The following is a 144,179-nucleotide window of genomic DNA, read 5'->3' as shown; positions in this document are numbered from 1 at the left end:
CACAAAGCTAATGTCATAAAAATTTCTCTATTAATTTAATTGAATGCATACCTCAGACTGTGTGGGTCAAATGGCACAAAGCTAATGTCATAAAAATTTCAGATGTCCAAAGACAGACATCAAGAATGGCAGAGAAGTGAAAACTATAGGGGAGATTTTCTGGAAAATGACCCACAGGGAAAATGAACCCCCAAATCTAATGTAAGTTCTGCCCAAATCCTTGGCTGCATGTTAAATCATGCAAACCCAGGAGAGACCACCAGGAAACTAGAAAAGAAAACAACACAGAAGTTGGAGCAGATAAGTCAACTACTGTACACAGCAGAAGAGATGCAGTTCACACTTTGAGTCTAGGCATGTTAACAGCCTACTCAAGCAAATGAAAACAAAAAGTGAATAATACTCAAAAGAATGTAGGAGAATCCAAATTTGCTACAAAGAATTATATATAAAGTCCGATTTTAAACTAAACATCATTGGATATACAAAGAAAGAGGAGACTGTGACACAAACTCAGGAAAATTAAAAACCAGTAACTATAAATGGACTCAGAATAGGAGTAGATATTTTACTTAGCAGAAGAAAATTTCAAAAGAGCTACTAAAAATATATTCAAAGACTTAAAGAAAATATGTTGAGAGAATTTTAAAGAAATGATCTTACTGAGTTGAAGTGTTAGGAAATTCCAATGGAAAAAAAATGAAAACTATAAGACATGCAAATCTTAGAGCTAAAAAGTATAATATCTGAAATGAGAATTTAGTAGATGGAGTCAAAATCAAATTGAATATGCCAGTTGAATGAAACAGTGCTCATAAAGTTTTATTGATAGAAATGACCAAATTCAAAGTACAGAGAGATAAATGATTGGTGGGAAATGAATACAGACCTGGAGACTTGTGTGACAATATCAAACAGTCTAACATACATGCAATACATGGAGTTCCAGTAGGAGAGAGGAGAGAAAAAGGGGCAAAAAGTATTTGAGTAATAGCTGAAACTTCTAACTTATGGTTGAAAATAATAACTTACAGATTCAAGAATCTTAACAAACCCCAATAAGTATAATATGAAGAAAACCCTCATTTTTACACCAGAGTATTATGAGAAAATCTTAAACACAGGCAGAGGGAAAAAAGGCAACATTACAATTAATATCTGACTTCTCATTGGAAACAATTGAAGGTATTGAAAAATTATAATCTTAGTACTGGAAAGAAAAATATATATATAAAAAGTACAAATTTTAGGGCGCCTGGGTGGCTCAGTGGGTTAAGCCGCTGCCTTCAGCTCAGGTCATGATCTCGGGGTCCTGGGATCGAGTCCCGCATTGGGCTCTCTGCTCAGCAGGGAGCCTGCTTCCCTTCCTCTCTCTCTCTGCCTGCCTCTCTGCCTACTTGTGATCTCTCTCTCTGTCAAATAAATAAATAAATAAATAAATCTTTAAAAAAAAAAAATAAATAAAGTACAAATTTTATATCTGGCAAACTAAAGACTCAAAAATAATGTGAAATAAAAACTTTTTAACTAAACAAAATCTGAGAAAATTTATAACCAGTAACAAGAACTGCAAAAATACTAAAAAAATTTAAGCAGAAGAAAAATAACATAAACCGGAATTTGAATTCATAAAAAGGAATAAGGAACATGGAAATGGTAAATATTTAGGATTATACAAAACCATCTTTATATATTTCTCTAAAAGACATATGACTTTTTAAAGCAAAGTTTATAACACTATGTAATTGAGCTTATAATTTGTGTGTGTGTGTGTGTGAGAGAGAGAGAGAGAGAGAGAGAGAAAGAGACAGAGATAGAGAGAGGGAGAAGAAAGAGGAAGACAGAGAGAGGAAGAAATAGTAATAGAAAATGATGTATAAAGTCAACAGAAAAATACTTTTGCACAATTCCTATACATTACCAGAAATCATTAAATATTAGCTTTAAGATTGTGATATTGAACACACAGTTGAAAAGGTAGAAGAAGATGGTGGCAGAGCAGGAGGACCCTAGGCTTCCTTTATCCCCTAAACACAACTAGATAACTATCAAATCATCCTAAATACCCCAGGAATAGACCTGAAGACTGACAGAACAAACTCCACAACTAAAGGGAGAGAAGATGATAGAACATGAATAAATGGAGTTTAAGGGATAAACTAATCATGGATGTTGCAGAGGGGAGGGAGCTGTGGTCATGGAGAAAGGCAAGAGAGAGAGGAACACACAGGGGAATGCACAAAGACATTTACCCAAAGCCATTGGCTTGGAAAATGAAGGAGCCTGAATGTCTTGAGTTCTTACAACCAGTGGGGTTTAACACCTACAGTTTTAAAGATCAGTAGGCTGCACTGGGCTATAGCCCAGAGGACAGTCTTTTGCTTCTGGAAAGAAAGCAGTACACAACCCTAGGGATGGGAGCAGACAACATGGAAACAGTGCTTAGGGCACACAGTGGAAAGATTATTCACTCTTGGAGCATATCCCTAAAAGGGAATGTTCATGGAGACACCTCTCTAGGAACAAAGGAGTTGACCAGGACCATTTTCTTCCTCTCCCTCTTAGTATAAACACAGAGCTAAGAAACTGTGTAGTGCCAACACTTGCTGCCTAATTTGCATACACCAAGGCACCCCCCACCCCACCCCGTGCTCTTGTGGGACTGTCCTTCTCAGTCATGCTTGCTTTAGTCCCAATTCAGGGAGCCCCTCCCCCGGAAGATTAACACAAACTCCTGCCCACATCACATCTTCTAACCAGAGAGTTCTGTAGGGCTTCAGTTCCAGTGGAGGTGGTGATAGGTTTCATTTCACAAACTGTCCAGAGCACATCTAGTTAAAACCTGCCACATTCATCCCAGAGACAAAACACTGCTCACAGCAAGCAAGGAGAGTCTTTAGGATGACAGGCCTGAAAAAGCAGCCAAAACACAACAGAGCACATGCAACACATACACCAGAGATATTCTCTGATGCTCCAGGCCCTGGATACAACATGATCTCTTCTTCATAAAACCATTACTTTCAGAAACAAGATATGTAATGGCTTTTCTAACACAGAGAAGAAGACAGAAAATTAGACAAAATATGGACAGAGGAATTTATTCTAAATGAAAGAACAAGATGAGGCCATAGCCAGAGATCTAAGTAAAACATATATATGTAACATGCCTGATGGAGAATTTAAAGCAATGATCATAAAGATACTCACTGGACTTGAAAAAAGAGTAGAAGATATCAGTCAGACTCTTACCACAGAGATAAAAGTTAAAAAATAATCAGAGATGAAGAGTGAAATAAAGGTGATTAGAAACATGCTTGATGCAATGAACAGCTGGCTGGAGGAAGCAGAGGAACAAATTAATGATCAAGAAGACAAAGTAATGGAAAGAAATGAAGCTGAACAAAAGAGTGAAAGAAGAATTTTGCAATATGAGAGTATAGGTAGGGAACTCAGTTACTCCATAATCATAATAGCATTCATATTATAGGAGTCCCAGAAGAAGAAGAGCAAAAAGAGGGCAGAAAATTTGTTTCAAGAAATGATAACTGAAACTTCCTTAAACTGGGAAAGGAAACATACATTGAGATCCAGGAGGCACAGAGTCCCACCAAAAACAACAAAAGCAGGCCAATACCAAGATATATTGTAATTAAATTTGAAAAATATAGTGATAGAGAAAAAAAAATTTAAAAGCTACAATACAAAGGAAGTTCTTAACTTACAAGGGAAAATCCTCAAGGCTAGCTGGAGATTTTCAACAGAAACTTGGCCAGTCAAAAAAAAGTGACATGATATATTCAAAGTGATGAATAGGAAAACTCTACAGGCAGGAATACTCTATCCAGCAAGGCTATCATTCAAAATGGAAGGAGAAATAGTTTCCTAGACAAACAAAAACTAAAGAAGTTCATGGCCACCAAAGCAGAAATATTAAAGGGAACTCTGAGTGGAAAGGAGAGACCAAAAATTACAAAGATAAAAAAGGATCGGAGAAAATCTCCAGAAATGACAAAAAGTGATTAAATGACACTAAATACATATGTATCAATAATTACTCTGAATGTAAATGGGCTAAACACTCCTTTTAAAGGACACGGGGTGGCAGAATGGATTAAACAAACAAACAAACAAAACAAAACAAAAAAATCCAAGACCCATTTATATGCTGCCTATGGAATGTCCTAAAGACATCTGCAGATTGAAAGTGAAGGGATGTAAAAATATTTATCATGCAAATGGATGTCAAAAGAAAGCCAGAGTAGCAATACTTCATCAGACAAACTAGACTTTAAAACAAAGACTGTAGGTGGCTGAGTTGGTTAAGCATCTGACTCTAGATTTTTAGCTCAGGTTATGATCTCATGATTGTGGGACTGAACCCTGAGATGGGCTCTGCTCTCAGGGTGAAGTCTGCTTATTCTCTCTCTTTCTCTCAAATAAATAAATTATATCTTTAAAAAATAAAACAAGGACTATAACAAGAGACAAAGAAGAGTACTATGTAATAATAAAGGGTGCAATCCAACAAGATCTAAAATTGTAAATATTTAGGAACCCAACATGGGAGCACTCAAATATATAAAACAATTAATAACAAGCATAGAAGAACTCACTGATAATAAGACAATATTAGCAGGGGACTTTAACAACTCATTTATATCAATGGATAGATCATCTAAACAGAAAATCAACAAGGAAACAATGGCTTTGAATGACAGACTGGGCCAGATGGATGTAGCAGATATATTCAGCACATTCTTCCTTAAAACAACAGAATATACATTCTTTTCTTTTTTTTTTTAATTTTTAATTCTCATTCTTTTTATTTTATTTTATTTTATTTCTTTACATTGTTCCAGAATTCATTGTTTATGGACCACACCCGGTGCTCCATGCAATACGTGCCCTCCATAATACCCACCAGCAGGCTCACATTCATTTCAACTACACATGGAACATTCTCCAGAATAGATCACATGTTACATCACAGAAAAAGTCTCAACAAATATAAAATGATTGAAGTTCGACATTGCAATTTTTCTGACCACAATGCTATGAAACTAGAAGTCAATCATAAATAAATAAATAAATAATATAAAAATATTAAAAATAAATCTGGAAAGGCCACAAGTACATAGAGGTTAAATAGCATACTACTAAACAAAGAATCAGTGAAATGAACCCAGAAATCAAAGAATACATTGAAAAAGACATGAAAAGAAATGAAAATAAAAACAATAGTCCAAAGCCTGTGGGATGCACTAAAAGTGGTTCTATAGGGGATGTACTTAGCAAAACAGACTTACCTCAGGAAACAAGAAAAATCTCAAATTTTTGTATCTAATGGGAACAACAAATGAAGGAACAACAAATAAAGAAAAGGAACAACAACTGAAGCCTGAAGCCACCTGAAGGATGGAAAAATAAAGATTAGAATAGAAAGAAATGATACAGAAACAAAATAATAAATAATAATAGATAATAATAATAATAATTTTAAAAGTAGACCGATGAAACTAGAAACTGGTTCTTTGAAAATATTAATAAAATTGATAAACCTCAAGCCAGGCTTATCAAAAAGAAAGGAGAAAGGAACCAAATAAATAAAATCACAAGAGAGGGGAAATGATAACAAACATAGCAGTAGTAAAAACATTTATAAGAAAAAAAACATTTATAAGAGAATATAATAAAAACCTCTATGCCAAAAAACTGTACAACCTGGAAGAGATGGATAAATTCCAAGAAATGGATAAATTACCAAAACTGAAACAGGAAGAACTAGAAAACTTGAACAGTCCAATAAATAGCAAAGGAACTGAAATCAATAATAAATTCCCAATCAACAAAAGTATAGGATCAGATGGCTTCATAGGTGAATTCTACCGAACTTTTAAGAAAAGTATTCTTCTGAAATGATTCAAAAAAATTGTAAAGTAAGGAAAACATCCAAATTCATTCTATGAGACCAACATTACCCTGATACCAAAACCAGATAAAGACACCACTAAAAGGGCACCTGGGGTGGCTCAGTCCTTAAGCATCTGCCTTCAGCTGAAGTCATGATCCCAGGGTCCTGGGATCAAGCCCTACGTCGGACTCCCTGTTTGGCGGGAAGCCTACTTCTCCCTCTCTTACTCCCCCTGCTTGTGTTCCCTCTCTTGCTGTGTCTCTCTCTGTCAAATAAATAAAATCTTTTAAAAAAAGACACCACTGGGGTTGCCTGGGTGGCTCAGTGGGTTAAAGCCTCTGCCTTTGGCTCAGGTCATGATCCCAGGGTCCTGGGATCGAGCCCCACATCAGGCTCTCCGCTTGGCGGGGAGACTGCTTCCTCCCACTCTCTCTGCCTGCTTGTGATCTCTCTCTCTGTCAAATAAATAAATAAAATGTTTAAAAAAAGAAAAGACACCACTAAAAATGAACTATAGGTCAGGGGAGGAGTTAAGATGGCAGAGAAGTAGCAGGCTGAGATGACATCAGGTAGCAGGACATCAGCTAGATAGCTTATCAAACCATTGTGAACACCTACAAATCCAACAGGAGATTGAAGAGAAGAAGACCAACGATTCTAGAAACAGAAAATTGACCATTTTCTGAAAGGTAGGACTGGTCGAGAAGTGAATCCAAAGCGAGAGGAAGATAGACCGCGGAGGGAGGGGCCGGCTCCCGGCAAGTAGCAGAACAACGGAGCACAAAATCAGGACTTTTAAAAGTCTGCTCCACTGAGGGACATCACTCCAGAGGCTCACCTGGGGTGAAGACCATGCGGGGTCAGCATGGCCCTAGGTCCCGTGGGGTCACAGAAGGATCAGGAGGTATCTGAGTGTCACAGAGCTCGAAGGTATTGGAGCGGGGAAGCCTGGTACAGAGACAAAGTCAAGGAGTGAGCTCTCAGCTCGGGGTTACCTTGAATCATAATCCGTTGCACAGGTCACTGCTCTGTGATTAGGGTCCTCACAAGATCTGGGGAGACACCCCCTGGAAGAGCTCAGGGATCTGCAGGGTTCATAGACTCCAGGCAGAGCTGCATGCCAGAGAAAGAGACACTTGGTCAGGGGCTGGATGAGCTCGGAGTGTAACCTGGAGGCCAGGGAGATGGGAGTGATTGAGCGCTTTTGTCTGAGGGCACACTGAGGAGTGGGGGCCCAAGCTCTCATCTCCTCTGGGCTGGAGATTGGGAGGCCGCCATTTTCATTCCCATCCTCCAGAACTCTACAGAAAGCATTCAGGGAACAAAAGCTCCCGAAAGCAAACCTGAGCGGATTACTGAGCCTGATCCCTGTAAAGGGTGGTGCAATTTTGCCACAGGCAAAGACACTTGAGAATCACTACAACAGGCCCCTCCCCCAGAAGATCAACATGAAATACAGCCAAGACCAAGTTCACTTACCAAGGAAAACAGCGGAATTCCAGAGCAGGAGAAAGCAAAGCATGGAATTCATGGCTTTCTCCCCATGATTCTTTAGTCTTACAGTTAATTAATTTTTTAAAATTTTATTTATTTTTCTTCTGCTGCTAATTTATTTAACTTTTACCATTTCCTCTTTTAACGTTTTTTATCTAGTTTATCTTAACATACCTTTCATTAAAAAAATCTTTTTTGAACCTTCATTATTATAGTCATATTTTATCTGTCATTGTATCTAACTTTAATTTTTGTATACACATAGGGTTTTTTCTTTTAAAAAAATTGGGGTACAACTTCTTCCAATAGATCCAAATATACCCTAAATCTAGCAACGGGCTTGTTCTAGTCTCCAGCCCGAGCAAATTTTCTACACTTTCTTTTTCTTTATTCTCCCAACCAACTTACATTATCAACTCCTTTTTTAGAAATTAAAAAACAATTTTTTTTCATCTTTATAGGCATATTCCATCCCTTCATTGTGTTTAGCCTTATATATGTTTTTCATTCTTTAAAACTTTGGGAGGTAGTTTCTTCTAAGAGACCAAAATACTCACCAAATTAAGTGGGTGACCCTGTTCTAGTCACCAGTCTAATATATAATATATATATATATGTATATATATATATATATATTCTTCTTTTTTATATTTTTTCTTTACTTGTATTCTTTTTTTAATTTTTTTTTCTGAACTTCTTTTTATCCCCTTTCTCCCCCCCACAATTTAGGGTCTCTTCTGATTTGGTTAAAGCACATTTTCCTGGGATCTTTGTCACCCTTTTAGTATTTTACTTGCTCCTTTATATATTCTTATCTGGACAAAATGACAATGCAGAAAAACTCTCCACAAAATAAAGAACAAGAGGCAGTACCAAAGGCTAGGGACCTAATCAATATGGACAATGGTATTATGTCAGATCTAGAGTTCAGAATGATGATTCTCAAGGTTCTAGTCAGGCTCGAAAAAGGCATGGAAGATATTAGAGAAGCCCTCTCCGGAGAAATAAAAGCCCTTTCTGGAGAAATGAAAGAACTAAAATCTAACCAAGTTAAAATAAAAAAAAAAAGCTATTCATAAGGTGCAATAAAAAATGGAAGCTCTTACTGTTAGGATAAATGAGACAGAAGAAAGAATTAGTGATACAGAAGATCAAATGACAGAGAATAAAGAAGCTGAGCAAAAGAGAGACAAACAAATACTGGACCATGAGAGGAGAATTTGAGAGATAAGTGAACCATAAGACGAAACACCATTAGAATAATTGGGATTCCAGAAGAAGAAGAAAGAGAGAGGGGAGCAGAAGGTATATTGGAGAGAATTATTGGAGAGAATTTCCCTAATATGGCAAAGGGAACAAGCATCAAAATCCAGGAGGTGCAGAGAACGCCCCTCAAAATCCGTAAGAATAGGTCCACACCCCATCACCTAATAGTAAAATTTACAAGTCTTAGTGACAAAGAGAAAATCCTGAAAGCAGCCTGGGAAAAGAAGTCTGTAACATACAATGGTAAAAATATTAGATTGGCAGCAGACTTATCCACAGAGGCCTGGCAGGCCAGAAAGAACTGGCATGATATATTCAGAGCACTAAACAAGAAAAACATGCAGCCAAGAAAACTATATCCAGCTAGGCTATCACTGAAAATAGAAGGAGAGATCAAAAGCTTCCAGGACAAACAAAAATTGAAACAATTTGCAAACACCAAACCAGCTCTATAGGAAATATTGAAAGGGGTCCTCTAAGCAAAGAGAGACCCTAAAAGTAGTAGATCAGAAAGGAACAGAGACAATATATAGTAACAGTTACCTTATAGGCAATACAATGGCACTAAATTCATATCTCTAAATAGTTACCCTGAATGTAAATGGGCTAAATGCCCATCAGAATGGATAAGAAAAACAAGACCCATCAATATGCTGCCTACAAGAAACTCATTTATACCCGAAGACACCTCCAGATTTAAAGTGAAGGGGTGGAAAACAGTGTACTATGCTAATGGACATCAGAAGAAAGCCAGGGTGGCAATCCTTATAACAGAATAAATTAGATTTTAAGCCAAAGACTATAATAAGAGATGAGGAAGGACACTATATCATACTCAAAGGGTCTGTCCAACAAGAAGATCTAACAATTTTAAATATCTATGCCCCTAACATGGTAGTAGACAACTATAGAAACCAATTAATAATAAAATCAAAGAAACACATTGACAATAATACAATCATAGTAGGGGACTTTAACACTCTCCTCACTGAAATGGACAGATCATCCAAGCAAAAGATCAACAAGGAAAGAAAGGCCTTAAATGACACACTGGACCAGATGGACATCACAGATATATTCAGAACATTCCATCCCAAAACAACAGAATACACATTCTTCTCTAGTGCACATGGAACATTCTCCAGAATAGATCACATCCTGGGTCATAAATCAGGTCTTAACCGGTATCAAAAGATTGGGATCATTCCCTGCATATTTTCAGACCACAGTGCTCTGAAGCTAGAACTCAATCACAAGAGGAAATTTGGAAAGAACCCAAATACATGGAGACTAAAGAGCATCCTTCTAAAGAATGAATGGGTCAACCAAGAAATTAAAGAAGAATTGAAAAAAATTCATGGAAACAAATGATAATGAAAGCACAACAGTCAAAATCTGTGCTACACAGCAAAGGCAGTCCTGAGAGGAAAATATATAGCAATACAAGCCTTTCTCAAGAAACAAAAAAGTTCTCAAATACACAACCTAACACTTCACATAAAGGATCTGGAGAAAGGACAACAAAGAAAGCCTAAACCCAGCAGGAGAAGGGAAATAATAAAGATCACAGCAGAAATCAATGAAATAGAAACAAACAAACAAAATAGAACAAATCAACGAAACTAGGAGCTGGTTCTTTGAAAGAATTAATAAGATTGGGGTCCCTGGGTGGCTTGGTGGGTTAAAGCCTCTGCCTTCGACTCAGGTCATGATCCCAGGGTCTTGATATCTAGCCCCGCATCGGACTCTCTGCTCAGCAGGGAGCCTGCCTCTTCCTCTCTCTCTGCCTGCCTCTCTGCCTACTTGTGATCTCTGTTTGTCAAATAAATAAATAAAATCTTAAAAAAAAGAATTAATAAGATTGATAAACCCCTGGCCAAATTATCAAAAAGAAAAGAGAAAGGACCCAAATAAATAAAATCATTGTTATCTAAGTTAGAAATACCTGCTAAGAATTAAATAAAATTAATAATATGCCACATATGGTTTTTAATACATAATTAGTGCTCAATAATGGTAGCTATTAAAATTATTGCTATTATTTTTGGAGAATGAGATTTAAAATGGATTCATGGGGAAGTACAGAAGGGTTAACAGCAATGCCTGTTGTAACAAGTCATGTATACTTGCTATATGTGAATTTTTATCATGTTCTCCAGATAATATGTTCTCTGTATTCACAATCTATATTTTTATAATTGTATTCTCTTTCAGAGGTAAATCATTCCTTCTTATTACTCACTTTTTAAAGGTACATGTTAAAACTTATTTAAAGAAAGCTTAGTGAGGACAATATTAATCCCACTTTTTTTTTTTTAACTTCTAGCCATTTGTGGAATGGTTATTTGTTTTGTAGGAGAGTCTTTGCAGCCCACTGTTGATATAGTAAATCCAAAACTATCTTGAGAAAGTCATACTTTAGCATTTCAGTAACATTTAGTTTTATTTTGAAAATGAGCAAAGTTCCTAATAAATGGGAATTTATTTTCAGGCTCATTGGTGATAGATAAGTTCAATATGTTAGGGGTGGCTTTTTCCTTTTGCTTACTTAAAAGACATAGATCTTGAAGCACTAAGCCCTTGGTTTGTCTATATAAATTTACAAATTTACTTTGGATATAAATTTCACTCTTTCTATTTTTAGGAGAATACATTACATACATTTTTGGGCTTCTGCAAATCTCCCAGTGAATTCCAGTTATATGAATAGTTTTTCTCATTGCCTGTGGAACTTGCTTTCTTTTCTCTCTGTAGGACAAAGTTCAAGCATCTTAATAGGACACTTAAAGCTCATCAAAATCTGATACTAGCTCACTTTATGTAATTTATCTTCAGCTACTCTACAACATCCTCACCCACTAATCCATGTATTAGCACCCTAGAATATTGACTATGTTTTTATTTTTAGGATTAATATCACATCTGTAACCAATATGAACTTTTGTTTTTCTTTCTTCCCTCATCCATTCTTCACCACTACAATAGTATTTTATCACTTTTTCAGTTCCTCTAATGTTATCCTTCACATTTTAATATTCTTTTTTTTTTTAGATTTTATTTATTTATTTGACAGAGAGAGATCACAAGCAGGCAGAGAGGCAGGCAGAGAGAGAGGAGGAAGCAGGCTCCCCGCTGAGCAGAAAGCCCGATGCGGGGCTCGATCCCAGGACTCTGAGATCATGACCCGAGCCGAAGGCAGCGGCTTAACCCACTGAGCCACCCAGACGCCCCACATTTTAATATTCTTAACCCGACTTCTTTGTTTCAGTCTTAAGTAATTGTGTGTGTATGTGCATGTGTGCACCTGAGTGTGTAAAATAAGTCAACCAAAGCTCTAAGCAAACTGGCACTACAATGGATAAAAATTTTTAAATAATGTGAAGCACTTAATAGAAAATAAAAGCAGGAAGAAAAAGAGTTAAGTTGATATTTGGAAAAAGGAAATAGTACGTGAAGATTTTGCCACTTTAATGACTTCAAGCCTGAAAGCAGGCTGAAGTTGATTATATATGAAGTGGTTAAATCTCTATTAAGGGTTACAGGCCTGAAGAAACAGAATACTGAGTTTAAAGGAGCCACAATCACTAAAAAGTGAGGGAGTATTCTAGAAAGAAGAGCGTGAAGGTGGAGGATTCCCAAATGGCATGTAAATATATGCCTATGTCTTTGAACTAGGCACAGAACAAAATCTGGTGAGGATAAAAAGCTGGGATGTGATTGAAGTAGATGAAAGGAAAAATTTGCTTCTGGAGTCCAATCAAATTAATTATTTGCTGAAACTAATAAATGAATGGATTCTTCAGGAGAATATAACAGAACCCAGTGTCTTTACAATGTAACATCAACAAAGCCCCACATAAAATTCAGAAGTACCTGACATACAAAGCACTAGAAAATTTGACCCATTCTCCAGAAAACTAAACAAAACAGAATAAAATGATAGAGACCAACTCTGAGGTAACAAAGACATTGGAATCCACAAGAATTTTAAAGTAGCCATTCCTTTGGTGTTTAAAGATATAAAAGATAATATGTTAATGTAAGGATAGAAACTATTAGCAGATAAATAGAAAATATTAATAACAATGAACTAGAAATTCTGAGATCTCAGACAGCTAAAAAGGAGCAGGGACAATTATTTTTTAATCTTTTATCATGAAAAATTTAAAACCATACAAAAGGTAAAAACCATAAAATGAGCAACCATGTGCTACTTTTCACCCAATTTCAGAAAAAGATCAACATTAACTGATTTTTTTCATTTCATTTTATTCTATGCTTCCTACATTTTTAACTAGATAGTTTAAAGAAAATTCATGTCATTTGATCCATAAATACTTCAGTATGTATCTCTGATAAGGAATTTTAAAAATGTATTTATGTTCATACCTAAGAGAATCCTCATTAATTCTTTAGTATCATCTAATATCAGTGATATATTCAAATGTTCTTAATTGTCTCAAGAAAAGCTTCTTTTCTAGTTGGTTTGTTTCAATTTAGCTTCAACAAGGTCCACATATTATAGTTGAATGTTAGGTATCTTATGTCTTTATTTTTTTCTACCAACCCACCCCTCTCCTTTTCCTTGTCTGGAGAAACCCGGCCTTTTGTCTTATAGAAAGCCCACATCCTGATTTGGGTGATTGGTTTTATATGTACCTTAACTTGTTTGTCTATCTCTTGTGTATTTCCTATAATCTGACAGTTAAATCTGGAGGTTTAATTAGAATACAATGGTTTCTGCCTTTGTAGGTATTAAAACTTAGATGACTTTATTAACTTTATATTGCATGCCATCAGCAGGTTCATAATGTCTGATTTTTCTAATTTTATACATTTCTTTTGAACTGCAAACTCATCTGCCTTCCTTTACATATGTTCTCTTTTCTTGACATCTTTAAGTTTTCATTTAGCCCAAAATAATTTGTGAAAGTCTTTCCCTAATACTATGCACCTATTTTCAGAATAAGCAAACTTTTTATCTCTTTTCCCATACCACTTCAAATATAAGTTATAACCAAATGTTGTGGGCCATCATGAGCTACTCAGGTAAACCTAACTCCAATTTCAAATATAGATGCATGTGGAGAAACACACAAATCCTTCAAAGAGAAAGCATTTAAGAGCACCCTTCATTAATACAGATTTTGATATCATAGAGGAGGAATTATACCACATAGAACCCAAGAATACTTTCTAGCAGTCTTATATAGATTTTCTCTTTCTTTACCAATTAATGTTCTAGTCTTCATAGCAACTTCTTCATCTTTCAGTCTTTCTCCACATTTCTCTGTTGCATTGCAATTTGTTTCTCATGTCTCTCTGCTGTCATTGTCACCAACCCTCCAAAATTCCAACCAATATTTATTTTTTATGTATGATGTATGTATGTTAGTCACCATACAGTACATTATTAGTTTTTTATATACTGTTCCATGATTCACTGTATGTAACACCTAGTGCTCCATGCAATACGTGCCCTCCTTAATACCCATCACCGGGCTGACTCATCCCTCCCGCCCCCTTCCCTCTAATACTCTCAGTTTATTTTCTGGAGTTCCTCTCTCCCTCTGATTTCCCTCTTTCTTTTCTTTCCTTCCTTCCTTCTCCTAATGTCCTCCATGCTATCCCTCATATTCCACAAATAAGTGAAACCATATGATAATTGACTTCCTCTGCTTGATTTATTTCACTTAGTATAATCTCCTCCAGTTCCATATAAGTTTATGCAATTGTTGGGTATTCATCCTTTCTGATGGCTGAGTAATATTCCGTTGTATATATGGACCACATCTTCTTTATACATTCATCTGTTGAACCAATTTTTAAATATTTTCCCCAGGTTTTTGTATCTTAACCTCATAGCTAGTGAATGCCTCTTCACTCACCAGTTTTCAGTCCAGCCATGATTCTTTTTAGAAAAATGGTAGCTATGTAATCGGGCTTTGCTTACAAATAATACTCTTTATTATACTTATCATCCCTTGTCATTGTTCTTCTTTATGTGGCTGTGAACTATTTAAAATAAAATTAAACCTTTTTCTTTTTAACTTTGCCTCCAAGACAACACCCATTTAAGTTAGAGCACATCATGAATGTCTTTATTGGGTGAATGACCACTTGAAAGATTAGATTTATCTTCATAAAAACTGTTTTTCATCTTCTCATGTTATCTCACTATTCTTCCAAACATGTGAGTGTAAATCCAGAATAAATCAGTAGTGTATTCTATGTTTCATTAGGAATCTTAAAATAGTGTTAACATTTTAATTGATAAAAGCACACATAGAGCAGCTTCTGAAGGTATTTTTTATATGTAAATAAACATATTTTCCTCCTCACAAATTCAAGGAATTCCACTAAGCTCTTGGGATTAAAATGAGGTTTTCAATTCTTTTGTGAGAATTTGAATCAGACTAAATCCTAGCATAAACTACAGCTAAAATAGCAGTTAACCTGGTAAGTTAAGAGAAGAAAGAAAGCCTCCATAACCAGTGTGTTATAGACATTCTCACTTAAGTGCAATTTCAATGAGATCCATTTTTCTCAGAGTTTAATTAGGAAACCAAGCAGAGCCACACATGAATAATGTACAAATCAAGAAGGTAACTGTGCCAATCTAAGAAGTAAAACACATTATTATAAAATTGAATTATACAAAATTAAATTATAAATTTGTTTTGAAACTAACCAAACAACATTAAAAGGCTTTCTGGAAAATGACTACTTAGTGGGATATTTTTCAGGTATTTATCATATAATACATAATTATTGAGTATCCACAATGTATTTGGCATTACATCAAACAGATTCAATAATTCTTAGTTCTGATACATAATAGTCCTTAGGTTTCAATTATAGCTGGTTATCTTATCTAGTTTTTATGAAATTATGGCATTTTCAAGGTAATCTTGCTTTATAGAATATTTCATATAAAGGACTTTCAAGTGAATCATGAACATCACATCACCAAATAATAAATAATTGATAAGAATTATAAGATTCCTTGTAAATTCCTTTTTATGGAATACTGTTAGAACCAGGTCATCAATAAAGCAGGAGGTGTGTTCCCTAACATTTGTAGAGGATTTATAGTTAATGCTGTCTGATTTACTTTTCACACAGCTTTTAAAGGTGAATTTTCAATATAATGCCTGAGAAAACAGTTTTACAAATTATCAGGTAGTTTCTAAGTGGAATCTCCACACTGAAACCAGTACAGTTGAATACAAGAACTTTTCACTAGAGCACAGGAACCTCACACTTAAAACAACATGAATTTGACATTGCCAGTAACAAACAACCTAAAGCTTAAATTCGTGAATTCTAACCTGTAAAAATAAAATTAAATAATGTATGTGAAATGATTTATAAACTATAAAATAGAGACATTAATTCCTATATGTGAATCAATAATGAAGATATCAACATACAAAGAATATAAAAGTCTTCACACTTAAAGTATCCTTTTGAAATAGAGATTGCAAGTTATTTTTACCATTAACAGAAAATCATCTACTTAGCTATAAGAACAATATCAATAAAAATGGACAAAAAAATAAACAGTCTAGTAAATAGAAGAAAAATGAATGGCCAGTTAGGATGAACAGATGACCAACCATACTAAATGTTAAAAAAAAAACCAAAAAACCAAAAAAAGAACAAAAAATAACAACTGAAAATAGTTTTTAAACTAAACCAGTAAAAATTTAAAAGTATGCAGTATCTAAAGATGGTGAAAGTCTGAAAAATGGGTTTTTAAATGAATACTAATTAATTGGCACACCTTGCCTTAATGTTGTCTTTAATTTAAAAAAATGTAACTGTAATATTATAGTGTTTCATAGTACAAATGGAAAAAAAATACCACCATAATGAATACAAATTTCACAAATGCACATATTTTAGAAAGTTGTGGTCATTTTTCATAAAAAGTTTGAGTGTCACTTTATATTTCATAAATTTTTTTTGTTTTACTCTGTAAACGTCATAATTGTCATTATATATATTTGTATTAATGATCATATCTATGTCAGTTCCAGTGCCAAGTAGTATTAACATTTTCTCTATTGTCATATATTTAGTTTATTTTTACCTCATTAGTTTAACTAATATCATACTACACATTTTTGTATTTATAGCTTTTTCCTCCTTCAGGATTACTTCTTGTATTTTTTACTTCAAAACTTTCAAATTTAAATACTTTCAAATTGTAAAGAATAATACAGCCTTACTTGTGTATCAGCAATTTATGTGTACCAATATATTTTTAAACATTTGTGGAATTTAATAAACAAAATAAAATCTTATTTTGGGTCAGTATTTAAATACTACCAAGATTACTTTTCTATTTTATTAACTGAATTCCTCTTTTTTGAAATTTTTATGTCATTTATTTATTAAAATGTTGATGATTTTCTAATTATATTCTTTTTAGCATTCCATTCACTACAATTATTTTTGTCAATCTACTTATCTTTTTTACCGAATTTTAGAGTTTTAATTTTAACATGTAAAATTTTTCATTATTTCAGTATCTGATTTTCATCCCAATATGTTTAAAATTTAAGACGTTTTCTTCTCTAGTTCTCATGGTTATTTCAAAAACCAACACTCTAATACACATGGGATTTATTTTGGTTTATAGTATGAGTTGTAGGTCTAAAACAGATTTTTGTCTTCAAATTCCTAATGTGTTACTTGGTGTCATTGATTAAATAAACTGTTTCCCTATTGTTTTCAGATGCTTCTTTTATAAATATTAAATCTTTATGTGTAATTTTATCTATTCTATTCCAGGAATTCTTTTATGCATAAGCAACACACTGTTTTAATTATTATAGCTCTAAAAAGGTTATTATGTAGTAGAGATTTTTTTTTCCTTCTTTTCTTCCTTACTGAATATATTCTTCCGTATTTGCCTCAGTCTTCCCCCTAGATGATGTTTAGATCTAATTCTTTTCTTTTCTTCTATAGCAATTTATATTACCTTTTCATTTAGTTCAATAAACTAAATTAATTGAAAAATTTATATATTAACATATCTTTTTTTTTAATCAGATCTTTCTGAAGTTTTTTATCAGATCTTTCTGAAAGGTTCATAGGTTGTTGTTTTTTTTTCCCCACATAGGTCAAATCATTTCTCATTAAAATTATTCTTAAATATTTTATATATTTTTTCTTATCATGAATGGTACCTCCTGTCACATCTTTCAAATGACTTTAACATATAACAAAACAATATTATTTGAAAACAATAATTATTCATTTTCCTAACTCCTATTAATTTAAAAATTTTAACTTGGCAGTTTTGGCTTCTCAAATCTCAATATTACTATCATAATATGTTGGTAGTATGAATAGTATTGATAATGGTATTATGTGGATGGTATGAATACTTTTTTCTATTGATTTTAATGGCTGTGAAATTACTTTTATTTATTTGGCAGGGCCTAAAAAGAAATTCAACTAGTTTGCTTCTAGAACTACCTGTTGAACACTTACTGAAAGAGAATATTATAAAATATATAACATTATAGGCAATGAGGAGCTGAGCATTTATGTTTCCCCCTTCAAATTTCTTATACATACATACACTTATGTATACATATACTCACATCATATTATAGCAAATTCTTAAGTACCAGAACATGTAATATGGTCAAAGAATGTTACAGGTTTATGGAAAAGCTGACTGCTACCTGGAGAAGATAGAGTTTCAAAGATGAATGGATTTGGGGTTTCCTGGCTGGCTTAGTTGGTAGAGTATACAACTCTTGATCTTGGGGTTGTGAGTTCAAACCCCAGGTTGGGTGTAGATATTACTTAAAATATAAAAAAAAAATAAATAAACAAGTAAACAAAGATGAATGGTTTTAGATGGGTAAAGAACAGAGGGAAAGACATTCTTTTTAAAAAAAATTTTATTTAAATTCCATTTATTTAATGTATAGTGTATTATTAGTTTTATGGGTGGAATTTAGTTATTCATCAGTTACATGTAACATCCAGTGCTAACTACATCAAGTGCCCTTCTTAATGCCCTTTACCCAATTATCCCATCCCCCACCTAACTCCCCTTTAGTAACCCTCAGTTTGTTTCTTACTGTTAAGAGTCTCTTAATGGGGATGCCTGGGTGGCTCAGTTGGTTAAGCCGCTGCCTTCAGCTCAGGTCATGAGCCCAGCGTCCTGGGATCGAGTCCCACATCGGGCTCCTTGCTCATCAGGGAGCCTGCTTCTCCCTCTGCCTCTGCCTGCCATTCTGTCTGCCTGTGCTTGCTCTCTCTCCCTCTCTCTCTCTGACAAATACATAAATTAAAAAAAAATCTTAAAAAAAAAAGAGTCTCTTAATGGTTTGTCTCTTTCTCTGTTTTTATCCTATTTTTCCTTCCCTTCCCTTATGGTCATCCATTTCATTTCTTAAATTCCACATATGAGTGAAAGCATATGGTATTTATCTTTCTCTGACTGACTGACTTCGCTTAGCATTATATCTTCTAGTTCATCAACATCATTGTAAATGACTAGATTTCATTCTTTTTGATGGCTGAGTAATATTCTGTTTTATATATATCTATGTACAGATATATATATCTGCACACATATATTCTGTATGTGTGTGAGATATATATATATCTTTATAATATGTATCTTTATAATATATATCTCTATATATATCTCTTACCTAATCATCTGTTGATGGACATCTGGGCTCTTTCCATACTTGGGCTATTGTGGATATTGGTGTTATAAACACTGGGGTGTATGTGCCTCTTCCAATCACTATTTTTGTACCCTTTGGATAAATACCTAGTAGTATAATGCTGAGTTGTAGGGTATTCTATTTTTAACTTTTAGAGGAACCTCTATACTTTTTCCAGAGTTACCACATCAGTTTGCATTCCCACCAAGAGTGTAAGAGGGTTCCCTTTTCTCCATATCCTTGCCAACATCTGTTGTTCCCTGAGTTGTTAATTTTAGCCATTCTGATTGGTGTGAGGCGGTATCTCATTGTGGTTTTGATATGGATTGCCTCGATGATGGGTGATATAAAGCATTTTTTCATGTGTCTGCTAGTCATTTGTATGTATTCTTTGAAGAAATGTCTGTTCATGTCTTCTGCCAATTTCTTGACCAGATTTTTTGTTTTTTGGGGTATTGAGCTTGATAAGTTCCTTATAGATTTCAGATACTAGCCCTTTATCTGATATGCCATTTGCAAATACCTTCTCTCATTCCATAGGTTGGAATTTTTATGTCATTTTTTTTAAATTTTTATGTCATTTATAAAATGTTTTGTTTATTTGTTTCCTTTGCTGTGCAAAAGATTTTTATCCTAATGAAGTTCCAATAATTAATTTTTGCTTTTGTTTCCCTTACCTCCAGAGATGTGTCTAGTTAGAAGTTGCTGTGGCTGAGGTAAGAGGTTGCTGCTTGTGTTCTCCTCTGGAATTTTGAGATTCCTGTCTTACACTTAGGTCTTTCATCCATTTTGTGTATGGTTTAAGAAAGTGGTTCAGTTTAATTCTTCTGCATGTGGCTGTCCTGTTTTCCCAACACCATTTGTTGAAGAGACTGTCTTTTGGGAAAGGCATTCTTGAACAGGGAGAAGGAAAAGGAGAGACATGAATATAGTATTCTCAAAGCATCTGGAAATAGGCGGATTCATGTTCAAGAAGAAAACAGGGGGTTTGTTTGCTTTTCCCTGGCTCATTTATCTAGCTGACTAATCCATGAGCCATGCCTTTGCTGGTCTTTAGAACTGCCTAATGTCTTGGACGGTGGATGAGAGTTTACCCATCTGAACCCAAACCTCTCTCTGGTTTTCTTTGTCAAAATGTTGCACACTAAAACAAAACAAATAAAAAATGTTGCATACTGTTAGCTTGGTATCTTGATTAACTCTCTAATGTGTCTCTTTCTTTTTATCTTCCTGGCCTCTAGACCTTGGCTGTTGAGAATAATTTGTAGCAGTTTTTTTTTATCATTGGCTTGATTATTGAATTTTATTGTTAAAAAGATCTTTAGTGAAGATTTTATCATCTGGCTCATCTTTAGATCTTCATGACATTTTTAGTCTTTTTGTTCCTCCCATTGGGAAGAAAGAATGCTCTTACATTGTGAAGCTAATATCTGGCAGATAAAACTGTTGGTTTGAATGCTAAAATAAGGAAGTAATTCTGCAAAAGAGGGCTCTTGAAGGGAGTATGTTAGAATACAGAATTACAGAGCAACTATGATGAAAAGAAGTTTTAAATAAAAAATGTTTTATGGTTATTTGTTCAAAATGAAGCTCTGTGAAATATGAAATATGGGTAGATTTCATAATTAGGAACACAAGCCTCTGCAAGAATGTGGAATTATTTGTATCACTGAGAGAAAGAATAGATCACAGTATTTATTTAAAAGTGAATTGTTTAATTTAAAACAAACTCTGTAATTCCCAGTTACCAAATCACAATGACAACAGCAATTAATAATTTGGATTTCACTGTAGCACACTTAAGATATAATCCTATAGAGAAAAGTACATATTGTTTGTTTTCAATTTTGTTTTCAACAAAATTCCTGAGTAGAACCTTGAAATTGAATTCTCAAGTCTTTCAAAATCTGTGGAGTTCTGTATGTTACTCATCAAACATAGTACCTCAAATAGAAAAATAAAGACTTTTTTTTATGGTGATACTTTCATTTTTCCAAAATAGCATTTAACAGGCCCAACTTGTCTAACTCTGTAAGTTCTTTGAGAGACTCAGGTTTTATATTTCCTAATTTGTCAGCCTTCTTAGAATGCACTACATGAGATTTCAGGCATTTTTATAGACCTGCCAGTTGTTTGGAATTTGGGGGTATTTGCACTGTGACTATCATTAACTCAAGAGGAAGCCCTGAGTCATCAATTTGATGAGGTCTTTCACTCTAACTTCAGGCAAATATATTCATCAAACAACAATTTGCTCTGCTAGCAAATATTTAAGCTTAGAAACATGCCAGTGAAAATCCACAAGAATTTTAATGTTCCAAAGTTCCATAAGTAGCAAAAATTTGGAAGAAGGTAGAGTCATGATAGATTTTTTGATAGATTTTTGACAAATCATTTGGTAAACTTCTATTGAATTAGAATGATGTCTGTGTTAAATGGTATCTGTGACAATAAATGGTATTGCCAGCCATCATTTGTCACCAGTTATGTTCTCACTGATTTCACAAACCTCGTAGGAAAAGTAGATCAGATATAGCTACATTTTTCTCAACTCTTTTTTCTATTGGTTTTGTTTTTCAGTCTGTAATAAATCTATCAAAGTAAGTCATTGTTTATTTGGTACTGTATCTGTAAGGGACCTAAAGGAAGAAAGAACCATATTATATACATATTTTCCCCATTATTTTAAATGTAGTTCCAAGTGAAATTTGAGACAGCAAATTAACAATGTTTTAGAAAGTCTTAATGTCTGAAGAATTCTGTATGCACCTATACTGGTTTCCAGGAATTAAATTTAAGAAGATAGGATCTGAACTTAGCATCATTGTACTATTCTGAAGATTTGACTATTATTCTAAAGTATGTACTATAAAGGAAAAAGTTGTTTTGCTTTAAAAAAAAAAAAATCCCCAGATTTATTAGCTATATTTTGGTGACCCCGAGGACAGAAGAAAAACAACTGTGTTTAGTTTGTTTAATTCACTTCTGGCACTGTGTCCTAACAGTCCTAAAATGCGAGTTGTACTCTTAATGCCTTTTCTTGAAAGAATTTTACAACTGCCATAGGAAATAAGGATGTGAGAAGCTCAAAATATTCTGAGTTCAGGAATGGTTTATGTAAACAGTTCAGAGTCAGCAAAAGGTTTTCCAGAAACCATTGTCAGATTTCTATTTACAGTTTATTGGCCCAATTTTTGTTTCCTAGTCATGGCTAACTACTAACTTCTGCAACTTCTTTAGAGGAGGTAGACAATAGAGAAGATGGCTACAAATAATTATTAGATTCTTCATTCAACAGTACATATACCTAAATTATATGCACTATTCTTCATTTCTTCCTTCTTAGATATAAAACAGAATCCCTTACTTAATTATTTATTGTAATAGTTGTTACATTATTTATTAAGCATTTTGTTGTACTAGGTAGTATTTCAAGCGCTTTCCAAATATTTGTTAATTCTTCAGCAATTCTACAAGGCAGGTTTCAATTACACCCATATTACAAATGAGAAAACTGAGACAGCAAGAAGTTAAGTTACTGATTTCAAGTTTATGCATCTACTAATTCGCAGAACTGAGACACTCTGAGACTGATGACTTTACACTTTATATCACCCCTCAATTATAGGTTAATCACTTTACATTCCACTTCTCAACGTCTTTATCTTTTTTATATTACATTATTTGTATTTTAGATGGAATTTATTATTTTTTTTTGTTTTGCATCAAAAAACTTGAGTTATTCACTCAAGATGCAAGTGTGTATCAGATCATTTTCTGAAACATAGCTTAGAAAGATAACTTGACTGCATTGTCTATCATATAGTACAAGTTGTCCAAGAATTTATCATTTTTGTTATTTGCAGAATGATGGATTATTTTACATGTCCTTTAGCAGATCTTGAAAACCCAATACCATATAATCTCTGAATTAAAAAAATTTAGATCTTTTAGGGTCCAGCACAGCCCATGTTTTTATGATGGACAAAATATTCTGATTGCTTAAGAGAGTCATTGCTTGTAAGTTTGCAAAGACTCTTCAGTAAAAAATGCAAAGATAATGCTTTGAGGGGAAGGCAAAGTGATAAGAAGCTGGAAAGCATCAACACTAAAGGAATAAGAGATATTATGACATTTCACATATATTCCTTTGCACGAAAGGGAAAAAATGCAGAGCTGATAACTAGAACTATATTTGATTTATAGGTGGACTTGGCTGATGTAAAAATAATTGCAGTAAATTACTCTGAGAATAATCTAAAATCATCAAGAATGCAGCATTTATAGGTAGATGATCCTTCATTAGTAAAGAATGAAATAATGCAGGCTCTGACAATTCTTCCTCCCACATTGGACAAACAGGCTCTGTGCGTGATGTTAATGACTTGAAAGTATGCCAACTTTGGGCAATGCTTGGAATTTAACTAGCGTTCATAAATACAGGTAGATGTGATGTGAGCCCAGCACTAGTTTGGCTTGATTCAACTAGACCCTGGGTTAAGTAGGCTATGCAACAATAATCCAGAATGATAGGTGAAAAGATTTGGAAGAGTATTGTCTGTTTTTAAAGGGAATGTTCTCCTAAACATTTAGACAATGATAATAGTGATTACATAGAAATAGTGTAAGATAGATGTTCTGGTCTATAATATCCAAATAGAAACTATATCTTGCTGTGCAGGGAGTTCAAACCTCATGCAAAGACAATTCTGTCTATTGCTTTCTCTCTCCTTCTACCATACCTTGATTGTATCTCCACACTTACCCAGAGAAATCTTTCTTCTGCTTTGCAAAACTGGACTTAGATAGCATGACATTGGACCACTGCAAAAGTATATTGGTTATAAATATGACTACATGCTGACAAGTTTTCTCTTGGTTCATCTTAGGCCACTTTGAGTTTAGTATAATATTTTTGTGCTATAATATGCATGCTGTAAGAAGTTTTGGATACTGCAAAACTTAAGTTAGAATCTGAAATCTGGCCATTACCATTTGAATAAACTTGAGTAATTTACTTTGAAATTTATTAGGATAGAAATAGCACGGGTTTGCTACTATACCTGAGGTCATCAGACTTCTCTAGCAGAATAATATTCTCAATTCCATGTAATGCAGTTTCTGCTATTCAGAACCTGGTATTAATCAAGGAAATATGTGTTTTTATTCACTTTTGTCCTTGTATTGGTTGTGATTAATAAATCCATCCTTTGGGATGGGTAACAAATAAATGCTATCTTAACAAGGAATCTATTAACAAACTCTAAGTCATCTATTTATTAGCATTTTCTTAAATAGTTCTCTCAGAAAATTGTCTCCAAAGGCAAAGGAAACAAAAGTGAAAATGAACTTTTGGGACTTCATCAAGATCAAAATCTTTTGCACAGCAAAGAAAACAAAGAAGCAACCCACAGAACAGGAGAATATATTTGCAAATGACACTACAGACAAAGGGCTGATATCCAAGATCTATAAAGAACTCCTCAAATTCAACACACACATAACAGATAATTACGTCAAAAATTGGGCAGAAGACATGAACAGACACTTCTCCAAAGAAGACATACAAATGGCTAACAGACACATGAAAAAAATGTTCATCATAATTAGCCATCAGGGAGATTCAAATCAAAACCACATTGAGATACCACCTTATACCAGTTAGAATGGCCAAAATCAACAAGACAGGAAACAACATGTTGGAGAGGATGTGGAGAAAGGGAACCTTCTTACACTCTTGGTGGGAATGCAAGTTGGTGCAGCCATTTTGGGAAACACTATGGAGATTCCTTAAGAAATTAAAAAAGGACCTACCCTATGACCCCACAATTGTACTACTGGTCATTTACCCCAAAGACACAGATATAGTGAACCAATGTTCATGGGAGCAGTGGCCACAGTCACCAAGCTGTGGAAAGAGCCAAGATGCCCTTCAACAGATGAATGGATAAAGAAGATATGGTCCATATATACAATGGAATATTATGCCTCCATCAGAAAGAATAAATACCCAACTTTTATATCAACATGGTTGGGACTGGAAGAGATTGTGCTGAGTGAACTAAGTCAAGCAGAAAGAGTCAATTATCATATGGTTTCACTTACTTGTGGAGCATAAGGAATAACATGGAGGACATTGGGAGATAGAAAGGAGAAGTGAGTTGGAGGAAATTGGAGGGGGAGACAAACCAGGACAGACTGTGGACTCTGAGAAACAAATTGAAGGTTTTAGAGTGGTGGGGGGTGGAGGATTAGGTAAGCCTGGTGGTGGGTCTTAAGGAGGGTATGTATTGCATCAAGCACTGGGTGTGGTGCATGAAGAATGAATCTTGGAACACTGAAAAAATTAAATTAAATTAAAAAGAAAGAAAGAAAGATAATTGTCCCTGATTAGAACACAAATTAATGGTGATAGGATTTATGCAGAGACAATTTTATTAAAGTCTATATCTTAATAATGAAATAATTAATAAAATAATTCTCCTTAAGCTATGGTTTTAGTATTTTCCAAGGATATAGTTTACTGATTATTAGAAGGTGAGGAGGACAATAAAGTATCCCTCAAACTGAGAAGGCAAATTGAAACAAGAAAACAAAGCAGGAGACTCCATAAAATTTACAGAGTTTTACTCAGAGTAACTTGCTGATGGGGGAGGCAGAATGGGTCAGGTGGAAGATGACCCATTGCATCTGCATGGTTATTCTCCTCAAAGTCCAGAGCCTAGCCCACAGATTTTATAGAGCAAGGGGACACACAAAAGGGTATTGTAGTGACATCAATGGGCTTACATGCACCTCAGAGGGTTTGCATGTATGTAACTGACAGCTAACCTTTAATTAGATCTTGTGGCATCATTGCCTCTAGGTCAGGAAGGAAAAATAAAATATTATCTCTGATAGATCCATGGGAAGCCAAAACAAGCTTCCCTTCATTCTAGCAGACATCCTGTGGTGGACATTTCTGAAGTATGAATATTAATCTCCAAGCAGCCCAGAAACACGCAACCCTAAGAGAGGTCTTGATGGGGCACAAACAAGATGGGGGAGCCAGAGATGGAATCAGTATTGTCAGCACTTATACAGTGATTGTACCATAATTGAGTAATACCTCTTCCACATTAGACCATGCTTCTTATTTAGGAACTATCATACTGTATTATAGTGATCTTCACCTTAGATTATAAACTCCATAGGGGCAAGAAATATGTCTCTTCAAAATAAATGACTAAAGGAGAAGCCAGCTAGGAGCTCGGAAATCGTCTTTGCTGTTGCCCGTGCACAGACGAAAAGTGGAACAAACTGAACCTCAGCACCTCTTCCTAGGCCAGTCAGAGGAGTCACATGGCAAACCTTGCCCCCACCCCGACCCCCCGACCCCCGCCAAAGGAGAGACACACCCTTCCACAGATACACAGAAACCTCCACAGGAACCAGTACCGGGTCACTCCAGGTAGCTGTCTCATCGCATCAATTCTCTGTCGATTCTCACTGCATGGAGTGAAGGAGAAATCACTGGATCAGGTAGGATCTGTGGAGAAGTGAATCCAAAGTGATGGGAAGATAGACCATGGGGGGAGGGGCCGTCTCCTGGCAAGCAATGGAGCAATGGAGCACGAAATCAGGACTTTTAAAAGTCTGCTCCACGGAGGGACATCACTCCAGAGGCTAAACTGGGGGGGTGGGGAGCCCATGTGAGGTCAGCGTAACCCCAGGTCCCGTGGAGTCACAGAAGGATCGGGGGTGTCTGAGTGTCACAGAGCTTGCAGGTATTAGAACGGTGAAGCCGGCTACAGAGACAGAGCTGAGGAGTGAGCTCTCAGCTCGGGGTTACCTTGAACCAGTCGCAGGATCAGTGAGCTCGGAGTGCAGCCAGGGAGCTCAGTGAGCTCAGTGAGCTCGGAGGCCAGGGAGACGGGAGTAATTGGACACCATTCTCTGAGGGTGAATTGAGGAGTGGGGCCCCGAGCTCTCAGCTCTCCAGGCCGGAGACTGGGAGGCTACCATTTTCATTCCCGTCCTCCGGAACTCTACGGAAATCATTCAGGGAACAAAAGCTCCTGAAAAGCAAACCCAAGCAGATTATTCAGCCCGGCCCCTGGTAAGGGCGGTGCAATTCTGCCTGGGGCAAAGACACTTGAGAATCACTACAACAGGCCCCTCCCCCAGAAGATCAACAAGAAACCCAGCCAAGACCAACTTCACTCACCAAGGAGAAGAGTAGAATTCCAGAGGAGGAGACAGCAAATCTTATCTGGACGAAATGACAAGGCAGAAAAACTCACCACACACACACACAAAAAGAACAAGAGGCAGTACCGAAGGCTAGGGACCTAATCAATACAGACATTGCTAATATGACAGATCTAGAGTTCAGAATGATGATTCTCAAGGTTCTAGCAGGGCTCAAAAAAGGCATAGAAGATATTAGAGAAACCTCTCCAGAGAGATAAAAGCCCTTTCTGGAGAAATAAAAGAACTAAAATCTAACCAAGTTGAAATCAAAAAAGCTATTAATGAGGTGCAATCAAAAATGGAGGCTCTCACTGCTAGGATAAATGAGGCAGAAGAAAGAATCAGCGATATAGAAGACCAAATGACAGAGAATAAAGAAGCTGAGCAAAAGAGAGACAAACAACTACTGGACCAGGAAGAGAGAATTCGAGACATAAGTGACAACATAAGACGAAACAACATTAGAATAATTGGGATTACAGAAGAAAAAGAAAGAGAGAGGGGAGCAGAAGGTATATTGGAAAGAATTATTGGAGAGAATTTCCCTAATATGGCAAAGGGAACAAGCATCAAAATCCAGGAGATGCTAAGAACCCCCCTCAAAATCAGTAAGAATAGGTCCATACCTTGTCACCTGATAGTAAAATTTACAAGTCTTAGTGACAAAGAGAAAATCCTGAAAGCAGCCTAGGAAAAGAAGTCTGTAACATACAAGGGTAAAAATATTAGATTGGCAGCAGACCTATCCACAGAGACCTGGCAGGCCAGAAAGAACTGGCATGATATATTCAGAGCACTAAATGAGAAAAACATGCAGCCAGAATACTATATCCAGCTAGGCTATCATTGAAAATAGAAGGAGAGATAAAAAGCTTCCAGGACAAACAAAAACTGAAAGAATTTGCAAACACCAAGCCAGCTCTATAGGAAATATTGAAAGGGGTCCTCTAAGCAAAGAGAGACCCTAAAAGTAGTAGATCAGAAAGAAACAGAGACAATATACAGTAACAGTCACCTTACAGGCAATGCAATGGAAATAAATTCATATCTCTCAATATTTACCCTGAATGTAAATGGGCTAAATGCCCCAATCAAAAGACACAGGGTATCAGAATGGATAAAAAAACAAAACCTATCAATATGCTGCCTACAAGAAACTCATTTTAGACCCAAAGACACCTCCAGATTTAAAGTGAGGGGGTGGAAAACAATGTACCATGCTAATGGACATCAGAAGAAAGCTGGGGTGGCAATCCTTATATCAGATCAATTAGATTTTAAGCCAAAGACTACAATAAGAGATGAGGAAGGACACTATATCATACTCAAAGGGTCTGTCCAACAAGAAGACCTAACAATTTTAAATATCTATGCCCCTAACATGGGAGCAGCCAACTATAGAAACCAATTAATAACAAAATCAAAGAAATACATTGACAATAATACAATCATAGTAGGGTACTTTAACACTCTCCTCACTGAAATGGACAGATCATCCAAGCAAAAGATCAACAAGGAAATAAAGGCCTTAAATGACACACTGGACCAGATGGACATCACAGATATATTCAGAACATTCCATCCCAAAGCAATAGGATACACATTCTTCTCTAGTGCACATGGAACATTCTCCAGAATAGATCACATCCTCGGTCCTAAATCAGGTCTCAACTGGTATCAAAAGATTGGGATCATTCCCTGCATATTTTCAGACCAGAGGGCTCTGAAGCTAGAACTCAATCACAAGAGGAAATTTGGAAAGAACCCAAATACATGGAGACTAAAGAGCATCCTTCTAAAGAATGAATGGGTCAACCACGAAATTAAAGAAGAATTGAAAAAATTCATGGAAACAAATGATGATGAAAACACAATGGTTCAAAATCTGTGGGACACAACAAAAGCAGTTCTGAGAGGAAAATATACAGTGGTACAAGCCTTCTCAAGAAACAAGAAAGGTCTCAAATACACAACCTAACCAGACACTTAAAGGAGCTGGAGAAAGAACAACAAAGAAAACCTAAACCCAGCAGGAGAAGAGAAATCATAAAGATCACAGCAGAAATCAATGAAATAGAAACTAAAAAAACAGTAGAACAAATCAATGAAACTAGGAGCTGGTTTTTCGAAAGAATTAATAAGATTGACAAACCCCTGGCCATACTTATCAAAAAGATAAGAGGAAGGACCCAAATAAATAAAATCATGAATGAAAGAGGAGAGATCACAACTAACACCAAAGAAATACAAACAATTATAAGAACATACCATGAGCAACTCTACGCCAACAAATTCGACAATCTGGAAGAAATGGATACACTTCTAGAGACATATAAACTTCCACAACTGAACCAGGAAGAAATAGAAAACCTGAACAGACCCAAAACCAGGAAGGAGATTGACACAGTCATCAAAAATTTCCAAACAAACAAAAGCCCAGGGCCAGACGGCTTCCCAGGGGAATTCTACCAAACATTTAAAGAAGAATTAATTCCTATTCTCCTGAAACTGTTCCAAAAAATAGAAATGGAAGGAAAACTTCCAAACTCATTTTATGAGGCCAGCATCACCTTGATCCCAAAACCAGACAAGAATCCCATCAAAAAAGAGAATTACAGTCCAATATCCTTGATGAACACAGATGCAAAAATTCTTGCCAAAATACTGGCCAATAGGATCAAACAGTACATTAAAGGGATTATTCACCACGACCAAGTGGGATTTATTCCAGGGCTGCAAGTTTGGTTTAACATCCACAAATCAATCAATGTGATACAATACATTAATAAAAGAAAGAAAAAGAACCATATGATACTCTCAATAGATGCTGAAAAAGCATTTGACAAAGTACAGCATCCCTTCCTGATCAAAATTCTTCAAAATGTAGGGATAGTGGGCACATACCTCAATATTATCAAAGCCATCTATGAAAAACCCACTGCAAATATCATTCTCAATGGAGAAAAACTGAAAGCTTTTCCGCTAAGGTCAGGAACACAGCAAGGATGTCTGTTATCACCACTGCTGTTCAACATAGTACTAGAAGTCCTAGCCTCAGCAATCAGACAACAAAAAGAAATTAAAGGCATCCAAATCAGCAAAGAAGAAGTCAAACTATCACTCTTTCCAGATAATACAATACTATATGTGGAAAACCCAAAAGCCTCCACTCCAAAACTGTTAGAACTTGTACAGGAATTCAGTAAAGTGTCAGGATATAAAGTCAATACACAGAAATCAGTTGCATTTCTCTACACTAACAACAAGACAGAAGAAAGAGAAATTAAGGAGTCCATCCCATTTACAATTGCACCCAAAACTATAAGATACCTAGGAATAAACCTAACCAAAGAGGCAAAGAATCTATACTCAGAAAACTATAAAGTACTCATGAAAAAAATTGAGGAAGACAAAGAAATGGAAAAATGTTCCATGCTCATGGATTGGAAGAACAAATATTGTGAAAATGTCTATTCTACCTAAAGCAATCTACACATTTAATGCAATCCCTATCAAAATCCCATCCGGGACGCCTGGGTGGCTCAGTTGGTTGGACGACTGCCTTCGGCTCAGGTCATGATCCCGGAGTTCAGGGATCGAGTCCCGCATCGGGCTCCCAGCTCCATGGGGAGTCTGCTTCTCCCTCTGACCTTCTCACTCATGCTCTCTCTGTCTCTCAAATAAATAAATAAAAATCTTAAAAAAAAAAATCCCATCCATTTTTTTCAAAGAAATAGAACAAACAATCCTAAAATGTATATGGAACCAGAAAAGACCTCAAATAGCCAAAAGAATATTGTAAAAGAAAGCCAAAGTTGGTGGCATTCAGAATTCCGGACTTCAAGCTCTATTACAAAGCTGTCATCATCAAGACAGCATGGTACTGGCACAAAAACAGACACATAGATCAATGGAACAGAATAGAGAGCCCAGAAATAGACCCTCAACTCCATGGTCAACTATTCTTCGACAAAGCAGGAAAGAATGTCCAATGGAAAAAAGACAGCCTCTTCAATAAATGGTGTTGGGAAAATTGGACAGCCACATGCAGAAAAATGAAATTGGATCATTTCCTTACACCACACACGAAAATAGACTCAAAATGGATGAAGGATCTCAATGTGAGAAAGGAATCCATCAAAATCCTTGAGGAGAACACAGGCAGCAACCTCTTTGGCCTCAACCGCAGCAACGTCTTCCTAGGAACATCGCCAAAGGCAAGGGAAGCAAGGGCAAAAATGAACTATTGGGATTTCATCAAGATCAAAAGCTTTTGCACAGCAAAGGAAACAGTTAACAAAACCAAAGACAACTGACAGAATGGGAGAAGATATTTGCAAAGGACATATCAGATAAAGGGCTAGTATCCAAAATATATAAAGAGCTTAGCAAACTCAACACCCAAAGAACAAATAATCCAAGCAAGAAATGGGCAGAGCACATGAACAGACATCTCTGCAAAGAAGACATCCAGATGGCCAACAGATACATGAAAAAATGCTCCACATCACTCAGCTTCAGGGAAATACAAATCAAAACCACAATGAGATATAACCTCACACCAGTCAGAATGTCTAAACTTAACAAGTCAAGAAATGACAGATTCTGGTGAGGATGCGGAGAGAGGGGAACCCTCCTACACTGTTGGTGGGAATGCAAGCTGGTGTAACCACTCTGGAAAACAGTGTGGAGGTTCCTCAAAAAACTGAAAATAGAGCTACCCTATGACCCAGCGATTGCACTACTGGGTATATATCCTAAAGATACAAACGTGGGACTCCAAAGGGGCATGTGCACCGGAATGTTTATAGCAACAATGTCCACAATAGCCAAACTATGGAAAGAACCTAGATGTCCATCAATAGATGAATGGATAAAGAAGATGTGGTATATATTCACAATGGAATACTATATAGCCATCAAAAGAAATGAAATCTTGCCATTTGAGATGACGTGGATGGAACTAGAGGGTATTATGCTTAGTGAAATAAGTCAATTGGAGAAAGACAACTATCATATGATCTCCCTGATATGAAGAAGTGGAGATGCAATGTGGGGGGTTTGGGGGGTAGGAAAAGAAAAAGTGAAAGAAGGTGGGATTGGGAGGGAGACAAACCATAAAAGACTCAATCTCAAAAAACAGACTGAGGGTTGCTGGGGGGAGGCGTGGGGGAGAGGGCAGTGGGGATATGGACATTGGGGAGGGTATGTGCTATGATGGGTGCTGTGAAATGTGTAAACCTGGCGATTCACAGACCTGTACCCCTGGAGATAAAAATACATTATATGTTTATTAAAAAATAAATTTAATAAACAAAATAAATAAATGACTAAAAATATTTAGAAAATTTTTGATATTTTGCCTGTGGTTCAGGTGGTATTTAAAATAGGGAGCATAGGCGCCTGGGTGGCTCAGTGGGTTAAAGCCTCTGCTTTCGGCTCAGGTCATCATCTCAGGGTCCTGGGATCGGGCCCCGCATTGGGCTCTCTGCTCAGTGGGGAGCCTGCTTCCCCCTCTCTCTCTGCCTGCCTCTCTGTCTACTTGTGAGCTCTCTCTGTCAAATAAATAAATAAAATCTTTAAAAAAATAAAAAATAAATTAAAAAAAATTTAAAATAGGGAGCAAAGAAAGCAGTGTTACTGGTTACAAATGCCTTTTGTTGAAACTAACAACTAGAAGTCCTTTTTTTTTATTTTCATTTTTTTTTCTTCTTATTTTAGAGAGAGAGAGAGAGAGAGAGTGCACCAGCTGGGGTGGGGGGAGATCATGACCTGAGCTGAAATCAAGAGTCATACATTTTTTTTTTAGAATAAACGTTTTATTGGGTTCTTTTTATTTTTTATTTTTTAATATTTTATTTATTTGATAGAGAGAAACTAGGCAGAGAGGCAGGCAGAGAGAGAGGAGGAAGCAGGCTCTCTGCGGAGCAGAGAGCCCGATGCGGGGCTCGATCCCAGGACCCTGGGATCATGACCTGAGCCGAAGGCAGAGGCTTTAACCCACTGAGCCACCCAGGCGCCCCAAGAGTCATACATTTAACTGACTGAAACACCCAGGTGCCCCTGTAAGTCCTCTGTAATATCCATTTTGACAATACAGAAAAATGTGTATAAAGGTCAAAGACTCCTCAAACAAATGACTGCCAAATGGTAAACACTTCAAGATGATAGATAACTCTGAATGAGCATAAGTATCATTGAAGAAATAAGCAAATGAAAATTATGATCTTACGGAAATTGAAATACCTAGTTTTAAAAGATGGCTGATCTTCCACTTAACCAGTGTACTGGTGAGGAGGTTATTGAGCATACAAGTGATCAATCCATATAATATGTTTCAACTCATCCTTCTAAGTGTGTACTTCCCAGGAAGACAGGATTTTCAGGGCTTCCTCCCAGAGTGGAGGCTGCTAGTGGTGTCACTTTAGTTGTTAGGAGCTCGGATAGAGCTATAAAATTCATCATATTTATTAATGATGTCAGAAGGCATAGGAGTTTGGTCCCACATGAATTATCTTAAGACATGATTTGTGAAAATTGTGAGCAAATCTTAACGTACTAGCTTTCTTATAATTTAGCTCAGAACTCCTTCTTGCACAGGTATCTACTTTCTTCTTTCGTAAATAACAAAAACACATAATTAGAGCAAAGAAAGAGTTAGGTAGAAGTGGTGCATTAGTGAGGTAACATAAGATAATATAGTCAGTCACAGGTTTTAAAGATCAGGAGGTATCTTTGATGTGGTTGACTATAGTTGGGGGGGCATTGCACTGCATATCACAGTTGACTCCTCCCCCCCATAATGTATATCCATCTTATATGCAAACTATATTCACCCCATCCAATATTCCCAAATGTCTCAACTCAATAGACATCAACTTTAAGTTCAAAATCTCATTTAAATATCATCACCTCCAAAATCCCACATTTCGTCATCTAAATAAATCAGGTGAGGGTGAGGCTCTGGGTATAATCCATTCTGAGACACAGTTCCTCTCCATGTTGAAATCTGTGAAACACAAGAAACAGGTAATCTGCTCCCAATATACAATGGTGGGATAGGCATAGCAAACAGGAATAGACATATCAGTTCAAAGAGAGAAAAGGGAAGGAAAAAGGGTCAGAGTCCCAAGAAATTTCAAAATGCAGTTGAGACACCAACATTAGTTTTCAAGGTGGGAATAGTCTATAATTTTCAGTTTAGCCTTCTGGGTTTATGACTCATTTCTTTGAAGTTGAATCTCTAACCTTGGAATAATCCTCCTCCCCTCCTTTTTCTTCTTGGGGATAGCATGTATTTGCAGCTGAATAATTTTACCAGTCTGTCTTTTCCCTATGGAATTTTGGGGGCCCCACAGCCTTTTTTTCATTATGACCTCTTTATCCCTTTTAGTCTAAATTGGCAATGTTTTTGCTGGCATAAAATCACTACAAACTTTATGAGTCTCCTATGTATGTCACAAGGATTCACTCTGTTAGAAAAGAGGCTCCTTCACAGGCCTTCCTTAGATAAATTCATCTCTATTTTTGGCTTCCACTGAAATTGTTGAGGGGATCAATGAGTCACAGGCTTAATCTTTTCTTTTCTTTTTTTTTTTTTAAGATTTCATTTATTTGTTTGACAGAGAGAGAGGTCACAAGCGGCAGAGATAGGAAGCAGGGTCCCTGCCGAGCAGAGAGCCCAATGCGGGCCTCAATCCCATGACCCTGAGATCATGACCTGAGCTGAAGGCAGAGGTTTAACCCACTGAGCCACCCAGGCGCCCAGACTTAATCTTTTCAAAGAGAACTCTCTTTGTGACTGAATATGCTAAACTTTTTTCCCTTCTGAGGCATTAGAAGATGGTTGTCCAATCACACTCTTGGCTGTCTTTCCAGAACGCTCTTGACAGTGAATCCTGTGGTTTTAGATCATCTGCAATCTGGTTAGCTGAACATTTCCCATTTCATCAAGACCCAGTTCCTTTTTTATTAAGTTGTTCCCCCTTCTTATCTCTTTCCCCTTGCATTTTATTTTAAGAAGCAAGAAGAAACCAAGTCACATTTTCAACACTTGGAGAATTTCCTCAGAAAAATCCAAGTTCATCACTTACAAATTCTGTGTCCCATATAACTGCAGGACACAGTTTCACTTAACTTTCTGCCACTATATAACAAGAATTCTTTTTCTTCCAGTTTCCAATAATATGTTCCCCATTTCCTTTTGAGCCCTTACCAGCTGTGCATTTACTATCCTTTCTACCATTAGTCAGCTTAATGATGATTTAAGTATTCTCTGAAACAATATATGTTTTCTCTACTGTGTTCCTTACTTCCTTCTGAGTCCTTATGAGCAGAGTCATTAAAATCCATCTTTTTCACTAACAGTCTGTTTAGAGAGGTCTAGACTTTTTCTATCATGCTCCTCAGAATGTTCCAGTATCTATGCTTTACTCAATTCCGAATCCACTTCCACATTTTTTGGCATTTGTTATAGGAGCATTCCACCACCAGTTACCAAGATTTGTTATTAATTTCCTATTGCTACCTTAACAAATTACTGCAAATGTGGTTGCTTAAAACACGATTTATTATCTTACAATTCTGAAGAGCAGTCATTCAAAGTAGGTCTTACTTGGCTGAGATGTCAATAGGCCTCTAGGGGATATTTATTCTTTGCCTTTCTCAGCTTCTAGAAGTGCAAGGTTTCTTTTCTCATGGCTCTTCTACTCTCACAGCCAGAAGTATAACATATTCATACCTTTCCTTCTGAAATTTTTGCCTCACTCTTATAAGGACCCTTATAATTACAATGGGTCCACCCAGATAATCTGGTTCGTCTTTCCATCTTAAGATGCTTAACTTAATCACATCTGTAAAGACCCTTTTATCATGTGAGGCATTCATAGGTTCCAGGGATTAGGATAGGACATCTTTAGGAGGGTGAGGCATTAATTTTCCTACCAGAGAAATACTATTAAAATGAATTCCTTGAGAGAAGGATTGAGAGAAGAATTCCTTCTTTCTCCATCATCAGAACCTAGCAGTCATTGCCTGGCACCTAGAAGGCCCTGAGCAAATGTTTAATAATTGAGGTTGATTGAGAAAAGACGTGTATTTGGTATCTGCTATGTGACAGACACTCTTCTAGGTGCTTAGAGAAAAGTTAGTGAAAAAAGCACAGTTCTAGTTTTTATAGACCTTACATTCTAGTGTGGCAAAGCAGAAAGTATACACCAAAAATACATATTAGGTGATGCTATGAAGAAAAAAAAAACAACAGGATAGAGATAGAATGTGCTAAGTGTGCTATATAAGAAGTCCTCTCAGACAGGGTGCCATTTGACTAAAGACTAAAAAGAACTGGGGAACCAGGATTTATGAATATTTTGTAGAAGAATATTTTAGAATGATGAAATGATATGTGCAAAAATTCTGAATGGATTTTGAGATTGGATTTTGAGATTTTTAAGGAATAGTAAGGGGGCAAATGAGGCTTGCAATGAAAGAAGGAGAGAACAGTACAAGATGAAGTGAGACAGGTAGATGACAGAATGCATAAGATTTTGCAGTATATGGTGAGGATTTGGATTATACTCAGAGGGAGATGGGGGTACATTATAGGGTTGGAACAGAGGCTGGCAAATATCTGACTTATATCTTAAAAGACTAGTCTGGTTGTTATGTTGAATACATAACTGTGGGAAGGTTAATGGAGGAAGCAAGAAGATAAGACAATTCTACTGGAATAGTCCCAGGGAGAAGTGATGGTGACCGGATTAGTTTGGTAGAAGTGGTAGGGATACAAATGTGAGTTCGTTCTGGACACGTTTTTAAGATGGGGTCAAAGATACAGATGCAGTGAAAATAAGGGGCACATCGCACCTCAATGTTCATAGAAGCAATGTCCATAATAGCTAATCTGTGAAAGGAGCTGAGATGTCCTTCAACAGATGAATGGATAAAGAAGATGTGGTTCATATATACAATGGAATATTACTTATCCATCAAAAGGATGAATACCAACATTTGCATAGAAGTGGATGGAACTGGAGTGTATTATGCTAAGTGAAATAAGTCAAGCAGAGAAAGACAATTATCATACAGTTTCACTCATATGTGGAATGTAAGGAATAGCATGGAAGACCACAGGGGAAGGGAGAGAAAACTAAAGGGTGGGAAATCAGAGAGGGAGACAAACCATGAGAGACTCTGGACTCCTGGAAACAAACAGAAGGTTACAGAAGGGAGAGGGGTGGAGGATGGGGTAACTGGGTGATGGGTATTAAAGAAGGCAATTGTGGTGATGAACACTGGGTGTTATACCCAACTAATGAGTTGTTGAACACTACATCAAAAACTAATGATGTTATGTTGGCTAACTAAACATAATAAAAAAAAAAGATGGGGCTTGTATGATTTGCATGATAGTTTGGCTATGGTGTGAGAGAAAGAAAGCAATTATCTTTCTTGAATGAGGCTGAGCATCTGATGAGTGAAGGCACCATTTCTGAACCAGAAATTACAAAAAAGGGACAAAATTTCAGTTTTGTATATGTTTAGATTGATGTTCATCAGACATTAAGGCAAAATGCTATGGAGGCAGATAGATACGGGGAGACTGGAGTTCAGGGAAGAAACTGGGGCAAGAGCTATGCTTTTGGGAATCAGTATGTGGATGCCATTTAAAGTTGTAGAACTGGATGAAATACCCAGGGGAACGATTTCAGTTTAAGAGTTTGTACCAGAATTGAGCAAAGGGGTATTCTTGTGTTTGGAGGTCAGGAATGTGAAGATACCAGCAACACAGCATGCTAAATAGCAGGCAAGTAGAGAATGATACGATCCAAGACAGAGTAATGTCCTGGAAGCCAAATGAAGAAAAATTTTTAAGAAAGGAGTAATCCAATGTGTCAGGTGCTGCTGAGGTGTCAGTAAAATAAGGGTCCCAAAAGAGCCATTTTTTAACATGATGAAAGTGATTGTGTTTTGATAGAGTTGGGGATACAAATGTCTGATTGAAGTTATTCATGGAGCTTCAGTGCCTTTATATTCACGCAATGGCAGAGAGTCCCTAATGTATTTCTAGATGTTGACAAATACTTAAAACTTTATGTCGTGTGATTTGGGGCTGACTTGTAGTACAATTACTGGAGTTTTTTGAAGTTTAAGATTTCTAAGTTGGTCAGGATGCCTGGCTGGCTCAGCTTGTAGAGCATGTGACTTTTGATCTTGGCAGTCATGAGTTTGATCCCCATGTTGGTTGTAGAGATTACTTAAAACATTTTTAAAAGGTTTCTAAGTTGATCATCTAGTGTATCTTTATTTGCAATACTCTTAAATTGTATTATCTTTAAACTTTCTAAATTCCTTAACTCCAAATTACCTCCTTTCCACTACAAGACCAATGAGTCCATAAAATGGAGAGATTTATATAACTAGGACAATTTCCTTTTTTTCTGGGAGAGGAACAACTGAGTGTAAGCAGAATAGTTTGAAAGGCACTTTTGCTTTAAATTTTTACCCCATTTCCTCATGGTGCTGACAGAGATCAAATATCAAATGCTCCAGATCAGAGATTAGTAATGGAGATTACTTAGTTGAAAGTGCATTCATTCTTTGGAGACCAATAAATATGTTAGTAATTAATGTTGTTCAACTGCACATTCTCCTCCTCTTAACATTATTGACTTATATATGACACTAATATCTTAATCATAGACTTCATGTTTGGTATATTTTGCAAAAAAAGACAACTAGGGATATCTGTAAAGCACATAAAACACTGAAACTCATAAGGCCAAAAAAAACCTCAAGTATTCTGCCAATGTTCATTATAGGTTCCTTAAAATACAATGCATAAATGAAAACTTCCAGAGGAGGCTTCTCCCATATTATACTCTCGCTTTTTTTATTTCCTTTTTACAGGTGGGACAGTCATAGTTGGCAAGGGATTGGCAAGTAGCAGGGAAAGCTGATTAGGAAAGGGAGAATATGAAAGAAATTTGCCACATTGAATTTACAACCTACAACTATGATCTGAGGACAGAAATCATCATTCATGTACCTGGCTTGTTCTAGGAAAAAGTAGGGTTTTGATGGGGTGAGAATTTGTCATTGATACCTCTTATACACTTGCTGTCTACCCACTTTCCTCTTACTTAGGATGTTTTCCCTTGCAGTGCTGTAGACATATGGTTACATATTTCATTATCCTCTTCTTGAAATTCATCAGTCATGGTTCTAGCAGTGTTTTCTCTGGTTGGTCACAATGCACACTCTTAGATTTTAATGTGGTAAATGATCTGTGCTAAAAATTGCTTGGCTTAATTCTAGGTTAAAATGGAACAAAATAGCCAACCAACCAGCCTTTACTAACTTGAAAGTAAAAATAAGCAGAAAGGGGGAAATATATTAGTAACAGTTCACAAGTGGCCAATTACCCAATTCATCTATAGGCACAAAACTAACTCTGGACATGTGAATTCAGGAAAGGACTTGGACAGCTCAATATTGGGAAATGTGGATCCTCACTGATTGGGAGGAAAGTATTATTGTTTGTTTATTTGTTTGTTTTGTAATGGACTTTCATTTGCTTTTTTAATCTTTATTATTTGATTTCAATATGTGCCAAAGGGAATATTCAGTGTTATTGTTATGAATAAGACAGACCCAAGTTCAAATCCCAGTTTTGAACCTTACTGGGAGATTTGATACAGCTACCTACATTCCATGTGCCTCAGTCTCTTCAAACACAGAAGGGAGACAATCCTCACATTATGAAATTGCTGTAATGAGGATTATAACATCAATTGATGAAAAAAGACTAGTGTAAAATATAGACCCTGTAGATTTTAATTGGAAATTGAATAACATATGTTATGGAAACAAACAATACATTTGACAAGAGTAACAGGTATATCTTAACAAAGGAAATATTAGGGTAACCACTTTTTGAATGTGGACATTTTTCAGTTATAAACAGGAAGACTTTTTGATTCATATTTAAAGTGTTTAGTGCAGAAACATATATCATTTACAAAGAACAGATTGAAACCTCAATAGATTCACTCACTAAGAATCATCAAGGTAAAAGAAATTGTGGAGGATTAATAATACCACATCAAAATGAAATGTTTATTTGCCACATGAGTTATATAGTCAGACATCATTTCAGAATACTAGGAGATTATTTATCTACGCCAGAATGAATATCATATGAGACTTCATAAATCAATAGTGATTGTACTTTCCATTCCATCCATCTATCCATTCATCCATCCATCCATCAGTATATATGCATTTGTGTGTTTATATGTCATATCAGAATTGTAAACATCTATAAATAAATATTTGTAACAAATATTGTATGTACAAAATCTCAAAATACAATTTAGGAGACCTTAACCTCTAATCACCTATATATACCTAATCTCAATTATTCTTTGAAATTTGGGGAAACTGTATCTATTATTACACAACTAAGCCTCTATCATTTGAGTTAGAATCACTAATGATAACAGTACAATCTAAAGTATGACGTCAAAGTTGAAGTGAGCAGATCGCATACAGTTGTGGCTTCCGAAAAACTGTTGTGTAGAGGTGTGTGACTAACAGTACTGTTGACTTTATACCAGGAAGTTTTTGCCTAGAAATAATGCCTAAGTGTGTTGCAACTATTTTGTTCAACCTACTATTCAATAATGAACCTCAGTATCTTCTGGAAAATGAAACTTTTCATCATTTAAGAATACAAACAACAAAATTAGCTGTTATCAGACTTTGGTTTATTGTAAAATTTAGCAGACTTTTTTTTTTGTAATTCCTGACCCCTTGCCCTGAAAACAAAAGCAAAACTTAATTATTGCTTATTCTTTTTCCCCCTACTTTATTTGTGCCACTGTAAAAGGGAGAAAAATCATTGTAATAAATAAAAATAGAGATGCAAGAGAGAAAGATAAATCAGTCCAGATAAGAAATATTAGGAGCAACAGAATTATCATCAAGCAGTTTCAAAATAAGCTTCTTTTAAAAAGGTTATCATATAAAAAAATCACACCAAAAATATAGCAGCGGAGAAGGATAAATACGAGTTAATTGCACACCAATCCCATGCAAAAAACTGGGTTATTAGCCAAAGCAGTAGTATTCAGAATCCAGTTTAGGGTGTTTGTGCAGGGCTTGTGAGTCCTCTATTATGGAGCTGTCACTGAATTGGTCCAAGTCTGATGGGGTCTGATGGCCAGGGACATCATCTGCCAAAGTGTCCAGAAAGCTCCCCACGGAGATGCCATCCAGCCCATCGCTGCCATCATGGAGGCTATTGTAGCTGCCACGTAAGGAGGTGCTCTGACTCTCCAATAAACTGCACAGGCTCCCACTCAGACTGCTGCCTCGGCTGGTAATGGTGGCTTTCTCTTCAATCATCCACTTGATGGACTCAATGCTCTCATTGATAACAAGCAACTGGCGCATGAGCCTGACGTCTGTTGCTCTGAGGTTAACCTGCGGGGAAGGCAGAGAGAGCAAAGACATGCCAGTTATTCTACATTTTTGAGAGACTCAAAATTCATTTGGGTTCTCTCTTCTGCAGGCCGTAACTTTATGTGCACAGAATCAAATATAAATTCACTCGATCTCAGGATCTTTTGAAAACTGCTGGCCAATGCCAAAAGTCATAATCAAAGAACTCACTCCCTGCCCGATTCATCAGGCTCCAAAGGGGACAGTGAAACTAAAACTCCCACTGCATACCTGACCCTAACTCCGCTGCCTGGAAGAATCATGTTGAAGGTCAGGTTCTCTGTTAACAAGTGTATTCTCTCTCTGGCCAGATTAATAGTTTATCCATGTTAACTTGAGTATATGTATGTAGATGCTATGAGGTGGGGCAAAGAGAAATGTGTAGTAATTAAGGAATTATCGTTATCACCATCATTGTAGCAGCTCCTAGTTTCTGAGTGATGATGTATTGGAAATCATTATGCAAATTCCAACCTTCATTATACTGTAGCATCCTTAGACCAAGGGTATTATTTCTATCCCCATTATACAGGTGAAGAAATGGAAATCCACAGAAGAGTATGGAAGAGGTCTGTACTCTCTAAGACTATATAGAAATATATCTAGTTCTAAATAATGCTTTTATTTTTAAGAACTACATTGCTTTAAAAAATTCCTTGAATCCAAAGGATGCTATCACACTACTCTGTTCTACTTTACAAGATGAAACGTTCAGATGTCTTCTTTAGATCTGATTATTTGCCTCAGATATGTCAGGGGAAGGCCCAATCAAATTTGGTATATTAACTCTGAGAAAGTTCTAGAACTCCCTCAGATTCCTTCTAGGTGTAAAGTCCTTCTGACAGTTCTAAACTACTTCAAAGAAATCTGTCCTCACAGCACAAAGCAGAATTTCTTTGTAGATCCTACCGTTAAACGGGAACGTTTGCTAACATCAAGAGTGTGGTGGTTCTGTGGAAGGTGGAGAGAGGTAGGCTGCAAGAACTCTCATGATTGCCCATGCCCTTGTTGTGAGTGAAGAGATGTGGTTCCTATAAAGATTCTAGCACCTAGACTGGCCGTCAGGGATATATTTGGCCACCAGAGGTCACATTCATTATGGTTTAAAATAGATTTCCTTTTTTTTTTTTTTTTTTTTTTTTTTCAGTTGGGGTCTTTAACCTAAGAGGCTGGGCCTTGCTAATTATTTCTTTAAGATCCAAGGCTAATTCAGATGTATGGGTTTCTAGAATTATTAAAGACATTCAGTCATAAGTGACTCAAGCCTTAAGGAAGAAAGGAGCCTATTGTCTTCAAATGTATGCATTCATATTATAAAAATATTTCCTGGTTAGGAGTTAATCCATAACCAAAGGTGAACTTTGGGTTGAGTGAATGTGATGAACAAACATTAGGAGAAGATGGAACTTCCACCAATGACTTCAGAGATGTAACATTACAGGTCATGTATGAATATGCATTAAAAAAGCATAAGGTATGATTTTAAAACTCTCAATTTTGCTAGACTATTAGATAAAGGGACTTGAGTGACTTCCTTGTCTTCTATGAAAAAAGCACCATAAACAAACTGTATACAAGGTAACTGTGAAAATCATTTGTCTCTGACGTGTCTGTGGATGGAAAAACGTTAACTTATTACATTTTGAGATGTTTTTCTTTCTGTTACACAGTGCCTCAGTGGCACTGTTCTATCAGTGACCTCGCAGTGATGCTGTATTGAGAAAGGAGGCTTTCTGGCAGTCTTTATGTTCAAACTTACCTGCACACCCCATGAGCCATCAACATACTGTTCAGGTTACATGTAATACAACAAATATTTATACATCAACAACTCGTCTAGGCCCACTGAGGAGCCTAGAAAATCAATAGGAGCCAAAGTCTTACAAAATTCTTCTGTTAGGCATCTGCAGCTCATAAAATGTTCTGTGCCCATTGTCGGCATGGTGCAATATGAATGGGACCGTTTCTCGTCAGCTCCCCCAAATGAGCCACAGCTGCATTTGTCCACATCCCCGCCCTGTCGCATGGAAATATTCTGGTCCATGCCCAGATATGGGTGTGTTCCCTGTTAGTCTCCTCACTTGAAATACTTCCTCTCTTCCTCTTCCAATCCTCCCCATTCGTAAGGTCCTCTTCTTTCGTTAAGTACTACTTGTTGATTCCAGCCTCCTCTGCTGGTCCATGCAAAAAATGTCTTACAATTGTTACATATCTTAAGGCCTGACCCAAGCATCAGTTTTTTTTTTTTTTTTTAAACTGGCATAAATTTAGATCTGTGAGAGTTCAGCTCTTAAGGCAGTTATAATGCACATTCCCAATGACTGTGTCACTCTGGGGTTAAAAGATACTCGGGACAAATTTTTTTCCAGCAATTTTCGCCTGAGTTACACAGTGGCTGCATCAAACACAATTTTTTCAATCTTACTGAGCAATGCAAATCAGAGGAAGAGACTATGAAGTAACAAAAGCTGCCTTTAACCATGAAATGATTTATTTAGAAAAAATCTTTTTCTTCTGAAGGCAAACATTCACAGGCCATTGAACCACTGCTGGGGGGTAAAATGACGAAAGCGAGTCAGTTAGAACACGTTGATCTGGCTGATAATGATTACAGACTTAACTTCTAACTCTGTCCTCCTGGGGAGAGAGTAAACATCGGCCCACTGTGGGAGCGCCGGGCCAGCCAGTTCACACGGTTGCCTGTCCATTACCTGGCGCGGCCTCACACCACTCTCTCCTGGAACTAAGGTGTGGATATGCTATTGCCAATGAACCTTGAAAGTCTGAGAAATCCACCACAGAAGGAAATCACAATGTTGCTTCTGTCTCTGGTAGCTGCCCCATCTTTCTTCACTGTTATTCATGTCATTGTTTATGAAGTGGGGCCGTCTGTTAAGGAAACAGTCACCTACCCCTTCAGCGGGAAACTGGTTCTTTCACTTAAGGCCTTGTAAGGTCCATTTCATGGTCCAAGTTTAAGGTCCCCTTCTTGGAGAACCCCTTCCTGATCGATATGGTATCCAGTCTCCATGCCTAGTTTAATACTACATTTCTGGGGTTTTGTTTGTTTGTTTTCTTCACAGTATTTATGGCTAGTCAAAATCCTGCTTATTGTTTGTGTATATTTTTGTGTTCCTCATGAGCATGTAAGCAACACAGAATGCAGGGGATTTGGTCTATTCTGTTCACTGCTCTGTGTACAAGACCTGCAAGAGTCCTTGGCACATAGTAGGTGCTCAATTCGTAGTTCTTCAAGGGCTGAATGATTGTTTCAGATTGTACCATCTGTCAAGAATACCCCTCCCTTGGGTTTTGCTATGGGTCAGTGATATCTGGCTTGAGTGGAAGGAGAGAGGCGGTTCTGGAAAGAGCATTTCAGCACTGAAACGTTCCCAGCATGCAACTCCATTCTTACTCATTTACAGGATTCAAACACCCTATTGCTAGCTTAAATGTACAGATTATTGAGATAGTATCTCTGAAAGGAAATGGACTTCAAGGTGCGAATCATACTCCAAACATTATTTTGTTTGTTCCGAGGTGATACCTGGTGTTGGTCTTGGCAGAGACAGGGATCTGTAAACACTTGATGAAATGAGTTAAACAAAGGGAACAAACAGGACATTGACAAAAAAAGAAAGAGAAAGGAAAGAGCAGGGAAGGGAAGAAAAAAGAGAGGAAAATTAAAGAGAACAAAGGAGGAAAGAAGGAAAGAAGGAAGGAAAGGAAAGAAAGAAGAAAGAAAGAAAGAAAGAAAGAACGAACGAACGAACAAACAAGCAATAGAGGAAGGAAGGAAGGAAGGAAGAAAATGTTTGCACCATTGATCCAAGGAGATGTGAATGTTCTTTCTTTTCCTTCACTACCCCTGCCCCCACTCTGGCCCCTGCAGTATTGTGATGTGTTTCATCTTAATACTTAACTGAGGTCTCTCATGCTTTAGGATTAGTAACAGGTTTCCAGACTAGGTGAATGCTGAAATTTCCTATCATTTTTAGACAAGTAGTGGACTAGGTCTATGGTAGAAATTAAAACAAGGGATCCTGAAAGAACAAATATTCTTAATAATAAATTTTCCTAGATCTGTGTTTTCTTCCTGGCTATCATTTTAATGTTGAAAGAAGACAAAAATTACAAATTAGCATAATGGAATCCAAGAAGGAGAAAAGGTGGTCAAATTTTCAATTAATCAAGGAGTTGCTGAACAAGTCAACTTCTTTTGTGGTGCTGTCCCAGGAACACAGTATAGGGTTCTAGTCTGACACTATCACTCTCTGCCTGTGACGTCTGGGCAAAATGTCTTGGCACATGGGATCTCAGCCTCTGTATCCAAGAAGACAAATGACGAGGTTTTATTCTCAGCTCCAGTGAGCCAAAGGTCTCCACAGGCCTCCGTGGAGGCTCATTTCTGCCAGTATTGAAGAGTTAATATGACTGAGGAACCACCTATCTCTTCTGTCTGATTTTCATATTGAGGATTTATTTAAGATATTACTTGATACAAAGAATCTGCAGATCAGATTGGCTCAGAATTTCCCTCCATTTTGACATAGTCTCTGGTTCTTTTGTCATTCAGTCCAAGCATTTGATTACTAAATTGTCTCTGCTTTGAAGAAACCATGAGGGCTATGGAGGAGACAGAACAATCAGTTTTGCTACTCAACAGGTCCAGCAAAATCTTTAGCTAGTAAAAACTCATGGCCAAAGCCAGCACTTCGAGCTCTTTGTGGATTTTAATCTCCTTATCAGAAATTGTGTGGTAATGGTAATATTTAATTTTGGCTCTTGCTATTTGAGTTAAAAAAAATCTTATTTGTGTTCTGCTCCAGGATAAACATACGTACCATCTTTCATATGCCTACTTATTAACAGAAACATGTACGTGAGCTGTGGAACGTATCTTCCAAATAGGAGCAGTATTCACTCTATGTTGGTATATAGGAAGCTTGGATAGTACCATGTACTCCTGTCTCTCATAAACCTCTCCTCCACCATTTTTATCCTTTTAAGAGAATCAACTAGTCAGATACAAGCAGGCCATCTCCTAGTTATTACGTACTTCTAATATAAAATCCACAATATCCATGACCTAAATTCCAAATGTCCAGCAAGCTGTAATATGAATTAGAAGGGAGAAAGACTACTTTATAAATCCATAATCATGTACATGAAGAAAAGACAACAGATTAGATTTGCCTTTTATTTATTTATTTTTTAAATATTTTACTTATTTGTCAGAAAGAGAGGGAGAGAGAACATGAGCAGAGGGAGAAGCAGGCTCCTTGCTGAGCAAGGAGCCCAATGCTGTACTCAATCCCACCATCCTGGGATCATGACCTAAGCCATGCTTAACTGACTGAGCCACCCAGGAGCCCCTAGATTTGCCTTTTAATGTGAGACTCTAATCCTAGTTCCTAATTCAGAGCAACAAATTATTCAGATTTGTAATTGATGGAAGGCCTTTTTTCTAACCATATTTATCTCTAAATTTACAGATAAATTAACATCTTGTTATATCTTATTAAAAGGCTGTTATAATTGTGCTTGGAATATTATTTTTCTAGCTGTTTATCCCAGTTTCTTTGTGTGTTCCCTCTGCATAACCGAATCGAGTCCAAATCTTCCTCTCCAAATTCACCACATTCTCAGTCTGATGATCACAGAAGGTTTTCTGCCTACCTATCCTTAAAATTTCCAGCAGTCTTATTAAGAGCTGTATTTATAAGGCATTTGTCTAACTTTATTCTTAGAGGATCTCTAAGGATATTATTGTCTCTTTGCAGCCCAAGAAGATATTGTACAACATGTCCACCCACTGCTCTTGGTTGCAAATGCTTCCGGAGAGCAGCTTGTGGCCCTTGACAAGGGCTGTTCTGCCAGAGCTTGTCTCTGTTTCCTCAGGCAGCTAAAAATTTACAACAAAATTTCTTTCTAACTGGGCAACAGAGGATCCCATTTTTCTATCAGTCAGCTCTGTCTCCCTCCATTTGTGTTGTTTATATGTGGAACTGAACAATAACTAAAACAGTTCTCTTTTCCCAAAACCTTATAGATAGAAGAATGATTTCCCCCAAGACTAAGCTCCATACGTAAAAACACTGTCATCAGCACAGCTAGCTGATATTTTGATAAATTCGAAAGCTGCATCTGGTTTATTTGAAAGGGGCACAGGTGACTCCCCTGAATCTTAGACATAAACTCCTGCCATCAGGCCTCCTCCTGAGTTCTGTGCGGTTTCTGCTGATCAGTCCTCTGATCGCCAAAATATGACCCGGGAGATTTTCAGTCCCATTCTATCAGGTGCTAGTCCAATCAGTACTCAGATGCCTGTGATGTCAATTTCTCGTCCACACTCTAATATGGTGAAAGCTGTTTCCCTGAGTGCTCCCAACATGTATATGCAAAGTGTCACTGGATCATGAAAGACACTATAAATGACCTGAGCAGAAATTCATTTGGGAAGACTGAAAACAAACAAACAAACAAACAAACATGGACTTCAGACGTTTGTAGCAGAGCCGCTTACAGGAACGAACAAAGACTCAACAAGAAGTATTTCCACTGGATTATAGTGAATGTTCTCTCTGCATGTGTGTTTTTCTAATTTAGAACTTAAGGTGGGATTTTTATATGGGAGATGAAGATATGATGTGCTCCTCTGTGATTGCAGTGGCTGGGCTTACACTGGGAAGGAAGGAAGATGCATGGTGGCGTGCTGCTAAATGTTTAACAACCGGTTCCCTGGGAAAACTACACACACATCCACACACATACATGCAGTAGGAATCGTGCTGATAGAATAGATGGATAGCACACACTTTACAAATCACACTAAAACATATGTTACCTTTTATTATACATTTTATATAGCTCATTGATTCTCAAGGAATGCCCTTTGTTCATTTTTGCTTAATTTTTTTTAACATTTATTTATTTATTTGAGAGAGAGAGAGAGAAAGCACACCTGCACCGGGGGAAGGGACAGAGGAAGAGAGAGAGAAAGCTCAGGGGCTTGATCCCACCACCCTGAGATCACGACCTAAACTGAAATCCAGAGTCAGACTCTTAACCAACTGAGCCAGCCAGGTGCCCCATGACACACTTTTAAATTTAATCTGCAATACTGACATTTTCTCCATCATTGTCTTAAGACAGTCAAACAGATAAAAATCAAGTTCTGATTTATGGTATTTCCTAATTTCTGTGCTGTCAATACTCCTACCATGGCTAATCCCAAGCTGCCAATGTGATGCCACCAAATCTGAGTTTGAGGAGAAATGCTCAATTGCACATCATTATGTAATATCGTCAGCCTAGGGGTACAGTACATATTTTAAATAACCTCAAGAAAATTATTAATAGTAAAATATAGTAAAATAGTTAAAAAGTGATGAGTTTTGAACAATAAAACCTTTGTTTTTTTAACTTTAACTTAACTTTTAACTTCTTAATTTGTAGATTACTATGCATAATTTAAGGTTTTTTGAGATATGATTGACATACAACATTGTGTTCGCTTTAGGCATACAATATGATGACTGATATGTACATATTGTGAAATAACTGCCACAATATCATTCATCACCTTGCATAGTTACAAGTTTTTTTTTTTCTTATGATGAGAACTTTTTTAAAGATTTTATTGTTAAATAATCTTTACACCTGACATGGGGCTTGAACTCACAAACCAGAGATCAAGAGTCATCTACCTTACTGACTGGGCCAGCCAGGTGCCCCATGATGAGAAGTTTTAAGATCTATTCTCTTAACCACTTTCAAATATACAATACAGTATTGTTAATTGTTGGCTTCAGCCACCATGCTGTGCATGACATCCCCAGAAGGTATTTATCTTGTAAATGGAAGTTTGTATCTTTTGGCCACTTTCACCCATTGCACCTATCCCCCACCCTCCCCCTCTGGCAACCACAAAACTTCTCTGCATCTGAGATTTCTGGGTTTTTTTAGATTCCACATACTAATGAGATCATACGGTATTTGTCTATTTCACTTAGTGTAATGTCCTCAAGGATCATCCATGTTGTCCCAAATGGCAGAATTTCCCTCTTTTTATGGCTGAACATTATTCCATTGTGTATATATACACCACATCTTCCCTACCCATTCATCCAGGGATAGACAGTTAGATTGTTTCCATGCCTCGGCTCTTGTAAATAATGCTGCAGTGAACATAAAAAGTGCAGATATCTTTTAGACTTAGTGATTTTGTCTCCTTCAGATATATACCCAGAAGTGAGATTGCTGGGTTGTATGGTAGTTTATTTTTAATTTTAATTTTTAAGGAAACTTCATATTGTTTTCCATAGTGGCTGCACCAGTTTGCATTCCCACCAAGAGTGCACAGGGTTCCCTTTTCTCTACATCCTTGCCAGCACTCATTTATTTTCTTTTTGATAATAGCCATCCTACAAGGTGTGAGGTAGTATTTCATTATGGTTTTCATTTGCAATTCTCTGATGATTAGTGATATTGAGCATGTTTTCATATACCTATTCATATACCTGTTGATATGAAAAGGTTACTCCTCTACTCATCTTTTAAAAATCAGATTTTTTTTTTTTTTTGCCACTGACTTGAAGGTACAGAAAGAGTAAGGGCTTTACCTAACCTGCTGCATTTTATGATAAGTAGATTAGAGAGTTTAATTTCTCCCCAAGGGCTTTTATTTTTCTATACAGGATTAAAAACTCAGTGTAATTTTGTCCTTTCCACTAAACATAACTTGAGGGAAATTTAACTATTTATACCAAAATTATAAAAAAGTGTTTCCCATGGCAAGATTTCAAATTGAATGTAGATTATTATTTTTTAAAGATCTATTTATTTGAGAGACCAAGAGAGAGCATGGCAAGGAGGGGTAGAAGGAGAAGGAGAGAGAAACTCAAGCAAATTCCATACAGAGTGCAGACTTTCATGCAGGGCTTGATCTCGGGACCCTGAGATCATGACCTGAGCCAAAACCAAGACTCAGAGGCTTAACCAACTGTGCCAGACAGTCACCCAGAATATAGATTATTATTTAAGTATTATTGAGACATGAAATATACTTGGAAAGAGGATTGTGATGTATCTAAAACTCACTTAAGCATTTGCATTTTTATATTATAATTTTTAACGGATATATTTCTAACATATGCTGCATACTTCTCTATCTTGATAAAGAGAACCACATAGAACCACGCTGAATCAAGTAGTAAACAGCCACCATTATAAACAGCATTTTTAATGCAAAGTTATTCAGCAACGTGATTAAGGGATTTGGGGAAATAGGGCTGTAAATTTTTTTTTTTTTAACTTAGTTTCAAACATCCACTCTCACCTAGATATTTAATCTTCTCTATCAGGGGTTTCTTGGTGCTGGTATTCAATCTGTTCCTCACAGTCCGTATGCCCCATTTCTTCCTCAGGCTCCCTACTCTCTTTCCAATCTGTCTACAGCACTGTAGTATTTCAGTATCTTTCACTTTTTCCTCTTCCTGGGGAGGGGAGAACTGAGTTGTGAGGAAAACTGATCCCACCTGGGGAAGGAGCATCAGTGGGTAAGTAACTTTCAGCGAGGAAGCCACCGCTGTGGCAGAAGAAAGAGCATGGGCCTTGCTCCAGAGTGCAGGGCTTCTCCACCTTCACGTGCACACCGGTCACCTCAGAGTCTCATTAAAATTCAGGTTCTGTCCACTTGTTCCAGGATTCTGCACTTCGAGCATGTCTCCAGAGGATGCCTGGGGAACCTGGAAGCCTTCCAGAAGCCCCCTCCTGGTGTCTACATCCCTGTGTAGTTCCCTGACTTTGAGCGTTCACTGGGCCTATTAACTTGTTTCTAAGGAACGGAATAGAACAAGCATGATGGGATGTCTCTTCTGAGAAAAGATTACAAAAAGGTCCGGTTTCCAACCTGGGTATACGCTCCCACTGGCTCTGAGGAGAACCACCTGTTGGGCTATGAACTGTCCTACTGTGAGATCTCCATGATAAGGAACTTGTATCACTGGACAAAAGCTAGCAAGGCCGAGGCCTGCCAACTGCTTACTAGCTCTGTGAGTGAGGCTGGAAGCATATCATTCCTGAATTGAGCCTTGAGATGACCGCATCCCCTGCCAACAAGCTGGTTGCAGACTTGTGAGGAGAGCCTGAGCCAGAGACACTCAGTTAATCTGCGTCCAGGATTCTGACTCACAGAAGCTGTGTCGTAAAATGTCTGTTGTTTACGTTGTTAAGTTTCGGGGTATTTGTTATTCAGCATGAACAACTAATACACCAGTGCTGGTATATGGACACTTGATGGAGAAAGGGCCTACAGATCCGTCTAATTGTGGATGATTTTGGGTGACGGATGCTGGACCACAGTCTCCATGGAATCTACTCTACTGACTCACTGTTTTACAGTTTGGGGAAAAAAAAAAGTAAAAAAACAGAGTAATTAAATATTTAGTGATAGAGACAGAAAATACTCAAGGAAGTTAAAGTCTTCAAGAGAGGGCCATCTACATCCCCCACAGGACAACCTTTTTTTTCCCTTACTTAGAAAGAGAAACAACATTTCACACCTATGGTATCTGACACATGATGCTTTCAGTGGAGGTCACATATAAACATATCCCTATAACTTGAGGGTCATAAAAAGGAGGGTATACAATGATAAAATAATCAACTAAACTTAGGTAATAGCTTTCAGATATAATTTTAAGAGTTTAGAATACAGTAAGAGATTAATGAAGGGGACATCACTGAATTTTCAATTCTGAGGATTCTACCAAATTATAATCTTGCTTTTCATAATTCTCCATTTAAATTGAAGAATTCCCTTTAATTTGGCCTCCCCAGGGGAGAGCAGGGAGGAAATTAGGGTAGGGATTAAAATTGCTTTTATTCAGAGTCTCCTATAGCCAGTTAACCCATTTTCTTTAGAAAGAATCTTCTGGGGGCACATGGATGGCTCAATTGGTTAAATGTCTGCCTTCAGTTCAGGTCATGATCTCAGGGTCCTGGGGTGGAGTCTGCATCAGGCTCCCTACTCAGCAGAGACTCTGCTTTTCCCTCTCCTTCTGCCCTTCTCCCCAGCTGATGCTTAAGCTCTTTCTTTTTCTCTCTCTCTCTCAAATAAAGATCTTAAAAAAATGATTAAAAAAAAGAGTCCTCTGTAGAAAGGTCCTTTTGTGTAGGAAACATAAGTGAGGCACTGGCATTTTGATGCAATCATTCATTTTTACCTAATGTTGATAATTTGGTAATGTTGGAAATATTTCACTTCGTGATGCTGAAGATCATTTTGTTTTGTATATGATGCCCAAACACTGACTATTTTCATCTGGGAAAGTTTGGGTGGGGCTTTCCAGATGACACTAGTTAGAGCAGTGATCTCACATCCTGAAAAGTGGCCAGTGAGAAACACCTGCTACATTTCAACACTTGCTGATAATACATGGACTGTCTTGTCCAGTGATTTTGTCTCATTTGTTTCATTAGTTTTAAGAATTAGACACATCTGCCATTTATTGAATGCTTTGTAGGTGCCATGGCCTTACACATTAACTTGTCTTATAAATTTAATGGCACTGTTACAACAAATATGTGATGAGGCTGATTATTCTCATTATGGTACCAGTCTGACCTGCAAAGTGCTTGGAAATTACCACTCCTATCTTCACAATAAGAAAAAAAAGCTGAACACACTGAAAACCAACAACTCTTCTTAGATTCCTCAGACAACTGAGGTCATGGGGCAAACTGCTGCCACTGGGAGATTAACAGGTAGATGCAGAGACTTACGGCTTACTGAGATCATAAGTCCGGAATCAGAGGGCCCCAGGTGGAGCTGATACCAGCTGATAACAGTTTAAACTCTAACTGATGAATTGCTTGAGGTTCAGTGTAGAGTAGATTGAGAGTTAAAAACTCCAAGTGGTCCAGTTTCAGGGAGACCCCTACACGTTTATGAGTATCAGCTTCAGGAACCCCACCAGGTTCTCACTGTCCTCAAGGCTCCTGGCAGGGAGAGGGGACAAGATACCATTCTGAAATATGCCCATAGCCCTCTGTTCTTCTTAACAAGGCCTGTCCTCAAGGCAAACTATTTTACCAGAGCCTAATGTACTACAAGCAGAGCCCAAGCTTGTGGGGGAAGGGAAACACCCAACTCAAGCTCATTAATTGAGACCTAATCATGGACCACAGAAGGCTTCTCCTTCCCCACAACTTACACCATGTCAACAGGGCTCCTGGGTTCTAACAGAGGATTTCAGCTAAAAGTATCACAGACTTCAGACTCTCCTTTGGGAGTCTCTAGGAAAACCCAAAGATAACAGAATGGACACAAACAAAGACCTAGAGGAAATTTTAGTCCCTGACACCTACTGCTACAGCAAACAATAAACAGTCTAACTCCTAGTCAGATAAATGTAACACCTTGCACTGAAAACCTACCTATTCTGGTTCCTTTACATCATAGTCACCTTTCAACAAAGAATTACAAGGCATGTTACAAAGCAAAAACAAAGTCTGAAGAGACAAAGAGAGTAGCAGAACCAGACTCAGATATGATACAGGTTTTGGAATTATTAGACTGGGAATTTAAAATAACTACGATTAATATACTAAGGGGTCTACAGAAAAAAACTGGACATCATGCAAGAACAGGTGGGTTTAAGCAGAGAAATGAAAACTTGAAGAAAGAATCAAAGGGAAATGCTTGAAATAAAAAACACTGCAATGTAAGTCAAGAAAGTCTTTGATATATTTATCAGTAGACTGTACATAGCCAAAGAGTCAGTAAACTTGAAGATATATAAACAGTTTGAATGGGTCTTCAAAGATATGCTGAATCATAGCCAAAACATTATTTAATTATCTGTGGGGATATACCTTGTGCGACCTGCAATTTACTACTACTTTGGCTCAGACTCATGAAGTTATTAGCTGACTTGTAGATTTGTATCTGGAAAACATGAAAATAACTTCTCTCCAGTTGAAAAAAATTCAAAGGTTATGGTTTTATTGTCCTACTGGACATTAAACAATTTGTCTCTAACTCAACAAAATGATTTCATATGTCTTTTCTGAGAAGATAGATGAAACATTCCCATAATTCTTCTGAGCCAGTTAATATCATCTTGCTGGTTCTTTCATTAAATGAGCTAACTAAATCTCCAACATGTGCTCCCTCTATGTTTATATGAGAACCATGTTTAAAAAATTCCTTGAAAATTATACTTTGATAGATTTGGAGTGGCTTACCTGTTAGAACTAGTTAAATGAAGTTGCCTAATTGACTCCAGACTCTCTTTTCTTCTGATTTTGTACTTTCTATTCTGGTTTGTTTGCTTTGTTGTTGCTGTTGTTTCAGATTCTTAGCCAAGAGTTAAGCGTTTTCTTTAACTCACTGTTTAAGTCATATCCATTTCGACAAGTGGATACTGAATCCTCATGTATAAAATGTGTGCAAACAGCCAATTCCAGGGACTGGTGGATATTGAGCCACCTAGGTCAGTCAAAGGCACATAATCTGTAAATTATTCCCCATTTGGGACAGTACTAATGGGCAATTTGATTTCATGATGGGATCATTAGGTGATCTCTATTAGGATGATGTGAATCTATTCTCTGTTGGATGAGAGACAACATGGAATACGGTTAGTTGGTCTATATTTTTTGTCTATTGGTGCGCTCAAATCTATGTAGAAGATATTCCATTTCCACTGAATAGAAAGATAACCCTTTGAGAATGTGTGTTCTGTGTTTTCTAAAATGTGCTCTGTGCCTGAGGTGGTAGAACTGAAGCTTCAAATTCTGTGGAAGGCTGTGCATTTAACAGAAAAAAACATTTTATTGCTCATTGATAAGAAAAGAATATATTTTCCCATTTCTAGAGTATATTGATAATTTTAAAGTCCATTAAGAAAACAGAGATTTTTCTAAATATAGAGGCTAATAAATACTTGCAAAAATTTAATATTCCAAGAATTTCAGGGAAATAAAGAAACTGAACTCTGATACACTGAATGTACTGACTTTTTAATTAATTTTTTATTTTTTCAGCATAACAGTATTCATTATTTTTGCACCACACCCAGTGCTCCATGCAATCCGTGCCCTCTACCATACCCACCACCTGGTGCCCCCAACCTCCCACCCCCCACCCCTTCAAAATCCTCAGATCGTTTTTCAGAGTCCATAGTCTCTCATGGTTCACCTCCCCTTCCAATTTCCCTCAACTCCCTTCTCCTCTCCATCTCCCCTTGTCCTCCATGCTATTTGTTATGCTCCACAAATCAGTGAAACCATATGATAATTGACTCTCTCTGCTTGACTTATTTCACTCAGCATCATCTCTTCCAGTCCCGTCCATGTTGCTACAAAACTTGGGTATTCATCCTTTCTTTTTTCTTTTTCTTTTTTTTTTACAGCTTATAAACATATATTTTTATCCCCAGGGGTACAGGTCTGCGAATCCCCAGGTTTACACACTTCACAGCACTCACCATAGCACATACCCTCCCCAATATACATAACCCCACCCCCCTCTCCCAACCCCCTCCCCCCAGACAAGATGGGATTGGGAGGGAGACAAACCATAAGTGACTCTTAATGTACTGACCTTTTTAAGGGAAACAAACAAACAAAAACATTTCTCATAGATAATGCTAACTCAGAAGCATGTTTACAGCAGAACCCAAGTGAATCTTTAGACAGTAACTGCTTTGGTAATTTTAGGTTATAAATAGCTAAATTTCTTTTCCTTGCTTTGTCAGTATGGAGAACAAACATATATAGTTGACTCCTGAACAATGTGGGGATTTGGGGGTACTGACTCCTGCACAGTCAAAAATTCATGTATACATTTTTATTCCCCCAAAACTTAACTATGCATTGCCTACTACTGAGCAGAAACCTTATTGATAACACAACACACATTTTATATATGTATTATATACTGTATTCTTACAATAATGTCAACTAGAAAAAAGAAAATGTTATTAGGAAAATTGTAAGGAAGACAAAATATATTTCTGTACGGTACTATAAAAAATCTGCATATTAAATGGGCCTCCACAGTCCCAACTTGTGTTGTTCAAGGGTCAACTATAATTTAATTTTATTTTTTGAGATTTGTATTATTTTCTAGTGAAAGAGACTAGGTTAATATTAACTTTCTAAATCTGTTGTACTAGTTTATTGATGAGATAAGCTAATGTTTCTTCCATACATTGTTTAAGATTAAGAAAATATTGTGTATTTTCTATATGGAATTAGAATTCTTAAATTTTTTTTTTTTTTGAGAGAGAGAGAGAGGGAATGGATGCAACAAGGGAGGGAAGGTGCAGAGGAAAAGGGAGAAGGAGAATCTCAAGCAGGCTCCAGGCCCACCATGGAGCCTGATGTGCGGCTCAACCTCACAACCCTTGATCATCAAGGGTCAGACATTTAACTGACAAGTCACCCAGGCACCCCTAGAATTCTTAATATTTTTAATTCAACTGTAATTTTGTTCCTTCCGTGTCAGCTTGAACATAATTTGCAAGATATTTACTAATTTTAGAACTTAGACTAGCATTAAGTTAATCAAAATCTTAATATCTGTATAATTTATAAGGAAGACAGAAAATGAAAGCTGGGTCACCAATTCTTATGAGTATCTGCTTTTTATTTTAACAATAATAAAGTGGCTATATTTCTGGGTCATTTTAATGAACATTAATTTCACGATCCTACAAAGGTGTGAAAGGTTATGTTTTTTGCTGTGGAGATTTTATAACATAGTCGTGTAAGCTTTGCTGGTCTGCTAAAATGCTTTTATATGGCAGGGAGTGATCACTCCCCAGTTTTTCTCTGAAGGATTAGTAAATTTGATGGAAAATTATGGCTTATATGGTTGGTTGAGACTAGGAATAATCATGGCAAAAGACTATAACTAAAATGTGTTTTTATCAAAGAGGGGAATATTTTTGTTGTCAAAATTGTTTGTTCCAGAATGTGAAAGGAGATAGTGAAGAATAGAACTTACGTTGATATAGAAAACTGATGTAAAATACTAAATAAATAAATAAATAAATAACGTCTTTATTTGTCCTGAATTATATCTTCTACAAAGAATAATTCTGAAAAGCAGTAAAAAGTGTAAAAATGGTGGTAAACTTTGCTGAGTTTTGAATGGATTAGAAGATAAATTTTTGAAAGAGCTTGTGAATAAACTACTTCTAAACATATTAATGCAAAGCTAAAACTAATTTTGAGTATTTCCCCTCTGTTGGAATGAAAAATTAATATGAAAGAATTTATTTTGCTCTTACCAAGAAATAGTAAGATATTATTCTTCTATGAAATCTGCTCAGATAGTAGAGATTCCTTATCTAACCTGAAAAATTTCTGTGCTTTGTATTGACTTTGGCACATCCTTGATGTGAAAAACAAGGGAATAATTTAGAATTGTTCTGTATTCTTATTCCAAACTATAACCATTTATTCTTTCTAGGCACATGTGATAGTGTTCAATCAAGTAACTTAATCTGTTCTAATAAAACTTAAACCCTTTTAATTTTGCCTTCCCAAAAGAAGAATCTAAATTCAAAGGGAAAAATTTGAGATGTCTTTTATATTCAAGCTATTCTTGGGGGTCTTTCTAGGGGCCCCTGGGCAATTGCTTTAGTTGAAGCCTGCTGGACAACATCCATAGTAAGTGAATAGGTGTGCCTGGGTTCCAGTCAAAGTTTCATAAAAACAGATAAGCTAAATTTGGGCAGTAGGTTGTCAAGCTTCCAGTATTACAGGTATTAAAAAACATGAAGACCATTCCTGGTGAATTTAACTCAGCACATCTTTCCTAATGGACTATTTGCCTTCTGCTCCTCTGTTTATTTCTTTATCTACCTTTTCCATCTTGATGGTTCTCATTAAGAGTTAAATAAATTTTAGCCATATGCTTGTTTTATATTTGTGTGAGTTATGTCTTATTTTTTTTACTGAAAAATGTACTTAGAAAGAATCAAATAACAGAGCCACAGAGAGAAATCTTGTTAGAACTGGCATAAATGGGCCCAAAATAGTATAGATAATGCAGATAAATGTGAAGGAACTTAAAAAGTTCCTTTTTAAGGAGGAAGGTTTCTAATCAACTTCTATCCCTAGGTTTTAAACTCCTTTTTACTTTTATTAAATCATTTATATCCTATTTATTAGGGAAAAAGTTACCCTTATTGCATAAGAGAACACTCATACCCTGAAGTTAATACTTCAAATTAGACTAAATAATCTTTGTCTTTTCAGTGTCAACCAACGTGAATTTTATGAGGAAGGAATGGATTTGATCTTTATTTCCTATGGATTTATCTCTCTGATTACCTTTGATTCAGTATGCACCAAATATTGTGATGATCTAGAGCTCATAATCTTACTGAGCTATTTACATTTTATTTTCTACAATTAGTTTAATGATATCTCAGGTACAACAGATTACCAGTAATTAAATTTATGTATTTCAGAAATTTCAGGATTGAAGCTGTCCCTTTGCATGCTACCACTTTGAATAATTGTTTATTTTAAATGAGATTAGTTACAGTCATGGATATAATATTGTCTAAAATGTCATTTTCATTTTTCCAATATAGTTTTCTCCTAGAATTTTACTCTAATGTGGATGATTTCATCTAGACATATAAGACATTGTTCTCCTTTGAATGTGATGTAAATTGTCCTATTTATATCTACACTGAACCATTTTCAGCAAAAATAATATACAAAAAAAATTTAAAAGAGAGATGATGGCTGATTTGTTTTTTATTCACAACTATGATGCCCTCTGACTCAACTACCCATTGATGGCATGTGTTAGTAAGAACGGCAAGGATGACTAAAACTTCTGTTTAAGTCTTTGTTCCTTAAGAATCTGTGATTTGTAACAAGTCAACTAACCTTCCCATGTCTCCATTTTCCCATTAGATGAGAATATTGGAGATATTTTAAAATTCCTTCCAACCCTAAAATGTCCTGATTCTCCAATATAGCACATTTTTTTTTCTTTTTAAAGTAGGCTCCATGCCCATCATGGAGCCCAACATGGGGCTTGAACTCAGGATGCTGAGATCAACACCTGAGCTGAAATCAAGTCAGACACTTAACAGACTGAGCCACCTATGTACCCCTCCAATATAGTGTATGATTAGTGTACAGTTTTCATGGAAAGGTGAAGTCTCCTCCATTTGCCCAACAGCATCCTATTAGAACAATCTCAGAGTTTGAGTCTGGGAAGTGGCTGCATTGGTAGAAAGAATTTACATATCAACAAGTGGATTTTTCAAGATAGAGAATTTTTCAAGATATGGGAGAAATAAACACATCTGTGGTGACAGAATACAAAGATAGGCAACAAAGACATGGTAAGCATGAACTCCAGTGCAGAGGGTCTATCCTGCCCATTAATTCTAACTGGTTTTCAGTACATGGCAAATCGACAAACATGTTTAATGAGAAAACTTATGAAAGGGAAAATAACAGGGACCTATAATAATGCATATAATAATGTAGCAGAGAATAGGCATGGATTAATTTGTTTTGGGGATGACATGCCAGTTAGGGAATAAAAAAATAAAAAAAAAAAAAGATAGTTTGGATATAGAGAGATGGGTATGGGTGGGCTATACCAAGATGGATGTTATAGTCTGAACTTGTGAGGGAAAAAAATAAGGAAAGATCTAGAGATGTAAAAATTCATTTCATGCTCAGGAAGTGGCAAACTTATGAGAAGGACTGAGGGTCTAGAATGTGGTGGGAAGTGAAGGTGGAGAGGTAATTGGGAGGCACATCCTGGCTAGTATGGTGAGCCAGGATAAGTCTGGGAAATGCTGTCTCAGTCCGTTCCATAGTCTTGAACAGAAGTTCTTGATGAGACTGACACCTCACTGCTGAGATGTGGGTACTGACACTGAGCCACTCTCCAAAGAGCTTGTAGGGGTTTCATCAGTGTTTGGGCCTGTTCTTTCATGTGGGCAAAATTTTACTAATTCCAACTGCAAAAATATTAAAGAAAAAATAATTTGGCTCTACAGTGAAATTAGATAAGGACTACAGGTTCTTGACATCAGTCCAAATTTATGTTCAGCTCTTTCTGGAATGGATTAATTTGGCTCAAGTACTATTTAATTCTACTGAATCAAAAGTGATAAATTCAGTTTTAGGGGGAATCGGGCTGAGAATTCAGAGTTCATCTGTATATGTGAAGCAGGATGGCTTTGCAACTTTTTTTTTTTTTAATCAGAAGCAAAGATGGGGTGAAGTGCTTTTCAAGGATATGCTTGCTTTTTAAGCACATGACACAGAAATGTCCAGAGGTCTTGACTCCAAATTCCTTTAATCTTTCATTTCTACCCATAAACTCAGTCTTATTGTTTTTAAAATTCTCATGACAAATGAGTTTTTCCTCTTGAGTTTTGACTTGTTCTCCTTATCTGGGGACATACTTAAGTTTTTCTGAAGTGTGTGTTTATTCTGCTTTTTTTTTAATTGGACACAAAAGAAATTTGTTACATGCCTTTCCAGTGCAATAATATTAAATATTCCTAATGTAATTACTAAACACACTTTCTTTTAAATGAGTCTATTTAAAAATATTTTTTAAAAGATTTTATTTGTTCGACATGGAGAGAGACAGTGAGAGAGGGAACAGAAGTAGAGGGAGTAGGAAAGGGAGAAGCAGACCTCCTGCCAAGCAAGGAGTCCAATGTGGGACTCGATCCCAGGACCCCAGGATCATGACTTGAGCCAAAGGCAGATGCTTAAAGACTGAGCCATCCAGGCACCCTATGGCTGAGGCTTAACCCACTGAGCCATCCAGGTGCTGCTTAAAAACATTCTTAAGGCAGGATTTCCTTTTTAAATTATATCTTTGTAGCAGTTTAAAGAAGTTAATGCAGTAAAAGTTTCATAAAATTATAGATGATTTGAGACTCTCATGCTTCCTTTTAGGAAAAAAAAAATCGACTCCTGCTCCATTCTAAGGAACAAGAATACAGATGTCTAAGAAATACTTCCAATAACTCCTAATTCACTACACCAGGAGCAAGTTTCTTTAACAGCTTTAGCCATAATTAATATACATAACCACCTTTAAAATAATATCCTGATGCTACTTCAGAGAGATGTAGTTAAACTCAATTAGTTATAGACTGTGGAGAGATTAGATGTTCTTGGATCAAAGATATTCTTGGATGAAATATGCTATGTGGTACTACTGTGTGATTATTATAATTAGGACATCACATCTCAGTTTATGCAACTCCTGGGAAGAATATATGTATATATATATATTTTTTTTTTTACCAAGAATAAGAATGTGATTCTTATTATGTAAAAGCCCTAAATATTTTCATTTCCTTTCACGCCTTAAGTTTCCCAATTAATTTTATGCCTAGTCTAAATAAAAATTAGTGGTACCTGTTTGTTTTAGCTTGTAAAGAGACACTTTTTCCATTGTAAAATTTACAAAGAATCAGCCATTCAGATGATTTTTTTAAATCATTATTTTAATTTATTTTCAGCATAACAGTATTCATTGTTTTTGTACCACACCCAGTGCTCCATGCATCCGTGCCCTAATACCCACCACCTGGTTCCCAGCCATTCAGATGCTTTTAACAGATTGTTGCTCACATATTGTTTATACTACTTAATAGAAAGATTTCACCTACATGCTTTCTCTAAAATCAACTAAAGAACAGTAGATTTTGTTTTATTTTATATACTTTACCCCCTTTGGGCATGTTTGGGAATTTCTTTGCTATATCCTTATGAAGTTCCAAATGACACACTGTAGGAAAATTGTCTCCTAGACAGATCGATACCCTATAAAGAACATGGGTTTGATCTTTAAGGGATAAAATATAATTCTTCCCTTAATTAACTCCTGTATTCTGATCAGTTGGACATATAACTTAATATTCCTCTACATCAATTTTTGAATCCATAAAATAATGTTTATTATACACTTAATTAGGAGGGTAATATGGTTGGAAGAACTATATGAGATACACATATAGCATAAAGCCTAGCTCAATGGTGATCAATAAAGTTCAGTTTGCCCCTGAATTTGATAGCAATAAAAACACCTACATCAGAAAAGGAAAAAGTTCTCAAATCAACAACCTAATTTTATACCTCAAGGAACTAGAAAAAGAAAGATAAATCAATGTTACAGAAAGAGGGCATTTGAAAAAAGATTAGAAGAGAAATATATGAAATAGAAAATAGAAAATAAAATCAATGAAACTAACAGTTGGTTTCCTGAAAAGATAAAAAAAAAAAAAAGTGACAAACTCTTGGCTAGACTAAGAAAAAAAAAGAAAAAAAAACCCTTAAATATAAAAAATCAGAAATTAAAGAAGAGACATTATAACTGATGCCACGGAAATAAAAATGGATTATAAGAGACTACTGTGAATAATTATAATGCCAACAAATTGGATAATCTACATGGAAAGGGTAAATTTCTAGAAACATAAACCCCACCAAGACTGGATCATAAAGAAATTAAAAAATGTAAATAGACCTATGATGGCATTTAGGATAGGCTGCCCCCCAACACGGCGCCTTGATATATTGAATATTTTAAGCAAAAAGTTAGTTTGAGAAAACAGCAGAAGCAGGAAGGTCACTCTGCTCACTTTCCTTCATTCTTCTCCTTTAACAGGTCATAAACTTTCATGTGAGAGGTGCTCTCCCTGTCTCCAGGAAAGCATTCTTACCTTCAAAGACAAGGGAATGCTGAGAAGAATCTGAACAAACAGGACTTGCTAAGTTTCCCCAGCTTATTATACTTAGGTCATCATACCCTTTGACCTGTCATATTTCTCCATGACTGTCCACTTTTCATCAAACCTGACATAAAAAGACTCCGGTTTAGCCATTTCTTCAGCTCTTCCCATTTCTTTATGTAGGCTCCCATGTCATGAAAAGCTTATGCTAAATAAATTTGTATGCTTTATTCCTGTTAATATGTTTTGTTCATATAATTTTCAGATACAGCTGGGGATCCTAAGAGTGTTGATGAGAACTTTTTCTTCCCCTATAACTAGGACTAGTTAGTAGAAAAATTGAACCAGCGATCAGAAACCTCCCTAAAACAAGATAGTCCAGGATGAAATGGCTTCACTGAAGAATTATCCCAAACATTTAAAGAAAGATTAACACAATCCTTTTCAACTCTTCCAAAAAATAGAAGAGGAGGGAATACTTCCAAAGTCATTTTATGAGGCATCATTACCCTGACACTGAAATTAAAGATGCTATAGGGAAATAAAATTATAAACTACAAATTCTGATTACTGATGCAAAAATCCTCAACTAAATACTATCAAACAGATTCAAAAACACATTTAAAAGGACCAAGTAGGAATTATTCCCAGAATGCAAGGATAGTTCGACATAGGAAAACCAATTAAATATACCACATTACAGACTGAAGGTCAAAAACACATGATCATCTCAATTGATGCAGAAAAGGCATTGGACAAAATTCAGCACTCTTTCATGATAAAAACATTCAACAAACTAGGAAAGGATGAAAATTACCTCAATGTAATAAAGGCTATAAATGAAAAGCCCACCTCATAACAGTAAAAAGCTGAAAGTTTTCCCTTTGTGATTAAAAACAATGGGAGGATGCATTCTGTATTACCATTTCAGTGCAGTTCTGAAGGTTCTAACCAGAGAAAATAAAAGCCAACTAAATTGGAAAGGAAGAAGTAAAATATCTCTACTCACTGATGATATAATCTTACATGTAGAAAACCTTAAAAATTCTACAAAAACAAAATCCTGTAAGAACTAATCAATAAATTCAGCAAAGTCAAAAGATATAAAATCAACATGCAAAAATCAGTTGCATTTTTATACAGTAACAATGAACAATCTTAAAGGAAATTAGAAAACAACTCCATTTATAGTGGCATCAAAGAGAATAAAATACTTAAGAATAAACTTAACCAGAGAGGTAAAAGACTTGTACACTGAAAACTATAAAATGTTGGAAGAAATTGAAGAAAAAACATAAATGAAAAGCCAGTCTGTGCTTATGAATTGCAAGACTTACTAATGTTAAAATATACATTATTTTATATACAGAAAATCCTAAGGCCTCAACTAAAAAACTATTAGATATAATCAATGACTTCAGAAAGTTGGGGGATACAAAATTAACATACAATATCAGTAGCAATTCAATATACTACTGACAAAATTCTGAAAAAGAGATAAAGAAATAGATCCCATTTACAACAGTAATAAAAACAGTACTTAGGAATAAACTTAACTAAGGAGATAAATGATCACTGTACTGGAAACTATAAGACATTGGTGAAAGAAATCAAAGAAAACAAGTAAATGGAAAGACACCCTGTGTTTATGGAACAAAAGAATTAATATTGTTAAAATACCAATATCACCAAAAGTCATCTATAGATTTAATCCAATCTTTTTTTAAATTTAATGCAATCTTTATCAAGATTTCAATGGCAGTTTTTACAGAAATATAAAAAACATTCCTAAAATTTATATAGAATCACAAAAGACCCCCAAAAGCCAAAGAAATCCTGAGAAAGGAGAGCAAAGTATCTTGCTTCCTGATTTTTAAGCTATATTATAAAACTATAGTAACCAAACAGTATAGTACCGGCATAAAAACAGACAAATAGATCAATGGAACAGAATTGAGGGCCCAGAAATAAACCCAAGCATGTAGAGTCAATTAATATTTGACAAGGGAGCCAAGAATACTCATGGAGAAAAGACAATCTTCTCAATAAATGGATATTCACATATAAAAAGAATGAAATTGGATCTGCCCCTATCTTATACCACTCATAGAAATTAACTTGAAATGGATTAAAGTCTTAAACATAAGACCCGAAAACATGAGACTCCTAGAAGAAAACAAAGAAAAAAATCTCCTTGACAGAGGTCTTGTTAATGAATTATTGGATATGACACTTCAGGCACAAGCAACAAAATAAAAAACAGAAAATGAGACTAAATGAAACTAAAAAACTTCTGCACAGCAGAAGACATCAACAAAGACAATCTATGGAATGGGAAAAGATATTTGCAAACCATATTACCTGATAAGGGGTTAATCTCCAAAACATATAAAGAACTCATATAACTCATTAGCAAATAAAATAAAATGACCCAATTTTAAAAAAAAAAATGGACAAAAGATCTGAAGAGACATTCCCCCCCCACAAAAAAGTGAAACAAGCTCATGAGTAGGTGATAAACATCACCAGTCATTATGAAAAGCAAATTAAAACTACAGTGAGCTATCACTTCACATCTGGCTATCTGGAATAGGCATTATCAAAAAGGTAAGAGAAAACAAATGCTGGTGTGGATGGAGAGAAAAGGAAACCCTTGTTCCCTATTGGGAGAATGCAAATCAGTAGAGCCACTATGGAAAATAGTAGGGAGGATCCTTGAAAAATTGAAAATAGAACTACCATATGATCCAGCAATTCCTCTCTTGGAAATATATCCAAAATAATTAATACACTAGCTCAAAAGATATTTGACCCCCATGTTCTCAGCTGTATTACTTACAATCGCCAAGACTTGGAAACAACCTAAGTGTCCACTAATGGATGAGTGGATATATATATACAGTGGAATATCATTCAGCCACAAACAAACAAACAAACAAACAAAACACCAGGGAAATCCTGCCATTTGTAACAACGTGGATGGACCTTAAGGGCATTATGCTAAGTGAAATAAATCAGAAAGAGAAAAGAAAAATAAATACTGTTGTCTTATTTCTTTGTGGAATCTTTTTTTTTTTAAGATTTTATTTACTTATTTGACAGACAGAGATCACAAGTAGGCAGGGATGCAGACAGAGAGAGAGAGGAGGAAGCAGGCTCCCCGCTGAACAGAGAGTCCGATGCAGGGGTCCATCCCAGGACCCTGGGATCATGACCTGAGCTGAAGGCAGAGGCTCCAACCCACTGAGCCACTCAGGCACCCCTTCTTTGTGGAATCTTAAACAAACAAACAAAAATCTCCAAACTCACAGAAAAAGAGATCAGAGTTATGGTTACCAGAGCTGGAGGGTGGTGGGAGGGGGAACTGGAGGAAGGTGGCCCATAGGTGGTACAAACCTCCAGTCATAAGATAAATAAATACTAGAGATATAATGTATAAGCTGATGACTACAGTGAACACTGCTGTATAATATATAGAAAGTTGTTAGAAAAAATCCTAAGAGTTCTTATCACAAGAAGAAAATGTTTTTCCTTTTTTCCTTCCTCCTTCCTTTTCTCTATTATTGTATCTGTATGAGAAGATGGTTATTAGCTGAACCTATTGTGCTAAATCATATTATGTGAATTAAACAATTGTGCTGTATGCCTTATACAGTGACATATGTCAATTATTTCTCAACAACACAACAAAAAAATACAAGGTAAAAATAAATAACCTAAATTAAAAAAAAAATGCCCACCACATTAGAGGATTCTGAAACTCACTGTAATTAAGCAGGACAATGAAACTGACTGAATTGGTTTCTAGTTAGGTTGTTCCTTGTTCAAAAAGATTATTTATATGTCGGATTCTGCTTAGAAAACCTGCACAATACACATTAGTTAAGTCATTTTTATTTTCTCTTTCTTTTCTCCTTTCTTTCTTTCTTTCTTTCTTTCTTTCTTTCTTTCTTTCTTTCTCTTTTATCTTTTCTTCCTTCCTTTCTTCCTTTCTTTTTATTCTGAGAGAGTGAGCATGAGTGGTGAGTGTTGGGGAGGTGCTAGGGAGGGACAGAGGGAAAAGGAGAGAGAGAATAGGAAGCAGGCTCCATCCTGGGTGTGGCTCAATCTCATGACCCTGAAATGGTGACCTGAAGAGTCAAAATCAAGAGTTGGATGGTTAACTGAGCCACCAGCTGACCCATTTATTTTCATCTCTTAAAGATAATGCTATTTTAATCTAAATATCTGCTATCATTGACATCCTATCTATTGCATTCAGAATTAAATGTATATATGACAAACTAAATTAATGAATTAATATATGATTAATGCCATTCAGTTAAAAATATATATATATATATGCCCTAAAGACAGGCATAAGAATATCAGGTTGCTAGTGCTAAAAGATACTATAGTTAATAATTCTATGAGACAGACATGCAAACTAAGGATTGATGACTTGTCCCAAATTTATCACTATTTAGTGGAAAAAAGAGAACTGACACCTTGATTGTTTGGTTCCAATTCACTAATATTTCCACAAAACCAGAGTTGAGAAATATTATATTATAATCTGATCAGTGATTTTATATTGCATCAGCCTTTAAAATTACATAACCACTTTCTGATGATAGTTTAGGACTAACTAAAAATAAATCATCTTTAAGAAAGAAAGAAAAGAAAGAATTCAACAACTTGGTTTAAATAGGCACTGACTTGAATAAGCATCCATGAACAATTCTAACCTGTTATATTTGATGTCGTATTTTCTTGAATGTAAATTCAATACATATTTTAAAATCAAGGATCGCTCCTCACATTTTTATTAAAGAAATGGAGCTCTAGATGTATTACAATTACCTAAAAGTTAGACACCTATTCAAAAAAGGTAGCTGGGAATAAATATACGTTGCTGATTCCTATTTTTATCTTCTTGTATTCACTTACATCTGAAAATCACTGCTGCCAGATTAAATGGTTTGCAAATAAGCCATTCTCTTGGAGTAAAAATTAGCATAAATTCAAAGTTAATTCATCACTTCTAGCACTGAAGGACCACAAATGAGGGTGATAAAACCAGATGCCTGGCATATGGCAACAGATGGGTCACAACATTTAAAAAGAGCTACTGGGAATAGGATGGTTCACTTTTCTCAATCCTTATCCCAGAAGGTAAGAAGGATGGGGAAGGAAATAATCAAAACAATTTGGACTTCATTAGGTCCTAATTTTCCTGTGGTTTTTAAGTGTCCCATTATAAAATACAGGACTTGCAATTTGCTAATAAGTTTATGCCATAGTACTGTCTATAATAACCATGTAGAAAAATTCATAATAGAAAGAGTCAAGCAAATATAGAAGGAACCTACAATACCCACTGGCAAAATACGGCTGGTAGTGGCAAGAATTATTGGAGCAGATGGTACATGATGAATTCATCAGGATATGTCCCAACACTCAGTTTCATAATCATACCAGGTTTTTTTTTTTTTTTACTATTTTTGCTCACATGACACTTTATCCTAACATTACACCAAAAATTTCATGTGTGAATAATTTACAATTTTATAAGCATGCATGCTTTTCATTACAAGTCAGAAATAAGAATGATGCTTAGGATAAAACTTTGATATTCCTTTATCCTTTTGGAGTTGGTTTCATAAATACAATTCATGAACTCTAATGATAAAAAGAAAAAAAAAGTATATTCATTCAGGTTATACAAAGTAGTAGATGGATTTTAATGGATAAGGTTGTTTGCCATATAAGTAGCAAAGATGATGCCACGTCATATTTTCCTTTGAGTGTGAATTTTCTAAATAAGGCTACGTTTGGATTAGATTTGAAATCTATTAAAGAAAATATATAGTTCTCATTCAAACAAAATCCCTAAGGAATTTTCCTAAATTAATATAACACTCAAAACCTCATCCTAAATTGTCATACAGAGAAAAAGATGTTATCACAATAAAAGGTTAAACTTTCACTCAAACCATCATTAGAATTTGAGATTATTTTCTACTAATTAAAATCCTCATGGATGCAGCTTAAAGATATAATCTATGTTGTATCTAGGCTCCTCTAAAAGTCGTGAAAAAAAAAAAAAAGAGCTGTTTTCTTTCCCCACTGTCTATCTCCTCATTCAGAAACGTAATTTTTGCAATCAACTGAAACTTGGCATGGGTCCTCCTAACACTCTGTATGTGCTGCTTTTATAAATTAATCAGAGTGTGATTCCCATTGCCACTCTTCAGTAGTAGCAATAGCATCTTTTCAGGCTAGTTTTGCCATTACCAGAATTCATTGCTCAGGAAGTAGGATAAAGACCAGGTGTGGGTAGTATTTTGAATTCTGGGAAATAAGCATAGTACCCTTAAGTAAACCCTCTGGTTGAGGGCATAAATAGGAAAAGTCCCAGGAGCAATGTATTTCAAGGTAGTGTAGGTTTTTATTGTTGATAATGCATTTGTTATTTTGAATATTTTCTTATTATTTTTGTAATCCCAAATAGAAATTTAAATCCATTAGCTTGTTAACTTCCATAGTGACAGCAAAGAATACCAACAATAATGATAACATAAATAATAAGAACCAGCCTTAAATAAAGCACTAGTTTCAGATACTACAATAAGTATTTTATATGTATTTTTCCAGTTAGTCTTCATAAAAACTCTAAATGGCAAATATTATTATCAAATTGCAACCCAGAGAGGATCTATAATTTCCCAGTGTCACACAATCAGAAAATGATGGAGCTAGGATTCAGATTTAAATGTCTCTAGCTCTGAAGCCCACATGTTTACCTGCTTCCTTTTCCATATCAAGAGCTCAAAAACCAGCATTCTTGCACCTCTTAAAAAAAAAAAAAACTACTCAAATATTCAGTGTGACAAACGAAAAAGAGATCAAGAGTTGGAAAATCATGTTGCAAAAGGAAAGACACTTATTCCCCCAACCTAAGAATTATTAAAGAAATAACCTTACATACTATAACATCACAACAAAAATATAAGAAACAAGGTATCCAATATTAAGGAAATGCACATAAAAGAGAGTATTTTTATGCAGTGCAAATTAGGTTTAGGAAAATCATATAGGAAAAGTTTATGACACAAGGTCAAGCAAAATTATACTACAAAAAGATATAAGAATATGTTATAACTTCAACAATGTAAAGAAAAAATTACAGAAGAAAAATACTTGAATAAAATAAGATTAAATAAGTTATAATAATAGTCTCAGAGTGATAGAATCATGGTTTTTGCCCCCCTCCTTATATTTTGTGTACTTTCTAAAATACCACTTAGGAGCGTATATTACATTTTAATCAGAAAAACCAGGGGCGCCTGGGTGGCTCAGTGGGTTGGTCATGATCTTAGGGTTCTGGGATCGAGCCCAGCATTGGGCTCTCTGCTCAGCCAGGAGGCTGCTTCCCCGCGCCGTTCTCTGCCTACCTCTCTACTTGTGATCTCTCTGTCAAATAAATAAATAAAATCTTTTTTTTTTTAAGATTTTATTTATTTATTTGTTAGAGAGAGAGAGAGCATGAGCACAGGCAGACAGAGCGGCAGGCAGAGGCAGAGGGAGAAGCAGGCTCCCCGCCGAGCAAGGAGCCCGATGTGGGACTCGATCCCAGGACGCTGGGATCATGACCTGAGTCGAAGGCAGCCGCTTAACCAACTGAGCCACCCAGGCGTCCCATAAAATCTTTTAAAAAAATAAAAGAAAAACCATTAATTACAAAATAATTCAAATAGTTGTAAACAAAATTTATATAAATAACCAATCATGGATAAATGTCATTTGGATGATTAAAATGTTTAATTTTTTTTTATTTAGAAAATGTCACCATACTAATAAAGGCAACTTAAATTATTGAGGGCATATTTTATAATCAACAATATCTATGGAATTATGGAATTATATCTGATAGGAAGAAAACATTGTTGAAATATTAATATCTTGCATAAGTGTAATCTCTTGTTTCTTGTTCCAAAAATACTTTTATAAACTTTATTCTATTGCAAACTTTCATTCTTCGATAATCAGTGAGCTTTCAGTGAGCTTTCCTGTTTATACATGTCTCAAAAATACAACATACTTTAAGGATCCCATAATATAAAACACATGGCAACTGTTTAGTTCTCAAGAAAAAAACTGTAAGAAAAATGTTAAGCGTACAAAAATATAACAGCTTTCATTACATAACTTCCCTAAAATAATAACTACAATTGGTCCTTACTGCCTATCAAACCATATTCAAATTTCTCAGCTTAGTATTCTCATTAATTGGGATTATTTTACCTCTTCAGTCTTATTTTCATTAACTCCAACATAACCCTCTATCTACTTCAATCATTCTCATTATGATTTCCTAGGCAGTAAATGCTTATAGTACCCCCAAAATTGCTGAAGCCATTATCTCTACCTACTGTTTCCCCCTCTCTAATCACTTCTCTGAAGGTCATTTCCTAGATAGCTTTATTAATTTATTCCTCCAATACTGAGCTCTTACACTCTGCTAAATTCTAGAGAGGATATATGTTGACATGATTCTACTTAGGAGAGATCAAACAGTCTAGTGAGGGATATAAAACAGTAAACAAAAAATGAAAACAAAATACTATATTATCAATGGGTGGCTTGAAGGATATCAAGGTAGAGCTAACTGGATGGGATGTGAGGCATAAGGGTGGGAAAGGAAGAAAGATATAGGCAAAAGGAACAGCATGAATAAATGTTGAGAGTCAGTCATACAAGACACATCTGAAATGGGACTGGGTTTGTACATCAAGATGTAGAAGAATAGTTCCTAGGCACAGCATGAAATGGTTATGATATAATTTGTTTCTTATAAAAATTACCTTTTATTAAGGTTATGGACTTCAGGATTAAACTACAATTTTCAATACCATGGGGTTAAATGTTACTGTTTTAGTAGTAACCTCATGCCTTACTTACCTGATGGGTTTGTCAATAACCTGAAATCCATGTCTTCAGCTTCATATGTATTTCTTTGGGAGTTTATACAAAAATGGGATATAGATGATTCTTAAAATTATGTTTTGCATTGACTTGATTCCTTTGAAAGAAATATCTCTTTCTTTCACAGGAAAAATGAAGGACGGTGCCTCAGGGGAGCATTGTTCAGGGTGAACATGTACAGTCAAATAGTGTGCGGCTGAGAGTTTCCATCTGTCTCTAAAAGTGAGGATTTTATATTTATTCATCATCAGTATTTAATTCAGGCAAACAAATTTTTGACAGGGGAAAATCTAATTTCATGTGTAAGGTCAAGAGATGACAAATAGATCCTTATTAGACTCATTTTCAAGTTTGTGAATCAATGTGACACTCTTAGTGGATACTTAACTTATTTCTTCTCAAAAGAGTTAGAACATTTGAGGAGCACTGAATTTTGCTAACATCGGGTTATTTCCATATAGAGGATATGTTTTTCAAGTTATCTGATCCTGTTGCACAAAATCAACTCAGCGATGTTAAAAATGTAAGTATTTTTCTCCTTAAAGAATTTTGGGTGAAATCCAAATAGAATCATATTGTCTCAAGACTGAAAGCAAACAAAAATAACCTAACACTTAATGTTATGAAATTGCTGAGCATTCTCAGTAATGATGCCTGGACTTTTAAAGTTTGGAATTAAAGTTGAACTGGAAATGCATTTCCCCTTTTAATAGTGGCCGCTCCAAGGTACTCTGGACAACCAGTTTGGAAAGTGGGAAATCAGGCCTTGTCTTGATCTACTGTAAATCACTCAGTCTCTGTATCTCCATTTCCAACTCAGCACTGTAAGCACTTGACAGTGCTCCTAGGAGATCTAATTAATGGTTAGGGTTTTGAAAAAACAGTATACAGACTCCAACAATAATCGTTTCAACCCACTTGCTTACTAATGCCAATAAGGGGGGCACCTGGGTGGCTCAGTGGGTTAAGCCTCTGCCTTCCGCCAGGGTTATGATCTCAGAGTCCTGGGATCGAGCCCCACATCAGGCTCTCTGCTCAGCAAGAAGCCTGCTTCCCCCCCTCTCTCTCTGCCTGCCTCTCTGCCTACTTGTGATCTCTGTCTGTCAAATAAATAAATAAAATATTTAAAAAAAAACTAATGCCAATAAGGTAAGATGGTTATGCTATGATTATTTTCAAGGCTCCAACATAGAAAATAGTATCCACTTATGAGTTTATCCACTTACCCACTTATCCACTTATTTACTGATGACTAATAGCCATATTCTGAACCCATTTTATTTTTTAGTTAAGTCAGAAGTGTTTGGGCAGCTCCTTGTGCTGTTACAGCCCTTCAAAGCATGCTGATTTTCCATGTTTGGTGCCTAGTAAAGATAACGGTTCACTAAAAAGATTGCTTTGTATCATGACTGGAAGGAACACTGTTTGAGGATGCTTTTTCAAAACCATGTCTTTAGGTGAACCATGAGAGACTATGGACTCTGAAAAACAATCTGAAGGGTTTGAAGAGGTGGGGGAGTGGGAGGTTGGGGGAACCAGGTGGTGGGTATTAGAGAGGGCACGGATTGCATGGAGCACTGGGTGTGGTGCATAAACAATGAATACTGTTATGCTGAAAATAAATTAAAAAAAAAAGATTTAAAAAAATTTAAAAAAACTGTGTCTTTTATTTTTTTATTTTTTGGACAAAACTGTTGTCTTTTAAAGTTATAGTCTATATCAGTAGAACACATGACAATCATTAAGATCTTCTCACAATTCCTGATCCTATCATATGTGAATCCATTTAAGATTTCAATTTCAACAGAGTGGAAGTAGTCAGTTGCTTCTATAAAATTAATCTCTAAATCCCACTTATGTTAATTATGACGTGGTTGGAAAAGGAGGGCAATTAAAAAGTACGACCATTGAGTAACCAAACAAGTTCAAAAACTGTCTAGTCTTGAGTCTGTATGTCTAGCAGGACATATAGGATGTTCATCAGTCTAAATCTCCTCCAAAGTACGGATCAAGATCATAGGCAGCAAATACTCATGCTGATAAAAATCAAATTGATTAACAATCCAAAGAAATGATACCAAGATGGACATCTAAGAAAATAGTTTTATGTTGTATTAGGCATACTGTGTAGAGAATCCAGATTTTATTTCCCCATGGTACTAGACTAACCTTCTACCAGGATGCTTGTTGGTACACATAGTGGTAACTTACACAATTTCCTAGGCTACTGGTGGATGGTGATAAGAGGAAGGGGAACCAGACAGAATGGGGGGAATTTCAAGATCCATTTCTAAGTCCTTAACTTTGTTCCTTAGTAACATGTAATCTGGATTCATCATCATGAGTCCAATGTATATCAAAATAATCCTTGTCACATACTAGTTCATTTTCCCCCCCTGACAAAAACACACTTACAGAGAAGACCATAAATCTCTTACTTATCCTGACTTTTTTCTCCCATATTTACTCTGGCATTCCCAAACTAATTTTCAAATTTCCAAATAAGGAATAATTGAAACAAGTATTACATTACAAAGAAAATACAAAAATGAATTTTAAAAATGAAGTAAATAAACTTAAAGTGAAGAAGTAGAATAGGAAGTTAAAATTCTATTTCGTTTCATCAGGGTTTTCTGGGACATAGTTCCTGGCAAATTCTCAACACAGCCATACGTTGATTCAACATATGGATTTTACTATTAAATATAATCCCCAAAAGGAGTTTTTCTGAGTTTTTTAAACTAAATTTACATAGTAATAGTATAGCTTGATTCATTACTTCTTTGACGGAGTAACTATAATAGATCAGACTATTATTAATAGTCACATTTATGGGGCAAGTCCTATATTCCAGCAAATATTACTATAAGCACTATTGAAACATAAATAGCAAATGCTTATTCATGTGTTATTACTGTACCCTCATAACCCCAGGACTGAGGATAGCATATATGCAAATGCTTTGTAAACGATAGTGTACAGTACGAGATAATGACTCACAGGAGAAATATCTCCTTAGACAAAAATGCACAAATATTATTTTCTCCTTTGTCCTTATCTTTTTCTTTACTTAACAATAACAACAACAACAACAACAAAACAAAGAAACAAAATTGGCTCTCAAATCTTTACTTGCAGTTTAAATACAAGGCAATAGTATTGAAACTGTCTCCGACATTTAAAACATATTTACTGAATGCCACCTACAGTCCCAAATCTTCCACTTATTATTTCATATTTTCATATGGTTCCAGAGCTCTGGCTGAAAGACGATTTTGTGAGAAGAGGATTTCTAGCATTAAGCCAATGGGGAAGTGAGAAATTGAGGGCATGCTCTTCTAATTGCTCCCACTATGCTTCAGGTAAAGCCACTCCTATTATCTAACTGAGTGCTAGCCTCAGGCAGGTTTCCGACTGATATGGAGTGGCCACTTACAGCACTGTTGAAAAATATTCTTAGGACATGTCTGAACTCAGCAGTGATGTAAGTTATTATGACTGCACTGTATGTAGGAGGGAGGAAGGATTCCACTTATGCCCCACAACTGTTCTTGATTTTGAGAAATGGTCACTGAAGTATTTAGAAGTAAAGTAATATCATTTCTGCAATTTTTAAATTAAGAATGCTTAAGAATATGTGTGTGGGGAGACAGCAGGGAAGGGAGGGGAAGGAAGAGGAGAGGAAGAGAGTGAATGAAAAGACATGTAAAATATTAACGTGTGGGAGAATCTGGGTGAGGGGTATATAGTGATTTTTGTAGCTTTTATGCGGAGTCTACAATTATTTTAAAATAATAAGTTTTTAAAAACTGCTTGCCACATATTTGGAGCTACTCCTGCGGATGATATAAATAAGAAAGACCAAGCTTAAAAGCAACAAAAGTCCATGTGTTGTAGCTTCTTGGAAGGTGGTAAAACGAATACCCTTGGGGAGAGGTTTTTTTTTTTAATTTTGAAATGTTTTATTTATTTAAGATAGAAAGTGAGTGAGAGCACAAGCAGGGGTGGAAAGGAGAGGCAAAGGAAAAGGGAGCAGACACCCCACTGAGCAGGGAGCCAGCCACCACCAGGCTCCATCCTAGAACTTAAGATCATGACCTGAGGGGAAGGCAGATGCTTAACCAACTGAGCCACCTAGATGCCCTAAGGGGAGAGTATTTTAAAAGTTCTTGTATGGGGGCACCTGGGTGGCTCAGTGGGTTAAGGCCTCTGCCTTCAGCTCAGGTCATGATCTCAGGGTCCTGGAATCCAGCCCTGCATCAGGCTCTCTGCTCAGCGGGGAGCCTGCTTCCTCCTCTCTCTCTCTCTCTGCCTGCCTCTTTGCCTACTTGTGATCTGTCAAATAAATAAATAAAATCTTAAAAAAAAAAAGTTCTTGTATGAACACAACAATCCAGAAGGAAACCCATCCAGCTGCTTATTTAGTAGCAATGCCAGAATTTTTGGCGGCCATTTTTTTAAAAGATTTTATTTATTTATTTGACACAAACAGAGAGATCACATTAAATAATCTGTTCCAAATTAAAAACAGAAAAATGGGTTGGTTCCTTGAAATTCCTTACAATTCTAGAATCTTATAAGGATACTTATAAGATACTTAAGATACTTAAGAAACCTAGTCTTCCTCATCCTGTTCATCCATATTATCCATCTAGACAGTACCAATTGGGATAACTATCTTAAACACCTCAGATACCAGTCACATTGTACTCCTAAGTTTTCAGGTCTATATGAAGGGCTGTGCCAAAATGGAGAGTTAATGCCCTAGTGATTAATGCTATCCATGTACTAAATTAGGCTGCCAAATTGAATGATTATTATTTTCAATTATAAATAATTATTTTCAATATGGTATAGAACCATATATCAATACAGTATGCATACAACACTATACTACAATGTTACAATATATATATTTTTTTCTTTTAAGTTCTTCCTTTCCACTCTAAGACTTCAAAATTTCATTCCAGAGCAGGAAAAGAGGATGACAAAACCTAAAATATGTATGTTCTTTGTTAACTCATCAGAGAAGAAAAACAACTCTTTTTCTCTTTTTATTTTTATGTTCTGCTGGCACTCCTGGGAATAATGTTTCCTGAGACTGATACCTAAAGACAGAACGGGTCCTGCAACCAAGAAATTTTGCTGTCCCACCTCTAAGCAGACAGAAAGTCTTTTTTTTTTTTTTTTTTTTTTTTTTTTTTGGTCAGGAGTCACAATAACATACTGGAGAAAAGAATTTTAGTTTTTGTTTTGTTTTGTTTTGTTTTAACCAAGAACCTACATTCCATGTGACTGGGTTTGGCGGGTGGGATGCAGAGGAGGGACTGAGGTTCTATGTTCCAGTCCAAAAATGAAATGTTGCTAGCGCATTCCAAACACAAAAATTGGAAGCAGGCCTAAAGTGTACTTTAATTCACACATTTAACAAATGGAGTTTCTAAATAATTGGCTGGGCATTAGGGAAATACAAGCATTGATTAGTCAGAGCCTCTGTTCACATGGTGATTATTGTGGGGGCGGGGGGGGGGGAAATGACAGTGAACAATAGTATTAACCAAGTTATACTTGGTTATGTAGACTAAAGTTAGGAAAGTGACAAAGTCATATATATAGAATTTTGTCAAGACTTTCACCCTTGGAAATCTTTAGTCCCAGAGACTTACAAGTATTTTTTATAGCTTTATTTTAAATAATAGTGCTTTTTCTTACAGAAAAATTTTTGTCAATGCACAATATTTAGTCTACCATTAAATCATTAAGTTTTAGAGTGTAACTAAAATCACTGATCTAAGTGATTAATTATGTTCTACTTGGTAGCTCCCTGTGTACTATTTCCTTACAATTTTATCATCAGATTTTTAAATGGTAGAAGACTAGAGTATGGTTTCAGGTTCTTGCTTGTGGTTCCTGTGAAATCTTAAAAGGGTCTTTGTCTGTAATCAATTTTTCCTCAGCCTTTTCTGCATTCTGGGCAAGGACTAATTTGCTCTCTCAAAACCTATGTGAACATCTATCTGAGTGCTAATATATTCTACCCACCTGTTTCTGGCAAGAAGCATAAAATTCCTGTAAGCTCATATGAAGAGACTGCAGAATTCTTTGCAAATATATCTGAAAGGAGCTGTCAATTCCATTACCTTCTTTTTTTTTAATTCAATTTTTTATTTTTTAAATTTCTTTTCAGTGTACAGAATCCATTACCTTCTTAATGCGGAGTTGCCCATAATTAACATCAGCCACTATGACCCAAATCCTGAGGAGTCAGCTGGTTACTAATTCACCTTACTCTGCAGAGAGGATGTTCCAGAATTTGAAGTGGCCAGTTCTTACATGGGCACTGATCATTCTGGGTATTATTTCTGTGCAGAGATGACTAATGCCAAATTTAGCAGCTCAGATATGCAAGATAAGGTATTTTACTATTGCCATGTCCCTTCTTCTATGAAATAGAATAAAAGGAAGAAAAAAAAATGAGTAGCAGGAAAAATTCTAGTCTCATCGTTTCCTAAAAGCATCAAAGAACTAAGTCATTAATCAAATGGAAGGACACAAAAAATCAATGTTTAATAAGTCCCTACTATTTAGCAGGCAGAATCCCAACTAGTTTACATATATTAAATTCATTATGTGCTTAAAGACACATAGCTCATAAAAGGAAGATCTGTGATTCCTTGAATTTAGCTTTACCTTATTCCAAAGCCCATACTCTTTGACTTTTAGTTTTTAAAAAGTTCTACCTATAATTTTTCTTATCAACATAGAATATATACTTTGTGCAGAGAAACTGGATAAAATCAAAGATCTTGACAGAGAAAGAGAAAAAGCCAACCATACCTTACCATTATATGATACCACTGTTAACACTGTAGGGCCTTTTATTTCAGCCTTTTGTTCTATATGTGAATATATCCATAAACATTTTCTCTTTCATAAATATTTTTGCAATATAATTGTAAAGCTACATAAAGTTCTACCATTTGCATATAAATAACCTGCCATTATTTGTCATTCAGATTATTCCAGTTTTTTCAGTCATAACATAATGCCAAATATATAAACTTAAATTATATTTTTATGCAAATTCATTATTGTTTCCTTGGGGTAGATGTCTATATTTAACCTAAGTATTACTGGCAACAGAACTGCTATGCCAAGAAGAATCTTTTTTCTTCGTCTTCTATTAAGATGCCATCAAGTTTACCTCTCTAAAGTTTCCTTCAACATCCCTTTCTCTCCAACCTCACCAATGCTCTGCATTGCTGTTCTTTTTTTATTTTGCAAGGAAGGCAAAGAAAGTCATTTATTTTAGCCACATACATACAAACCTATGAGAAATCCACTGGCCTTCTGTTGTACTTCATACCTGATGGAGCGTTCACCTTTTAAATTATAAATCCATGGCTTGTAGGCACACATGCTGGGGCATCTCTCCCCATGGTGAATGATTATAGAGTATGTCTTTTGATGAACAACTAGAATTGCCAATTAACAAATATAAATGAATAGATGTGCCTGAAAACAGAATGGTCTATCTTGGGATCCAGTGAAGGATGCACCACTGAGGAAATTTAAGCAAAGAATGCATGATCAACTAGCTAGGAAGACATTTGGTATTGGTCTAGATGATCTCTGAAGTTTCTTTCCATCCTAGGATTCTGTGATGCTCTTTTCTATTTCTAGAAATTATTGACTTTGTCTCTACCTCACCAACAGCTATCTTTTTATACAAGTAGAGTGACTCTAACTTCTGTCTTTGCCAGCAATCTGTCCAAAGTAACAGCACTGTAAATTGTGCTTTGAAGCAGTGTACATATCATATATATTGTATATATACATCATATATAATACATATATATATATATACATATATGTATATATGCATGTTTATATATCAAGGCTATATCTAGAAAACTAGCAGCAACATGAGCTCCTAAGTCTCAATTTTAAAATTATACATATATATACCTTTCCAAATTTATGTCTATAATTATAGCTAAAGGCATAAAAGAAACTATAGGTATGCTCACATATGTTCAGAAATTTTTTGGGATATATAAAATATTATTCATAGTAGTTATCTTTAGGAAGTGAAAATTGGCAAAAGAGAGGTAGATCTCTGAATTTAGCAGCTTGAAAGTTGTACTTCATCACCACAAGGAAAGAAATTTCCCTCTCAACTTTGATATCAAGCTTTGTTTAGTTGACACTAAAACAACAATGGTGTAGACAAGTTTTGCAACAGAAAAAAATCATGTTCAAATAACAGCCTGTGCCAGAAATCAGTGTTGTAACAGACATAGCTCACTATTGGGATGTTGGTATTAAAACATTTTTATGAATTTACTAGTGATGGGTATTAATACAACAATAATTTTATTCTGCTCATTCTGCTCACCAAATACGTGGGAAGTCAAAGACCTAATTCTAGTCCACTTCAGGTGCCCTAATTTAAGATACAAAGGGAAAAAAAGGACATCCATAATTTTAATTACAAGTAGATAATGCTAATAATTTTTTAGTTCACACATGACAAGCCATATTATCTAGGAAAAAGATTTTAATTAAAATTTTTTCTACGAAAGCAATGCTATGCTGATAGTGGAGGGGTCAGGACATGCCTGGGAATGTGCTGTGTCACCTAGAACTCCAAAATGAAGGAAATGATTATCCTCTGAAAATCTGAAATCAATCATAAGACATCAGAGATCAGGTTGAGAACTCACCCCTAAAAACAGTCCAATATAACTATCTCCTGATTGAAAGGATTAACATTTTGAATAATAAAATGTATCAGAATAGGTTGACCCAACCAAAGCAGTTAAAAGAGGGCGCCGTCCCAAAGTGCTGGGTCCAGCAGAGCCAGGACATGCTCAAATTCTCATCTCAGTCCTGCCCTGATTCCTTGTTTCCCCAATCTTCTAGCTTCCTACTGCATGGACTCCCTGAGAGAGGATTTATTACTCAGAGATATGTTACAGTCTTAGTTTTATACATCACTTTCTTGTAAGAGTTGACTTGAGAGATATTGAATATTTCTTTAATTGAAAGCTCACATGTTCTGATTATGTCTAATCTTGAGGAACAGAAGCTGTTTTGTTGTCACGAGCATTCCAAAATCTGAAAAAGAAAATCTACGATGTTTGTGAGCCATGAAGACTGAAGCACACGAAATCTGTGAGATGATATTCTGCCTTCCCTCTGTGGCATGGGTCACCTTGTACCATGTTAGCCTTTTGGTCTAACTTTTAGAATTTTTATTTATATTATTACCAGGAAAAAACCCTTCAATTAGAAGATTATGTTAAAGTGGCATGTGACTGAGGAGGAGCATATTCCAATTTGAAGAATCGGTAATTTCTTGAATTGAAGAATGGTCTGATTAAGTCCAATTTCTACGAACAGAATTTACTTTCTAAAAGAACTGTTTAAAGTTGGACAGTCTCTTATTACAAAAAGTGAAATAATCACCTTTTCTTTTTAATTAGTAACTGATTAGACTGCATATAGTAGATGTGACAGAATAAGATAAAAATTGACGAGGTAAACATTTCTCAAGGTATATCAGGAGTCTGTTTACATGACCCAACATCTTGTAGTGCCTACGTCATGAGTTGGTGAAGAGGGAAAAAGAAATAATACATGAAAACTGTTCAGAATACTAACTGGCATACTGTAGACATTCAACAATTGTCAGGTAACAAATAAAATACTATTATGTAAAATAAGGAAATTGAAATCCAAACGTGCCAAATTTACATAAATGTGTATATGCCATATATAGGCCAGCAGAGATGCTGCAAAGATACAGCAAAAGACCTGACAGGATTCACACCAAACTGTCAGTAAATGATTCCTTTCAGGTATGGAGTAATAAGGAGCAGGTGAGATGTCTGGGGTGATGAAGGGGGACTTCTGTTTTTCTTTGTATAATAGGTCTACATTTCTGGAAGTTTTATAGTAAGAAATCATATATTTAACTTCCAAAAAGAAAATAATGTTTTTAAAGGAATACCAAAAGATCCATTGGCAGGTGTGATGAAATTACTATAAAAATGTTCATTCATAATAACTGGTCATGCTCTGTGGTATGTCCATATAGGATAGTTTGGGGGTGAATTGGATCCAACTATAAAGCCAGGCTCAGGGAATTTGTTTGAATGAATGTTTGGGAAACCACTTATAGCAACTTAGTCAAATTATCTAACTCCTATAAGCCATAGTTTTCTTATCTGTAAAATGAAGATAATAATAACTATGTATAAAAATCTAGCCTGATGTTTAATTGCTTTAAAAATGAGTTATTTAGATTTTATTTTTAATGCTCAGACTGAGATATTTGAAACATATGTTTGAAAATTTAACCTTTTTTGTGAATTCTATAAATACAATTTATATTGGGCTCAATTTTGATCAATGTGTTTCAACCACATAATCAGGGAAGTCCCAGCCTAGTGCTGTACAACTGATATCACTACTGAAAAACAGAATAATAGAGCTCCTGTTAGAAGAACAGCAACTTGAAGGTGTTGTTCAAATGGATACAAGATGGTGTCAGATTCCCAGTGTCCTAGTTCTATGAGTTATCTAAAATCCAAGCTTATCCAGAACAGAATTTCTCAGGGAACAAAATGCTACCAGTTGCAAGCCTGTAAAACTCGGGATCATGAACACTATTGAGCTTCCCTACTGTGTTCTCAGCCTTGAGCTGGTCTGGGCAGAGAATCCTTCACCAGCAGCTTTTGTGGAGTGGGAAGAAATATTTATGAAGATCTTGAAGACAGTGGCGAAAAACAAAGGGTACAGTTGCTGGGGACCAAGTGACTTTTGGATATGTTCATCTACATCTTTTTTTTTTTTTTTAAGATTTTATTTATTTATTTGACAGAGATCACAAGTAGGCAGAGAGGCAGGCAGAGAGACGGGGGAAGCAGGCGTCCTGCTGAGCAGAAAGCCCGATGTGGGGCTCCATCCGAGGAGCCTGGGATCATGACCTGAGCCGAAGGCAGAGGCTTTAACCCACTGAACCACTCAGGTTCCCCTGTTCATCCACATCTTAAGTGTTCCTAAGACAGAGATTGTCTTTAGATCCTTTTCCTCCCCAAAATAGTAAAAGAACATACAATTTAACATGTTTAACATTTTGAAAATCTGGAAGAGCAGATACATACATTTAATCTTGGGTGTCAATATGTGCATCAAGATATTCTAAAGCTTGAGAAGTAATCGTACAATCATGATCTAGAGCTCAGATCTGACTTCAACCTTGCTCATTCCCCTTACTGTGTAGATAGTTTGAGCATTAATGATAGTCTGCAATGCTTTATCTATAAAGAAAATATTACAATTATATTTAGTTAAGAGTATTATAAGGTTTTAGTGGGGTAATGCATATAAGTATTTAATTAACATAGCATTTTTCCCATAGAAAGCTTTCATTGTAAGAAGCTAAATACTAGTCTCAGTTTGCAGACTTTTAAGGCTCAACCAAAAATTTGGTTCCACAGATCTTTAATCTAGGATCCTATACACAGAAGAATGCTCAGCCCATAGTATCTGCTTCATAAATGCGAAATCTAAAATCAAAATCAAGATTTCCAGTTGTAATGAAGCTAGGCAAAGCCCATGATTTTTTTTTTTTTTTTAACCTTTGTATAGAAACATGGTTTCGGTGGAACAGGTAATGACATGGGAGGTGCCATGATAACCAAGTGGAGGAAATGCTTAAATTTGAATCAGTCACAAAACCACACTGCCCATCTGTGGCTAATTGTGTAGGAGCCACAGAACAGCCATGTCATTGACATAATTCCTCTTATTGCCATTGTCCTTACTATTTCTGAATGCCCACGTAATAGTTGATTTTCTTATATAATTTCACTGAACTTCTACAATGCCTTAATAGAGTTGCTTTTTTCCCTATATTGACAAGAAAGCTAAGTCCTACAGTGGTTATATAATGTCCTCAATGCCAGACAGTGGGGAGTGAAGAAAGAGGGACACTGAAAGCCAGGCAGGTCTCCTGTCAGGGAAGGTGGGCTAAGAGTCTCCATAGGGAGGGGTTACAGGGACTTGGCAACCTGCTGGGCCCTGATGGATTGTATCTTGACTCGCTCTAGACTTGACTGGGACCTCTCTGTGTAGCTTCAAACCCATGAAGGCTCCACCAGACCAGAAGTCTGCCCCTTGAGTAGTGACAAATAACCTTTAAAGAAGAACAAAAGGAATATCCTTCCAAGAAAAACAACAACAAAAAAGTAACATGTTTTCAGGGACCCCAGAGACTCTAGCCATAAATCCCAGTTTCAGAATTAGTATTAAAAAACAAAACCCCCTAAAGTCTTAACATGTGACAAATCTGTTTAAATGTAAAGTTATTAACTACAAAATAGAAAGTTAAACATATGGTTTTTTGTGCTGTCATGGAAATGAACATAATCAGTCTTAAAAAATCTCTTAAGATTCGTGGTCTCTCAAGGTCAGGCAGCATGGTTGTGCAACTTGACTGGAATGGGAGGGAATTCTTTTTGGTGAGGAAGTGTTCTTCAAGTATGTACCAATAATTCAACATACATTCCTAGGTACAGGGTGGGAGTCCATCAGGTTTTGGAAACGTCACGGATTTCGAGTTACGTGTAAATTCTCTGAACTGGGTCTCTGTTCCTAGCAAAATGACATTACTTCCTTTGTGGGCACTGCTGCCGATTCTTGAGTCACGGTGTAAGGAAACCTGCTTCAACAAGATTTTTGTCAGATTTAATAAGCATCAGTGTGTGTAATAGCAAAAGAAACCATCATTAGGAGTCAGTTTCCTCATCTCCTTGATGTCTTTATCCCTAATATTAAGCCCATCATTATCAGCACTTTCAAGGCCTTGTCTAGGGCGCTGTCAAAAATTTCCTCAACTATACCTGTTTGTCTCACCACTGGGACGTCTGATCTCTGCTATGGTATTGTGGACCTGCTGACATGTTAGTTTGTAATCTTTCTTTGGCCAAATTATATTCCCATTTTCTCTTTTCCACTCTCTCGTGAACTTATCAAGGAAGGTACTTTCTACTTTACGGCTTCTCAATTATATACCTAAGGGTTTTTCTTAGATTTTTGTCTAACTTTAAAAAAAAATTGTTAAATGATAAAACAGTAAAAATATTATTGAAACTATCTAGTTATGAAAAAAAACGACTGAATTATAGAACAAGTGATAGAAATCTCCTAGCCTATTCTAAAATATATGCAAAGCAATTGTGAAGTTAATTTAATGAAATTATTTTTTGAGGGAACTTAAAATAACTTTTATTTTTATTACAAAGTCAGCGAGCCATTTCATACAGGGGCAAAATATAGAAAAGATCAGTAAAAGAAAGAACCAAAAACCAAGTATAAATCTACCACTCATAAAAACTGTGACATTCTGCTAGTATTATATACATATTCATCTGAGGGAATGTGTGTTTATGTCTTGTCCTGGGAATTGGCTAGAAAACTTTTTTAAAGCGAGAGTTGAGGAACTGGGTGGAGTATTTGAATGTTTTAATTAAGTAAGTGAGTAAGAAAGATGAGTAACTAGCTTGAGATTGTTTATTCTATTAGATATATTACACAGCTGCTGTGCAAACAATTGCCAAAACATGAAAGTCAGAACATAGTATTCCATGGTAGTTTTCATAATGGCACTGTATTACCTAAAGATTAGTAATCTGACATTATACAGAACTGACTGGAACCAGAATGTGGCATCAACAGGTAGTGTATACTTCCTGTGAAACTACTCTTTGACATTTTCAACAGTGATTATCCGGGGAGGCAAACTAGAGAGGGTGCATTAGACCCTTCAATTCCAGATTTTGATTCTTTAGTAACTGCCTCTGTCTTAGGCAAATTTGAAATTTCTTTCAAAGAAAAATTGATGAAAAGAATTTTCACAGATGTATTGATATAACAGTAAAACCTTTTGAATATTTTGTAAAAGTGCAATGTAAAATTATTACTAAACAGTAAAACCCAGGTTTTGACAGAGATTATTTACATTTATTAGAAAAAAACATTTTGGATATCATGAGATATTTAGAAAACTTAGAGTAGGATTTCACAAGCAATGCTGAAAGTCCTATTCTTAAGAACATTTGTAAAAGGAGACTTTGCATGGATGAAAACTATTGGGAACATGGAATAAAAAGACTGACTTTTTAAAGTAGTCATTTTGTAGTATATTACCAAGGTCTGGAGATATATCTGGCACATAGCAGGCATGCAATAAACCACTAATTATTGAATGAACCTCTATCTAAAACAAACCCCTCGGATGCATCCTGAGGACTTCTTTTCTTCGTCCATTAGTACTCTAGGGGGTTCTGAGCTATCACAGATCTATATGCAGACTGGAATGAGGGGGAAAGTACAGTACATGGAGTCAGATAAGAGTTCAAGTTGTGATTCTGTTCACTAATTAGCTGTGTGACCTTGGCCTTCTATGCCACAATGATCTCATTTGCAAAACATGGATGAAAATACTTCTTCTTTCCCAGTATGACTTTAGACTCGAATGATGACAATTATTAAAACACTCTGAACAGAAAAGTAGTGAACACATATTGGACAGACTTTGCACAAGAGGCCTGACATGGCTTTCCAATTTCATTATAAATTTCCTATGTATATCTCTGTTTGTTTATCATATCATCAAATTTCCTTATCTCTAAATTCAAAACAAAAATGCTTACATACTGGGAAAATCTGCCTCCTCCCCCAGACATTCTGATCATTACCTTAAATTAACCTCCTGTACCAAATACATGCCTGCAAATTTTCTTTTCTAATATTTTGTCTCCCACAAACTTTACTGTCTATGGTGCTATTTATGCTGTTAATAAGGGGGTCTGGCAACAGAAACGGTTTCTCCCCCCTCTTCAATCTCTTTCAACTTGCCTTTTTTACAACTGCATCTCTCAGACCTCTAAGAGCAGCAATTGTAACATCACAAATAAGAATGAAGGGAATTCTTCATGAACATGTAAATGGAGATGAGAGACGATGATGAAATCATGTGTATGTAAAGAAGTCAGTGTTAAGACTGTCTCCCAGCAGGTCTATGCAATGTTGTTTCAATGATATACACATCCACATCACAGGAAAGGAAGGGAGGCTTAATTCCTGCAAGTCTCTAGAAAGGTCTGTGCCTGGCTCAGGTGTTTCTTGGGAAGGAGTTCCGAGGGCAGGCCCAAAGCTAGGGAATTCCAGACAATCTAGAAGAATAATCTGTGAACAACTAAGAGTAATAAACATGAAATGTGGGGTCATGCATAATACAGAGGAGGTTAACTCAGTGCCCACAGTACAGGGCAGAAAAGAACACAAAAATCACAATGAAGTCATATTCCACTCTGGTTCTCTAACTTTTCTACATGGGGATCTGAGAAGGAGATAGGAAGAACTGCAGAACTGCCTCTGTTCAGTGTTTAGAAGAAAACTGCCAAGTCTACATAAAAACAAATCTGTTGCTTCCCAGTTACGCTGAAGCTGGGGGTTTTAACACCCAAAAGAGTTGGGTAAAATTGGGTAAATGGGTCTCACTGACAGGGGAATATACCTGTCTCAATCTCTTCTCTAAAGTCCCATGGCTAATGTTCTTACTTTCTTCCTGGAGACCTTTAGTGAAGCACAAAGTTGTAACACAAAACATCTGTCCTGGCATAAATTCTCCTGTAGCTACTGATGCTTCACGTAGAAGATAGAACAAACAGTCAATTTAGCAGTTTGCTGCTGCTATTGTTGGGGTTTCTGTTTGCTGTTTAAAAATGTATTTATTAATATACCTTAATCACACACCTTAATATACCTTTATTAATATACCTTAATCATACATAGCAAGACCTGACTGAGGGAGACAGTCTATGATGTTTTCATTAAGAAAAACAGATAAGTCTGGAAAGTGTCCTTAGTTGAAAATAACCAGATTCTTCCCCCCGCCCATGGAGTTCTTCAACACACTTGGCTTGATGTACTACAAATAATAAAAGGCAAATGAGTGCAAGAGATTTGAGAGCCTTAAACAGACAAACTCCTTGCCTTTTTAATTCTGTATTTTCAGCACCCGTAGTAAATGCTTATTAAGTACATTTTTGAATAATATAATATAACCTGTGTGCATTTAGACAGTGAAACATGAATACAATAAAATAATTTGCATTATACATGGTGCATGAATACACACACAAATGCACATGTGCGTACACATATACAGACCTACACGTATAGAGATGTGTGTGTGTGTGTGTGTGTGTAATTTGCTTCCAATGTCTGAACATTACAAGAACATTTCTTCCTTCCAAGTAGGAAGAAAATAGATCCTGGAGATAGAAAACCAAAGTCCTTAGGTAGACCAACTTTAAAGATCTTGAGATATGTTTCTTAGAGTGATATCCTGGGACCTTTATGTAGATAATACTAAAAATTCTGAACACAGGACGTGATCTCTGAAGACTGGCTTTTTACACTTATATATGCCAAGATTACTTTATGCTGTGGAATTTACTACCTCCTGAGTGTTCCAAATGCAGAGGAACTAGGGAAACACCTCTGGTTATTTCTTTTTAGTGCAAAGCCCTAGTGGACAGAATCTTTGATGTAGAAAATCCTTGCCGTCCTCTGGGTTGACTGAGACCACTGTTGTAACTTTCCTCCACTCCAGGCCAGTGGAAAATGCTGTTGCTTTGTGGTTAGTTTCTTCAAAGGATTTAGGAAGGAATTATTTCCTCCCACCAGTTCATTGTACAAATAAACTGAGGTTCACAGAGGCCAAGTGACTTGCCCCAGAACTCATGGCCAGTAAATAAGTTTTTCCGTTTAAGTACATCCGGAATAAGAAGGAGTCTCAGTCCCTGTATTAGTCTCATTGTCCCACTCTTAAGGTAATGTTTACCAGCGACACAGAAAACAATTGCAGATTGAGGACTGAGGCGGGTAAGGGTAGGAAGTGGTCATTAGCAAATCCCTGGGCCCGGGGATCACCTGCTCGCTGGGACCAAACGAGTGAAACAAGCTATTCCTAAGGACGAGTGGGCCATTGTTTTCAGAACCAGCTGTGGAGAATCAGCTTAACAGTGGCCTTGGAACAGCTGCGGCTGCGGCACCAAGGGGCGGGGGCGGTAGTGGTGGAAGAATGAGCTAGGAAGGATCCTTGGCAGAGACCCGGCCTCGCCACCCCTTGGCAAACCAGGAAGTATTTCTGCTTAAGTGCAAAGGACCGAGCCACCTTTTGAACCGAAAGTGTGAACGGCACACAGCAGGCCCCAGACGGGCTTGGCGACTGCAAACCCTCAGTGGGCAGGCTGCCCGGAAGGCTGCGGACTGGCAGTTAAATGGTCAGAGTCTGAAGCACCGAGTCGGCGCTATCGAAACTACACAGAGCAAAACAGGCTCTGCTATCTAGGCAAACCCTGACCGAGGAAAGTCCCGGGTAAACAAGCCTCCAGACGCGCGCCCCCTGCGCGCTTCCCTACGCCGCATTTCCCACGCGCCCTGCACTCAGCTCCGCAGCCTCAGCCGCCCTCTCTCTGCTGGCCCATCTGCCCATCGCCCCACCTTTCGGCCGGGCCCTCTTTCCCACAGCTGGCGCACCACACTCACCATCTCTTGCCTGAGGAAGTGCATCTTGGTTTCCAGCCTCTCCAGGGCGCTGCAGTGGCTACGACGGGGGGAGCCAGAGGTTGGAGAGGACGAAGAGGAGGACGACAAGGAGGGAGGGAAGCTGTAGCTGCTGTTGCTACTACTGCAGCCGCCGCCGCCGCCGCCGCTCCCCCCGCAGGGGTCCCCGTCCCTTTCCAGGGGAACCGGCTCCTCCCCACGGAGCGAGCGCACTAGGCTCTCGGGTACTTTGCGCCCCAGCTTCAGCTCTATGTCTCTGAGGTCTGGCAGCGGGCTGTCTTCCATGACTTTTCAAGAACGAGGATAATGGTAATGAAACGCAGCGGATGAGAGGCAGCAGCGGCCTCCAAGGCTGCGGCGAAATGAGCGGACCCCTCCCGGCGCCTGGGTCTCTATCCTCGGCGGATGGAGTGCACCGTCCGCTCCATAACCGCTTTGCGCTGTTCTCAACCCTGAAATCCGCGCAGGACGAAGCGGGTCGCAGCTGCAGTTTCCTGGGGGCAATGGCTCCTCCGACACTTACTAAGATTTTAGAGATCGCTTCATCCTCTTCTTTTTTGGCTACCCCTCCGCCAAACTGAGTTAATTGATATTGCAGAGAGGAGGAAATCCAAGTGTTATAAACCAAAAGAAAAGAGGGGGAAATGAAGTCTGCTTGGCCTTATGGGGGGGAAAATTCACATTATAAAACTGTCCGTTCACATCTCTGCATCATTCACTGATTGCCCATCTGGTACCACGCGACACAAAGTAATGATGTGGCCACACTCCCAGGGTCGTTTCATTTTCCAGCCATATGTCTCCAAGCTTTCGAAATATCCTGGATTGTCAGAAATAATCCCTGGTCAGTGATAGAGGAGGTCGGTCGTGTGCATGGACGCATAAAAGAGATGGTTAGCTTAGCAGGAGTTTAACGGCTTCCTTGTTGTAGCAGAAATGCCCTTCTTTTCATTTAGGCAGTTCGATCCAAGTCATTGTGTTCCTCCGAGCCCTGGAAACTTTAAACTCCACTGGCAGGTGGACCTAACCAGGGCCAACCCTTGTACCGTATTTCACAGGAAATAAGAGCAGCAGCAATTTTCCCACCCTGTTGCCAGCAGCTGTTTCAGGAACTGCTTTAGTTGGAGGTACCTAATACTGGTGTTAGGAGTTTCAGTTTTCCTGGCGAAATTGCCCGATGATAGCCACAACCTTTAAAACAGTTAACAAAAGTTGAAAGAAGAAGATTGACTTTAAAGGTAGTCTCATTCCCCACCGCCTATCTTCCTATACAGCAGAAGTCTAGCCTTAGAAGCCTTTCCTACTTTTACACTAGTGAAAAATGAAACCATTTCACCAAAAGTTCAGTAGGAATGTACAGAATGAATTCTTACCAAATGTTGCAGTAGTTCACTGCAAGGAGTGAAGAATTATATGGCCAGAATAATTTATATGACTGAGTGGATTTTAAAGGGGGGAAATTGCTAAGCTACTTTCAATAATGGGGAAAAAATATTGAACGGAACTAGCTAGTAAAAAAAGTTGTCTTTGATAATTTATCAATATATTTTTAACTATTTAGAAGATAGTTAAGGCATAAAATCTATTTCTGAGATAATTCTACCAAGTAAGTTACTAGGTGCTACATGGATTATAGATTTAACTCAACATTGAGTTTGTGTTAATAATCTTCAAGTAGAGGATATTGTTTTCAATTCAGTAAACTCTAATTTTGGGGTTCCATTGGGATGTTTGAAAATATGGGCTCCTCTATTTTAGGGACAAATAAATATTTGTGTTCTTGATCTTCGCGGGCTTCTTTCCCATACATCACTCAGTTTTTATACTCAGCACATAGACAGATACATTCAGAGTCTATTCTTAGTATAGCCTCATCTAGGAATTACAAGAATAGGGAACATAGGCCTTCAGAATGAAATAGTTCATGTCTGGGAGAAAATTGTTAAAGTTCCATTATCAACATGCCAGAAATTTGTGTGTTATTTCTCATTCTTAGAACTCAATGAAGAAAACAGTTGTAAATGAAGTGGGCCATTTTAAAGTTGAAAGAACCATTTATAGAATCAAAGGAGAATAATGTTAAATCTCCACTCACTGATAAAACATGCTTTGTCTTAAATTTGGAAAACCACAAACTCATTGGATAAGAATTGCACTGTGGGGACGCCTGGGTGGCTCAGTTGGTTGAACAGCTACCTGTGGCTCAGGTCATGATCCCAGTGTCCTGGGATCGAGTCCCACATCAGGCTCCTTGCTCGGCGGGGAGCCTGCTTCTCCCTCTGCCTCTGCCGCCACTCAGCCTGCCTGTGCTCGCTCGTGCTCTCTCTCTCTCTGGAAAATAAATAAATAAAATCTTAAAAAAAAAAAAAAAAAGATTCCAAAAAAGGTCGCAGCCTTTATTTCTGAGGAATCGTTTAAAAAAAAAAAAAAAAAGAATTGCACTGTGGCATAAAATCATGAAAGTCTTGCGTTTCAGTCAAGAGCAGGTTGTGTGTGTGTGTGTGTGTGTGTGTGTGTGTGTGTGTGTGTGTGTGTTAAACCCTTACAAAGTTCAGCACAGGGCTGGCTGAGAAGGTGAGCTCACAAACACAAGAGTGTATTGTCAAATTAGTAGTATCAATGTCCAAATAGGGAATATCTAAATTGCTGTGAGTCACAGACAGTAAAATTAGTACTTGCTACAGAAGATGATGAATCAAAAATATAAGTTTTTTTGTTGTTTTTTGTTTGTCTGTGTTTTGTTTTGTTTTGTTTTTCATTTTGAATATCTACAGAGAAAACTCCTCGTAAAATAAAAATACAGCCCAAATGCGTTAGAGTCAGCTTACACGGCTTCGTTAGATTCAAGATAACCTAGGATGCCCTTAAGGATCTGGGTGGTCAGCTTTTTGTTCTCGGTAGCTCTAAGACAGGAGGGTGGGAGGAAAATTGAAAACATTAATTTGGAAAGTTAGAGCCAGATACTGGAGAAACTAGAACTGAAACTTTGGAAAGGACTGACAAACTATGACGGTCAGCAAGATCCAGTTCATAGATAGATAAAAACCCTCAAAGATGAAGAACAGGGCCAGAATCTGATAACTCACAAAGGTATGCTAGAGTTTTCTCCTGATTTATGAAACATAGTTTAAGAAACATGACATTTCTTTCCATAGTTGCCCTGTTTTTTTATTCTTGCTTACAAAATAAATCTGGCCTCAATTAGAAAAAGACCTGTATGTAAAGGTAACACTTTGTGCCAGTGCAATATAAAACAAATGCAAAAATTTTAAGAAAAGCAAAAAAAAAAAAAAAAAAAAAAAATTTTTAAGAAAAGCTGTTATGCTGAGCCTTTCAAAATTTCTCAATGGCTTATGTCATTTTAAAGTAGAGACATTTGGGGACACCTGAGTGGCTCTGTTGGTTAAGCTTCTGCCTTCCACTCAGGTCAGGATCTCAGGGTCTTGGGATTGAGCCTGCCCACCTCCCCACACACCCTGTCTTCTCTCTCTCCCTCAAATAAATAAATTAATTAAATATTTTTAACAAGTAGAGACATTTTGAATGCCAAAATGTTAAATTTCTTATAGATTGACTCAAATGTGTCATTAATGCTTTATATGGTCTTGTCTCAGGACATTCCTTACCCAAAATGTTAAAAAAAAATAAAAAAAAGTGTGAGAGGTTTAACCACTTGCTAACCTTGTATGTTAGCCTTTTATGTTAATTACACATCTTGATTTGGGAAATTTCCTGTCAAGAACTTGCAGTAGTGGGTCTAAGATGGGGGTCTGGGGAGAGGGTGAGGTCATCACAAATAAGAAAGAGGAAGAACAGAGATAAATAGGGAAAAAATCTTCTGGATAACCTTTTCCTATTTCCCCAGGTCTCATTCTTAACAGCATTTGCTCCCTGCTCCTACCCTTCTTGTCCATCTCCAATCACCTCCTGTTTCCCCAAGCCTAACATACTGAAAAGTAAAATTATAAAAATAGTTCTTATATTATATGCTTGTGCTATACATTTTTAGATCTAGACGACTTTATTACTGTGAACTCGATTTGCCCTTTATTTTTCTACTTAGAATGCCTAAGAGATCTAAGAATGAGTGTTAAAAGATGGAGAGTAAGAGACTGATTTTCCTTCCCAGCTGGATTGTGTTCACAGAAAAGGAAAGAGAGCCTCTTACTTATCATTACAAAACAAAACAAAACAAGAAAGAAACACAGTGGCTAATTATACAGAAACATTGCTGGACTCAGGTGACAGGTTTGAAAGGAATGCTTCAGCCACAGAAACAGAGCAGTGTGGTGCACGACTTCACACAGTCCACCCTTCCAGCGCTTCCTGGTATGAGACACAGTACTTTCAGCAAAAGTAGACTCAGCAAGACTCTGTATGGTGTGAGTCATGCCACTCCTTAATCTGCTGCTGGCATTGTGGTTAAAAGAAGAAAGGGCTTCCACCTTCTCTCTGGCCCGGATTGAAAGTTCGCAGCATTCCCAAGTCCGACTGGCAGAGGGTTCAAGCGCGAGGGCAGAGTCTCATCTGAGACTCCACTTCCCACAGTGCAGAATAATAGCGAGCCGCTCACAGCCTCAAATTATGCTTAAGAATTTGAGGAAGTAACTATTTCATGGCTATCCGATTCTTTGAATTTGTGTTTTAAATGTGTAGAGTTGCTGTTCCTATAAATGTTCGTTTTCAGCTGATGAACCGCTTGGAAAGGAAGCTGTCATCACAAAACTAAAGAATGTTGATCCTGTCCATACAGAGTGGAATTATAGATCTGCTAAAGCTGTGAAGACTTTACCCTGCTTGTTTAGAATCATTTGATTCACCTATAATTTTGTAGTGGGGTTGGGTCTGTTTTACTAAATAAAATCATCTAGTTTGTTACCAACCTGAGCAACTTTTACATGGGTATCCTGTGTATACTGCCCTATCTATCATCTTTCATCTATCTATCTATCATCTATCTATCTATCTATCTATCTATCATTTATCACCTATCTATCTATCTATCTATCTATCTATCATCAATCCATCTATCATCTAAATGTCTCTCCCTGAGGAGCACAGATACTTTAACTACTACTCTGATTGGAATCTAATTAATATTTATAATCATGGCTAAACACTTCCCTGGGAGATTTAGTAGACAATACTAAAAGTAGGTCACCAGCATCTAAGTCTGCCTTATCCCCTCTTCACAATCCCTGTCAAATCTCTCTGTCTTCATTATTTGTAATAGAGTCCTTTATTTGCTTTATCGCTTTTCTGAATTCCTATTGAAATGTGCAGAGCAGGGCCCAGAAAAACTCTCTTAGGTGAAGCCAACCTTGCTCAGTGCTCCTGTAAGCCATTCCAGTTTGGCTTATCGAATGGACTTACAGGTTATTTCAAGGGTGTGCTGGTGACTGCAACTGGCTCTTGAAAACATAAAAGTAACTTATCTGTAGCTTTTGATGGTTTTCCTGGTGTAAATTATCCCACTATGCCTGCTCTCAAGCTTCCAGTATGAGTTGGGAAAGGATAGACACTAGTGTGACATTATTATAGTATTTCCACCATATAGATACACTAGACATAAGTAGCCTCAAGAGCACAGAGTGCAGTAAAATGTAGTCAGACAATTAGGAAGTGATGCATTTTGACGATTTTATTACCTTTGTTTTAGCATAAGTTACCTAATTTAAAATGTGTACAGTGTAATTTTTAAAATAATGACTGTGTCTAGCAAGCAACTTGCAAAATTCCTAAAAATTAAACAATCTGCTCCTGCAAGCTGGTAGGGGATGCTTCCAGTGCATGTCTGGTTCACAAAATCCTGGAGGATGATCATTAATTACAGTGAAGAAAGGAAACACAAAATTCAAAGTCAGAAAAAGCAGTGCAGTTTAGAGTCTACAGGTTGGGCAAAGTGATGCCTGGGGAAATGAGTTCCAAATTGGGAGGCAGGAAGATTACGGAACTCATGAAAGTGTGCGTGGTCATTTCCTGGGGGCCGCCATAACAAAATACCACCAACTGAGTAACTTAATACAACAGAACTGCAGTTCTGGAGAGGAGAAGTCTAAAATCAATATGTCGACAGGCCCATGCTCTCTCTAAAGCCTTAGGGCAGTATCCTAACTTACCCCTTCTAGCTTTTGTTGCCTGAGTTTGTTGCCTGAGTTTTTGTTGCCGTTGGTTTGTGGCAGCATAGTTCCAACATCTGCCCGCATCCTCACATGGATGTCCTCCCTCTGGGTCTCAGTCCAGATTTTCCTCTTCTCCTAAGGGCAGTAGTCATGTTAGGGTAAGGGCCCACCCTACTCCAATCTATCCTAACTCCATTCCCAAACGAAGTCATATTCTGACAGAGCAAAGAGTTAGAATTTCAACACATCAACTACACAGGGACAATCCAACTCATAACTCTATGGACTGGTGTTTGGTCTTGGAGACCATCTCAGACATGAGTCTGTGAATAACAGAACTGGCATCTTTTTTGTTGTTATTCTTTTTATATTTGGCAGTGAGCTATTGAGGCAGCCTTAAAGGTTTAAAGCCACAAGGAAGAAATAGACAACAGACTGTCTCAATCAGGCAACAGGTATTAAAAATGACAATGTAGTTTATGCCTTCATTAATAATCACCTGTGAGTTAGATTATGATAGCTGTTAGCTTTTTAAAAGTATGTTTTTATAGGCTAGAAAACTTTGATCACAGAAACACCCTTATCCTGCAATCCAGGGGCATAGTCATGAACATAATTCATATAATCAATCTTTGATATCTTTCACCAAATATCTTGATGATTTCTAAAATTGAATTTGTGGGGGGCTCTAACAATACATGGTATAAGCATTAAGATAAACATGAAAAGCACAAAGGAATATACTATTTCTGTCTTGGTTTAGAGGTAATCTTATGAATTTTCTTTAAAGAAGACTTGACAGATTTTATTTGAAGTATTTGTTTTTAGGCAGCAAGGAAGCCAAGCATATTGAGCTATAACCCCAGCAAGGGTAGAGGAAAGCAAGTTGAAGACACACAGGGAAGATAATTCCTAAGAAGGTTAGAGAGCACTATGATTTTCCACAAGGGTTTTGACCTGCAGATGTAGCATATGCTGTAGGATTCCCACCTGAATATCATGGCTTTCAGTGCCCATTTCTGGGGATATCTTATGAATAGCTTCTTTCCTGTCCATATTTTAGGTTTCTAGTTTCTCCTTATTCTTGGTGTTACAGGTGTAGAAGGAAAGGTTGAACTACCTTTCAGAAGCTTTGGAAGGCAGAGAACAAGGAATGAAAGTTTTAATATGTTTTTTAATTTTAAAAAGATCACAAATATTCTATGTAAAGGCACACATGAATTACTTAGCATTATTTGGGCATTAAAACTCAAGAACTGCCCATATTAGAATTGCAGATCTGAGTCTTACGACTTAAGAGCATTACTGTACAGTTGAAAGTTAGCCTTCTTAAGCTATTAACTAGTGTTGCTGCATTGGGGAGAGACAATGAAAGAGAGAGACTGAAGATGTGATTTTCTTTCAGGAGTGAGTATGATTCCATGAGAATACTTTTGTGACCGTAATGAGACATATTGAGTGTGTGCACCTTATATAAAAGATAAATATTATAATGATGTCCTCATTATATTAAGGCAGATAATTACTGGTTATTATATCCATTTGATGAATCAGCAAGAACCCTTTGAATCAGAAAAAAACGCTTTTAAATCAGAACAGCGCAAATCACAGTGATGAAATAAAGTAGGGAAACTCGGAAAATGCTGGCTACAAGGGGAGCTGTTCTGTATTAAGCATTATTTTATGACAGACTTCTTTACATGTTTTATATCATTGAATCCTCATAACAGCCCAGAGAAACAAATGTTTCCAATCTTACTCTCATAGGATTAATTTGAAACTCCCAGGGGTGAATGAAGTTGCTTGCCTAATGCTCCACTGGCATCAAGTAGGAAAGCTGAGATTTGCCAGTTATATATATATATATATATATATGTATATATATATATATATTCATATAGTTCTATATGAATATGTGTGTGTGTGTGTATATATATATATATATATATATATAGAGAGAGAGAGAGAGAGAGAGAGAGTTACATTTTGCCCATAAAGTCCTATTGTTTCCTACCTACAGATGGGCTATTAAGGGTTTTCACTGCAGAACATATATTTTTGATAAGCCAACACTGAGTTTCTGCCTCTGAAGTTTTGGAAAATTCAATTTCAAATGAAGTAGTGATAAAAAATAAAAGTTTTTTTTTTTTTAAAGAAGATCCATGCATCCATAGGGGATTCATTACAATAAATCATTAAAGGACATTTGGATAGTCGAGACGTCTAGTCCCATTCTCTGCCTTTGGTTTTCTGTGAATTATCATGATCTCCCTACCAGCATGGGGGCCAATACTTGAGACCGAAATCTGGCCGCTGGTGGAGCCCCGATCTGAAAAGGAGTAGAAATTAATTCTTTGGTTCACAAGGTGATGGCCCTAAGAAACATAGGGGAAATGGGGGAGCAAAGCAATCATGAAAGGGTACTGTATGAAAGCTTGTGCAATAATCACGATTGGTCAGAAAGGTTTATGACCTTTTGTCCAGTGAGACAGCTCCTTGCCAGTGCCAAGGACATGGCAAATTCACAGGGGAAAGAAAGACCAACACACTCCACCATTCCAGAAGATAAAAAACAGCTGGGCTGAGACTGCAATTGCTCAGCCTGGTCTTTTTCTGATTTTCCTATACCCAAGCACGTGTGAGAGCTAGTTTTGTGGTAGCTGACCCACAGTTCCATAATGACCTTTAGCTGTGGTACTTCAAACACTTCAGTGTGTGTTTTAAGAACATTGCTAATTCTATTTAAATTTCATCATGCTCTATGAGAAACCCTTCATGTTTGTTTTGAGTTTGTGAGTCGATGCTGGCTCTGAGGGGTCAGTTGAAGAGACGTGATCATAAATATCTGTGAGGTGATTGCATACCCAAACAGTGGTCACTCTGCTACATCAGCAACCAATTTCATTGGACAGCCGTGTGGAAATTTGGAGCAGAAACACCTCTTATTCTCATTCTCATTTTCTTGGTCCATTTTGGTTTTGTGCTAGTGATGATTTGGGGGACTAGTGGGATCCTGAAAAGCTGAATTTTGATCATTTATACACAGGTTGTTACAACTTCTTTGCAAGAAATACAGAAAGCAAAGTGTTCATTTACTAACTTAACTCAAAATTCGAAACACCTGATGTGACTGTGTCTGGGGTGGGTTTAATATACTGTTGGCATACCTGTGAATTGGCAACATTTTGGAGACCCAGTGATGAGGTTTTAAAATTAGGCATACATTAGACTCAGCAATTCATTTTCTAGGAATTTATCTCTAGAAAGGTAATCAGCAATAGATAGAGAGATTTATTTATAATTATGTTTAATGCAAAATCCAAAGAGAAAACAACGAAGCAAGCAAAAGCTGCTCCATGTAAGTCTGGCAATAAGGAATTAGTTAAATAAATTATGTAACAGCCATGCTTGGACAACTCCACAAACAATAAAGAGAGGTGATAGAAGAAGACTTAATGGAGAGGGTAATATTGCGAAGATATTGTTAACTAAAAAATATAAGCTAAAAAATGCAGGTTTCAGCAACATATATATTTGTATATACACATATATGTATATACTTATACATACATATACATGTGTGTATATATATATGCACATATATATATACTAGTTATAAAATATTTATGTATCATTATCAAATGATGACGTTCCAAATCCTGTGGAAAGAAATTGTGAGGGGTTTTAATTTAATGTCTATACGTTTCTATTAACCTTAATTAATTATAAGATAACTCAGAATATTGCTTTTAAAATTTATTCTCAGTGCTTTCCATTTTATTCTTAACTGTTCATGCAAGCTATTTATAATAAGTAGAGTCTTTTTAACTCTAAAGAAAGAAGTTAAGAATATTTTTGAAGGGGAATCCTGGGTGTTTTAAGAAGTAAAAATGTCATTTACTGAGTATGTCTATATCTTCATTATAGGGATTTTCTAAGGAGCCTTTGTGAATACTAAATATTAAAACCCTAACTCTCTACAATGCCCATAATATTATCATTCTCTGGCTACCTTATGGCAGGTTTGTGTTATTCTTCCCCCATAATGAAGTATGTGGCGCATATAATTTTGGAATAATTCCTTTAAGTAGAGAGCAAAGACTAACTCTAGAGACTGGGCAGAATTATGGCCTGATGCAATGTGAAATAAAATAGTCAAAGCAAACTACATGTGATTTTTATGAAAAAAGTTCTCCGTATTTTTCATAAATGAGCTAGCAAAATTATCTTCCACAGCACTACCACTGAACTTTTTTTTTAACTTTTATTTTTCAATTTCAAATATATTAATTAGAAAAGAATTCAATACATGAATATTCAGGGACACTTTAGCCTGATTTGTGTTATGCCATGTTAGATGGCAAATAAGTGGGTAGGGATATTGAGATAAAAGATAGTATTATGGAAAGGGATCAAAGCCAAAGCTAGAGTGTAGGGACTCTGTTGAAAGCCTTGTGTAGGGAGAGATAGATGAGTCTCTGGGTATGTATATCTGGGTGTGCAGGAGGGAGACAAGATTTAGAGGTGATGAATTATTAAATACAACTGCAGGTACTACCTTATTTTCCGTGTGGCCAACTGTAAATATACATGTCTTACACATAAAAAGCTTGCCAAAAAATCTCTTGGTCACTAAATCTTGATATCCCACTTTGTATAAAGGATTTTTTAACCCACAAGAAAATTGCATTGAGTCCTAACTCAGTGAACTTGAATCCCTTGTTAATATTCATTTCTTAAGCATTATAAGAACAGCTTAAACTGGATTATTTTTGGTCCTACAGAGTTAATGCATTTCTTCAGCATGCCATCAACTCCAGACAGATTTTTTTCAGGCATTCGGGTCAGAGATTCAGTAAAAGAATAGTTTAGTTGATATATAACCTGGCATTACATCATTCTGAATTGTGTATGAATAGGGATTATAAAAAAAGGTTTGCTAGTTTGCTGGAATGTAGCCTCCGTTTTATAGAACTTAAGTTTCCTGGTGTAATAAAATATCTTTGCTTTGTATGATAGTACCATTCCTAATTATATAAGCGTACTTTGTTTAAAACAGTGTATAAAGGCCAAACCATATTTGGCTAAGAGGCCGACGCTGCACATTATTTAAACAAGCGTTTTTATATATAGCTATAGAAATAAGAAAAAGAAGACACAGAAAAGGATTAGATAAAGTCATATTTCACACTTCTGTTCCATTTCCTTCTGTCCAACACCAAGGTTCCTTCCTACCTTACCCTTCAGTTCTCCAATTAAGCTTTCCAATGAGTTTCCCAGGAACATTTGTTTCCAGTTCCACTCAGAATTATATTTTATTTTGTTCTGCCTCTATTTAAATGGCAAAGGAACAATATATGGAAATTTCAGACTGTAAGTATTAATTTTAAGAATCCTTTCTCTGTTCCCTTTTGCCATTGCTCTTCCAACATTTTTTTTTAAAGTATGGAATAGAGATTTGTTTATTTTTTTTTATAAATATATATTTTTATCCCCAGGGGTACAGGTCTGCGAATCGCCAGGTTTACACACTTCACAGCAATCACCATAGCACATACCCTCCCCAATATCCATAACCCCACCCCCCCTCTCCCAACCCCCCTCCCCCCATCAACCCTCAGTTTGTTTTGTGAGATTAAGAGTCACTTATGGTTTGTCTCCCTCCCAATCCCATCTTGTTTCATTTATTCTTCTCCTACCCCCTTAACCCCCCATGTTGCATCTCCTCTCCCTCATATCAGGGAGATCATATGATAGTTGTCTTTCTCCGATTGACTTATTTCGCTAAGCATGATACCCTCTAGTTCCATCCACGTCGTCACAAATGGCAAGATTTCATTTCTTTTGATGGCTGCATAATATTCCATTGTGTATATATACCACTTCTTCTTTATCCATTCGTCTGTTGATGGACATCTAGGTTCTTTCCATAGTTTGGCTATTGTAGACATTGCTGCTAAAAACATTCGGGTGCACGTGCCCCATTGGATCACTACGTTTGTATCTGTAGGGTAAATACCCAGCAGTGCAATTGCTGGGTCATAGGGTAGTTCTATTTTCAACATTTTGAGGAACCTCCATGCTGTTTTCCAGAGTGGTTGCACCAGCTTGCATTCCCACCAACAGTGTAGGAGGGTTCCCCTTTCTCCGCATCCTCGCCAGCATCTGTCATTTCCTGACTTGTTAATTTTAGCCATTCTGACTGGTGTGAGGTGATATCTCATTGTGGTTTTGATTTGTATTTCCCTGATGCCGAGTGATATGGAGCACTTTTTCATGTGTCTGTTGGCCATCTGGATGTCTTCTTTGCAGAAATGTCTGTTCATGTCCTCTGCCCATTTCTTGATTGGATTATTTGTTCTTTGGGTGTTGAGTTTGCTAAGTTCTTTATAGATTTTGGACACTAGCCCTTTATCTGATATGTCATTTGCAAATATCTTCTCCCATTCTGTCAGTTGTCTTTTGGTTTTGTTAACTGTTTCCTTTGCTGTGCAAAAGCTTTTGATCTTGATAAAATCCCAATAGTTCATTTTTGCCCTTGCTTCCCTTGCCTTTGGTGATGATCCTAGGAAGATGTTGCTGCGGCTGAGGTCGAAGAGGTTGCTGCCTGTGTTCTCCTCGAGGATTTTGATGGATTCCTTTCTCACATTGAGAACCTTCATCCATTTTGAGTCTATTTTCGTGTGTGGTGTAAGGAAATGATCCAATTTCATTTTTCTGCATGTGGCTGTCCAATTTTCCCAACACCATTTATTGAAGAGGCTGTCTTGGTTCCATTGGACATTCTTTCCTGCTTTGTCGAAGATGAGTTGACCATAGAGTTGAGGGTCCATTTCTGGGCTCTCTATTCTGTTCCATTGATCTATGTGTCTGTTTTTGTGCCAGTACCATGCTGTCTTGATGATGACAGCTTTGTAATAGAGCTTGAAGTCCAGAATTGTGATGCCACCAACTTTGGCTTTCTTTTTCAATATTCCTTTGGCTATTCGAGGTCTTTTCTGGTTCCATATAAATTTTAGGATTATTTGTTCCATTTCTTTGAAAAAAATGGATGGTACTTTGATAGGAATTGCATTAAATGTGTAGATTGCTTTAGGTAGCATAGACATTTTCACAATATTTATTCTTCCAATCCAGGAGCATGGAACATTTTTCCATTTCTTTGTGTCTTCCTCAATTTCTTTCATGAGTACTTTATAGTTTTCTGTGTATAGATTCTTAGCCTCTTTGGTTAGGTTTATTCCTAGGTATCTTATAGTTTTGGGTGCAATTGTAAATGGGATGGACTCCTTAATTTCTCTTTCTTCTGTATTGTTGTTGGTGTAGAGAAATGCAACTGATTTCTGTGCATTGATTTTATATCCTGACACTTTACTGAATTCCTGTACAAGTTCTAGCAGTTTTGGAGTGGAATATTTTTGGTTTTCCACATATAGTATCATATCATCTGCAAAGAGTGATAGTTTGACTTCTTCTTTGCCCATTTGGATGCCTTTAATTTCCTTTTGTTGTCTGATTGCTGAGGTTAGGACTTCTAGTACTATGTTGAATAGCAGTGGTGATAACGGACATCCCTGCCATGTTCCTGACCTTAGCGGAAAAGCCTTCAGTTTTTCTCCATTGAGAATGATATTTGCGGTGGGTTTTTCATAGATGGCTTTGATAATATTGAGGTATGTGCCCTCTATCCCTACACTTTGAAGAGTTTTGATCAGGAAGGGATGCTGTACTTTGTCCAATGCTTTTTCAGCATCTATGGAGAGTATCATATGGTTCTTGTTCTTTCTTTTATTAATGTGTTGGATCACATTGATTGATTTGCGGATGTTGAACCAACCTTGCATCCCTGGAATAAATCCCACTTGGTCGTGGTGAATAATCCTTTTAATGTACTGTTGAATCCTACTGGCTAGTATTTTGGCGAGAAATTTTGCATCTGTGTTCATCAAGGATATTGGTCTGTAGTTCTCTTTTTTGATGGGATCCTTGTCTGGTTTTGGGATCAAGGTGATGCTGGCCTCATAGAATGAGTTTGGAAGTTTTCCTTCTATTTCTATTTTTTGGAACAGTTTCAGGAGAATAGGAATTAGTTCTTCTTTAAATGTTTGGTAGAATTCCCCCGGGAAGCCATCTGGCCCTGGGCTTTTGTTTGTTTGGAGATTTTTGATGACTGTTTCAATCTCCTCACTGGTTATCGGTCTGTTCAGGCTTTCCATTTCTTCCTGGTTCAGTTGTAGTAGTTTATATGTCTCTAGGAATGCATCCATTTCTTCCAGATTGTCAAATTTGTTGGCGTAGAGTTGCTCATAGTATGTTCTTATGATTGTCTGTATTTCTTTGGTGTTCGTTGTGATCTCTCCTCTTTCATTCATGATTTTATTTATTTGGGTCCTTTCTCTTTTCTTTTTGATAAGTCTGGCCAGGGGTTTATCAATCTTATTAATTCTTTCAAAGAACCAGCTCCTAGTTTCGTTGATTTGTTCTATTGTTTTTTCGGTTTCTATTTCATTGATTTCTGCTCTGATCTTTATGATTTCTCTTCTCCTGCTGGGTTTAGGCTTTCTTTCTTGTTCTTTCTCCAGCTCCTTTAGGTGTAGGGTTAGGTTGTGTACCTGAGACCTTTCTTATTTCTTGAGAAAGGCTTGTACCGCTATATATTTTCCTCTCAGGACTGCCTTTGTTGTGTCCCACAGATTCTGAACCGTTGTGTTTTCATTATCATTTGTTTCCATAAATTTTTTCAATTCTTCTTTAATTTCCTGGTTGACCCATTCATTCTTTAGAAGGATGCTGTTTAGTCTCCATGTATTTGGGTTCTTTCCAAATTTCCTCTTGTTATTGAGTTCTAGCTTCAGAGCATTGTGGTCTGAAAATATGCAGGGAATGATCCCAATCTTTTGATACCGGTTGAGACTTGATTTAGGACCAAGAATGTGATCTATTCTGGAGAATGTTCCATGTGCACTAGAGAAGAATGTGTATTCTGTTGCTTTGGGATGGAATGTTCTGAATATATCTGTGATGTCCATCTGGTCCAGTGTGTCATTTAAGGCCTTGATTTCCTTGTTGATCTTTTGCTTGGATGATCTGTCCATTTCAGTGAGGGGAGTGTTAAAATCCCCTACTATGATTGTATTATTGTCGATGTGTTTCTTTGATTTTGTTATTAATTGGTTTATATAGTTGGCTGCTCCCACGTTAGGGGCATAGATATTTAAAATTGTTAGATCTTCTTGTTGGACAGTTCCTTTGAGTATGATAGAGTGTCCTTCCTCATCTCTTATTATAGTCTTTGGCTTAAAATCTAATTGATCTGATATAAGGATTGCCACTCCTGCTTTCTTCTGATGTCCATTAGCATGGTAAATTCTTTTCCACCCCCTCACTTTAAACCTGGAGGTGTCTTCGGGTTTAAGAATAGTTTCTTGTAGGCAACATATAGATGGGTTTTGTTTTTTTATCCATTCCGATACCCTGTGTCTTTTGATTGGGGCATTTAGCCCATTAACATTCAGGGTAAGTACTGAGAGATATGAATTTATTTCCATTGTATTGCCTGTAAGGTGACTGTTATTGTATATTGTCTCTGTTTCTTTCTGATCTACTACTTTTAGGGTCTCTCTTTGCTTAGAGGACCCCTTTCAATATTTCCTGTAGAGCTGGTTTGGTATTTGCAAATTCTTTCATTTTTTGTTTGTCCTGGAAGCTTTTAATCTCTCCTTCTATTTTCAATGATAGCCTAGCTGGATATAGTATTCTTGGCTGCATGTTTTTCTCATTTAGTACTCTGAATATATCATGCCAGGTCTTTCTGGCCTGCCAGGTCTCTGTGGATAAGTCTGCTGCCAATCTAATATTTTTACCATTGTACGTTACAGACTTCTTTTCCCGGGCTGCTTTCAGGATCTTTTCTTTGTCACTAAGACTTGTAAATTTTACTATTAGGTGACGGGGTGTGGACCTATTCTTATTGATTTTGAGGGGGGTTCTCTGAACCTCCTGGATTTTGATGCTTGTTCCCTTTGCCATATTGGGGAAATTCTCTCCCATAATTCTCTCCAATATACCTTCTGCTCCCCTCTCTGTTTCCTCTTCTTCTGGAATCCCAATTATTCTAATGTTGTTTCGTCTTATGGTGTCACTTATCTCTCAAATTCTCTCCTTGTGGTCCCGTAGCTGTTTGTCCCTCTTTTGCTCAGCTTCTTTATTCTCTGTCATTTGGTCTTCTATATCGCTAATTCTTTCTTCTGCCTCATTTATCCTAGCAGTGAGAGCCTCCATTTTTGTTTGCACCTCATTAATAGCTTTTTTTATTTCAACTTGGTTAGATTTTAGTTCTTTTATTTCTCCAGAAAGGGCTTTTATATCTCCCGAGAGGGTTGCTTTAATATCTTCCATGCCTTTTTCAAGCCCAGCTAGAACCTTGAGAATCGTCATTCTGAACTCTATATCTGACATATTACCAATGTCTGTATTGATTAGGTCCTTAGCCTTTGGTACTGCTTCTTGTTCTTTTTTTTTGTTGTGAATTTTTCCGCCTTGTCATTTTGTCCAGATAAGAGTATATGAAGGAGCAAGTAAAATACTAAAAGGGTGGCAACAACCCCAAGAGAATATGCTTTAGCCAAATCAGAAGAGATCCCAAATCGTGAGGGGGGAGAAAGGGGATAAAAGGGGGTTCAGAAAGAAAAAAAAAAACTATTAAAAAAAGAAAGCCAATAAAGAAAAAACACAAAAAGGAAAAAAAAAAAAAAAATATATATATATATATATATATATATATATATATATATATTAGATAAACTATTTAAAAAACGTTAAAAAAGAAAACGGTAAAAGTTAAAAAAAATTTAGCAGAAGAAGAGAAAAATAAATTGAAAAAGAAATTGAAAAAGAAAAAAAAATTAAATTAACTGCAAGGCTAAAGAATCATGAGGAGAAATCCATGAGTTCTGTGCTTTGCTTTCTTCTCCTCTGGAATTCCGCCACTCTCCTTGGTATTGAAACTGCACTCCTGGGTAGGTGAACTTGGTCCTGCCTGGGTTTCTCGTTGATCTTCTGGGGGAGGGGCCTGTTGTAGTGATTCTCAAGCGTTTTTGCCCCAGGCGGAGTTGCACCGCCCTTACCCAGGGCCGGGCTGAGTAATCCGCTCGGGTTAGCTGGGTTTGCTTTTGGGAGCTTTTGTTCCCTGAGCGCTTTCAGTAGAGTTCTGGAGGACGGGAATGAAGATGGTGGCCTCCCAGTCTCCGGTCTGGAGGAGCCGAGAGCCCGGGGCCCCACTCCTCAGTGCGCCCTCAGAGAACAGTGCCCAATTACTCCTGTCACCCTGGCCTCTGGCCGCGCTCCGAGCTGACCGAGCCTGCGACCGGTTCAAGGTAACCCCGAGCTGAGAGTCACTCCTTGGCTCTGTCTCTGTAGCCGGCTTCCCTGTTCTAATACCGGTAAGCTCTGCGACACTCAGACACCCCCGATCCTTCTGTGGCCCTGTGGGACCTGAGGCCGCGTTGACCCCTCCTGGGCTTCACCCCAGTTAAGCCTCTCGAGTGATGTCCCTCAGCGGAACAGACTTTTAAAAGTCCTGATGTTGTGCTCCGTTGCTCCGCGGCTTGCCGGGAGCTGGCTCCTCCCCCCGCGGTCTATCTTCCCGTCGCTTTGGATTCACTTCTCCGCCAGTCCTACCTTTCAGATAGTGGTTGATTTTCTGTTTCTAGAATTGCTGTTCTTCTTCTCTTCAATCTCCTGTTGGATTTGTAGGTGTTTGCAATCTTTAGATAAGCGATCTAGCTGATCTCCCGCTGCCTGAAGTAGTCTCAGCCTGCTACTTCTCCGCCATCTTGACTCCTCCGCTCTTCCAACTTTTTGCTGTAACTTTTTCCCCTCATTTTTGTCCCATTTCTCTTGACCTATCTTTGCTGCTTCCCTTCCTCCTTTTTCTCTTTTACCTTCCTTTTCTCCATTTTCTCTCTCTCTCTCTTTCTCTCTCTCTTTTTATTTTAGAAATGAGTGGTGTCCTTGTGCTGACCAAAGTAGATTTAATGCTGCTTCCTTTTAATAATGTTAGCTCACACTCACCGAGTACTTATTCTGCATGTCATTGTATCTTCACAATGCTGGGAGGCGGGTCCTCTCGTCATGCTCATATTACAATTTGTGGCCTAGCTAACTTCAGCAATTTTCCCATGGCCACACAGCTAGGAGTTGTGTTTTATCTCAAAATAAACACTCTTCTGTCTGACCCCAAAGTCCAGATGCTTAATCATTATCGAATGTTTTCTTCCCCTACTCCCCAATTAAAATCCCCGTGATCAGGTCCTTTCCTTCTACTTGGTTCTAGCTCTTTGCAGATCTGCTATAATCCAGAGAGCCATACAGCCTTGTCACTCAGCATCACTTTCTGCCTCTTCTACCTATTCAGAGCCCTGTTCTTGTGTTTACTGAAGCTTGTAGAACAAATCAGTTAAATCGATCCTTTTTATTTTATTTTTTATCATTTTATTATTTTATAGTAAGGAAAATAGAGACTCTTGGTTGACAGAAGAAAGCTCAACCAATACTAGGATTTATTTTCCAGAAAATAAATCCTGTGTTCTCTTCAGTTTTGTTATCTTCCAACCATCTGAAAGTGGATATGGGTAATCTTCCCCCAGTCTTCTGTAAGATCCTAAAAAGAGCAGATAAACCACCTCGATATAGATCAGGCAAAAATGTATAACTCTACCTCTGATCTCCAATTTATAACTTAATATAAGATTTAACAATGTCCAAAATTCTAACAACCACCATTTTCTTTTATTCTCACAATGTGGTGGTAATTATGCCAGGAGTTTATGTGTCCTTTTAGTATTTGAGGAAACATAAGTACCTAAAGATGTTAAGTGACTTAATGAAAATGATAATTCAACATCTTAAGTACCTCCTTATACTCTGAATAGAAACTTGAGTTTTGCTTATCTTCAATATAAGATTCTTTTTATGACCTTTTGCTACATAAACTCATCATGTTTAAAATTAAATTTGACATTTTCCTCAAACTGGCTATTTTCTGTACTTCCTTATTTTAATTTATGGCACCACAACTTGTGAGGTCAACCTCTCTCACTAGTTAGAAGTTTGGGAATATTTACTATGCCTCTATCTTTTTCACTTCTAAGTACAGTTAATCATCAAACTCCACTGATTTTTTTTAATAAAAATATTTTCTATTTTGGTCATACTGCTATATTGTTCAGATTCATCATTCCATGGTTACATTATCACAATTGAATCTAAACTGATTTCCCTTCTTTATGTTTCCTTTTTCATCTGACTTGCATGATATTTTAAGTAGTTTTCCTAAAAATGCTTTTCATCATCTTAAGAACCAGAAATGGTTCCATTGCCTCCAGTCCTAATTCTAAATTATTTATTCTAACTTTTCACACAATGACCTCCACAGCATGAAAAATATCTTTTTAATTCAACATCATGTCCTGTGCCATCATAAAGCAAATTTCTTGTTCCAGTTAGAATGGCTTCCACATAGTTTCACACACATACACACACTCACACACTGCCAATTTCAACCACTCTGCCTCTGCTGAGAATGTCCTTTTTGTCTAGAATTCCCTACTTTTTTTTTTTAAATATCTGAATCCATTCTTTAATACCTAGAGCCTCCCCTCCTTCCTTTCAATTCACCTTCCCTTTCTACTTTCCTTCATCAAACATTGCTATTTCTGTGCTAAGTATCATGCTAGGACAAAAACAAGGGACACCTGTGAAGAAGACATAATCCTTGTGCTTAAGGAACTCATAGTCATGCGGATCCAGAATGTCTGCCACGTAACTTCATACAAGTGTTGCCCTGTCGTTGCTCCATTCTGTGAATTCATACTCCACTAACAATTGTCATAATTTTAATGATAATCAGGAAACCAAATCAGTAGCACTCCCATTGTGCAAAACAAAGTATCTGGCTTTGAAAATCTAAGAGAGAGTCATATATGATTCCAGATTGTTCCTGATCACTTACTTTTTATTTGGGAAAGCAGGTGATACACTAAAAATTTTGAAATTCAAACATATGCATAATAATTGACAAAATGTGACTTAAATTAAAAGTGATCAAAGGATGAGACGATGGGCTAGAAAATTTGGGAAGGGGGTTTTTGGGTGGCTCAGTTGGTTGGGTGTCTGTCTTCAGTTTGGGTCATGATCCTGGGGTTCTGGGATGCAGCCCCACATTGTTGGGCTCCCTGCCCAGTGGGGAGCCTGCTTCTCCCTCTTCCTCTACTCCTCCCCCACTTGTGCTCACTCTCTCTCTCTGTTAAGTAAATAAATAAAAACTTTTAAAAAAAGTTTTTTTCTAATTAAAAAATTTAAAAAAAAAAAAAGAAAAAGAAAATCCAGGAAAGACTTCACAGAACAAATGGAGCTTTAGTTTGTTCTTTTTTGAAAAAAAAAAAAAAAAATACAATGAACAATAGGGGCTGGGTGGAAGCAGGATGTTTCATATCATTTGATTCTATATTGTCTTCCAGAGCATTCTAATTCCTTTATGTCTGTGAATTCTGACCCACCACCTTCCTGGTAGGTTCCTCCAGGATGGGGTTGTGCCTTGTGTCTGTTTTTATCTCTACAGCATATAGAATGACTTGAGCAATAAAGAATTGAAAGTAAATTGTGTATAAACATTGTACTATACTGGCAATAATATTGTGAAATTAAGTTTATTGCCATGGAGTTACTGATTCTTTTTACAACTTACCCAAGTTGTACAATTTAGAGTGTACAGTTGGGACAACCAATGAGTAAGTGAATAAAATAACCCATTAACCATCTTTTGGTAATGTTAGAAGAATTCTCAGTGTGACCTAGGATCAAAACACTCACATCTTCCTATTTTCCATTAAGATTCTTTGTATATGTCTGTGAAAGAAGGTGATTATTTGCTTTTTAAATACATCTATCAGCTTTCAAAAGCATTCACTGATTTTTTTTTTTTTTTTTTTTTTGCCTTCTCATACATACATGCAGACTTAGTAGAGGCTGGCAACAACAGCACTATTCTTAGTTGCACTGTTTACCTTCATTAAATATTTCTTAGGCAAAGATGTTCCTGAAACGCTGCTGTCTGAGCAATGCTCATGAACACAGTAAAAGGAAGAGAAAGGTCTTAATTTGGATGAATTGAATAGGATTTCAGAGTAACTGTGTTTTAACCTAGGCTCTCTTGTTTTTAAACTGTGGATTTGTTACAAATGTTTAACATTTCTGAATCTAATTTTCATTATTCACAAAATCAAGCTAATAATACCTAACATTATGGGATTGTTTGGAGGGTTAAATTGATTTTATTTAATGATCTTGTTTAAGAAAGGTGACTTCTTATGTCATTTCAGAATGTTTTTTTCTCCATGAAAGAAAAGGTAAATAATGCATCAAACCCTCACTGTCCCCCACTGAAACTAGGAATTTTGTGGTAATTAATTAAAAACAAAAAAACAAAAAAACACGGTCTTACCATTGCAGTTTTTCCACAAGGTAAAGGGACAATGAGAAGAACTTCTGGGTTCTCTTTGAGTGAGGTTTGGGAAGTGGCTCACTCAGAACATGACTCATTTGCTCTGGTCTTATTTCTATATGTTTAGAAACACATAGAATGAACGAAACTTCTTTAAACAGGCAAAGTACACAGTATGAGTCTCATAGAGCTGAAAACGAGATATAAGGTAAAAGAGCAAACACTTAAAATTGAAGACAGTTGCCAAAGGTTCTCAGAAACCATGGCATGGGCTCTGTTGTCATAGTAATCTAGCTACTGTTTGTGTTTTGTTTGATTTCAGTCACACAAACTACCATCTACTATGCTATGAGTTTCCGCATGTGTGTGTAAGACAGAGAGACAGAATAGTGCATTAAGCATTGTATTTCTGCCATTTGTGACACTGTGTCAGGGAGAATCTGTCCCATTTCAATACAGAGGATTGGGAAATTAAACAAAGAGAATAAATATGAAAGTTTTCTACTATCATGCTTTAATTCATACCTTGTTTTGTTTCAGGTCCTCTAGAGAGTGTTTGAGAGGTAAAATAGAAGATATAAAAAGAAAAAAAAAACAATCACTTGTATTTAGGAAAATGGATTTATGGGTATGATTTTTTTCTTCCTCAGTCAGCCATCTTTGCTCTTTATACTGTTAGTAATTTTATCTATTATTCATATCTTTACTAAAAATATACTGAGTGCTGACCTAGAGAGCAATTGGTAGAAAAATTGGCATCTAAGTATCTTTGCAAAGAAAAAGATTGTTAAGTCCTGAAGAAATACAAGCTGTGGAGATGCATGTAAAACCAGTGTGCAGTGGGTCTGGGTGGCTCAGCTGGTTAAGCATCTGATTCCTGATTTCAGCTCAGGTGATGATCTCAGGTCTGAGCTCAGTGTGGAGCCTGCTTAAGATTCTCTCTCCTCTCTCTATCTGCCCAAACCCCCCCCCCCCCAACAACCGCTCATACTCTGTCCATCTCTCTTTCGAAGAGATAGAAAGATAGATAGGTAGGTAGATTAAATAAATAAATAAATAAATAGTGTCCAATTTGCAGCTACTCAGAAAGGTCATGCTTCAGAAAGGAAGACTGGTATGGGAGGTTATTTGCTTCCAGAATTTGTGTCAAAAGTATCATTCTATCTAGGGCTGGAAAAGAGTTTCCCAGTAGATTTTTATTGAACCTTTAATAAACATAATTCTGAACTAGCTTCCAAACCATATTGACAAAAATAAAAAATGCTCTTAGCCTTGATTTCTATACATAGGGCATATGAGTATTTTTTAAAGACTTAGATTTTAATGACATTTCTGCTGTGAGGCTCTTCCTTACATGATTGCTATTGGCTTATGATAATTTACTAGGTGCCAGACATTTACATTCCTTACCTCAATTGTTCTTCAAATAGTTATTATAATCCCATTTAACAAATGAGAAGAGCACATCCCAGAGAGATAAAGTAACTTGCACAAGGTTACCTAACATCTACCCAGTACTGTTAGAATCCAAAACCATCTCAAATATGGCAGCAATGGTTCCCCCAAATTCCTGTTTTATGGGTAGGTCATATTGCTTAAAGGGTAAGGCTGATTATATATATTTGCTTACATATTTTTTCTGCTTATATACATATAGTGCCTTAGGCCACAATGTATTCCACTCTTCATTACTCCACAGAATACAAAACAAAATAAATACATGAAAATTGTGTGTATGCATGTATGTGTGTATGAACAGTGGATGGAGAGAGGCAGAAATTGTCCCCAAAATTATCCTCTGCTAATCCTGTGATAGAAATGGAGAAAAAATAAAGGAGTTTTAAAAAGTGGTGTTAAAAAAAATTTAGGTAAATGCAGTTTAAAGACTAATTCTGTGAAAGGTAGTTGGAATTTATGATATAAATGAATTTACCATGTACTCCTCACAGGAACAGGAAAAATTATTCAACAAATCCTTCCAGTACCTTTTTAGATAAGGATCAACATTTGTGCATTTTATGATAGAAATTATATGATACAATGGTACTCATGAATTTGAGGATTTATGAAAGTTACAGAATATATTCCTCTCAAGTGACAAGAGTCCACTAAAATGTTTCCCAAAATATGCTATGCAGTATACTAGCTCACAATATTAATGGGGGTTATGTGAAAAGAAGAGTTTAGTGGTCTAATCAATTTGGGGAAAATCTCCCTCAAAATAGATTTCTTAACTGCAAAGCTGCTCAGAGCCTTTTATATGGTTAAATACATTTTAAATTTCCAAGGGGGATATAGTTTATAGATTTTCCTAAACTTACATAGCCATGGGCTCCCTTTTTCTTAGAAACCTTTGTGCAATACTTTTCTAAAGTTTAAATAAAAATGTATGACACTCATATGTAATCAGTTATAATGGCTGTCTGTGGGTGAAATGGATCTTTTTGGTGTGCTTTTAAGATTATTAATATGACTGAAGAATAGGAAATGTTTTACAAATCACTGCTTAGCATTATTACATGATCATTACACACAGTTTGTAAAGAGTTTCTGTGTATTCAGTCTAAGTAGGTAAATCAGAGATGAATTTTAAGGAAATGTAATAAATATTTTTTTTGTAATATATCTTTTGTCACTGATTTCTTTATCTGATTTTACAAGTAGTTGGAAGCTTAAAATATGTGAGCAACAAAATGTACTAATTATGTCTGTCACACACTTATATAGCCTCCCTCCCCAATTAAGAAAGACAAAATTCTGTCTCACTTTCAATCCTTTATATTAGCAGAAGAGATTTTCTTAGGGGTGCCTCTGCTTCATATTAGTCCTTCCTTTTAAGTGTTGGCATGCTAGAGAATCTAGAATTAAGGTAAAGGAGCAACCTGTTTTGACAAGCTTATTTAAATGTGAACGTTCCCTGAAGGAGTATGACGTTAGCAGTTCAGTATGATTTCATTTATCCTAATGACCCTCCACCCCCACCCACTTATGCAAGCGCTAGGATCTGAGAATTCTAGTCAGTTAAATAGCTTGAACTAAGTGCTAAAGAGGACAGGAAGAGGAATCACAAGCAGAGGCAGAGTGAGGCAGGCAACTGAAGACATATCTTCTGCTTAAACACTGATTTAGGACCAGACCAGTTCTAGTATTCAGATGGTAGTTTCTTCAGTTATAATGCGCACAAAGAATAACATAGCTCACTGTTTATAAAAAGGTGAAAGACTATCCAGTTGTCTGTTTAAGTCATTTTCCTCTGATGAAATTGATTGAGAAAGCAAGATCAAAGCATAGTAAGACAATAATCACTATAGATTATAGATCACAGATAGATAGGTAATAGATAAAGAGTAGTCACTGGGCCAGGAGAGAAACGTCTTGTCTGATCTGGACATTTCATTTTTTTTTTTTTAGATTTTATTTATTTATTTGACATACAGAGATCACAAATAGGCAGAGAGAGAGAGGCAGAGAGAGAGAAGAAAGCAGCCTCCCTGCTGAGCGGAAAGCCTGATGTGGGGCTCCATCCCAGGACCCTGGGATCATGACCTGAGCCGGAGGCAGAGGCTTTAACCCACTAAGCCACCCAGGTGCCCCTGGTCTGGTCATTTCTACATTGAGGAATGGAAAGAGGAAACATTTAATAAATCCCTAAGAGACAGTGAGGGTAGAATTGAGTGAGAGATCATGAAGCACAGATCTAGGAGTTTTGGTGACTGTCTAACAGCTTCAGGAGAACTAAAGTTGAGTGAAGAACAAGGATGGTTAGTTTGATGTTTTGCCAGTTTGGTGGGATTAAATTTCAAGAAATAAGTAAAGTTAGGAGGATTAGCAAAAGTGTCAGAGGATTTGCTACAGGTCCTAGTTTGGAAAAAGAAGACTGAAAATAGGTAAAGTACCAGAACCACAGAATCAGAGATTTTAGTTTTCCAGAAGAGAAACTGAGAGCCTAGGAAGACAACTTGTCAAAAGCTTCATGGACAGTTGGATCCAGGAAAAAAAAAAGTCTCTGTGTTGCTGCCTCCATTCTATATTGCCTCTGATAGAAGATTCTTAATACACTTTGAATCTCTGTTGACACAAAGTTGTGACTTTAAGGGAATAGTCATCCAAAAAAAAAAAAAAAAAGAAAGAAAGAAAGAAAAAGAAAGAGGAAAGAAAGAAAGAAAGAAAAAGAGAAAGAAAATGATGTAACACACACATGCATACACACATGTGTGTTATACCATTTTGGTGTAAAAAAAAAAATCCTAAAATTTCATCAGATTCATAGGCTCTGAAACTTAACAGTGACTCTTTTAATCATTCCAAGAACCAGGTCTTTACAACTGACTCAGTCATGGGAAGTGTGCAATAGAGCAGGGGAACTCAAGCCTTGACTCTCTAGCCAGAAGACCAGAAAGGAGTGCCTCTGAGCAAGAGAGTGGTGGAGAGACTGAATGGAGGAGACACCCTTTGAAAACAATCCCATAGGGGTGCCTGGGTGGCTCAGTGGGTTAAGCCCGTGCCTTTGGCTCAGGTCATGATCTCAGGGTCCTGGGATCAAGCCCCTCAACAGGCTCTCTGCTCCTCAGGGAGCCTCAGGGAGCTCCCTCAGGGAGCCTCTCTGCTCCTCCCCTTTCTCTCTGCCTGCCTTTCTGCCTACTTGTGATCTCTGTCTGTCAAATAAATAATAAAATCTTAAAAAAAAAAAGAAAAGAAAACAATCCCATAAAATGCATATGAACTCTTGGGCTCAATTCTAAACAAGGCATAGATGTGATGCCAAACAGCATGCCAGATACTTTGAGAACTAAACTTACAGGGTAGACAACAGCCTAGGTGCCAGAGTAGCCTCTGGGTGATGGTGTCAGGGAAAAGTGTAGATGGCACAGTAAAGGCTTTGGATGATGAACTGATGTTGGAACTATAGTCCACAGAATGTGAGTCAAAATATGCAAAGAATCCAGCCGGCCTACTAAAACAACAACAGAAACAACTGCAATATATCAATATTCTACAGTGGATTTAAGCAGATAACATAGGTTAAAAGTAAAAGGACAGAGAAAGATGCAATTCAAACACCAATGGGGGCAGGGATGCTGGAGGTGGGTATATTATATCAGACAAAAAGGGCTTCAAAACAAGGAAAAGTGCCAAGAATAAAGAGGGGTATGATGTAATGATAAAAGGGTCAATTCACCAAGAAGACCTAACAGTTCTAAATGTGTATGGACTTAATAAAACTTAGAGATACACGAAGCAAAAACTGATAGAACTGAAACAAGAAATAGACAAATCCACAATTATGGCTGTGAAGATTTCAATACTTCTCTCAGTGTTTGATGAAAAAAGTTAACAGTACATCAGCAAGAATAAAAAACTGAGCAACACAGTCATCCAGCTGGATCTACTCGGTATTCATAGGATGTTCTACCCAACATTAGAATACACATTCTTTTTTAAGTGTCCATGAAACAGTCATCAAGATAGACAAAGGCCCATATCATAAAATAAACCTTAACAAATGTTCAAGGATTGAATTCATACAAGGTATATTCTCTGGCAACAATATGATTAAACTAGAGATCAATAACAGAAAATCTGGAAAATCCCCAAATAAAAACATTCTTATAAATAATTCATGAGATCAAAGATAAAGGCTTAATGGGAATTAGAAAATGTGTTGGCCTAAACTAAGATATAAATATAATAGGTGAAAATGTATGGAATGAAACTATATCTAGTACTCTAAAGGAAATTTATAGCATTAAATGCTTATATTAAAAAAGAAGGGGTGCCTGTGTGGCTCAGGGGGTTAAAGCCTCTGCTTTTGGCTCGCGTCATGATTCTGGGGTCCTGGGATTGAGCCCCGCATCAGGCTTTCTGCTCGGTGGGGACCCTGCTTCCCCCCCCACCTCTGTCTGCCTCTCTGCCTACTTGTGATCTCTGTCAAATAAATAAATAAAATCTTAAAAAAAAAACCCAAACTTTAAGAAGGAAAGTCTTTAGTCAACAATATAAATGAGAAAACTTTAAAAAACTAGAAAAAACTTTAAAAACTAGAAAATGAGAGGACGCCTGGGTGGCTCAGTTGGTTGGGCAACTGCCTTTGCCTCAGGTCATGATCATGGAGTCCCAGATTGAGTCCCTCATCGGGCTCCCAGCTCCATGGCGACTCTGCTTCTGCTTCTGACCTTCTCCCCTCTCATACTCTCTCTCACTGTCTCTCTCTCAAATAAATAAATAAAATCTTTTAAAACAAGGTTAGAAAATGAGAGCAATATTAGTCCAAAGAAATCATAAAGAAATAAATAATAAGGGTAAGGTCAGAAATAAATAAATAGAAAACAAAAAAAAAAAAAAAGAGAGAGAGAGGATAATCAATGGAATCAAAAGCTATTTCTTATAAAGGGTTAAGAAAGTTGAAAACCTCCATCTGAAATGACTCAGTAAGTAAGAAAAGACACAAAATTATCACTGTCAGCAACAGAAAGAGGAATGTTATTACAGGCATTAAAATGGTAATAAGGAAATACCAAGAACATACATTCAACAATGGGGATCAAGTGGGTCAATTCCTTGAAAGCCTGAAAACACTAAATTCACCAACAAAGTAGATAACATGAATAAACCTATGTCTATTAGAGAAATTTAATTTATAGTATAACATTTTCCAAAAAGGAAATCTCCAGTCCCAGATGGTTTTAGAGGTAAATTCTACCAAACTTTTGAAGAAAGAATAACACGAATTCTACAACAACATTTTCCAGGAAATTCAGGAAGAGAAAATACTTGCCAACTTATTTTATGAGGGCAGAATTACCCTGACACCCAAAGACAGTAGTACAAGAAAAGAAAACTAGAGACCAATTTCCCTCAAGAACATAGCCACAGAAATCCTTAACACAGTATTAGCAATTCAAATTTAGCACATATAAAAAGAATAGTAGGTAAAACCAAGTGAGCTTTATCCTGGGATGTAAGACTAATTAAACATTTGAAAAGCATTTTATGTAGTTAATCATATTAATAGACTAAAAAGGTAAACTAGATATTTATAACTATTCATCATACAGAAACATCATTTGACAAAAGAGCGAGCATGCTCCCTAGCAGGAGAGAGGCAGAAGGAGAAGGAGAAAGAGAATCCAAAGCAGATTGCCCCATGGACACAGAGTTGGATACAGGGCTCAATCTCAGGACTCCAAGATTATGACCTGATCCAAAATCAAGAGTGACACTAAACTCAATGAGCCACCCAGGTGCCCCAGAATGGAACTTCTTTAAGCTGATAAAGGGAATCTATAAAAACAACAACAAACAAACAAACAAACAAACCAAAATAACAACAACAACAAAAAATCCCTTAGCTAACTTCATGATGAAAGGCCACATTACTTTGATATTGAACAAGGAAGGATGTCCACCCTTTCCCTGGCTATTTAGCATGGTCCCAGAAGTCTTAGCCAGTGCATTAGGACAAGAAACAAAGAAAGAGAGAGAAAGGAAGGAAGGAAGGAAGGAAGGAAGGAAGGAAGGAAGAGAGGGAGGGAGGAAGGAAGGGAGGAAGGAAGGGAGGAAGGAAGAAAGGCACGTAGGAAGGGAAAATTAAAATAGTTCCTCTTCTCATGATGGTCTACATAGAAACCCAAAGAATCCACAATAAAACTCCTGGAACTAATAAGTGAATTTAACAAGCCTTATTATACAGGTCAACATTAAAAAAAAAATCAATCAGGGGCACCTGGGTGGCTCAGTTAAAGCCTCTGCCTTCGGCTCAGGTCATGATCTCAGCGTCTTGGGATGGAGTCCCAAGTCGGGCTCTCTGCTCAGCGGGGAGCCTGCTTCCTCCTCTCTCTCTGCCTGCCTCTCTGCCTACTTGTGATCTCTATCTGTCAAATAAATAACTAAAATCTTAAAAAAAAAATCGTATGAATGAATAATCGACAATTACAATAAAGAAGTACCTTTTGTAGTAGCTCCAAGTAGGAAAATACTCAAGGATAAATCTAACAAAACATGCAGGACCTATATGCCCAAAACTGCAAAATACTGATTTTTAAAAAAGAAAAAAAAAGGACACCCAAATAAATAGAGAGACGTTTACGGCTCATGGATAGAATATTCCATGTAGTTAAATACTAGTTCTTCCCAGACTGATTTATAGTTTTAATGCAATACAAATAAAAAACCAACATGATTTTTCATACCTTTAGATAAACTGAATCTAAAATGTACACTTTTGTAATTTTTGTTCAGTGAGAAGCCAGGTGTCACCTAGGTTGTAAGGCTACCTGAGTTTACCATGTGTGGTTAGAGAGTGATGGTCACCAGACCCGAGAAGTTACGGCTGTCCTAGCCTAGGTTTGGACATTTGAGTGAAGGAGTTATCTTGCATATTTCAGTGCAAAGATTCCATTAGGACCCTAAGCATATGTCCCAAATGGAGCCATCATCCCAGTCATCACTAACTATTCAAACCACCCAGGTAAAACTCCAGATATCAATGAGCTCCATTAATCTATTACTAACTTGACAGAGAAATAGAAAATTATTTTCAATTTTATAACAAACATTTGTTGAGTAATAATTATATGCCAGGTCCTATGTGTTTTATATCATTATTTCCATTAATCCATATAACCCTATGTAATAATAACTATTATCACTGCATTATGGTTTTATAGATGAGGAAACAGAGATACAGATAGACTATATGTTTTCCTCAAGATTACCCCTTATTTGGTAGATTGAATTACTTTTGCTGAAACTATTCCAAATTCTCTTCCTAATTGAAGATTAGCATTCTATTCTGATAAACTCAGGAGTGGCCATTAGTAATGTGGGTAATATTCAAAGGAAAAAGCTTCAAGGGCCAAGGTGTGGTTTGAAATGTCTCTTTTCCCTTTGTCTCAATGATTGGCAATATTCCAAATAGAGGTTGTTTTACTAACCTGATTCCCAGAATGATGACAACATCAAATAGGGCCGTGGCCAATCCATGATGGGCTTTATAATGTGAGTGAGACCACTGCAATTTTCAAGATCGCTATTAATCCAGTCTATCCTCACTGTACTTTCACACAGCTACTAATTAGAATTGGGACTCTACTTACTTATTAGTTTTCTTTTCAGAATCTCAAATAACATCTAGAAGAAATTTAATTTAGAAAACAGTAGGCTACACCTAATAAACTTTTTTGAGATGATATACCTCAAATGTCCTAGTACAATCATTATTTCCAATCTCTGTATAAAAGGAGACTTCAACATATACACTAGGTGAAATTACAGATGTTTTATTCTTTCAAGGGAGTTGTTTTCCTCCATTATATGATATAGGAAGAATGTTAAATTCTAAAGCAAATGATTAGGCTGTGAGATCTTGTAAACAAACATAAGATAATAATAAATATAGGGGCGCCTGGGAGGCTCAGTGGGTTAAAGCCTCTGCCTTCGGCTCAGGTCATGATCCCAGGGTCCTGGGATCGAGCGCCACATCGGGCTCTCTGCTCTGTGGGGAGTCTGCTTCCTCCTCTCTCTCTGCCTGCCTCTCTGCCTACTCGTGATCTCTGTCAAATAAATAAATAAAATATTAAAAAAATAAATATAAAATAAAATGTAGATATACTTCTGCATAGGTGGAGGAGATTTGAAATTTAAACTACATCACAAATTCAAATTCTTTCATTCAGGGACGCCTGGGTGGCTCAGTTGGTTAAGCAGCTGCCTTTGGCTCAGGTCATGATCCCAGCGTCCTGGGATCGAGTCCCACATCGGGCTCCTTGCTTGGCGGGGAGCCTGCTTCTCCCTCTGCCTCTGCCTGCCATTCTGTCTGCCTGTGCTCGCTCGCTCTCCTCTCTCTCTGACAAATAAATAAAATCTTAAAAAAAAAAAATTCTTTCATTCAGAAAATCTATTGTGTTTTACCTTTCTGAGGTACAAAGAAAGACTGTAATTATGCTTTCCAGAGGCTCATATTAAGGAGCTTGTGTGTAGGGAGGAGAGAAAAACACAGGATGAATAATTAGAAGAATACATATACCAATGTAATGCCTTTATGACCAATGTGCCATGGAAACATTCAAGAGGGGATATTAAACACCTATGAGGAGACTGAGTACAGTTTCCTCTGAGATGAATAGTTTCTCAGACATCAGGAGAAGAGCATTGTGGGTAAGGATCATAGCATATGCAGATCTATGGACGTGAGAAAAGCCTGGGCTTTTCTGGGAATAGGTATTTCAGAATTGTTGAGGACAGAGTATCTGTCAAGGAATGGTAGGAGAGGAGCCACAGACCACATCTAGTAAGCCACACTAAAGGAATTGCCCTATGAATCAAAGCTAACTAATCATATTCCTGGATCTCTGAATCATCTGAATGCTACAAAGTTTCCTTATTCTGTGTAATAAGCAGTCTTTGTCAATGAGGAGGAAATGCAAGCTTGGGTCAGACTCACCCAGTCTATTATGGCTGGCTTTTGCTGTGGAGGATGAGGCAGATTTTATAGTATCGATACAAAGTAAAAAGTGCTTACTCTACATTTGTCTTAAAAAAATAAATAAGTGCAAGGTCGCCTTGGACTTTCCATCTCAGCTCAAGTCTTGATCTCATGGTTGTGAGTTTAAGCTCACTTTCGGCTCCATGCTGGGCACGGAGACTACTTTAAAAATAAATTTTAAAAATATATGTAATATGTGTTTTATATGAATATATATTTATATAAAAATATATATATATATCTTAAAGAAGTACAGTTCTAAGTAAGCAATACATAGCAAGAAGGTAATTGGTTGCTCAGGGAAGGAAACTTTTTCAATAAATTGTAACAAAAAACTGGGTATCCATTTTTTTTTTAAAGAACCTTGATTTTGCCTTATTCCATACCCCCAAATATATTCACAACCTAAAGCTTAAACTATAGAACTTTTGGAGGAAAACACAGAGAAATCTTTTTGATTTAATAGTAAACCAAGGGCATTTTTGTCATAAAAAACAATAACCAGAAAATTAAAAAACAAGATAAATTAGACTTTGTTGACATGTAAAACTTCTGGTTATTAGCAGACTTCACTAGAAAAATAGTCACAGGTTTGGAATAAATTATCTGTAAGACATATATCTGACAAAGGACTGGTGTTAAAAATATATAAAGAACTCTTACAACTCAATAATAAAAACACAAACAACTCAATTTAAAAATAGGCAAAATATTTAAACAGATGCTTTATGAAAAGAAGTTACAAGAACGGTAATAAACACAGGAAAAAATAACATCATTAGTCACCAGTGAAATTCAAACTAAAATAACAATGAAATACAATTGTGCACTCACTAATAAGTCTAGATTTTTTTAAACAGATAAACCAAATGTTGGTAAGAAAGTGGAGCAACTGGAGCTCTTACTGGTTGAAAGAGAAAATGGTACAACTAATTTGGAAAAACTTCTGGAAGTTACTAATAAGTCTAAATGTGAACCTACTTTATGACTCTGTGATTTTACTTTTAGATATGTACCCAAAGAGAATAAAAATATACACCCACAAAAAGATGTGTTTAAGAATATTCATAGCAGGGGCGCCTGGGTGGCTCAGTGGGGTAAGCCGCTGCCTTCGGATCAGGTCATGATCCCAGGTCCTGGGTTCGAGCCCCACATCGGGCTTTCTGCTCAGCAGGGAGCCTGCTTCCTCCTCTCTCTCTGCCTGCCTCTCTGCCTACTTGTGATTTCTCTCTGTCAAATAAATAAATAAAATCTTTTTTAAAAAAAAAAGAATATTCATAGCAAAAAAAAAAGAATATTCATAGCAATTTTATTCAGTATAGCAAAAACTGGAAGAGTTCAGGTATCCATCAACACAAGACTAGGTAAACAAATAACGGTACATTCATACATTGGAATACTATTCATCAATAAAAAGGAATGAAATGCTGATACACACAACAAAGTGGATAAATTTCAAAAACACTTAGCTGAGTTAAAATGCACACAAAAAAGTATGTGCTACATAAATTCATTCTTTTAGGTTCATTTTTTAAAGATTTTATTCATTTATTTAATTAACAGAGAGAAACAGCAAGAGAGGGAACACGAGCAGGGGGAGCAAGAGAGGGAGAAGCAGGCTCCCTGCTGAGCAGGGAGCCCGATGCAGGGCTCAATCCCAGGACCCCAAAATCATGACCTGAGCTGAAGGTAGATGCTTAATGACTAAGTCACCCAGGTGCCCCTATAAATTCATTTCTATTAAGTTCTAAAATGGAAGAAATCAGAACGCTGATTGACTCTGGGGAAGTGGAAATAGATTATATGGGAAGAAATATGAGAAATACCTCTGGGATGCTGGTAATATCTATTTTAACAGGTTTTGGCTTCCATAGATACAAAAATTTGTCAAAATTCAGTGAATGCACACTTAAGAATTGCACATTACACATATCATTATTTTTCATAAGTGAAAAAACCCAAACATCCATCCTATTAAATGATATGCAGGCCAAAGTACGCATGGTGGAAAGTGTACTATTGACAGCTTACTTGGAAATGCCTCCAAAATTAAGATGAATTAAAGGATGGATAGAGGGGTGAATAAGTGGATAGATATATTATAAGACACCTTCGTTAAAATATTACTGATAGAATTTAGGTGGTGGATGATATATGGGTGTTCGCTGTAAATTTTTTCAATTTTGTTGTATATTGGACATTTTCACAATAAAAATGTAGAAAATATTTCTTCTAACATTTTTCCAGCATATGGTAGGCTGAAAATACTATTAGTCTCACAGTTCTTAGGCAGACGGCCCTAGAGCCATATCCACCCACTTACCTTTCTTTCCATTGAAGCAGAAATGAAGTCGCAGGGCGGGTGGATACCCACACGGGGTGGATCATAGGCGGCCTCCTGCCACTCCACATTCCAGCATGCGGCCTCAGGGTTTAGGACTGACAGTTAAGCAAAACACAAGTTCCCACCAGGAACACAGACTTCAAGTGGAAGGACAAGAATCAGACCAGTATGGACAGTTAAGTTTGAAGGTTCTGCTAACAAACCGTGGGAAGAAGGTTTTCACTAAAGACTCACACGGTCAAGTTAATAGAAATGTAATGTATCTGTTAGAATGCTTTCAACCTGAAAAAAGAAAAGACACTGTGGTCAAAGTATCCTTTAACATCTAGTATATCCTACTCACTCTCTTGCTTATTTCTAAAGTGATAGATGACGCAGACACATTTGTAGAAAACTGTCAGTATAATTCACGTACTTTCCCCTATCCCGCTATTTCCTCATTCATAATCTCCCATGTCTCAGAAGAATTATCAGCTATACTGCTATGCAAGCCAGAAAACTTGGAGTTCACTTCCAGCCACCCAATTTCCCTTACTCTAAGTATTCAACCCACTGTTGTCTGGGTAATTCTAAATATTCTCCCATTCTTCTATCTCTTTCTATCTACTGTCTTTGCCTTTATTCCAGCCCAACATCGTCTTGTCCCTGGGCCACTGCACAAGTCTTTTTACTCGTCTTTTCATTTTTTTCTCTCCTCATTCCAATCTGTTACCTATATAACAGGAGAAGTGATTTTTCTCACAATGTAGCTGCATTATGTCTCTACCTTGCTTAAAATCTTTCATTATTTTCTCCTTGTGCTTAGCCGTAATCTACACTCTTTGGATGAACTGGAAGAGTCTCCAGCATACATCTAACTTTGCTGAACCCATGCCACCCACTTGTACCATCGCCAAGTCCAGCATTCCTCTCAGGCTTTCACAGGCCACGCTCTCTGGAGTGCTCTCTCCCCAGCTCTGTGTGCGTAGCTTTTTTGTTCTAACACTTTATGTTACCTCCTTCAGATGAATAAGATCTAGCTTCTATTTACGGTTCTGTTTTGTGTCTGTGGATGCTGTTTTTCAAGAGTATGTAGATGGTGTTATGACCAATAAAATAAAAATCCCTTTAAGTATATTCCTGGATTTCTAGTAGAATTTGATTTTTTTAATCAGTCTATAACCAAAATAAAAATACCATCACATGGGATTCATAGTGTTATCTTTAACAAAAGAGCTGCCCAACCATAGAAAGTTTTAAACCACTGTTCATATTGTTGCAAATTAATTAAAACTTAGTTCAGTTTATGATATATTTTACTTTTCTACTGAGTAGGATTAAATTTTCTGTATTTAGTATTGGAAAGCTAGAAATTAAAGGAATCCTTGAGGTACTTCGGTTTAATACCTTTATATTGTAGAAAAGGAAATGGTAAGTGAGAGGTTTAAAATATTTATCTAATCACACAGATAGTAGCAGAGTAGAACTAAGACTGAGGTCTTGTCTTGTGGTCCAATGCTCTTTACATCTCCCTTGGCTGCTTTGAAATGGGGTGGGGATTTCTGAGCCAAGTGTCAAAAGAGAGGTCTAGTCCTTCCTGCTCTTTCTTTAATTGATCCAGGCTATAATCTCACTGTATCAAGTGTTTATTTTTTACTAGTAGTTAAAGAAATATTTAACCAGATGCATATTAACATTAACATTAACATGAAAATGACCACAGAAGAAAAATGGTTGCTAAGGAAAGGTAGCGTAATTCCCTACAAATAATCAAGTAATTGTGCTGAGAGCTATAAAACATGAACATAATCATGTATCACCACTAAAACATCCTTTCTACTCATATTTTTCTCATAGCCTCCTAGAGCAGCATAAAACTAGTTCCTTTATGCCAATGCCAACAAACTTAAAACTTGACTTGTAATAAAGCTTGGATCCCAGATGTTTCTATTGGCTATACTGTTACACAACAGATTTAATATTATAGTTGGACATTAAATGCTTTCATAGATTTCTGACGCAGTGAAATTGATGTCACTTTTAAATGGGAGCGTTGAAATCCTAAAACTCAGATGGACCAGTACTCAGCCTGCTAGATTTAAATCTACTACGAAGATATGGGTTTCATTGAGGTAGAGTTTCTAAACCCATGAAGAAAAATATAAAACCCTCTCCATTTAAATTTATTTTCACACCAAGTTTGTCTCCTAAGGACCACTAGACACCACATTTAGATAACTAGTGTATCTCTGGGCTGTAATATAATCATCCTACTTTTTCTCCACTATTCTCAAATGAATACTTGTAAGATTCATTTGGGTGCCTTGCAAAAAGTAGATTCCTGGGAAGCACTCTCAGAAACTGATTCAGGAGAACTGAATTGGTTGAGAGCCAATACTTTATATTTTTAGCAAGCACCCCCAAGTGATTCTGATGAGGTTTCTGTGGACCACACTTGGAGGAAACATTGCAAGCCCAGCAATAATGGTCATGTGGCACACAGCAGTGCCTCATCCAGGTGCCTGTAAGGCCAGGGTGGCCAGAGACAGGGCAGTGACCTGGGGCAAGCACAGCTTTCCAGCAAGCTGGGATTGGTTCGGAATATTCTCCCTGTGTTAACCATAATTTTAAAAAGACCTACAGCAGTTCTATAATAAAAGGGCTCTCTCCTTTGTTCACAGCTTTATGAGAAGATGAACTAGAAAACTACTACCCGATAAGATAATGACATTACCCCAAACTGGTTCATAGCATTCCACATTCAGCCCACACCTGAATATCAGGCAGAGCTGCAGTCTTTTTTTTTTTTTTTAATGAAACAAATAATTCAAGAATACTTTAAAAAAAAAGATTTTATTTATTTATTTGAGAGAATGAGTGAGAGAATGAGTGAAAGAGAGAATGAGTGAAAGAGAATGAGAGAGAGAATGAGTGAAAGTGGGGGGAGGGGCAGAGAGAGAGGGAGAAGCAGACTCTCCACTGAACAGGGAGTCCAGGGTCCTGGGATCATGACCTGAGCTGAAGGCAGATGATTAGCCAACTGAGTCACCCACAGTGGTGCCCTGAGAGTACTTTCAAACATTCTTATTTAAAGAGTCTTATTGAAAACTGAGGGTACATATAAGATGACCTTATTATTACTTTTTTTTTTTTTTAAAGAGGAAGGTGGGGAGGGGAAGGGCAGAGGGAGAGGGATAGACACAGGGCTTGACCTCAAAACATTGAGATCATGACTTGAGCCAAAATCAAGGGTCAGACACTTAGCTGACTGAGCCACTCAGGTGTCCAGAGATGATTTTATTCTTTTGTTAAGAGCTTGGAAAAGCCCTATTGCAAAGATGTAAAAATGAGCAGCAAGTGCCACTTACTTGTGTGTAATCGCATGGTTAAGATTCCTAAAAGAACTTTAGGGGGAAGAGAGGCTAGATTTACTTAAAAATGAGCTCGTTAATGGAGACTAATACATTGCATCCTAATAATAATGATATAATAATAATAATAGTATAATGAAACCATTTATAGTATTTACATTATCAGAATTATAGAACTGATTTACCCTGGCCATACATTTCCTTCAAAATTCAATCAAGCTCTATGGCTTCAATTGAACTCAACGAAGAGGTTTTGTATCTTTAGACTCAAAAATTCCTATTATCCTAAATTACCACACATTTTCTGCATTGACATCATTGTGTAATGTCTCTAAATAGGGTGATAGGACCTCATTTTACTAGAGCCAAACAGATGAACTAGATTTCATTAGGTAGTAGATTTGGGGTCCAACTTTGAGGCTGAGGGGAAAAAAACATAAAAACATTTTGTAAGATAGATCCACATTCAGTGTCCTTATGGACAAAAGACAACTCTCCCTTCTGTAATATCTCAGTTAATCTCACAGATGCCACACTATCAGCCCACATTACTATGTGTGTTACACTTGGTTTACTGAATTGTAGTTATTTACATGCTGTGTCATATTAAGTACTTGTGTTCCTTGAAGTAAAATTATGCAATAGGAGTCTTATACTCAGGGAAATAATATAGTAAATTCATGTATAGATTTTTCTTAACTTTGGATTTTTCTCCTATGAGTTTTTCAGACCTTTAATGTCTGCTACTACACATCCGTTGAGAGGTTGCAACTCATTTAGAGTGAAACAATGCATTTGCTTATTTTAACCACATATAAATGTTCTGTGGAGTATTGCTAAAATATCCATCACTTCCGCTGCTCTGCCACCTGAATGAGTGGAACCACAAGTGTGCTGAATTAGTCTGCAAATATATAAGACTGTGCCTGAATCATAAGGTGATGCCTGTCTAGGAAAGTGTTGGGGGCTCACCTTCAAAATGAGGTCCTTTTTGGAACAATCATCTGGGAGAAATGGTTTACTCAGATGGGAAAACAGATGTGAGATGGAAAGCTCTAATGGGAGTTCTAGGGGAATCTCTAATCCTGAGTCTTAACCGGGGAAGTGCCAAGATGTCTAGAAGAAAGCTTCTTGGGAGGTGAGTGTCTAATTTCATTTTTTTAATAAGGAGACTGGGAGGTCAGATCAGCTCCTGTGATTCTAAAGTTCCAGAACTGCACAGAGCTTGTCTCTACACTTTGGAGCTGCAGATGTACTTTCATCAAATCAAAGTTCAACCTCATGACCAGACCACCTACCTAAAGGTTAACAAAGATCCAGAGTAGCCTCACACCCACATGCGCACACACACAAAAAGGGAACTTGGATTAACTTAGTTTAACAGAATAAATATAGAAGGGAGATGTTAATTTTCTTCAAAGAAGCCATTAATATTTCATAAAAATTATATGATTATTTGTAGATAATTTATGATCATTTATTGTGTTGATGAATTAAAAGTAATTTACTATGGTGTTTATAGCTTTTTTGATGCATGGTTCATTTATTAAGAAGTTAAATAGTCATGAATGAAATGACACAGGAAAAATGTGTTTACATCTGGTGATTAAATGTGCAAGTTTGGGAATGTAATGAAAATATTGGTGCAATTAAATTTTAAATAATCTTATATTTTCCATCCATGCTTCATTGTCTTTGTTGCCTACAGGTATCATATGTAAGGCATTTCAAATTACCTTCTGAGTGTAAGCAGATGGAGTTGGGAAGGAAGAACAATGGTCTTTGTCCCATTGCCCATATTTAGTGCTATTGAATGTGTGAGCTTTTGTGTATAGCATTATATCCTGTTGCTCCTGTCCTCCTGTGCCAAAGGCTCTGCTTTTTAAATTAACATTGGTTCTCAATAACTGCCTTCAGGAAATCCCCCCAAAGTATTTTTGTAACTTCCTGCATCCTGAGTGCAATTTTACTTAGGATATCTTGAGAAAAGAAGAATCCTTAGGACTCCTTATCCTGTCCCAACCCAGATAGGTTTAGCTATTAAAATAACCCCATGAAAGCATAACAGTGTAAGATTGTGGTTAAATATGTAGCTAATAATAGGTATTCAGCCATTTTATTTTCACAGTCAATATGAATCTATCAGGTATTACCCTTAAGTCTTGTTTGTAAACTGACCAGATATGTCCATTTATTTTTTAAGGATATTCAAAGGTAATCAGAAAAGATTTTCCAAAGCAATGTTATTCTATTGTTCAGGCAACTGCAGTGATGCCCATACAAAATTCTTGCCCCAGGGATCGAAGAAAATGGACTTTATGATAGCATGAGGCTACAAAATTTCCATTTGGCTTTCCCAATAGTAAGAGAAAGGTGAGTAGAGTGCTTGTGATGGTGGCTGGATTATACATCTTTCTGCATGCTTATAAATGTCTGAACATAAGAAATATGGTAGGTTGTTTGTTACAGAAGATCACACCCACAGCCATATTTAAGAGTAATTATGTACTTACGGAATCCTTACTGAAGGATTAGCCATAGGCAGCCATGTTGGTACCATGAGACCCAAGCTAGAGCTGAGATCTGACCCAAGAAAAACAAATCCAAAGGAACCTATGATATACTGAGCCAGTTATTTTCACCCTTTCAGGATTTGAACTAGAAACTGATAAAATTATTTGGCAGTTGGGGACAGGATTTAACACAGAAAGATGAAAAGAGTAATTCCATTATATAGAGTCAAATGTGAGAAATAATGGGAAGCAAAAATTATGAGGTAATACAAGCTCAGAGTAAATGGAAACTAGATAGAGAAGAAAAGCACCATTGAGAAGAAGAGGAGAATATGAATTAGAAAAAGCAGAACACTCGCATAAGAAAAATAGAGGGAAATCAGCAATCTCTGAAGTTGCCCAGATCATTGATCACTTGACTGGTTCAGGTCTATTCCTAGTAATATTAGTTTCCTGTACCTGCTATAAGAAATGACTACAAACTTGGTGGCTTAAAACCAAAGAAGCTTATTATCTCACATTTAAGGAGACCAGAAGTCAGAGGTCGTCAGCAGGGTCATGCTCCTTCTAAAGGCTCTGGGGAAGAATCCATACCATGCTTCTTTCATCTTCTGGTGGTTATAGACATCACCCCAATTTCTGCCTCCATCTTCACATTGTTGTCTCTTCTGTGTTGTTTAATCTTCTTCTGCCTGTCTTATGGGGACCCTTGTAATGGCATTTAGACCACCCAGATAATCTAGAAGAGTCTCCTCACCTTAAAATCCCTAACTTATTATATCCATAAAACCCTTTTTCTTTTTCCCCAAATGAAACAACATTCACATATTCTTGGGATAAGTATATAGACATAATTTGGGAACAATTCTTAGCTCACTATATTATCCATCTGACTCTTTACAATAAAGTTCATTTCCCTGAGGTAGACTGGCTCTGATAGAGTAGATCTTCAAAAATAATAACATGAAATAAAATGTACAGAAAGGACATGAAGTGTATAAAACAAAATAAATATCCAAAGTAAAAATATATGTAAAAGAAAAAATATGAAATGAAATATATAAAATAAAGATAGATAAAAGAGAAACTTGGGTTTCACCCAGTACTCCACAAGTAGAACCACCTTCTCCCTCTCAAGTTTGAAGATAAAAGTTGGGGTATAAAGTGGATAGGGAAGAAAAGAGGATCATGTCTCATCTCAAAAAAGAAACCATGAAATAGTGCAGAAAATACCTATGGCAATTCCAATGTAGTCCCTGAATGCTTATGTTCATAGAGCCTCCAGGAGAGAAGGAGTCAGAAGTCTCTTGCACTAAAGTCATAAAATGACCACTGCTTTGCTATCAATATTTTTTTAAATAATTAATCCAATAAATAGTAATTCTGTGGGTTTCCAGTTTCCCCACAAGGCCCCAGATTGCAAACTTAGAAAACTAAGTCCTTTCCTTCAAGCAGTTTACAGGCTGGTAGGGAAGAAATACATACAAACAATAGCAATGATTTCTGCCACACACACCAGGCAGTGAGAGCACAGAAAGAGGATAGCTTGAGAGCTTCATGGTATTAAGGAAGAATTAGCTGTTGGAGTGACTTTGGGAGGAGATGAACAGCAGGGACTGGAGAACATTTAAGGAATATTGGTAAAGATCCCCTGCCTAAGAAAATATCTTTTGCCGTTATCACCTGATGCTTAAATTTCAGATAGATTTTTTTGGGGGCTTAAGGCTTATGTAACTTGGTAAATCCCTTTATCAGGTCTTTACATGATCTCATGTGAAGGAGCTGATAAAGAATAAATGAACTTACCGGGATGAGCCTGTGTGTGTGTGTGTGTGTGTGTGTGTGTGTGTGTGTGTGTGTGCGCGCGCGCGCGCGCGCGCGCGCGCGTGCACGCTGAGGGGTTACTGAAAAGGGAGAAGAAAAAATAAATTATTTTACATTGAATATGTTCCTGGCACTCTGCTTGACATATTGTATTATCTTAATTTATTACCTCGACAATCCTGTGAGTTACATATTTTTATTTTCTTACCTCAATATCATGGATAAAGCAAGTGAGACTCATAAAAAGAATTAACTTGCCCATGGTCACACAACCAATAAATGGCAGATATTTTAACCTCACTCTGTCAAAACAGGATACTTCAGTCTCATGGAATAGATTGTGCAAGGTACAGAGGCATGAAAGAATGTGGTCTTGTTTGGGAATTATACATAATTCAATGTGCTTGAGTAAAAATATAAATGAGAAGTTACAGGATATGAGGAAGAAAAGGCAGACAAAGGTTAGCTCCAAGTGACTTTTCACCAACTGAGGATTATGGAATTAGATCTAATTTTTCTCCAACTCCATGAATATTTAGTAGGAACTTGTCCCAAACAGGTCAGCATGCAATCTGGTAGCAAATCTCATTGTTCTTCTACTTCCCATGTGTAGATGGTGTCTACTGACACCATCCTACTTCAGAATTTTATGACTTCTTGTCTGGACAATTACAACAGCTTTCTACCTGTCTCTCTCTACCAGCTTCATTTACTTTTCAGTTCTTCCTCAACAATTCCAAAACAATACTTCCTAAACAAGGCTAAATCTTCAAAAGTATGTCCATTCCCTGCTGTAGAAGAAACTGTGTGTGTGTATGTGTGTGTATATAATACTTTATTTTTTAAAGCAGTTTTAAATTCATGGCAAAACTGAACAGAAAGTAGACAAGAGTTTCCCATATATCCCTCATCACCACACATAAGTAACTTTCCCCATTAAGAAACTACTAGTGATACATTTGTTACAACTGAACTTCCATTGGACACATCGTTCTCTGAGGTCCATAGTTTCATTAGGGTTCATTCTTGGTGTTGTACACTGAGTCTACAGGTTTTGAGAAGCATATAATAATCCCATATCCACCATTATACCATCATGCATAGTATTTTCACAGATCTAAAAATCCTCTGTGCTCTGCCTACTCATTCCTCCCTACACTCCAAACCTCTGACAACCATTAATCTTTTTTATTGTCTCTGTACTTTCACCTTTTCCAGAATGTCATATAGTCCAAATCATAAACTGTATATAGTCTTTTCAGATTGGCTTCCTTCACTTAGTAAGAAGCATTTAAGTTTCCTCTGTGTCTCTACACCTCATTTCTTTTTAGCTGAATAGTATTTGATTATCTGCATATATCACATTTTATTTAGCCACTCACTTATTGAAAGATATCTTGGTTGCTTTCAAATTTTGGTGTTTATAAATAAAGCTGACATAAATATCAATATACAGATTCATTTGTGTAAATTCCAAGGAACACAACTGCTGGATTGTATGGTAAGAGTATATTTATATTTAGTTTAGTAAGAAACCCCCAGACTGTCTTCCAAAATGGCTGTACCATTTTGCATTCCTATCAACAATGAATGTGAGTTCCTGTTACTCCACATCCTTGTTAGCATTTAATGTTGTCAGTGCTTTGGATTTGGCCATTCTATTAGGTATATAGTGGCATTTTGTTTCAATTTTCAGTTCCCTAATGACATGGTGTTGAACATCTTTTCATGTGCTTACTTGCCATCTGTATATATACTTTGGTAAGATGTCTGTTAAGGCCATTTTTTCCATTTTTCAATCAGGTTGCTTGTTGTTTTAAGAGTTCTTTGTATATTTTGGATAACAGTCCTTTATCCAATGTGTCTCTTGCAAATATTTTCTCCCAGTTTATGTCTTGTCTTCTCATTCTCCTACACTGATTAATTAACTAGTTAGTTAATGTTATTTGTCCTTTAAGCCCTTTCAAAACCCTTTTAAGAAAAAAATAGCATGTCAAAAAAAAGCCCAAATTCCTCATTCTTACATTTTAAGAAAATCTATAGTTCAGCCCAGCCTAAGTTTCTAATCTATCCAAATATTAGCCACTTTTGTGTAAGCCAAATAACCCGCCCTTTCTAGAACTCAGACACTGATGGAAGGAGTATAAATTGGTTTTTCAATTCTAGTTAACCAGTTGACATTGCATAAAAAACACAAACCAAAAACAAACAAACAAACAAAAACCCAAAAAATCCACATTCAGAAATATCTCTTTTGCTCTACCCTTTCCTTTTCTTGGAATGAATTCTAAGGACATAATTTTTATACCCAACCACCTTTCCACCTCTCTTTCATTTTCTAAAAGTGTTTGTTGCATTGTTATTTATTGTAGTGAAGATCATCAGTTACTTATCTAGTCTATTTTCCCCTTCTCAACAATTTTTGATTTGCATTCCATTATCCACCTTAGCTGTATGGCTTCAGGGCTGATACTCTCCTACTCCAGTCCTGACACTGAGCCTTGCTGGTCTTAGGATAAATCCAATTTCTATCTCCAGTGATTAATTCAGAAGCACTGCACTATACTAACCTATCGATGGCTTTTCACCCACCACGAGAAATGGTTCACAAATGGGTAAATGAGACATAATAGGACACTTGGTGGGGGCATTAAAAAAGGTGGTTTCTATTCTTCTGATTGTTGCTTTGCTTTGATGTCAGGTTCAGAACTGTCATTTCTTCACCAGCCAAAGGACTAAGCAGACCCTTTGAGAACACCAGGGCCAAAAGGATCTCAGAGAATTGGAGCTTTAGTTCTGATTGAACCACAGCTGACATAGTGTCCTACCTCTGGATCTTAACCAATTATGTAACCTTTAATAACCCACCTACTGTGGTTTAAGCTATTTAAATTGGATCTCCTCTTTTGATTGAATAGATCAAACTGAGACTTGCCTTACACATATTTGTAAATTCATACTGCTATATGACCAGTAGGCTTGCAATTCATTACTTGTTGAATGAACAAATGAGCAAATAAATGAAACTTTGCCACATCTTATAAATTCTTTAATTGGAAAAACTTTTTTCCAGTTGCTTTGATTAGTCAACTGAAGAAAGCATGTTAGAAAACCACATTCATAGACAAGTAAGAAAATTGCACCATGGATCATAATTATTGAACATGCCTTGTATCATTGTTGAATTTCAACAAAGTGGTTGGTTTTTAAAAATGATATATGAGATCTGATCTTGTATTGTACTAATTAATATTATTTGCTTACAAAGTTTTTGATGAATTCACTTTTGTTCTTTTCTTGGTAGAAATGTATCTGCCACTTGTAAAATAAGACAGTGATAGAAATGTTGACAATTTCAGCACAGCACCATCACTTTTGCAGAATGTCATTAGTTCTGTCAAGCTGTGACAGTGAACTTGTGGAAAAAATCTTAGCAGAGGCCAGTTTCAAGTTCTATATTTAATTTTGTGAAGGAACATAGTATAGTATCATTTTAGGTTCCCTTACAACATCTCTTATAATTGTAGTTAAGTTGGGGAAAAAAAAGATGGAGAGCAAGTGAAATAATTTTTGGTTGTGGAGAAAAGTTTATAAAGTAATTGCTGGTTATGACATTTTCTGTGAACACTCATAGCTGCCAGAAGATAGCTTAGAACTTGAAACATATTCTCCAAGCTTCTTAAATATATTAAATTAAACTTAATAGTGTATGTGGAAGGACAAGAAAGATTTAGATGTACGTGTAAGGTCTTTAAAGTTGAGGTTGCCATTTTTTGGTAGATTTTATTTATTTATTTATTTTGAGTGAGAGAGAGTGTGTGTGTGGGAGGGGAGGGGCAGAGGCAGAGAGAGAGAGAATGAGAGAGACTCTCAGATTCCTCACTGAATGTGGAACCTGATGGAGGAGGGGGAGTAGCTCCATCTCATGATCCCAAGATATGACCTGAGCTGAAATCACGCTTAACTGCCTGAGCCACCCAGGCACTCCTGAGACTGCTATTTTAAGAAAGGTTCCTTATTTAGAGAGTTCCTTTTCCTCGAACAGTGCATAACCTAGCAGCCTTCTGGCAGAATGAGATGGGAAAGTAACAGCATCTACATTTGGAGAAACTGACTGATAAAGTCAGTTTTGTCTTGGTCTCAGTCTTTGGATATTTATAATTTAGAGATACGGACTTTGATTTGAATACAAGTTCTGCTACTTGATGTTACATAGCTTCTCTGAGCTTCATTTTATCTGTAAAATGTCAATAAATATCTTAAAAATATGAACTTCACTGCATGGTTAGGAGTATTTAAAGTCATGGAGTTAGTGTACCCCAAACAGCCTTCCCCTTGCCTTCCAGGTTTTGGACCCTTTATTGCTTCCTCAACTTTCACCTTTTCAAAGCTTGCTTAAGGCAGAAGTAATCTGATAAGATCACTCCTATTTAGATGCAAATATTTGATAAGATTTCAAGAGTCATCTGCCCTTGGATGTGTTTACCAGGGAGGGGGTCAAAGGTTTTAAGTCCAAAGAATGAATCTTAACTATGGAATTTTAGGAATTAACTACTTATTGAGGGAAATATTCACTGAGATATTCACTTCCCCATGCTTTTGTGTTCCAATCATGATGATGGTAGGCAGTCTGTTATGCTTAGACTAGCCAACAGCCAAGTGTGCACTTGTGACAAAGGATATTAAAAATATTATTTAAAATAACATTAAATATTAATATTTATATTTAATAGTTTTAAAATTAATTTCCTTTTTTTTTTTTTTGAAGATACCAGGTTTCTTCTGTTCCTTCTATGGCTGCCTGATATTTAAGAAATAAGGGCCTAAACTTTGTCAAGGAAGGACAGAACTCCCAAATAAAATATTACCAGTAACAATGACATTGTTATCACACTCAAGGAGGGAAAGCACCAGCACAGGAATTAAGGCAGCATCTGTAGGATGGAATTTACCATGTAAATATACAGACTAGGCAAAAGGGCTTTGCTTCCTTAAAGGGAAAGGACACCTTGCCGATGAAAGAGGTTCATAATATACATAAAGTTTTATTTTTAAACCCCACTGAAAGATCCTAAACATTATTTTTGAATCCAGAACCATTAGTGGGATGATGCACTGACCTGAAAGTGAGGTTTGGATCCCGATTTGGGACTAATGGATAGAACTTTGGGCAAATTGAGCTCTTGGCACATCCTACGCTTCTTCCACTCTTGCTCCGGTTTTAGGATTAGACTAGGAGCTAAAGTCAATCCCCTTAACAATAAATGAGGCAGAGAGTTCCTTGAGGTCCATTTTACTGCTGAGAAAAATGAGGCTTAGATGACTACACATCCAAAACGTAGTTAAAATAGACTCCAGCCCAGGCAGTCCGCTGAAACCAAACAGCACTTTTACTCTCTCAACTTGTTAGACTGATTAAACTAGGAGGCTTGCTGGAGCTCTGGGGCTGTGGTGGTCTCTATACCATATTTATCTATGCCGGTAAATGCCTCAAGGTCGTGAAATCAAAGCACTAAGGACAACCCATCATTCACAGCCAACTAGGCTTTAAGCTGTAACCAATCAAATAATTTCCTTTCTTTGCTTCCATACTTTGTTGATGTAAGTCCTTTCCCTGGTTCCTGTCTGCAGAGTGCTCATAACCACTTCGGGTCTGGCACTCCCTGATTACAACAGAGTTTTACTCTTAACATTAAAAACTCTTAACATTTTTAATACGCTTCAGCTTATCTTTTAACAAACATTAAAGCCACATGAAGTTCATAACTTTCCTGATCCATCTAACTTCCTCTAGTAATAATCATTACCACCTCCCCTATTTATTCACTGGGCCAACACTTTAAATGTCTTATAGGTTGTGCAGCATTTAAGCTTTTAATCAGAATTTAAAGGTAAGCAAACACTATTGGCCATTTTCTATACTTGAATCCATAAATCCCAGAGGGTTGAAGTTGTACCCAGCAAAGGCTCTTTGCTGATAAGCCCCAGCCCCAAGATCAAAAAGGAGATACCAGAATTGACAGATTGTATTTCGTGTTGATAGAAGTGGGCAGCAGCGAGAAGAGTTCCACTCTCCATACGCATCTACGTGTGCCTGGAAAGATACAAATACACTGAACCCCACCCCTGCACTTCCTGTGTTTGTGACCTGGTCTCTATTGAAAATAAAATAGCGCCACCTGGTGGACGTTAGAAGACGTGAGCATAGCTCCTTTGATTTCGCTCTACTTGATTTTGCTCATTTTAATACATAGCTACTTTCATCTACCCTGCACTAGGTAATTTGTGGAGTATCTGGTCATAAAAATAAGGAAGACATCGTTCTGTTTTCAAAGAATACGTAGTGGGATTGCAAGGCTGCGAGCCTGGAAACGCCAAGGATATGCCTCGGGCAAATTGCAGCGCCCAGTAAGACCAGCCTGGTGCCCAAAGAATAGCACGAATGTTAGCGCAGAAGGGAGAAAAGCAAGTGGTTTGTTGTTTCGGGGAAAAACAAGAGGTTTGTAGTCCTGGAGCTGAAAATTGGGGAGGAGGACGCGACAAAAGATGAGCCTGGTCGCAGAAGGCACCCGAAGGAGATGGTACTTCACTGTTTTAGATGGGGGCAGGGAGACAGTTAAGATTTAGTAAAGCAGTGTTTTAGTAGAAAGGAAGATAGATTTGAGAAGGGGAAGGAAACTGGTGACCGAAACCTCAGGTCCTATCAAGGAGGGAGAGGCTGGGCGGAAGGAAATTATAGGAAGGAGGTGTTGTATCAGACTCCCATTCACAAAGAACCTCAAATACAGATATTTGATACCATCTTGAAATAAAATTATGCATTCAGACTCAGGTAAACACTGACAGGTTTTTTGTTTTTTTTTTTTTTTAAAGATTTTATTTATTTATTTGACAGAGAACACAAGCTGGGGGGAGCAGAGGGAAAAAGAGAAGCAGATTCCCCACTGAGCAGAGAGCCCAACCTGGGACTCATTCCAGGACCCTGGGATCGTCACCTGATGCTTAACTGACTGAGCCCCCCAGGCGCCCCAACACTGATAGATTTGAAAGACAACATTATGAAGAAATTTCAAACTTATGTTCCAATATTAGCCATATTTCCTGTAATATACTCTGTATTTTTAATGAGTCCTATTAATTCCTCCCAAATAGCACTATTTCCTTGTATTGAGAGCATTCTACAGCCTAGGAATTTAACATATACTTTATGTTTTATAACGGATTTGGCCTATTAACATTATGAAAGTATCACAAAATGAAAACATCTCTAAGGCCTTTCTTAAGTACCAGAAAAATTTCAGGTAGGCCGTGGTAAAAGAAAGGGAAATAAAAAATATTTTGGAAGATGAATGAACAGATATGGTGTAGATTAGTTATAAAGATGGGGTAGCCAATTAGCAGATGGAGGAGAAAAGAGGAAGCCAAGGTTCTCAGTGACTCGTGGGTGGTGACACTTTTACCTGAGGCAAAGACTAAAGGAGAAGGGATCATTTTAGTGTAGGGAAATGAAATAGTTCCATTTTGGATACATAGAATTTTAAATTCTTGAGAGCAAGTCAAATGGATTTGTTTAGCCTACAGTTAAATATATGAAACTCAAGTTCGTGACAGTGGCCAAGGCTAACTTTAGAGATTTGGGCATTATCAGCTTTGAGAGGGAAATCAAAACTATGAAAATGGTTGAGACACTTAGGAGAGTTTTCAGTCTGCAAAGAGCAATGGAATGAGGTTGCCTTTTTGGGTCACTTTTTTTTTTTTTTAAAGATTTATTTATTTAAGAGAGAGAGAGAGAGAGAGAGAGCATAAGCAGGAAGGGCAGAGACAAAGGGAGAGAGAATCTCAGGCAGCCTCCACACTTTTCTGCCAAGGCCCTGAGATCGTGACCTGAGCTGAAACCAAGAGTTGGTGGATGCTTAACTGACTGTGTTACCAGATGTCCCAGGGACACTTCTTAAGTCTGAAGTATATCTTTACAAGGGCAAGTGGATTGCCTTTCTTGTGAAAATTGTGGCCATCTTGATTACATGGAAGTTTAAAGAAAAGGGGGGGGGTGGGGAACTACAATTAAGAGAAAGAATCTGAAAATTCCTGCTATATGGTTAAGCCAAAATGTTTATTATAGTATTAGAAAAGAAACATAGCAGAAAATAAGGATTCAAGGTAGATAAGAGGAAAATAACTGGAGAGCACGATATTTCGTGGAAGATTTATAAGAACAGAGCAGAAATCTTTAGTTGGTTTTATAGTCTTGATTCAGTGTCTTCTATCATAGCCAGAAGAAAGGCTAAGGATAAACTTTTCATGGCAGTTTAATGAAGAAAAATGAAGAATTTGGAACTGGCTAAATTTTTCTTGGTAGTAATTGAGCCAATTTCTCAAAATGGACACACAAAGAAAGTACTTATGGTTGGCTAAAGAACAGCTCCCAAACATATCCAAGTCCTAATCTCTGGAAATTGTGAATGTTATCTCATAGGACAAAATGGATTTTTTAAATTAAGGATCTCAAGATGGAGATATTATCCTGGTCATCTAGATCTTAAATGCAATCACAACTGTCCTACTAAAAGGAAGGCAAAGGAAGATTTTACAAGTAGAAGGGAAGGCCATATAACAGAGCTAAATTAGATAAGGACAGCCTTGTTGGCCTTGGAGGTGGAGGAAGGGGCCATAAACCAAGTAATGATGCTCTCTAGAAGCTGGAAAAGGCTGGGAGAAGGATTCTCTCCAAGAACATCCCAAGGGAGCACAGTTCTCCCTATACCTTGATTTCAACCCAGCGAAGCTGATTTTGGACACCTGGCCTCCAGAACCTTGGGAAAATAAATTTGCATTGTTGTAAGCCACCAAGTTTATGGTAATTTGTTACTGTGGCAAGTAGGAAACTAAAGCAGTATTTTAAGCTTATAAAGATAATTTCTCTAGAGATATCCCAAAATATTCTTAAGTAAGAAAAAAAATCCTTTACTTGAACAAAGGTAGAAATATTTATACAAATATTTTGATGAAGTACAAAATAAAACCTCAAAAAAGTGGGCATAGTTTCAATCCAGTACTCTGGAGAACTTTGATAAATGAACTTCAAGCTTCAACTCTAAGAATGACACGATCAGTAGAGTTGACCACAGGGCTATGAAAGCAAATTGAGTAGCATAATATTTGGTGTCCAGGATAGGGTTATAATTTTTCAGCCATTCAAACTGATAAATGAATAAATATATATTCATTTATTTTGTAGGCAGTTGTTTCTTCTATCACAGATTGTTGATAATTGCCTCTCTTCCTCCCTTTGCCTCTTCTTCCTCCTCCTCCTCCTCCTCCTTCTCCTTGTTCTTGTTTCTTTCTCAAATTCCTCTCAGAGGACTTGATCAAAGAGGGACCACTTTATGTTTTGCCATAAGTGAAAGGAGTTGTCTGTAAGGTCATTAGAACCCTATTTCTGAATTTTCCAGTGATGTCTTCCACAGCCTTATAGTTTTGTGCCCCAGGCCATCTAGCTTTCCCCATAAATTTTCCCTCCTCAGATAACAGGTCATGTGAGTGATTATAAGGTAGGAAGTGCACTGGCTGTTTGGAGGAGATGGAGGCTAGGTTGGCTGTGTAGTATGAGCTCAGGGTGATGTTGCTAGGATCCCATCATCTTATTATTTCCTGAACTGCTTTGTGTGTGATCATCTGCCGGATCCAGATCTCCAGGTTTTGGGGGTTCTACAAATCATACCACTAGGCAATTAGATGCATACATACATGAAGACTTCATGTGTCCTACAATATAGGAATTAGACTAAAGACTGAAGTGTATGTCAGTATTCATTGTTTTGCTTTTTCAGTTATCTGAGGGCTTGATTTTTTTCAAAATAAAGGTTAGAGAAAAATTAAGAGATAAGTCATAGTGAATTTCTGAAATGCAATAGATCTGTAAGCATAGAGATATCACTATTCTCTGGTTTGATCCTTGGAAGGCATCCAGATGAAATATATAACCTACTGAGAAACTTCAGTTGGAGAGAAAAAGATCTGACTGAAGGAATGGGCATTTTAATAGAGAGCATATTGTGAAACATATCAAGAAGATACTCATTCAAATCTTTGTATGCTCGTGTATTATTTTTAATGTTAAAATAACTATTTAGTTCCTTGTTTTTTATTGTTTTATTTTTTTTTTTAGTTCCTTATTTTAATTCCAGTGTAATTAACGTACAATGCTATGCTAGTTGCAGGCGAACTGTATGGTGATTCAACATTTCCATATATTCCTCAGTGGCCATCAAGATAAGTGTACTCTCAACCCCCTTCACCTTGTTTTTTACTTTTTAAATTCTGTGTTAGCACCCAGTGTTGGTGATAAAGATGTCATTCAAGACTCCATGCCAATGAGCATGTTGAATCAACTCCAATTACTGTAATAGATATCAAAAGTAACCTCAGATAATGCTTAGTGTGTTTTTAAAACATTACGTGTCTAGACAGGAGTAGGTAAGTTATGCTACCGAACAATGAATGATAGGATCTTACAGTGCCAAAAAAGATGTGGAAAATAATGTGTGTTTGCAGAAATATACCATTGCCACATTTTGTTCCTTCTAGGACAAAAACCATCCTGTCATCTGCAGATGAACATTCACAGTTGCAAATTTAGCTCAGTTTTCAAAAGAAAAATCTTTCAAATACATAAATAGTATAGACTGGCATAAACATATTTATTTTACTGTGCTCTTATTTTTTTCATTAGCTCTAAGGTTTGTAAGTTCTGGGACTAGACTGACACCTAGAGGAAATCAGTTTTAAGTATCACTTATCTCCTGCGGTTTTCTTGGTCCCTCGTTAGGTAAATTTCCCACAGTGGGGGTTATTTACCATGTTTTGTTTTGTTTTTTTTTGTTTGTTTGTTTTTCTCTTCTAAGCGAACTTGAATTTAGTTTCTGTAGAAGAATTTAGTTTCTAAGCTATAGCATAAGACAGAGAAAAGAAGGAAAAATTACAAAATCTGATCTATTGATGGAATACAAATTCATACCGAAATTAAACTGTATCCTTGTTACTTAGTAATGCACTATTGCAGATTCCACTGTACTTTGGGAAGTTAGCTATTCGAAGATAATTTACAAAATTTGAATCAAGGTAGCTTTATTTTTTTTTAAGTATCTATTATGCAGTATATTTGGAAAAATAAAGTTTGTATTGGAACAAAATTATATTATGTATATATGCCTGACAGTTTAGGATTCATTGTGTTATGTCTCCACATGCTTTAAGAATGTATTTATATATTTTAAAACTAAATTGGGGAGTCAGTTAAGGAAATGCATTTCCCGTTAGTTTGGAGAATTGGATATGCATAGTCTGATTCGGTCTTAAATGTATGTTCTTTTGGAGTTTAAACAGAAACATCACAGTCCCAGAACAGGGTGCATTAAATGTACCGAGAAGTTTCAGTTTTTCCGTGGTGAAGGGACATAAATACAACAAGAGTAGGGGAGAGATCTATTTTGAGGTTGCGTCACAAAGCTGTGAAAGCACAGAAGAGGCAGACGGTGCAGCCACAAATGAGACTTTGGAAGG

The 144,179-nt window shown here is 36.7% G+C and overlaps 1 protein-coding gene across 1 annotated transcript; it reads right to left on the bottom strand.

Annotated features, from left to right (window-relative positions):
- Positions 1–41,353: 41,353 nt before the first annotated feature.
- LURAP1L (leucine rich adaptor protein 1 like) lies at positions 41,354–91,483 on the bottom strand. The gene is made up of 2 exons (XM_047700580.1): positions 90,462–91,483; positions 41,354–42,093 (listed from the first exon to the last, which is right to left on the bottom strand). Exons 1-2 carry the CDS (start codon positions 90,762–90,764, stop codon positions 41,719–41,721), a joined length of 678 nt encoding a protein of 225 aa, XP_047556536.1. The 5' UTR covers positions 90,765–91,483; the 3' UTR covers positions 41,354–41,718.
- Between the last annotated feature and the right edge of the window lie 52,696 nt (positions 91,484–144,179).

The sequence above is a fragment of the Lutra lutra genome, chromosome 13, assembly GCF_902655055.1.
Source record: "Lutra lutra chromosome 13, mLutLut1.2, whole genome shotgun sequence".
NCBI classification, from domain to species: Eukaryota; Metazoa; Chordata; class Mammalia; order Carnivora; family Mustelidae; genus Lutra; species Lutra lutra.
This window is presented reverse-complemented; position numbering and strand designations above follow the sequence as displayed.

Bases quoted from the DNA above. Each gene is read 5' to 3' on its own strand.
- LURAP1L (XM_047700580.1), bottom strand. From the start codon at position 90,764: ATGGAAGACAGCCCGCTGCCAGACCTCAGAGACATAGAGCTGAAGCTG. The intron at 42,094-90,461 runs GTGAGTGTGGTG...CCTTCCCCGCAG, and splicing joins ACTTCCTCAGGCAAGAGATG to GTTAACCTCAGAGCAACAGA.